This window comes from Ochotona curzoniae, unplaced genomic scaffold (assembly GCF_017591425.1).
Source record: "Ochotona curzoniae isolate NIBS_2020 unplaced genomic scaffold, NIBS_Ocur_1.0 contig_64, whole genome shotgun sequence".
NCBI classification, from domain to species: domain Eukaryota; kingdom Metazoa; phylum Chordata; class Mammalia; order Lagomorpha; family Ochotonidae; genus Ochotona; species Ochotona curzoniae.
In genome coordinates, this window is record NW_024466502.1 from 47,120,789 (window position 1) to 47,242,684 (window position 121,896).

General features: G+C 43.3%; 1 protein-coding gene across 1 annotated transcript; it reads left to right on the top strand.

Moving 5' to 3' along the window:
• The first annotated feature begins 38,183 nt into the window (after positions 1-38,183).
• Positions 38,184-121,619, top strand: FAM124A (family with sequence similarity 124 member A). Its single transcript, XM_040991458.1, has 4 exons — positions 38,184-38,283; positions 46,519-46,550; positions 81,725-82,458; positions 119,972-121,619. Exons 1-4 carry the CDS (start codon positions 38,216-38,218, stop codon positions 120,758-120,760), a joined length of 1,623 nt encoding a protein of 540 aa, XP_040847392.1. The 5' UTR covers positions 38,184-38,215; the 3' UTR covers positions 120,761-121,619.
• The last annotated feature ends 277 nt before the right edge of the window (positions 121,620-121,896 follow it).

The following is a 121,896-nucleotide window of genomic DNA, read 5'->3' on the forward strand; positions in this document are numbered from 1 at the left end:
ATAACCCTCATTTCCAACTTGATTACCAGGCCTTGGTTGTGCTGCACATCCTGCTGCTTTGTAGATGTTCTTTTTTAATTTCTGAGAGCTCTGTGCACTCAGAGAGAAGCTTTCAGAATCATGTTTCCTAAGTTCCTCAGCTGCAGCTGCCCAGGGTCTTAGTCCACACACAGGAGAGTCCTTTGGCAAACTTGGGCTCTGGTCCTCAGCTAACCACACAAAAGGGGCCATTCCAATACAATATCCATATTTTCTAGAAACTGGAAAAGAAATGGACCCTTTATTTTTGGCCGGCTACTATGCACTAGGTACTCCAATACCCATCTCTTTTCTCCCTGATTTCTCTTTAAGTTACCATCTTGTGTAATCTATTATTGGATACCTTCATAATCTATCTTTGTGTTGTACACATCAGCATCCTAAAATGGAACTAAGTCATCACTTGTGTTTGTGGGGTACTGCTCTTATGTCCAGGGCACTCAATGCATCTGGACAGGACTTAATTAATGAATAATAAATGTTCCAAAATGGATCAATATTATACACTGGTGCCGATTTGAATCATTAAATGTTAACATTGTGTTCCTCTAGTCTATTTTCTTCCCCTAGTAGCTATCATTTCTGATTGTTTTAAAATACAATAAGTGGGCAGAATATCTTTTTATTTCCTTGCTGATGTAACAGACATGTTATAAACATGAATCCTCACCAACTACCTCTATTTCATGGGCAAGAAAAAATGCCTGAGAGGAGTCCAGTTTGCAACATGCAATGCCAAGATTTGAATTTAATTTAGATTATTGGATGCTTTAGTTCCCATTGTTTGGTGAAGTCTCCTGTGCCCGAGATGGCTACCCGTCTCCCAGCAACCACTTTCCCTTCTCTCTCAACCTCAGCTGAACAAATGGTTTCCTAAAATAAAGGCTGTATTCCTCAGCCTTCCTTACAACTTGGTGTAGTCACATACAAGCTGTGGTATAATCAGAATGCATGTGATTGACAAAAACAGCAACTTTTCGGGGAGAAATCAGGCTTCCATAGAAGACTTGCCATGCAGCAGTTGATGGACTGGGTGCCTGTGTCTAGTCAGGTGGTGCAAAGACCAACATTTACCCTCTAGAACATTAAAATAGAGCAGACCCACATCAACTATACGAGATGTGCATCAATATTGAAAATTGCATGGCTCCGTGTTTTTTTCAAATGCAAGTTGCTGCTTCCCTCCTGCCTCCAAATGCCCCCTTCACCCCCATGAGATTCAGCTCTTGAATTGATTGCTGCGAGGTGGGATTTTCAACAATCCTTGTGCTCCTCTGGCTCTATCAGGCCAGGCATCTGTATTGGCAGGGAAATTATGCATTAGCAAGGAGTACATTCATTCGAAGCACTCCCTTCCCAAACATATGTAGCACATTCCTTATTTTTCTCCTTTTAAATACATTTCCCTGGAAAATTACAGTTGACATTAAGTTCTAGCTTCACCTGTAAGACCAGAAAAATCATTTACTCATCAAACACTTCTTTTTTCTTTTCACGCCCAGGAATGCCCTTGGTTCCCAGAAGCCATCACAGCTCTGTGACAGAAGGTGGGGTTGTGAAGCTCAAAGTCCTGGAATTGAACCTGGATTTTCTAAATAACTGTGTATATGACTATGAGAAAGCTGTCAACTCTGCCTGAGCCCTTCTGTTTACCATCGCAAAAGTGCAGATGATAATAATGTCACTTCGCCAAACTAGCTGCCATACTGTTGCATCTGGAGATCTGTTTCGGTTCAATAGAGATGGACATTCATCATGTCAGCTTTCCAAAGTGATTGAAAACTTCAACTTTCATTCCAACATTCTTCCTGTCTCTCCTCCTCTCTATATATCTGCCTTTCCAACAAAATTTAAAAAAATCTTTTTTTAAAAAGAGGAAATTCTATTACTTTGAGTCCACATTTTGTTTTGTTTTGGTTTTAAGTCAGAGTGACAGAGAAAGAGAAGAAAAGACAGAGAGAGAGAGAGGGAGGGAGAGAGAGGGCTTTCATTCTTTGGTTCACTTCCCAAATGGCCACAACAGCCTGCTCTACAGCAGGCCAAAGCCAGGAGCCAGAAGCTTCTTCCAGGTCTCATGTGTGTGTCAGGGGCCCCAAACATTTGAGCCATCTTCTGCCACTTTGGCCAGGCTGTTAGCAGAAAGCTGGATAAGAAGCAAAGCAGCCAGGACTCAAAGTGCTGGGATGGCAGCACTGCAGGCAGATTTACTTACCTATGCCTTCCTAACTTCACAGCTGAATCCAGGAGATGAAAAAAGCAGAAAAGTTTTCACATTTTGATTTAATTCATCAAAGATCTTTGTTTATCTCAAGTGCTTTACAGATTCAATGCCAACTTTTCAAAATACCTCTTTTTCACAGAACTAGGAAAAAACAAACTAAAACATGTAAGGAACTACAAAAGACCTAAACAGTCAAAGCAATATTGAGAGAAAAGAACAGAGTAGGAAACACCATATTCCCTGATTTTAAAATATATTGCAGGGGTGGGCTTTTAGTCTAGCACTTAAGTCACCTACATTCCTTACCAGGGTGCCTTGGTTGGAGTTCCAAGTCAAGTTTTTCTACTAATGCCTGTTTTGGAATGCAGTAGATGATAAAGCAAGTACTTGGGGTCCTGTCACCCACATGGGAGACCTGGTCTGAGTTCAAGATCCTAGCCTTAGGCTAGCCCAGCCAACGGGAAGCAGGAATTTAGGAAATAAACCACCACAGGGAGCTCTTCTTGCTCTACCTCTGTGCCTCTCAAATTAAAAACAAAATAAATTACAGAATCCTATTTCCAGCTGGAGTGACTATTGTAGGTGCAGGGAGGGGCTGCACCCGAAAGGTTAAATGGCTGTACAGAATGCAGGCAACTGTCAGAATATCTGTTCATTAGTCAAAGACACTGTAAATGGCATTTTGGATCACATTTTCAGATCCTTAAGTATTGGCATTTTCACAATGGAACATTCACCTAAGACACTAAAGCAAAAGCAAGCAGACAATGGCCCCACAGGGCAGCACCGTCTCTATAGCAATGATGATGCTGGAAACTTCCCTAATAGGCATCCAGGGTTCAAGGATTAATGTCCCAGAAGTGAGAGCAGGTGTGATAACTCACAATAGCCATAACTCATGCATGGTGCATCTGGAAACCAGAATAACAGCCCCCCATACATATGTCATGTGTCATAGGCTAGGGTGAATCCTTCTTAGCACTGACATTTCAAGCAACCTATCTGGCAGTCTTCTAATTTCCAACTGAAATATTCATGAAAATGTACTCAAAAGAATATTTTCCATTAATTTTAATGTTTAGTGTTTAATGTTTATATTGATTTTTTGGAATTATTGTCATCCTCCACTTGCTTGAATTACCAGTGACTAATGTGATCTCTAGCAAAATCTACCTTATCCCTCTTTACCCTACTCCCACCATCCAAAAGAAATCTAACTCTACAACAAGTTTCCACTATTCCCAATCAAGCTCTAAGGCAAAAGCGAGATCTCATGAAATAATGTCATGGTGGCAGTTGTTAAAGATGCTTCCAGCAACAGATTAAAGGTCCTGAAAAAAAAAATAATCACTCTAAATATTTCTGAAGGGTGCATGTGAGAATGTGTTACACACTTGAAAACTGATCTTATCACAGATGGTAAGGAAAACCGCAATAAGAGGGGGTATCAGCACGGTCCTTAAGATGCTTCCTGGAATGCCCACATGCCGTGTTGGAATGTCTGGTTTCATTCGGTCCTAGTTCAGCTCCTAGTTTTTGGGAAGCAGCATTGATGGCTCAAGTCGTTGGCTTCCCGCCACCATGTAGAAGATCCACACTGAGTTCTACACTCCTGGCCTGGCGTGGGGCTTGGGTTTGGCCCAGTCCCAACTGCAAGTCTCTCTCTTTTCTTCCCTCTTCCTCTCTGCCTTTTCAAAGCAATTTTTTGCCCTCCAGAATTTCTAGTGGTCCAGGACAAAGTGCCCAACAGGGATGGCCAGCTGGTTGTTTGTTCACACGCAGTACTACTTTCTGCTTCCTGGATCTCATCCCAAATCTGTCTATCTGTAAGTTCTTACCTCCAGCTTTATTTTCCTAGCATAGGCTCTTTTTTGGTGTATAGTGTTCCATTTAGCTGTCTATGAATTCTATACCCAACAATTTCCTTCAGTGCACAGATTCCTGCAAGGGACTGCAACTTGTTAGTTTTGATTGTTATATAGGCCAACAGTCGGAACACTAATGCTCACTGGTTGATTGCAGGTTGTACACTTCATATTGGTTGGTTCTTGGACCAGAAAACTGGGCTTTCTCATGAAAACCTCTTAGAAATTTTAAGGATTTGAGCTCTACACCCATTAGAAATCTATCCAACTTCTATTCATTTTCACATATGCAGTTGCTGTTGTAATTTGGCTATTGTACATAGGTAATTTCTACTGGGGATTCATGGTAATACCTTCTCCTCTAGATTTCTTTGCTGATTCAGTTTTTCTTTCAAAGTAACATTTCAGTTCATCCCATGCCATCCTATTCCATCCCGACCCATTCCACCCAGTTCCATTCCATTCCATTCCTTCATATCCCATCCTATTCCATCCCATTCCATTGCACAGTCACACAGTCTGGGTAGATCTATTTAGTAAACTGCTCCCCAAGTCAGATGTAGAGAAAATCAGTTGTTGCCACTTCACAATATATGCTAAAACAAACTGAAGATGAGCTGAGATTTAAAAAAAAAACACCAGATAAAACATAATTTACTTGTGAAAAGTGTTTCCTGAAGTTTAAAAACCTAAACTGTACAGAAAAAAATACAGGTTCATCCACATAAAAATTTCAAAAATAAAATATAAAATGATGAAAAATAAGTGACATCATAAACATCATGCCACAAAGTGCTGCCAATTAATAAGGTAGGCAACACTTGAATATTTTAGTATATGACTGCTAAGAAATAAAGCAGTGTTTACAATACTAAAGCCTGGATAGAAGAAGAGAATTAGGCATGAATGATATGATTTGTAGTCAAAGAAATACAAGTAACGGGTGAGCTGCTATCCAGCAGATATGCGCAATTTTCAAGCTCACCAGCAAGCAACAAGTGCAAATTAAAGCAACACTGTAATGTCTTTTTCCCCCAGATTCATAGTATTTGAAATTGGGTGATGCTTTTTCTAGCAGCGATGTTGGATAACTAACATTTTCAAGGGCTCTATTGAGAATTAAATTAATATATTATTTCTAGAAAGCAGTTTGGCAATATGTATTAAAGAACTAAAATAGTTAATGCCCTATGGCCAAGTCATTTCACTTTTAATAATCTATATTCAACAGGAAACAAAAACAAATACATGTCTATGTAATGTCATTTCTATGTTCTAATGTCATTTCTAAGTTCTAATGTTCTAATGTTATTTCTAAGTTCTCTGATATGAGCAAGTGTTCTTTTAATTATAAAATCAACAAAACAATCAGAATAGTGCTTAGTAAAGCATAATCAGAGAAAAAGAATGTAACACATGAAAGTATGTCTCATTTGTCTGTTGCTGGTAATCTTGAAGCACCAGTCTTCTCCATTATAATCATAAACCTGCTCCACAGAGTAGATTTGTCTGTTAACTATGGCATCTCCTAGCCCACAGAATAGAAAACATATACCCCAAAGCCATCCTTTTCTAAACTCTGTAAGGACAATAGCCCTTCTCTTTCCTCCTGTTAGGTCACCTTTGTTTATTTAAACCTATTGTCAAGTCTTAATGGCATTACCATCAGCTCACACACCTACATCCTAGGATGACCTAAACATCTTCCTGTATATGGCTCCAATGCCCTGACAAGTGAGACACTGAATTGCTGACTTAGGTGTAGTCCCCAGGAAGCCTGAATGGGCTCCAAGCAGAGAACATTACTTTGGTGTGATTGTTAAATAGTAGCACAAGAAATAATCAAAGAGCTAGAGCCATGGGAAAGGACTAGACCAATGGCTCACATATCACCTGTGAAAATCTTTGAAACTTAGATTCCTCAGTTTCCTAAAAAAAAATGTTCATTTAAAGGTTCCCCCATCAAAATCAACCTCCTTACCATCCCACCAAAATGCAATGGACACTTTGAACCTCATTTTAACTAAACTCTCTGCCTAATTTGACCAGGAAAAGCTTCTGTGGCATGTCTTCCTATAGCTACCTTTCTCTCTGGGTCAAGTCTTCCAATGTCTTTTGCCAGCTCTTCCTACACTATACTATTCTTCGAACATGGATGGAAGATTGCTTGTTTTCACTTCTTGCTCCACCAACTTTCTCTGGGTGTTCCTGTTTTCCCTGACAATAAATATGCCAAAGACTTCCAAAAATTACACATATATGATATATATAACATATATGATGTATATACATATGTGTGTATACATCCTATATGTCTTCAATTCAGTGCTCTCTTCTGAGTTCCTGGAACACAGAAGGGAATTAACAAATGTTCACTGAGTTAATGAACAAATACATGACAAATTTTTCCAAAATGTTTAATCACTTTTTCTTTGATTGCATTTTAGAGTACATCTTTAGAACGGAAATCATCTTTAACTCATAATCAGTAACTCCAACTCGTTTTTTAAATATTCAATCAATCCCACACAGTGTGAAAATGGCATCAATTTGAACACAAAGGGATTTTCTTGGATGAGTTGTTTCAGTTTCATTTGTGAATTAGTCATTTTATGTATTACTATTGATCCCCTGGTACCTACTACAAAAATTCACACATAGAGTTTAAGGGATCAGTGCGGTTGTACAGAGGTTTTAACCTCTGTCTTGATGCCCACATCCTTATGTTGAAATGCCTGGTTTAAATTTTGGCTACTCTGTAGTTTATCCAGTTTTCTTTAAGGACTTCTGGAAGGCAAGGGATCGATGGCAACACGAGAAATACAGGTAGAGTTGGTTTCTTGGCTTTGGTCTGGTCTAGTCTGGTTATTGCAGGCATTTGTTAGAGTGAGACAACGAATGAAAGACTTTCTCATTTTCCCGCTTCTTCCCCCTTTCCTGCTTGCTCTCTCTCTCACCTTTCAAGTAAAAAAAAAAATCTTTAAAAGCAGATTTTAATGAAAATTTATTTATTGCAACCTTTATATTTATTTCTTAATTAATGTACATGAGGCCAATATAATCTAATATAATTTCACATAACATCTTCTCCAAATGTTTGTTTTTGCTTTGGACTATTCAACTTTGGGGCATATTCTTTGTAGAAACAAAAAAATAGTACAAATGATTTTTGCAGACAAATTGGTGCGTCTCTGACAAGTTCTATAATAGAAATCATGTGGTTAGAGATCAATGTAACTGCACAGAAATCATATAGAAAACAGTTTAAGGATATATGCATAATTGAAATTTTCTAATATTTGAGTACAAATGATGTTTGCTTTAATATATGTTACTCTGATGTTTATCCTTATTCATGTCATCTTCTAAATAATGACATCATCTTTGTACTTTTTAGAGAGTAATTCAGAAAAAAATACGTAACTTTATTGAACAATTTTGAACTGTGAAAATCTTCCTAAAATTACTTACACACATATCGTTTCTGTTTTAAAGAAAATCAGGGTCAATGGGGTGCAGGCCAGGCTGGATTGGGCCACAATACCTGCAGGTTTACACAAGGACTGTGGATGGGTCAGGCTGAGCTAGGTTGCTGCACTTGCTACTATATGCCGAGACTGGGAGCCAGCCATGCCAGACTGATCTGCAGCCATGCCAGACTCACCAGCTTGCACAAGACCCAGGAGTGGGAGCAGGCCTCATAGGTGAATTTCAGAAATTCTCTTACTAGGTCACTATTTCCACTGGTGCGTGTGAGAGCTAGGACTGTGGGTGGGCCAGTGTAGGCAGGGCAATAGCACCTATTGTCTGGCATGCAAGCTGTCAGGGGGCTAGGCAACCCATTGACACACACAGCAAAGCCAAAATGGGAGCAGGCCGATCAGGCTAGGTCATAGCATCCACTAGCAAGTGCCAAGACTAGGTGAGAGTCATGTCAGCCTCGTCTGCAGTATCCCATGACAAGTTCAAGATTTGGAGCTGGGAGTGGTCTTAGTGAGGGTTTTTGAGGGGTCTGCCTGACTAGGTTGCAGCACCTGTTGGTGTGAGGACGAGGTCTGTGGTGGACTGTGCTGGACTAGGCCACAGCACTCATCATTTCGCATGAGATGGGACTGGAAGTGCAGCTGCATCCATCCATGTGTGTTGGCTGGTGCAGGTAACAGAGCAAACTTGACCATGCACTGGCTGATGCACATAAGAGTCCTTTTGGAAAGACTCTCCAATTACGTTGTTAAACTCAAACCCCGGCCACAGGGAAAATGAGAAGACATGTGGGCTCACCTTGGGGTGCATGTATCAGGGCTGGGCCCCCTCAGTTGCTGATGTCTGTGTTGTGGACAACATGCACAGATGCATACAGGGGACATGAAAGCCAATTCATCTAGCCTAGCAGAAGATATTGTGTACCATGTCAGAAGATGGAAAGCAGAACAGGTTGGACAACTCTCCTGGTCCAGCGTTATAGCAAGTGTCTGGGTCTGTGGATGCACTAAGGTGGAGTTAGTCAGCCAATAGACCGTGGAAAGATTTTTCTCAACCCTGTTGCAATGAAGCTGACAGTCTTGCAGAACTGTCAAAATCACTCAAGTAACACTTTCAGGAAATTCCTCCCCACACTGGGGTCTCTAATTATCAAATGACTGTCCTCAATCCCAGGGTTACCTCTAGTTCGACAACAAGGAGCAGCCCCTTTCCCTGCCCTGCAAGCAAATATGGAAGAAAAAAAGAACTGAAACATTTGTCCCACTCACCTTCCTCCTTACTTCCTTCATAACTCCATCTGAGGCCCACATGGGCATGCAACCATATGAAAGGTCATACAGCTTCCATATCATATAGAGCTCATACAGCTTTCCTATCCTATATAATGGTTCTGCTGTGTGCTGAGCCCCTGCTCAGGACAATAGAGGAGGCTGAAGGTGTGAGTGAATGACACGGGGACTCCAGCTGGCCAGTTGAAGTGATACATTCTTAGCATTTCTTGCCTTTAAGGTGCACTGCTTTCTTTCCCCTGTCCTCTCAGAAACGACATTTTGGTGTGAGGTTATACTGTGGAAGGAACCACAGTACACTTTCACCTCAGAAGTAAGGTAAGGACAATTTTTAGTCAAAAATAAATGTGACCCTACATAAGACTTAAGAAATTGTGACAAAATTAAAAATAGGCAAAGCAGATGGATTAATAAATAATAATAAAATAATTAAATAAAATTTAATTTTAAAATTAAATAAAATTTTAAAAATAAAATAATTGATACTAAAATGTTCCATTAAAAGGAATACAAAACACTAAAAATAAAATTCAAGAAAATTTTTCTTGAAATTAAAAAAGCTATATATCAAAGACATATATGAGGCATATGAAAATGACTCAAAGGAAAACATTAAGCTATACTTCAATAAAAGTATAGGATTTTAAGGAAAAAAATGCTATGCTTACACAAAATCATTTCTAAGAATTTCAAGGAAATTTCATTGCCATCATAATTTCAGAATTACCAATATCAATGCTTATGCCGGAGAGAGTAAGATAACATATTGTGAGAATGTTTTTTTAAAGACTGAATCAGCCATGATATAAATAGCCAAATCAGCTTTCAACTATAAAGCCAACAAGCTGTTTGACATGTCAGAACTGAGGAAATACCGTTTGCCAAATTCTGAGCCCTTCCTAAGGATTATACGGAAGAACAAACTTAAAATCGATTATAGACACATCATAATAAGTACTAGAAAATATCAATTGCACATTTACTTATGGAGTTAAATTATGTTTAAGATTAGAAGGAGAAAAATAATACATGGTGGTACAGATATGGCACAAACGCACACAGTAGGGAGAACTGGAAACGATATGCAAGAGAATGCTCTCCTCGGGTGGCAGCATTAGTGCAGATGCTGCACGTGCAGTATGTTGTGTGCATAATAAGGAGAAAAATTAAATAAGTATGCATTACATGTTCTAACTCCATCATTTTTCAAGTCTTAGAGAACCAAGATTCACCAGTTCTCAGTGTGGAAAAGTATAATACAGAATATAAAAGATTAATAAAAAAATTCTCTGTATCTTAACTTGAAACATCTATTTGAATTCATGAGATTATATGGACCTTGGTAGACGGAGCTATTACTCTGCTCACTCAGATCCTAGAAATATCCATCAAAGAGCCCTGAATTTATTCATTCATTCTTTTTTTCTTTCGTTCCTTCCTTCTTTCCTTCATTTCTTTCTTTCTTTCTTCCTTTTTCTTTCTCTTTCTTTCTTTCTTTCTTTCTTTCTTTCTTTCTTTCTTTCTTTCTTTCTTTCTTTCTTTCTTTCTTTCTTTCCTTCTTTCTCTCTCTCTCTCTTTATTAGAAAGGCAGATTTATAGAGGAAGGAAGAGGCAAAGAGAAAGATGTTCCATCCGCTGGTTCAATCCCCACGTGGCCACAATGGCTGGACCGAGCCAATCCAAAGCCAGGAGCCAGGAGATTCTTGCAGGTCTCCTACACAGGTGCAGAGTCCTAAGGCTTAGGGCCATTCTCTACTGCTGTCTCAGACCTCAGGCAAGGAGCTGAACAGAAAGTGGAGTAGCCAGGACATAAACCAGCATCCATATGGAATTCTGGAACTTATAAGGTGAGGATTTAGCCACTGAGCCATCATAAAATCATAAAATTAGCAATTTTCAGGGAATGGAAAGGATAGAGAGATGTATTGAATTACTCCTTGATAATGAAATTTAAAATCTATACTACAGATACCTTCTTAGGTCATTTGAGTAAATGCATTTGAAGGGAAATAATGAAATAGAAAGAAAACTACAGTCAAAGAGACATAGTTGCTGTGATTATTTTAAATGGCCAAGATTTACCTATGGTGTTTAGTGATATACATTTGGATAATAAAAAAAAAATACTTCAATAACACAAAAAAGTGGTTGCTGGATTGTTCATGCTATCATAAAGAGCCTGTTAGAGCAGAGTTAGAGAAGGTAGGAAGGGAGGCCAGGCTGGATCTCAGGAAGGGGTTTTGAGAATGATTGGTTCAGTTCTGTTTCTTGATCCGATTGCTAATTTTATAATAACCCATTAAGACATTATTTGTTTTTCTAGATTTCTTCGCTCTTCCTTCTCTTCCTCCATCTTCTTCCTCCTCTTTAACTCCCTCCTCCATTCTTCCTTCCTCTCTTTCTTCCTCTCCTTTTTCTTTGTAATAAGGCTTATTTTTAAACACAAAGGGCTCCTGAAGGTCTAGAAGTCAACATCTGACTTTGTAGTACATTCCAGATCAGAACATACGGGTTCTGACTGCAGACTCCAAATTCCTGCTATGGTGCACTCTGAGACAGCAGTCGCAGCCCAAATAATGGAGTTCCATCCACTCATGTGGGGGACGTGGCTTGAATTCCCTGCTTTCAGTTTTGGCCCCAACCCAGTCCTGGCCAGTGCAGAGATTTCAGAAATGAACCAGAGAATGGGAGCATATTCTCTTTTTCTTTCTTCTTCTTCTCTCTAATAAATTAAAATAAATTAGATTTTTTTTTTTTGGTCAGGAATTTTCAGACCATGGAAGTCTCAGAAAAGAGATTACTTCTGAAAGTACAAGATTCTTGTCACTGACAAGGTAAGATAACCAGGGTCAGATCAAGAAGTGAAAATGTGGGTAAAATTAAATCTTGAAGGCCTCAGAATCTCAATCCTTATTCCGGATAGCACAGGACTATACAGGAGTACAATTATGGAAGTAACAAAGCCTCCTGTATCATCAGCTCTTGTTTAAATTTTCCACCAAGATAGGAGGGAACGCAGCAGAGAAAACGTACTTTACAATACAGCCACAACTCTTACCATTTTTGGTATTTGTTAGAAACCAATATGAGGAATAGAAAACATGAGGAGTATTGCTACTGGTGAAAAACCTGCTAGTACCATTCAGGCATAATTGCCAGTGACAACCGCGGGTTTTTCATACAGGCTCCCTGAGGGAAGCCCTGACCCATTCCAGGCTTGGTGGCCAGCCTGTGTGTCACATTCTCTGAAGGGCGCTGCACTGAAGGATTCACACTTCTCTGACCAGCCCTGCCCTGTGGCGTGCCACCTTCCGTACCCAGGTACCTCCATCTGGGTGTCTTCCTCGTAGGAAAGCTTGAACTTTGACTTTGTGTCCAGCAGCTTTTTCCTTCTTTCCCTTCCTCTGAACTTTCCTGGACCTCTCAAAGACTACCATGTCTAAATCAATCCACCTGACATGTCACCAACACACTGTTCCATGGGATAAAGTGGAACAGAGAAGAATCAGTGCATTCTCCAGCTTTAGTCTATTGCTTACGCTAATGTAGCAAATGATGGAAGTCTTCCCGGTTACTTTGCTTTTGTCCTGTTGCTTGATGCTGACACCTGACAGAACACACAGTACTGATGTCTATGCTTTTAAGACTCACACAATATGACCCATACACATTTAAGATGTTTAGGATTCATTTTATATCAAGGATCACCCATCATTACAGCTGTTCCTATACTTAATATTTTCATGATGTATAGTCTCCTAATATTGCAGTCAGACTTGAAAGTGCATCTCAAATCCACCATTAATGGATAGAAACCTTTCTAGACACACATAGATGCACTAGAGTCCCCTATTTTGGCCTCTGTTTTTGCTATGAAACATCCCTGAGCCCCTTTTAGAAAATGCCATGTCTTTGGCAGCAATCTCGATTTGCACTTTACCTACCATTCCATCCAACCTATCATGGGGTAGAAATAAAACCACAGGTTTTCATCACCCCCTTCTAGGAGTGAAACTTCCTTCTTACATTCAAGGCAGACAGCATGGGGAAGATGTAGGCCACACAATCTACATCATGTGCAGAAAAAGTGGGCTTTGCCCCCACACAGGCCAATTGGAGGGCTCTGATCCTACAGCCAGCCACAGATGGTTTCAGAGATAGCAGTGTGGGTAGGTTCAATCACAACTCCCCTAAGGATTAGTCCATCACAAGTTGTAAGGAGGGCCCAGTGCAGTGGTCTAGTGGCTAAAGTTCTTGCCTTGGATGTGCATTGGGATCCCATATGGGTGTCAGTTCTTATCCCGGCAGCCCCACTTCCCATCCAGCTCCCAGCTTGTGGCCTGGGAAAGCAGTTGAGGACAGCCCAAAGCTTTGGGTCTCTGCACCTGTGTGGGAGACCTGGGGCTCCTGGCTTCGGATTGGCATAGCATCGGCCATTGCCGTCACTTGGGGAGTGAATCATCGGACAGATCTTCCTCTTTGGTTCTTCATCTGGTCTTCATCTTGGGCTCTGAAGTCTATCAGTTCATACTGCTCCAGATCACCTTTTTTGATAAACAATAAGATCAACACACAAAAGGACATAGAAGAAAATGGAGAGACTGAGACGTCTAGTCTTTGGGGACAGCTGTATCTGAAGTATAACTAAATTTTGTAGTTACATGAATCAATAAGTTTCTTTTTGTTAAAGTCTGTGGGAGCTGAGTTTTTCACTTGTACTCAAAAGATTTCTAGGAGAGAGATAATATATAATAGCTTTATGTTTGTTTAATCTAATGCTTCCCTGGATAATTGCAGTAATGAGACAAGGTTTGATCATAAAGAGAACACATGAAAGCATTCACTTAATTCAGTCACACACTCATTTGTTCAATTGTTATCATGGAGGGTAAGATTTAGCAAGGGGTTTAGAAACCATTTATGACATAAAGCTCTGATAACTGGATTGGAAAATTCTAATCTCTATAAAATGAATACAATATAGCTATTCATGCTTGAGAGGTAAGAAGCTTCTGCCTAATTTTGAATTTCTGTCTTATTACATACTCTGAATTAGTACTTCCACAAATGGAAAATATTAATTCTCATTAGAAACCATTTGAATTCTGACAATGGTTGTGATTTGTATTTGCATCTAATTATGCTCTACTAAAAGGGAAAAATTGGATATAACAAAGATTTGATACTATTAAGTCCTGAAGAGGTAAGAGAGGTAAGAGAGTCTTCAGAAAAGGTCTACTGGAGTTACTACTACTACTGGTGGATTGGTGCCTAAAGAGTATCATATTTTCACCAGCTGAATATATTACAGGTGCGGGACACATGCAGGATGCCAATGTTTCATGGCTCTGGGTTTGCAATGGAAGTAGAACCTGTGACTAAGCACATACCTTCATAGTGACATGCATCCAGATATACACACACACACAGCCTGCGTGTAGCCTCTTAAACACCTACAGATTACTATGTTATTATGCAAATAATTACAGGTATGATTCAAGAACATGTCAATGTGTTCACAAATGTAGTTATTGACTTTGTCTACTTTCATCCTATTTAGACCTTCAACATCTTTATGATAGATTCTGTTTGATTTGTTAAAAGCATATCAGTCTCATTCAACATTTCTAAAGGATTAGATAGTTTTGTAAATTTGTTAGAGAAGCAGAGAGATGAAAAGATATAGAGAGCAACTGTTAGTTCATTCCTCACATGTCCACAATAGGCAAGGAGCTGGGAACTCAACCCAGGTCTTCCACATGAGAGGCAGAAACCCAATTACCTGAGCCACCACTGTTGCTTCTCAGGGATTGCAAGGGCTGGAAGCTGTTGACAGGAGGCACAGCTAGGGCTTGAACGCAGGTACTCTGAGGTGGAATATGAATGTCTTGCCCATCAGACTGAACCCCTGACTCCTACTTAGACAATGATTGCAGGTACCTACCATATGTTTTCTACAGGCTATTAGATAAAAAAATGTTTTATGTTGTTTCAATAATGTCTTAACTCCTGTGGTTCATGTAGTAATCGGTTTACAAGACCTTCAGTATCTTTGGTTCTAAAATCTTACAGGACATTAGTGTCACTGGCGGAGCCTTACTGTGCATCTGGGTGTGGAAATCGTTGTTTTATGGCCTGGGTGCTCCAAGTGTGATCTGAGCATCGCTGGGGAGAGTTGGAGAAATGTTTAATCTCTGGCTCTACCACAGACGCTGTGGTTCAAAAACTACATTTACTCCTCACGTGATTCTTTGCGTGTTAGTGTCTGAGAAGCCTTTGACTGTAAATTAAAGTCAACAGAACTGGGTCTCCTGCTTTCATCTGTATAATCCAATATTCTGACTTCTATTCAATTAAGAATTAGGTACTGCACCTAAATTTGATTTACTCTTTGTATCCTGTCTTAGACCACAGGAGAAAAAAAGCCCACAGACTTCAACCTTATTTTTAGATTTATTTTTAGTTTTTCACAAACACAAATGATGGTGTATATTCTTGGAGTTACCATGTGGCATTTCAGCACAGGCATACAATATGCATTGACCAAATCACGTCAAACAGTGAGCATTTCTTGGTTATAAACATTCAAAATCCTCTTTTATAGTTATTTGAAGTAGATAGTAAATTGCTGTTAACCACATTCACCCACTTTCAAACTTTCTAAAGACCCTCCTTTATTTTCTTTATTTCATCTAATTTCTGGAATATTCTTCCTGGGCCTACACCACAGGAAGTTCCCAAACATCACCTCTTCTATGGTTCTTGACCTTTGCTTGCCTAGTAGATTTTATTTCCAAAGCGGTTTGATCCTAGCAGTGACTTTGCCATTCATCTCCTGCCACCTGTATTTCTTTTAAATCCTTCCTTTGGCAAACTTCCCAAGCCCTTTTCTGCCTTTCATCCCTTCTTCACCAGGTTTAATTTTGGATAGCAAGGGGGACCTGTTTTCCATAGGCTCTCAAGCTACATACAAATGTCTGTTCCAACTTTAAAATTTCATTTCTAGGAAATTGCTTGCCAATATCCACCTCCTGGCTGCGCCTGCCTGAGTTTAGAATGTCTGACTCAGAAGTGGAATTCATCAATCAGCTTGACATTCTACTGCTGGATTTCTGGTGATACTCAAAATCTTTTTGAGAATCTTTAATTTTTCACTCCTCATCTGGATACTTTGATGCTACGTACATGCAATAGATCGAAATCAGTAAGAAAAGCCGTGTTTGCTTTGTAATGATAGTAATAATGATTAATAGTAATGACAGAAGTAATTAGGAAATGATCATTGGCGCATGCAGTTTGTTAGGAATGAATTCTGCCTCAATTTCCTATATTTTAGGACCTGGCACGGTAGCTTAGTAACTAGTAGCCCATGTGCCAGGATCCCACATGAGCGTCGGTTCTAACCTTGGCAGCTCCACTTCCCATGCAGCTCCCTGCTTGTGGCCTGAGAAAGTGGTAGAGGATGATCCAAAGCCTTGGGACTCTACACTTGCATGGGAGACCCAGAAGAAGCTCTTAACTCCTGGCTTCGGGTTGACTCAGTTCGGGCCATTGTGACTGCTTGGGGAGTGGACCAACGGATGGAAGATGTTTCTCTCTGTATCTCCTTCTTTCTGTGTATCTGCCTTTCCAATAATAATAAAATAAATCTTTTAAAAAATTTGAAACATATAAGAACTGTCCTCTTCCTCTCTATATCTCCTTCTCTCTGTACATCTAACATCGCAATAAAAACAACAACAACAAAAAAAACTTTAAAGAAGTGGAAATGAGCAAATAAGCTGTGTCATGAATGTAAATGGAAGCATCATGATAAATACTGCCATGACTGAGAGGACAATGATAATGAAAGAATAAATTTTAGACCGATAAGTTGTTGAGGAGGAATCATCCTTAACAATATGGCTCACCAAATGTGATCAAGAAAAATACAGAAAATCTAGGTGCCTTACCACCATTGGAAATGCAATCAGCACGCAATCTGGCAGCAAGCAGCTGTGCAACATCTGTCCCTCTTGTTCCCCTCACAGTAAAGAGGGTAGGGCCTTTTCCTTCACCCACCTTCTACCCCTTCCCATCCTCATCCCTTCCCATACCACCGCGGGGCCTGCAGGAACTTGCAATCCCCTCACCTACGTAACAAGCATTTAAAAATAAACAAATTTAAATTTTAAAATGCAACCAATAAATCAGTACTACAAAATCTTCCCACCAAGCCTCAGGGACCAGATGATTTCACCAGAGAATTTTAAAAAGAAATACTTGATGCATGAAAAAAAGGAGGAAAAAAAGAAGTTCGGGATAGTTTTGTGTTACATCTAAAACTGTAAAAGTTAATGCCACAGAGCTCAATAAGGGCTTGGGCATTTGCCCCACTTCATCTCCTCACAAGGGCAATGCGTGAATTCCTGCATCATTACAGAAACTAAACACAACAGGATATTTCAAGAGAAACAACATATTCACATAACTTCCACTGCAGTCTATTGCTATAGTTGCTCTATCTTATTATATTTACTGCTAGTAATCTCTTACTGCTCCATATATAAAAATACAGAGAAAAAACAATATGGAAGTCTAAAGCTAGACAGACAGAGAGATGGATAAATATAGAACTGCCTGCAGTTGAAGGTATTTTCTGCAGGTCCTGGAACCTATTACCTAGGGATAAGGGAAAGCTACCAAACGATACAGATTAGGCTAGAAGAGTTGAAGTCGTCATTGTTTGAAAACTATGTGAGTGTGAAGTTTCAGATAATCTACAAAGTTGTTGAATTAATAAGTGAATGTAATATGAGTAGATCAATATGCAAAACCCAATTGCATTTGGACATCTTGCTGTGTGAGGCAGCAACGCAGCACTCACAGACTAATGCGACTGAATCAAAAGGACATGGGAGGCAGCCTGCAGAGACTCTCACTAACCAAAACTGGAGGCAAATGGAGTGTTAAAATGAATGATGATAATTAGTTATAAAGTATTTCATAAGTAAAGCTCCTTGAGTACAATGTGGATACTGTGTGTATGTAGGGGTAGGGGGAAAGGGAAGGAAGGAAGGGAAATGAACAAGACATAGGAGTGGAAGGCAGAGAATTTAACAAGGGTGCCTGTGACACCAGCTGGGGAGCTGTCAGGGGGAACTTGCTAAGCTCACAGAGCATTTGCTCTCAGCGAAACTATGGTGCTAAATGCCACTGGGTTTCCTGCATGCCAGCTGTGCACCACTGGAGCAAACACACACAGAGAAGTGTACATGGGCTCTAGCTACAGTATCATAGAACAGAACGAAGAGAATTTGGAGCTGAAAGGCATTACATCCAATCTACAACATATGGGTATTACACAGTTACATTTAATATGCTGATTAAGTTAACTCTTATTTATTGTGATTTATCATGGTCCCTTCTGAAAATATCTGGAGCTACCACTAAAACCTATGCAGAACTTACTCATCAAAGATGATTTTTAAAAATGGAAGAGATGCTAGTTGATGCCATCATGCAACTGGGATAAATTGGTGACAAGAACTGAGTTCAGGACTACTATTAAGGCTCCCAGTAGCTGACGGTGGCAAAGGGAGTTTTGCCTGTGATTTTGCACAGTCCAGTGGCCAGAGGCCTGGCTGGGAGGAAAAGGTTGCTGCTAAGGAATCCGGGGCACATTTAATTCCTTTAGGAACTCTGGGCACTTATTCTGCTCTGTGAAAGTGGTAGGATGCACCAGATCACATTAAGGTCACTTTTGGTTCTAGAACATTGTGCTTCATCCTTGATTTGCTTGATCAATATTTTAAAATGTCCCAGTTCATTCGGAGAGGCAATTTATCTTTCTTGGTATTGATTCATAGGGGAAATTGGTCACGAAGTTCTATATATCAGGAACATTGAGTCATTCAACTGAAAACAGGCTTACAAAAGATTTGCAAAGGATATAAAAATGCCATTTCCTAAGCTTTCCTGGTATCTGTCTTCTATTAAACTTGAGGACAAAAAGTTATACTCAATGCTTCCTAAAGTTTCTTCCTTTGATGTAGCTTGAAAAATTAAAACAAAAATACTTATGGCCTTAATTAGGGAGGAAAATTCACAATTTACATCAGCTTATGAAGGTGTCATACACACAGCTAATAAAGACTTATGATTTCATGGATGGTATACCAATTAATATCTAAAAAAAACCCAAAAAAACAAAAACAGTGTTCCAAAGAGCTGGCCTTAGAAAAATGTTTCTTTTCCTTCTGCCCACGTCAGTCTTAAATATTTCAGCCAAAATTCTCGAGGGACTTGACCATGAGTGTTACCTCTACCGCCTTCTCCTCCCACTCCTTTGGGACTTTGTGGGTCTCCTGCCAGTTTATGCTGGTGCTCTCAACCCCATCAAGCCCTGGCTGGCCCCGTCTTCCTCAGGCGATCCCCTAACCTCAGCTGATGGCTGCCACTGCGTAATGAGTGCATCTCCTCTGTATCATTCATCACCTTGTACTCCAGTTTTCCACTCCCAACCTTGACCTCCCTCCTTCTTCCAACTCTCAACCCAACCAGACTTCTTGCTGAGGCAGGCCTTCTATGCACTGGGATCTGCTCATGGATGGCCCATTTCCTTGCTGTCCCTGGGATCGGTCATCTTTTCCTCTTCACTGCACTCAAGGCCGTCTTTTTGTCCTGATGGCTCTCCCATCTTATCTCTTGCCCAACCTTATTTACTATATGTTGCTGCCCCTTTCTCATATGCCCCTACAATTTACTTCATCACTTCCCTCCTTGGCAACTTTACACTTGCTTACTGTTCCTAAGAGACTAGTCCTGTGGCTTCCCTCGGCTTTCATTTGTCATCTGGAATGTCACTTCTTCAGGAATGCAGTCTAACACTGACTGGCACCCTGCCAATCCTTCTCAATCACATAATGTTTGCTTCCATGTTAACGTTTGTTCCAGGCTACTAACATTTTGCTTTTTCTTTCTTTACTGGTTGTTTGTTTCCAAAGCATGAAAACTTTAGTGCCATGTCTGACCTCCCAAGTATTTAGCACAGTGCCAGGTACCCAGAAGATGCTGGAAACAGTTCTGTTGAATGAATGGATGCATGAGTATGAATTTTGCAGTTTATTAAATGAATACAGTTCTCTCACACTATTCTCTGGTAATCTAGACATAGAGTGTGAAATAGTTAACAGAGCTGTTAGCAATATCTCTGCAGAATCAAAGCTCTAATGGTGGTTTCAGAAAGTTGAGGCTGAGCAGGCTAGGACTCAAATTCCAGTCCCAAGGGCTTCCCAAAGGCCAGTTCCATTATATAGTATCATCCTAAAATGGTCACAGAAAACTCTCTTACTCCACATACTCATCTTCAAATGTGACTTTGACCCTATTCCTTTTGAATTTTTCAATTTCTTCTCTTGAATCTTCTTTAGTAGAAATTGGACTGTTCCCTTATTACAAGTTTCCTCCAGAAAAGTTACAGCAGACAAGAAACAACAACACATCATTTAAAAAGAAGCAATAGGGCATGTAGGGTATGTACCTGCTTCTGTTGAGATGCTCGTTTGCAGAACCTAGCTCAGCCCAAACAGCTATATGCAGAGGCCGTGTTGGTCACAGATAAAAGCTAGTGTCAAGGTGACAAGGAGGAGGACTTCCAAGTGATTCCAACCTCTACCTTTTGAGATGTCCTAGCCGACACCTCTATCATGTAAGCAGAGATGTTGGATACCCAAATCTCCCCTGTCCAATTTACTGACCTATGAAACTTGTGAGCATAATAAAAACAGATGTTTGGTGGTTGTTGTATTTGGGTGGAGCTGCTAGAACCATAGAATATGAATATTCTTGTTGTTGATTCTAAAAGATGTGCAGCCTCTCACTATCACCTGGGCATATGATAGTATTCAACACAAGTGAAAATTTGGAAATAAGACATGCTTGGAGAGAAGAGTTCTTTAACTTCTATATGAAAGTAATGGCAGGGTGTGCTAGAGCCAGCTCATGCTGACTTACGAAAGCCAGTTGTGCACATCCCCTCCCATCTAGCCATGGAAGTGTTGGGCAGGGATGATATTTACACCATAGATATTGACAAACACCATATCCAAATGAGGGATATTTTCCTTAGAGAATTGGTTGGCCAGCACTCAGTATTTCTGCCTTATTCAAGTTTAAAAACGATGGGCTTGGGGGGAGTAGGTAAATTTTCCTCCAGTTGTGCTTTTGTGTGGGGAGGGTCTGAATACCCCCCATGATGCCTCAGGAAAAAGAGATTTTTCCTCAACTTAATGTATATTAGTGAAAGCTCTCCTGCGGCCACAGCTGGATCACCAAGGCATAGCCAGCAGGCTCAGCTGCAGATTCGGTTGGTGAGGCCCAGAAGGCAGCCCTACTCCTCTCAGCAGGGGCTGATGACCACCCAGGGGACCGATAAGCACAAAAGGATGAAGCAAGCCCAGGAACTGAGGCTTTCATTAAGGCTGAGCAAGTGAATTATTAAGTCAGACTTCCAGTGCATGAGTGCTGCTTACTGCTGCTGCATTAATAAATTTTATCTCCAGTGTATTGTTTGCATAACTATTAAATATCTTCATTATTACAATAGGAAGTCAAGCAGCAAGGGATGTTAGTTGAATGCCATGAAATGCTAAAAGTAAAACCAAGTTTTGCATTCACTCATACTGGAGTTTGAAGAAGAAATGCTTTAAATGCATTTCAGCAATTGTGCTTCTAACAATTTGTCCTATAAATGTATTTCTATTGGGAGAAGTTAGCAAAGAGATATTACAAGAATTTTGTTCAAGGCATTTGGGACCATCAATAGGTAATTAGTAAAAGTTTAACAATCATGCAATGAAATATTAAAGGAAATCTTTTTTTCAAAAACAAGTCAGGATAAATTTTTAATTTTCACCACAAAAATTTTAAGTATTTGAAGTCTTAGATATACTAATTGGCCTGATTTAATCATCTCACACTAATGATTAAGCACGATAGTAACATACATATACACAACTTTCAACATTTATCAAAGTGTAAAAATTAAGCATATCTGTATGTATTCCTGCAGGAGCATCTCCAAAATATAAAATGCAAAACTGAAAGTAAAGTGCAGTCTGTACATGCTATTACAAATTGGTAAAACAAAAAGAATATGTTCATATATGTGAATATATATGGAAAATTCTATAAGGCTACAGAAAAAAGCTGCAGGAGTGAAATCGTAGAATAAGAAGTGTAGGTGGATAAGAGCTTCATCAACTTTTTCTCTAAGTAAGTGATATGTTCATTTATTTACTTGTTTGAAAGGCAGAGTTACAGAAACAGGGAAAGAGAATAATCCTCCGTCCACGGACTCCAATCCATTTACTGCAAATATCTAGGAAATAGCCAAGAGCCAGGAGTGCCATCCAGTCTCCACACAGGTGCACTTGAGCCATCTTATGTTTTCTCAAACCATTAACAGGGAGCTGGAGTGAAGACAGAGCAGCTGAGATTTAAATCGAATTGGCATCCATGTGGGATACCAGAGATGCAGGAAGCAGTTTAACCCACCTACACTACATGCTGGCTCTCTCTTCATTCTTTAGTGTGTAATGTTTACACTATCTGAAATTTTTTTCACCATATGCCAACATTTTGAGCTTAAAAAGCCACATTGGGCCTGGCATGACAGTCTAGTGGCCAAATCCTTGCCTTGCAACCACTACGATCTCATATGGGAGCTAGTTCATGTCCCAGCTGCTTCACTTTCCATCCAGCTTTCTTCTTATGGCCTGGGAAAGCAGCAGAGAATGCCCCCCAAAGTCTTGAGATGTGACACTTGTGTTGAAGACCCAGAAGAAGCTCCTGGCTCTTGGCTTCAGATTGGCTTAACCCTGACAGTTGAGGTCACTTGGGAAGTGAAGCAGTGGACAAAAGACTAGATTTTTCTTTCTGTATCTCCTTCTCTCTGTATATCTCTTTCCAATTAAAAAAAAATCTTAAAGAAGGCCAGTGTTGTAGCACAGTGTGTTAAACTGCTGTCTATACTGGCACCATCCCATATCAGAGCACCAGGTTGAGACCTGGCCGCTGTGACTCCTGGTTTGGACTGCCCCAGCTCCAGCTACTGCTATCATTTGTGGAGTGAGCCCGCAGATGGGAGATCTCTGTCTCTCCCTCTGCAACTCTGCCTTTTTAATAAAAATACACTTTTGTTGTTGTTTTAAACAGAACATTTCCCAGTACATGATTGGTTTTCTAGTCCAATGCTCAGCAGATAACATTGTTTTTGAGTTGCAATGATGAAGCCTATGGAGTTGGGGTGGAAATAGCCTTACTATTCATGAGTTAATACAGGAAGGGTATTATAAATGCAAAATTGAAAGCCAGTGCCAGAGGGAGAGAGCAAAGAGTCAAGAGAGACCATAGGCAGACAGCATTGAAGGGGCACCCATGGAGGACACTAGTGTGGTAGTTGTCCAGGGATCCAGGCCTTCCTGGTCTGTGCAGGAGGTCATAGGGGCACAGCACACTGTGCCCCCAGAAGACAGGCTGGGGGCTTGGCAAACTGGGATCCCACTTTGACTTGATGGCTGGCAGGTGACCCAGGACCAGACATCCATATCCTTGGAAGGTCCCCACCTGTGGTCAGGTCAGGCTCACAGGTTGCTCTCATCAGGAAAGATTATACCTTTAAGTTGACTGGTGGTTGTTGGGGGGACCAATCAGGTCACTGTTATTTGTGCTCTGGGCCTATATAAGCTTCACTGTTACATTCAATGAATAGATTGATAGGCTGACTCCTGGTCGTCCCCTTTCTCGGGTGGTCTTCCATGGGGCCTCGTCGCCTCACCTTAGGATCCTCCCAAAGGATTGCAGAGAGCCACCTCACATTAGGACAGATACCCGAAGACTAGCTGAAACCAAATCCTGCTGACCAAAGTAGGTGGGAGATTTGGGAGGGCATTAGTCATCCACAGTGCCAAATACTATGAGGAGGTTAAGTAGGATGAGACCTACAAAGACATTACTTAGGGTTAGAGAGGCTCAGATATCAATTTGTCGACAATCTTTCCCTTATGACCTTTTGTAAAATTATACTTCACCCTTCCTCTACTCTGTTACTAAGTTAATATGTAATTTCATTTTAAAAAAAACTTCATTAATTTTAAAGGCAGAGTGATAGAGAAAGAAAGGAGAGACAGAGAGGCTGGACAGCAGTATCTCCTGGCAGGTGCAAGATCCATGGCTGGGAACATTCCTGACAAGGAGACTGTGGGCATTATCCTGCTGGGCTGTACCTATTGCTGGTGAGCACCAGAACCAGGACTGGGGGCAGGCCAAGGTAGACAAGGCATGGCACCTGTTGGCATTCGTGAGGGCCAGCTCTGGGGGTGTGTTGGGCTGAGCTGAGCCACAGTGCCTGTGGGTGTGCAGGAGAGCCAGATGGCATGTGGGCTGGAGTGGGCTAGGCTGCAGCAGAGGCTGACAAATGCAAAAACTGGGGCTGGAGGCAGGCTTGCTGAGCATTGTTGGGGGTTGCATTGATTAGGCTGTGGCACCCACTGACAAGCATGAGGGCTGAGTCTGTGGCAAGCTGGCTGGGCTGGGACACAGCACCTACCATGTCACATGAGATATGGGGCTGAGACAGAACTGAACAAGCTGCATCCCCTTGTATGTGTACTGGCTGGTGCAGGTGATAGACTGTACGTGATACTGTGCTGGCTGGTGCACATAAAAGTTAAGACTGAGATCACCTCAGGCAAGGTGTTTTTGGGGCACTGCCCCCTGAACCACTGGAATCAGACCTTGATCATGGGGAAAAATTACCAGATCATATGGTCTGATCTTGATTACACATGTCAAGACCGGGCCTCTTCAGTTGCTGATGCGTGTGCAGTAGATAGCAAGTCCAGAAGCACAAAAGGGACATGGCAGTCAGCTCATCAGGGCAGCAAGGGATGCAACTGCCTTGTCAGAGGATATAAAGCAGAACAGGTTGGACAATAATCCTGGCCAAGCATTACAGCATGTTCCTAGGACTGTGGATGCACTAAAGTGAACTTTGTCAACAAACAGACCTGGAGCAATGAAACCAACAACTTCTCTGAACTATCGAGACCACTCAAGTAACACCCCCAGTGCACTCTTCCTCACATCGAGGTCTCTAAGGTCTCATCCAAGGATCATCTCAAGGTGCTGATGTAGTTTGACAACAAGCAGCAGCTCCTCTCCTTCCTCCCCTGTGAACACAGGAAGGGAAAAAAAAAGAATTAAGCATGTGTCCCACACACCCACTTCCATACCTGAACCTCCCCACCCCAATCAGAGGCCTCCATGGGCATGCATCCCTCTCAACTATCCAAACAATACTAAAAGTATAGTTTTTTTAAATAATAAAATTTAAAAAGAAGGGTAGCATCTGGAACTTGAACCTGTGCCCTACTGAAATGCTGGCACCACTGAGGGAGGCATACCCTACCACGTCACAGCAGCACCCTGCAGTGTTCCATTTATAATAAGAAACAAGCACTACAGAACTGATGCAATTTGTGTTTTCCCAAGCGTGGTCAGGCTACCTGTGGGCAGCTTCATCTCACAGACAGGCACACTCGAATGGATATTTTTAGCTTAAGGGGCTAACACCTGAACAGTGGTATTTGATTCTCCCTGAAGAAATACTGAAAGGGCATGATCAGGAGGCAGCCTACATAAACAGCCATGCAACAGGGGGACAGTATGTACATGTCCAATACACAGAGCAGAGGAAGGGAGAATCTGTGGCCTGACCAGTAAGCTCCCACACCCACCCAGCTGGCCTGATGTAAACAGCCTGTAATCTGGGTATTCGGGAATCCCGTTTTTGTAATATTTGGATCAGAAAGAAAAATAGAGAAAGCACAACATCTCAGGCGCCAGCAGCCCCATTCTCCACCCAAGTCTTCAGTGGCTCCATGCCACAGGAGCAGGGGTGAGTTTTCTCAGAAATACACCATTGCTGGTTCCTTCTGAGCCGTGGATCATGGATTTGAGATACACTCTCACTTTCAGAGAGACAAAAAAAAAAAAAAAAGACTTTGGGCTCTTGAGATTGAAGTCTGAAATCAAAGCAGCTAAGTGCATAGCCCTGTCCAGTTGCTTTCTTGGCTGTCTGTCAACTGGTCAACTGTCAACCTAAGTCACAGAAATTCCCCCAAAGATTAATAAGTCTATTTGGGAGTAGCATGGCAAAGTAAATGAAAGTGCATAGTAAACTATCTGTATGTTCAGAGAGTTAAGACCAGGAGAGTTTTTAAAAGAAAAAAAAAAAAACAAGGAGGAGTACATCAATTGTTTTCATGCAATAGTATTTGGCCACAAGGATTGTGAACAAGGGTGTTACTGGAGGCAGTTCAAGGGTGACACCCGTTCAAGGTTGAACACATCCTTGCAGAAGTGTTTCAGTGTGAGATCGAGGTGACCTTTGTGCAAGGTTGTGGCTCTGTGGAATTGTTTACAACATCTCAAGCCCTGTTGTGATGGCCTGCCTCTGCATTGTTTTGCAAGGGTTTGACCTAGATGATTCCATGATGAACCTGAGTGTGTTCTCTGTGTTCCAGCAAGTTACTGTCTTACAATATCTGAAGTTTTGTATGTGGAAATTGGGAATAAATATTGCATCTAACTCACACAGGGCTGAGGAGTCCTAGAGCCTGCCTCAGAGTTCAGTGCTCAAGGTCATCTTCAAGGGGTGGGAGAGGCAGCAAAGATCCACTAACCTCAGCAGTTTTGAGCTTAGAACTTTTATCTTGCTTCTCCCAATTTCTGCTCAACAGAGCATGACTCTCTTCTTACGGTCTCCCTCCAACCCCCAAGGCAGTTACATCAGAAAAACAGTGGTGCTTATCTCTCATTATTTTTTTCCCCTAAGACCTAAGCAGAAACCAAATCAAATGACTAATCTCTAAACTGATCTATCTTGTTCAGAGCAAAAGTTTAATAAATGAGGACATTCTTTCAGCTGGTTCCTGTTCAGAGTTCAAAGTTTCCATTTGAATTATGACATGTTTGGAGTGAGATATTTCTGTTTGAACATCTCCACAGTCTTGGGTTTTCCTTCTGTTATCTATTTATTGTTTGGGGATGACAAGAGGGTTTTTTTTATATTGTAGGAAAAAATTCTCCTGCAGTTTGTAAAACTGCTTTTCTGTTTTCATTCTGACACCAGGTTTTCTGATTCGCAGAGTTCTAAGACTCGCTTTCTGCAGAATCTGGAAAATTATGCCCATGATTATTCTAAAGCAAAATGTCAACATGAAGCATTCGTTTATCTCACTTATTTAGAAGTTTCCTGATTATAATCTGTCTTCCAACTTGACTTTAAGAATGTCTGTAGTGCTGAATCCAAACCCTTGGAAAAAACCTGGTGGAGTTGCATTTTGTACAATGACTTAATGCTCTGACACGTTGGTGGTATCAGAATCATTTGTGAATTTTGTATGCACAAAAAGCTCCTAGCCAACTGGTCAATCCTGGGCATTATAGCAAGGTAGTTTGTTGTTCTTTGAAGCCTCTGAAATGCTGTGGCCACCCTCACTAGTAATGCTAATAAGACTTTGACTGGGCAGAAATCTTGTATAACACCTCCCTTTGGCTCCTATCTCCTGGAAGAGCCACTGTACTTACCTCTTGGCTATGGACTGAGTGGCTGTGTCCCCTGAAAAACTATGTGAAGATTTGAACCTCTGGTGGTATTTTCCAGCATGTAATAGGATCCCTCAAGAATGGGATGAATGCCCATATTTTTAAAAAGGCAGAGGTCTAGATTGTTTACTATATGCCTCATGCAAGAAGTTAGCAGTGTGCTGCCCAGAGGAGGGCCATCACCAGCACCTGCCCATGCTGGCACCATGGTCTCAGACTCTCATCCTCTAGAAATGAGAGAGTGTGTTGTTGTTGTTGTTGTTAAGATTTATTTATTTTTATTGAAGAGGCATATTTACAGAGAGAAGGAGAGGCAGAGAGAAAGATCTTCTGTCCGTTGTTCCACTCCCCAAGTGTCTGCAATGGCCACTGATTAGACAATCCGAAGCCAGGAACTAGGAGTTTCTTCTGGGTTTCCCATGTGGGTGCAAGTTCCCAAGGCTTTAGGCCATTTTCCACTGCTTTTCCAGGCCACAAGCAGGGAGCTGGATGGGAAGTAGAGCAGCCGTGACACAAACCAGCGCCCATATGGGATCCCAGCATGTGCAAGGCAAGGACTTCAGCCAGTAGGCTGCTATACTAGGCCCAAAGAGAGTGCATTTTTGTAGAGATTTCTTTCCTTTTCTTTTCCTTTCAAGATTTATTTTTATTGCAAAGTCAAATATACAGAGAGGAGGAGAGATAGAGGAAGATCTTCTATTCGATGATTCACTCCCCAAGTGACTGCAATGGCTGGTGCTGCATCGATCCGGAGCCAGAAGCCAGGAACTTCCTCCAGGTCTCCCACATAGGTACAGGGTCCCAAGGCTTTGGGCCATCCTCAACTGCTTTCCCAGGGCACAAGCAGGGAGCTGGATGGGAAGTGGAGCTGCCAGTATTAGAACCGGCACTTATATGGGATCCCAATGCATTCGAGATGAGGACTTTAGCACCTAGGCCACAGTGCCAGGCCCGCTAGACATTTTTAAATAGATTTCATTTTATTATTTAATTGAAAGGCAGGTTTACAGAGAAACAAAGGGGAGAGAGAGAGAATCTTCCATCTGGCCACGATGGCTGGGACTGGGCCAGTCCAAAGCCAGGAGTCTGGAGCTTCCTCCAGATCTACCACATGGTTTCAAGGCCCAAGGCTTTGTGCCATCCTCCACTGCTTTCAGCACCAAGTTAGATCAGAAATGGAGCAGCTGGGACTCGAACCAGTGCCCATATGCAATGCTAGCACCACAGGCACATGTTTAACCTACTATTCTAGGATGCCAGCCCAATTCCAGAGATTTATGAGGTATATTTAGACTGCTTACATGTGAAAGGTACAGGAAATGGAGACCTTAGAGATAACTCCTTGGGTTCTTATGTACAGTGAGATCATCTAATGAGAGTCATAGAGGAAAAGCAGCAGATTTGGGGAAGAAAATAATGATCAGGTTTTGGGTATGCTGAAATCCAGAGATTACTGAGACATCAAAGTGAGAAATGTTGTATAGAAAAAATTAATTTAGAGTTGATGTCCAGCTGGGAGAAATAAGTCAAGGTTGGAAATCTAGACTTCATCATTATTAACGATGGCACAAAGTTTAGGGGAAATTCATGAGGATCACCAAGGAAAGGAGTGGTTCATGAGAGAAGGGAAGGATTAGGACAGAGACTCGGCATGAGACGTCAGCCTGAACTGGAAGTACTGGCAAAGGAACTTGACAGGCAGTAGCCAGAGACACAGAAGAAAAACCAGCGGGGCAGTCTCACAGATACCAAGGGGATGGCACACCCAGCATGGTGGTCATGGCCACCTGTGTCAGCCAATGCCTGATGATCATCCTGATGCCTTCTCTGTCTCTCTGGGGAAAAATGATCTGAGACAGGTGCTTGTTTTTACTGAAGATGCAAGGTAAACCCTAATAACATTAGGAATTTTTGAAAATTAAGAACATTTTGAACATTTAGAACTTTTTGAAAATTATACAGCATCAAAATAGAAAATTGAAAAAAAAATAAAGTCCCCACACTTGTTCATCCAATAAGGTGTCAAACACTCCAATGCCAGATGCTTGAGTGTTTTCAAGTATCTCATGTTTGGCATAATGTAAACCATACAGGTAGACTGGCAGTTATTTATTTATTTGTGTTTGTTTATTCCATGAATCATCCTGGCATTTAACACTACGTACCAAACAAGCTGTAACTTTCCACAGCTTGCTGACCCACATTCTCATTTTGAAGATTAGTGGTTGCCCCTTGATCGTTGGGATTTAGGCACTGTGGGCTTCTTAAATTGCCAAGAATACCATTTGCAAGTATTTCTGGCATCACCAATGAAATATCACATGTGTTCCCTTCCACTGTGAAGACAACTCCAGACACACTTTGAGTCAGTAGCGTAAGATCCCCGTATTAGGCTTTGCCTGTTTCCAAGGTGACAAAACCCTGCAGCTAGTTACTATTCCAAAGCACACAGCCAGATTCCCGATGCTATGAAATGTACCATTTTCTATTCAATTTTATCCCCAGGAGAAAAGGCAGGGGTTATATGGAATTGCACATTTAGACCTGCCCTCCCGTCAGACAGTAACAAGATCATAGAACCATGAGGCAGAAAAAGACTTGGGGACCTGGTGGGATCAATGGAGCAGGAGAGCGGTTAACCTAACCCCTGGGATAAGAAATCCCCCTACTTAAAAGGCATCCCCTTTTCCTCCTGGACAGAAGATTCTATAATGCCCAGGAAATAACTCCCTGTGCTTAGCAACCCCCGTGTGTGAGCACAGGAAGGGACCCAGCGTCACCAACCTTCACCCTTCACCTTGGGAGACGGCTAGTCAGTGACAGACTCAGGGAGAAAGAGTCCTAATTCACCTGGTGATGATTTAGCTACAATACTGCAAATTTTGGAAAATATTACGGAAAAAGTGAAGGCAGAAAGGACTTGCAGAACACAGCCAGTTCACAATAAGATGTTTTCCAGCTTAGATTACTCATGCCTGGAATGGTCTGGACGTCTCTAGCATGCACTCGGGTCAGCTCTCCTGGGACTGTGGGAATTAGTCACATCACTCCATGTAGTCTGTTTTCATATCATGCCTCTTCCAGTTAGTGTCCTGGAAGGAAAGTTAATCATTTCAAAGGTGTCTGTTCTGATACAATTCTTCCTTTTCTATGACATACTTTTGAATAAAATCATAGTTTTTTGAAAAGACAATGAACATCTTGGGGAATTTTTCTGGTTTCCTCCAAGCAATTAGAAGAAGCATCTGACCATTGACAGCCCGTGTGCCTGATCACCCTTATAGCAACATTTGAGAAGACTCTACTGTGTGCTCTAGGCTGGGCATCAAGAACTGGGCATGATAGCTCAGTGGCTAAATCCTCACCTTCCATGTTTTGGGATGCCATATGAATGCTAGTTTGTGCCCTGGCTGCTCCATTTCCCTTCCAGCTCCATACTTGTGGCCTGGGAAAGTGGTAGAGGATGGCCCCAGGCCTTGGAACTCTGCACCCATGTGGGAAGACGCTCCTGGTTCCTGGCTTCAGATCGGCTCAGCTCCAGCTGTTGCAGCCACTTTGGAAGTGAAACAGCTGACAGAAGCTCTTTCTCTATCTCCTTCTCTCTGTAAATCTACCACTTCAATAAAAATAAGTCTTTTTTTTAAAAGAGAGAGAGACAGCATGCTGGGCACAGCAGCATCTGTTGTGATAACACTCACCAGTTGACAGGTGCTGTGGTGCTATGATAGGGCAGATCCAAGATGGCAGTGTAGTCTGGTCTCCCTAGAACTCAGACATAGAAGGAGGAAGTGATGATCAGAGGCCCACATAAACAAATGTGAAATGATGGCTTCATTAAAAACCTCTTAATACACAAAACGAGAGACTCAATCACTCAATCAGTTATGAAGGAAATAGGGATTAAAATAGTGATTGATGGCCAAGTGGAAGTGAACCTGGTTATCATGGATCAGAACTAGTATTCCAGGTAGAGTACCAGCATATGCAGAGGCCCTGTGCCTCTTGAGGTGTGATTGAAATTTTCAGGCTTTAAAAAAGGTTGGCGTAGTTGGAGCATTGCAAATGTGGATAGGTTAAGAGGGATTGTGATGACATAGGGCTAGATATTTGGGTACAATCCTGTCTCTTTATCCTAAGACCAATCAGAAACTGTCACAACTCCACAGACTACAGAGGGGATGGCAGCCAAAATTATCTTCTAGAAAGAGTACTCTTAGCTACAGGATGGCGACTGGGTGGGAAGGACAGAGATTAATATCAGAAAGTCACTTGAAAGATTAATGCAATTTGCAAGGCTAAAGGGGAGAAGATAATTCATTTCAGGACACCTCTAGTAAGCAGAAATGACTAGACCTGGTAATGAGTGATGAGTGGTTAGGGAGTAGGAGGCCTCAAGGATGGCTGCTAGATCTTTAGCTGCAGCTAGGGACAGAAGACGGTACCACTCACTGAGACAGGAATATGGAAGCACAACAGGGTGTGTGTGTAACTTTAATTAGAAGTGCCTTGGAGGTTAGCAAGGGCAGATGTCTGGGAGACAACAAGACAGTGAATTCTGGAGCTGGAGGTTCCAACTGGGAGTCCCATGAGCACTCACTGAAACCATAGCCAAGGAGACAGTGCCAAGGCGGAAGAGCCAGAGGATGGGACACAGGCGAAGTGGCTTCATACCCCAGAAATTAGAAAAAGAAAACCAGTTCAAGGAGGGAGGGGTCAACAGTGTCTAAGGAATCTGAATCCTACTCGTAATGTGAAGAAAATGGGAGCTAACAAACACAGCAATGCCACTTGGAAATGTGCAGTGTGAAGGAGTTGATGTGGAGGAAAGAGAAAGTACAGCTTAAAAAAAAAGTTATTTTTTTCTTCCCAACCTGAGTTGTGCAAATGCTGATGTGACATGCTAATGGAAGAGAGTACATGAAACATCAACAATAACCCAGCGAGAAGGGATAAACTACATGACAAACTACTTTCTGAAAAGGTTCTGTTGCTGGGAGGATAGGAGTTTTAGTTGGAGATTATCCAGCCTGAAGGTGGTATTGTGGGGGCTGACAAAGTCAAGTTTTCAGATGGTATTAAAAACAACAGATACACTATTGTAAGAGCAAACAGCAGCACCTTGGCCAGCACCAAGAAACCCAAAGAAATGATCATTTGTTTTTCTTGGAACAGCGTTCCTAGTTAGGGCAGTGCCAGCTGGCTTTGTTTAGTGCCCCCCAGGCAGCCCACACAATGGGATACCCACACTGTTCAGTGACCCACAATACCTGTAACCCCACATGTGAGGAAACAAACAAACAAAAAAACCCTTCTAGATGACCAGATATGAGTGGCAAGTCAAACAAGATGAGCGCACCTGCAGCTATAAGGATAAAAGTTATAATAAAACAGATCTAGGGGAAGAAGCCCCAGCCTGACTGAGGGTTTGAGAAACATCCTCACAATGTTTTCCACCTGTCTAGTTACTACTTGACTGTTAAAGAGAGCTGTGGAAGATGTACCCCTGAGAGCCAGGGGAAGCAGGAGAGATCAAGTGTTCCAAGGCGAGGCCAGCAACCTCCTGCGAGTCGCTGGCAGCTGCAAAGCCCAGAAGGCACAGCCATCCTCTCGGGTATGGAGGGCAGTGCCTAGGTCTAGGGTTGCCTTGATAGTATTAAGTTTCCTCATCTAGAGGTTTTTGGTTTGCAGACAGAGATGTTTATTTGCAAAGGGACTAGGTGAACAGAGAGGCGAAAGAGAAAAGAAAAAAGCACCTCCAGAGAGAATACTAGGAGGTGGGGTGTCTCTCGAAGGAAAGAGGGAGAGACATCAAAGGTTTGAGGAAGGATCTTGGGATTTTAAGCATTCCCTGACCCCTCCTTGTCTTCACCACTCAATCTCACTTTACAGCCAGCAGCCCACAAGCTGGGGTGATACAGTGGATGTCGCCTCGGGATGTGGATCTTGCTCCCCGAAACTGCAGGCTGAGTTTCTCTGGGAGGCAGTGGGGCAGGACTATTTTCTGTGCTGCGCTTCATCAGAACAGAGTCATTTATACTTTAATGGGATTATTTTCCAACTCAACAGTTTATCTCTCGTTCCATTTATCCCCTTGCCATCTGCTCCCCTTCTGTCTGCATGGAAGGCTAGTGGCTTTCTTTGTCTAAGTAGCTTTGTCAATCGCTTATAATTTTTCTTGTTGGGATCATAATATTTATTTTTCACAACAGACTCTTCTGGAGACTTAGGAATTAACAAGATTTTTTTTTCTTTTCCATGCAGTTCTTTAACCTGAAATTTGTGTTTCTTGGAAACATGTTATTTAAAATAATAGAAATAAATAAAAATGAATAAGCAACACTTTCCAAACCAACATGCTTTCCCGTTCTACTTGCTACTGGATAATCTAAACTTGTATTTTATCTAAAGGACTCTATTAAGTCAAGCTGGTTTTGATCACAAGGCATGATTCATGCCCCAGAAGTGGCCTGGCTTTCCACCAGCCGACACCCAACTCCAGGCAAACCCCACGTCCTGGATATGTTCATTTTTATTTATTTTCAGTTCCTTACCTAAATCTTCTTATCTTAAAGCCACCTATTTACTGTTTTTCAAAATTCAGGTTCTTCTCCATTCATTTTGGCATTTTTGATGACTAATTTATCACTTTCATCAGCAAAGCCGATGGTTTTTATTTACAATCAAATTATTTTAAATAGCAGGAATCTATCCTAGTGATTAAGATGCCACTAAGACACCTACATCCCATATCAGAGGACATAGGGTATTTAAGTCATAGTGTTACTCTTGAGGTATTGGCAGCAGGGAAATAAGAGTTAATGACTGAAGTATTTTGTCACTGCCACCTACATGGAGAGACCCACATGAAGCTTCTGGCTCCTAATTTTTCAGCACAGCCCAGTCCTGGCTGTTGCAGATATTTGGGAAGGAAATTAATAAATGGGAATTTTCTCTCTCCTTCTCTCTCCCTCTCTCTCTCTCTCCCTCCTACCTCTTAAATAAATACAAATTTTACAGAATATTCTTAACTTATCTCTCCAGTAAGAGGCTTTGATATTCCAATCTTATTCTAATGGCCAGAGCTCCAAGCACCTGTCAGGTGCCTAGTAGAGCTCCGACGAGCAAGTAAAGAAAGCCAGGATAGGAAAGCAGAGGTTGTGCTTGACTATGGAATATGATAACTGCCCTCACCTGACCTCAAAAAATCTATTAGGCCAGGACCTAGCCCTTGCCTGTTTCCAGTGTAACCATGGCACCAGCCATTACCTGGTACACACTGAATGTTCAAATGTGGATGAATGAATAACCTTGTTTCCTGATACATTGCACATGCAATCATATCAACAGAGACACAAAGGTATACTGGAGATAAAACAACATGAAATTGATGCTCAGACCTTTCTGAGCAATCAAAAGATTAATGTCATCTCATGATCATTTGTTTTATTGTCTTGAAGTCTCCTGTGGGATTCATGTCATTAACCTCATAGCAAGAACAACACAAGGGCCCAGCGCCGTGGCCTAGTGCTTAAAGTCCTCTCCTTGACCATGCTGGGATCCCATATGGGCGCCGGTTCTAATCCCGGCTGCTCCACTTCCCATCCAGCTCCCTGATTGTGGCCTGGGAAAGCAGTTGAGGACGGCCCAAAGCCTTAGGACCCTGCAGACCCTGCACTCGCGTGGGAGACCCAGAAGAGGATCTGGGCTCCTGGCTCTGGATCGGCACAGTACCAGCCGTTGTGGTCACTTGGGGAGTGAATCATCGGACAGAAGATCTTCCCTTCTGTCTCTCTTCTCTGTATATCTGACTTTACAATAAAAATTAATAGACCTTTAAAAAAAAAAGAACACAAGGCTATAGTGAGAATTAAAGAGATTACATGTGGAATCCTTGCCACAATGCCTGACAGGTAGTAGTAAAGTAAAGGCCAGTTGAGGGTCTGGCCTTTCCCTCTGGTGTAAAGGGATTCAGATCTAGAAAAGTTCCAGGTTTTCTGGCCTTGTGGCACGTGCCTCTGTGCCTCAGTGATCCAGTAGTGTTGTTTTCAGGTTCTGATGGGAGTCTCTTTAGGGAAGCAGGCAGGGTGTCCTCAACACACCATTGGCATTCCTCTGTCCCCACATTACAGGAGAGAGGTAGGAGGATGCTACACTCCATAATCAAAGCGATCCACATTCAACAGCTGTGGGAGTCATAGTCAAAGCAATGGTTAGATACCCTGTGGCGATGACTACAAGGTCATGCGCTGGTTCCCTGCCTCTTGCTTACTTATAAATAAGGGGCGGTTAGAAGGCTTGGAATCTAAACCAGGAGCCCACGCATCACTGGAATGCAAAGAAACTGTCCAAATCTTAAGGCTTCTTCTCAAAAATGGATGCTCACTGGCTTCCCACAGGCAGTCACACTAGCAGTCTCTGTTGGATAAGAGAATCAGTGCTCCATTTTGAGATGCACTCCAGGGTTTTGGTCTGGTCTGACCCTTCTCTGTGTGTTTGAGAAGGACTGAAAGCCTTGAAGCTGCATTTCATTTTCCCAAGGTCCACCTGCTCATGCTGGTGTCACCCTCACCTCCCCAGCCCTTCTCTTTGGCAACCGCCTGAGGCTATGACTGGCTCACCCATTAGCTCACCAGGAAGGAGGCAATTGCAGTCAATGGACAGCCCAGTTCCATCACCCACCGGCTGCGGTTTCTTTCCCACTCTGTGAAATGGAATAGAATAGCTGCCAGATGTCTCAGTGGGGAATCACTGAGTTGCATATAGGGATTGTCCCCGCATGGAATAGACACAGTGGCAGGAATAACCAGATGCTGGAACATCCGTTACGTTTTCCCATTTGGTCACTTGTGGATCCCTCCCTTCAGTCTGGATTCATTGACTCTGCATTTATGTCTCCACTTTCCAAATATGCTCTGATGCTTCTCAGCGACTCCCTGGAGGTGTCGCACTGCTGTTGAATAGCTCTGTGTCCTCTCGGTCATTTTGTGTAGCTCAGTGTCCCTGCTCTCCTTCCTCTTCTAGCTGGATCCTTCCTGTCTGACCTGCCTCATACGTGGTAGCCTCTCTACCTGATACGTCCTCCTCCATTGCCATCCCACTACTGTGGCTGCTTCTCTTTCATTAATTCAACACATATTTGCTGCTCTAGGGACTGAACCAGGTATTGGGGCTATCGCCCTGAATCACCCACATAGCTCCCTGTCTGCCTACATCATGGGGACAGGATGTGCAGGAAAGAGTGGGCTGTGTGTAAACTGTCCTGCTCGCGGCTAGGACCCAAACAACAAGTGGAGACACCATCTTAATGACTCTTGGGTGCCAGGTGACCCACTCTGCTTTTCCTGCACCCCGACTCCAGGGCTCCACTCCAACGGAACCCCGGATCCCGCACAAGGTCGAAACAAGTGCACGGGCATCGCTTCTTCCCAGGGATGCTGTTAAGGGGCAGTACTCTGGCCTGGCACTCACGTGACAAGGGCGGATCTTTGTTTCTGTGGATCTTGCCTTTCCAATAAAAACAAAAAAAAAAATTTTAAGATTTTATTTGTTTTTATTGGAAATTCAGATTTATAGAGACAAGAAGAGATCGAGAGAAATATGTTCTATCCTCTAGTTCACTCCCCAAGTTGCCACAATGGCCAGACCTGAGCAGATCAGAAGCCAGGAACCAGGAGCTTCTTCCAGGTCTCCCACTCGGGTACAGAGTCTCAAGGCTTTGGGCCATCCTTGACTGCTTTCCCAGGCCACAAGCAGGGAGCTGGATGGGAAGTGGAGCGGCCAGGACATGAACCGGTGCCTATATGGGATCCCGGTAGATACAACCATAGGACTTTAGCCACTAGGCTATCGCGCTGGGCCTAATAAATATTTTTTTAAAAGAAAAAAAAAGTGCACGAGTACATTATAAACTGCCAAGCTGGGCTGTGGCGAGGTTCTCACACCTGTGTTGAGGAAGGTGTTAATGAATGCAGTGTTGGCCATTCTAAAGAAGCATTGGGAAAGCACTCAGGTGTGGGGACTTATCCTGGCTGGGGAACATCCCGGCCTCCCACGTGCTGCAAGCCGGGCCAGGGATGTAGCCAGTCAGCCTCAAGAAGTTGGGGGCCTTAAGGTAATTTCCTCTGGACTCCAGCTTCCCGGACTCTAGACCCAGGGAAGAGGGCAGCCCTTCTGTACCGGCTCACACATTCCTGCCCCCTACACGCAGCCACAGACCCGCAGGGGCCTTTCCCGCAGCAAAGGCACAGGTGCCGCCAATGCGGAGCCAGCGCATCCTCGGGGCGGGGGGCGGGGAGAGTGCAGGCAATTGCACACGTGTTGCCCATGCACTCACGCTGCACACAAACCTGAGGGACACGACGGCGTACACACCCTCGCGCGCACACCCGCGTGCGCTCGCACCCCGTGCACACCCGCGCGCGCGCTCCCACCCCGCGCGCACCGCCGAGTGCCCAGGGGCGGGGCGCGGCGGGCGCGGCCGCTGGTTCCGGGCCAGGCGCGGCCGGGAGGGGGCGCGGCGAGGGCCACGGCCGCGGGTGCCCGAGTTGTTTGCGGGAGCCGAGCTGCGAGACGCTCGGAGGGAGCCGGGCCGGCCTGGGAGGCCCGGAGAGCGCGCACGCCGGATCACGCCCGGCACCTGCGAGCGGAGCGTGGTCGGGAAGCGCACCATGGACCCGAAGGCGGGCGGCGGCGGCGAGGAGGACGACTGCGCGGACTCCGGCGCCGAAACCGGAGGGTGAGCGGCGCGGGGCGGGCAGCGGGCAGCGGGTGCTCCGAGTTGCGCGGCGGCTCCTGCAGCCAGGGAATCCTCCTGATTCCAGCCATGGAGCTGGGGCCCCAGCGGCGGGACGGCGACACACACGGGTCTTCCCCTCTTGGTGGGATTCCCACCGCCCACCTCCTCCCGTGCTGTCCCGTGAGGGCCAGAACCACGTGGCCCGTGACTGCTTGGGGCGTTCCTCCAGCCCGAGGGGGAGGAAAGTGGACGGAATCGAGGTTATGTGTCCTACCACCGCAGACCCTCTTGTCCTCCCTTGTCACGTGAGTGCCAGGCCAGAGTACTGCCCCTTAACAGCATCGCTGGAAAGAAGCGATGCCCGTGCACTTGTTTCGACCTTGTGCGGGATCCGGGGTTCCGTTGGAGTGGAGCCCTGGAGTCGGGGTGCAGGAAAAGCAGAGTGGGTCACCTGGCACCCAAAAGTCATTAGGATGGTGTCTCCACTTGTTGTCTTTATTGTGGGTCTCCATCCTTTGCTGTGGAGGACACTACCTGCACTCTTCAACCCTCTCCAAACTTGCCTCCTAAGGCACCTGTCTGTGGGGAATGCGGTACAGCTGGTGCTGTGATGGAGCCCTGCTGATTGAAATCTGCTGTTGGCTTTCGTGGATTCGATTCTTCAAACCTTTGCAAGCAGATCAGTCCTTTACCGGTAACACTGTGTCCTTGCTTGGGACAAAGAGCAGGTTATCTTTAAGCAGATGAATGTCCTTGTAAAGGCGTCCACCCAGCTCCTATCTCTGAAGGACTTTCCATTGCAGAGTCAGCACCACAGTCAGGATGCAAGACTGGCCCAGGAGGAAAGGGTGTCTTTTCCTTTCTGGAGTTAGGCTTGGGAGGCCAACAGCTGCCCCAACTGCAGAAAGCCTGCCTCCTGGAAGGGCTGAGAGGATTTAGGCTAATCTTGGTGCTTGGCAACCAAGTGAGCCCAGGAAGAGCATCCAAACTCAGGCAAGTCTCACTGAACAACCTCCCTTTAGGCTTCCCAACTTCCCCTACTGCCTCCCTACCGTCAGCACTGCTAGCCCAGATCTGGGAGTTCCCATTTACCCTGTTATCCAAATCTGAGATTGTTCCTCATTTGTTGCAAAAATCAGTTATGATCCCGTAGGGGTAACCCGATTCCAAATACCCAACTCCCCTTACATTTTTCCACACTTTCTGGCAATTACATTGTATCAACTTTAGTTAAAGGTCCTTGGTCATTTTTTTTTTTCTGCCTCTAGCTACCTGGACCATGAAACAAGCAAGAAAGCAGAATTAACCAGCTCTTCCACAGCTGGATTGAGTAAAAGTGTTTACCAATCCGTCCGTGTTTAGTTTGTAGCATATCCCAAAACAGATATTTGTTTCCCAGGGTTGTGTCTTGAGGAAGAGGACTGGGGCTCTGACCTCTGGATGTCCATTTTCTGTTTCTGTCACCAGATTGTATTGTTGTAGGCAAACTGAATTGTCTCTTAAGCATTTCAGTTGCATCACTAGCATCTTTAAGCTAAAGGTAGGATGGCGTGCATTTCAACAAACATAGATCTGATGTGTGCTTCTTAGTCTTACATCTGCCATGCATTCCTGTGTCCCTTGAATTTTTGGATTAACTGTCAAACAAGCAAACAAACAAAAAATGCCGTTTGGAGTTCCTCTGTTTTTCCAGAGCTTGCTGTCTTTGTGTGCTCATCTAGCTTTTCGAATAATGTGCTACTTGTTGAAATTTCATGGAAAGCACAAAGAAAACTCAGTAAATGTTTGCTATCAGTCAGTCTCATTTTGTACAATGTAGATCTGACCCTGTCTGTTTCCTTTGGAAACTTTTTTTGCTTCTCTTACCTATAAAGTACACAGAAATTAATGTGGCCTCAAACCCCAGTTGAAGAGTTCCTTCTCTTTCTTGCCCTGCTTTCTCACCAGGTTCTTTGTGCTTTGTGCCTAGCCACACCCAACTTGTTCCCCCTTTTTCCTTGCCTTTGTTAAGCCATCCTCTTGCCCAGCTATGCCCTTTCCACTTGGCACACCTGTATCCAACAGGTGTAACTAACTATACTCTCCTTTCAAGAGTCAGCTCAAGTAATGCATCTACTAAGACAGCAATCTTAATTTGGGAATCCGTGAATTTTCTCAAGTTGTATGCAATATGACATGCTTTGTGAGTTTCTTGGGAGATGAGCACTTATTGTCTTTACTGATCGTATTCTTGAAGGGGTCTGCAATCTTTTCCTGGTCAGATTGAGGCAGAGTATGAGGCACCTCATTTTCATTGTGTGTCTGAGGTCATGAGAAATGTTCAGTAGATGGCCACAGCATTAGATGGAGCTCAGATGACTGTACAGTGACATTGCATTTTGTCTACCTGAAAGCGACTATTGAAGTCCTGGGAGAGCTTAATCCATTGAAAAGTAATAAGAAACAGTCACTTAGCTTTTGCATGAGCCATGTGTTCTAAGGTTTTGAGTCTTTTACTGACTCATTGAATCCACCAACACCTCCCAGCAGCAAGTTCTTAGCAAGACAAGCCCAGGGGAGCCAAGCATGGAAATACCAGGTAAAGGAGCTTGAGCTGCTGAAAGGGCCTGGGAATGAGCAGGCATGGAATCAGAGGAGGAAGATGGTGATAACACTGATGCCCAGAGAAGTTGTGTTTTTGGTTTTGGGAGGTTTTTCTGTTTTGTTTTTGAGAGGAGACTGAGAGAAAGGTCTTCCATCTTCTGCTTCACTCCCCAAGTTGCCACAACAGCCGGACCTGAGCCAATCCAAAGGCAGGACCCAGGAACTTCTTCCAGGTCTCCCACATAGGTGCAGGGTCCCAAGGCTTTGGGCCATCCTCCACTGCTTTCCCAGGCCACAAGCAGGGAGCTGGATGGCAAGTGGAGCAGCCAGGACACAAATCAGCACCAGTATGGGATCTAGCACGTGCAAGGTGAGGACTTTAGCCATTAGGCTATTGCACGGAGTCCCCAGGAAAGTTTTGAGAAAAGAAGGAAAACTCAACTATGCTACTGAGGGGTGTGAAAAGTCCTTTTTCTTAAAAAAAAAAAAAAGAAAAGAAAAAGGTAATAATGACAGGTTAGAGAGGTAGTCGGCAGTGAGGTAGTGAAGGCAGAAGTTGGATGGGTGGCTCCAGAAGGGAGTAGAAGAAGAAGGGAGCAAGTAGCTAGAGTGGAGGGTGGGGTACAGGATGGATTTCCTAACTGTTGGGGCTGAATGAATGGCCAGTGCTGATGGGAAGTAGTCTGTTAGAAATGGAGATTGGAGAGAAGATGATGGTCTGTACTGTCAGGCCTCAGGAAAGGTGGAAGCAGGTGGACTTGTGGTCACTGTGGCTGGCTCTGCCTTGGGCAAGAGGCATCTTCCCTCTCACAGCAGGGTGAGGGAAAGGAAGCTGAGGTTTCCATGAGAGGTCCATATGGCACTCTCCCAGAGGCCCCGAAGAGTGGAGATACGAAATGGTCATTTTGGGGAGTGTTAAGTGAGAGCAGGTTGAGATGAATGATTAGGAGTTGGCCTGACTGTTTTCCTGCAGCCCTGCTCAGTTGCCTAGAGTCAGACAGAGAGAGCCAACAGGCAGAAAGGATCGTCTGGGATTGGGAGTGGCGTGGCAGTTGTGGGGAAGGTGAACAAAGCATAGGAGCAAGGGCGGTGAGCACATTACTCAGGCTGATGTTCAGTCTTCTTGTTTATCCATTCAAGGGATGGATCTGAGGAACCCTGTGGGACTCAACTCCAGTGGGCAGAGTGTGCTGGTCATGATGAAAGCCACAGTCACAGGAGCAAACCCATTGCTATCTGCAGGAGTGCACTCAAGGCTCCTCCTCTGTGGGATGGAGGTGCTGGCACTAGTACCTGCCTCACAGGGTTGTTTTGAGCGTTCAGGGAATCTGTAGAACAGTGCCTGGCATATGTCAACCTTCAGCCCATTGTTATTTCTCATTGTACCCTTGTTATTGTTAAAAAGAATACTGCAAATGATAAGGTTTATACAATGAAAATGATGAACTCAAGACCACAGCTTCTTTATAGTCATAATAGATGCTCTGATGCATTTAAATACCCCAGGCAGTTTGACCTTCATTCAGAACACCCAGCTGACTGTAGGACATCCCTCAGTACTGTTATTATTTTACAGATAGAGGAATGTGGATTGGGGTGAATGGATTGAAGGGAAGTCCTGGTCTCCAGCATGCTTCCCATGTAGTGCTATTATCTGTTGTGTAGCAGTGTGATCTGCTTAATTCTCATTTTCTACTCAGCCTGTTGTGTTTGAAATACCGCCTTTGCTATCTAATCGACCCATTGCAAGCCAAGACAAGAAGCAAATGTGTGGTCTTCTGTGATCATGGATATCATAAAAAACAAACACCCAAATTTCCTAAAAGTTCTTGGAAGCAAGGTTGTGCTTCTTTGGACTTTGTTAGAAACTGACAGGTGGGATGATGAAGTGGTAAATTAGCTGAAGAAATAAAATCCCTGACCAGAGGTACAGGGAGTTCCTTGTACGCTCAGAACAAGCCAGTGCTTGATAAAGACTGATACATCAGTGATGAACAGTCCCAGCAAACTTGATGGGTTGTTTGAACTCGGCAGTTTGGTCTGGCATTGATGGACCCACACTTCTGTGTCAGCTCTCGCTGAGCTGCTTCTGCTTATGCAGCGGTCGTGCCAAATTCTCTGTCTCTATGTGACCTCCAACTGATGTTTTGTCATGACCCAAGAGATCACAAACAATTCATGGGCTAGAATTAAGCAAGTGAAGGGGAAAGGATATAATGGACTCAATTTTAGAATGGAACTTATTAAGCTACCAGGAGGCATGTGATGCAGAAGATGAGATGATGGAGAACTCTGTTAGCTGTCTGTTCAGGATGGAGTTGGTTAACCCTGCACTCCCAGACATTTAATTCAGTGTATAGAGAGTTAGCAGATGGAGCCCCCGGTGCCTTGTGCTGGCATTTTACAGAAACATCAAAACCTTTCTGGCAGAAATGCCAAGATCAGTTCTTATACCATGATTTACTTGGAAGAGAGAATTTGAAAGCATGTTCATTTTATATATGAAAGCACTTCTAAAAGTGGGTAGGCAAATGGGGTTAAAATATTTGTATCAATGCAAAAATACATGGGGGCTTCAGAAACTTTATAGAAATTGTGTACTGTGAGAGATGTGTATTATGAGAAAAAAAAACTGTGGTTTACCTTCTGAAATGTTTTGCACCAAAGTAAACTTATCTTTAAATTCCATTTTGCCATGGACTTTTTGAAGCCCTCTCCTTAACTTCAGGTGTATGAAAACATATACTGGGATAATTATGCTCCTCTGTATCATGTGTCCAAAATTTTTCACCCTAAAATTCCCTACTTCACCTTTTGTATGTCATTGTGAGAAGGTTGATTCTAAAGCAGAGTGAGTCAGGAAACTTCTTAGCATGTGAGACCATGAAACAAAGATCTGGGAAGGTACCAACTGCTATTCTTCACTCTAAAAATGCTGGCATATTTCTGCTCCTCCCGGGAATCCTAATCAAGTATCTGGCTGTTCTCTGAAATCATTTGAACCTATTTGTGTGCAAAACCGTTTCCAACTTTATAGTTTGTCTTCTGTGTAATTTCCAGTAAGTGATCCTTTAGGGTTATTTGGAGTATGTTAAAAGTTAGAAAAGTGTGCAGACCCTGACTCCGTCTTTATTCTTAGTGATGATAATTTTTTTCAAGGGCAAGGAAATAAAAGATGGCTGTGTTCGTAAATATCTCATTGCCATGTGCTTTGCAGAAATGAGCAATCGGGAACAATCATATAGCCAAGCAGAGGGAAGTAGTTGAATATATTATAGTGCATCGCTTCATCTAAAATGATAATGGCAGGAACTCGGCGTCAGCTTGTTACGATGGTGTGAAGTGAAAAGAGCAACTCGGAATTGTGTCTCTGCCATTGTGGCCACCAAGTGCCAGTAGCAGAAGCTTCCAGTCGGAGGCCAGAGGGCAGTGTGAGATGAGTGGTGACCCTTTTGGCTGTTTGGTTTCTGTTTTGACGGTGAACAGGAATGGAAGTTGGGCAGCAGAATGGGGCAGAGACCATCTGCCCTGGAGAGAGGGGTTTGTGTTTTCCACTAGGGAGCTTGAATTTCATCCAGAGAGACAGAGAGAGAGGGAGGGAGGGAGGATTAGATTTGTGCTTTACAAAGATTGGCTGCTGTGTGGAGAAGGAATTGGAGCAGGACAAGTGTGACTGTTGAAGACCGACCAGTTGGCAGGGCTTGCCCAATCAGTGCCTTTAGTTTAGTGGAATCGTGGAGAGGGGTGTCAGTTATGCTAACGCCTGTCCTAAAATATGCATTAAGACTCTGGAACTATGTTTCCAATGTCAATTTCTTCCTGCATTTGTATCCATCTGTACGCAAGTGTTTAAAATGTATGCATATGTGAACCCCATCTGCCTCAGGAGTACTTGGAAAGTTCTCTCTGAAAACACTGGCAAGTCTTTAATAATAAAAAAAGAAATGGTAATGTTGTCTACTCTTAGTGTATATTGCTCTTGAATAGTCATGGTGTTTCTTTAAAGTTTGGCCATCTTAAAATGATCAGATTGTCATGGGATTGTTTTGCTGTTGAATCTGCCACCGTGGGTGATTGTTGAGCTTTCTTTTCATTTATATCTAGTTACTTACCCAAGTATTGTCCCAAAGTCTACGTATGTCTTGCCTGGTTCCAGGCAGAGTTTAATGCATCAGTGCTGGCACTTCTGCCTTCTCCATGTCAGCACACCCCCAGCCAATCCAGCTCCCTGCCAGCTCCTTCCTTGCTACCCACCCTGCACATTTAGTTCAAATCCTTGCTATTTCTGCCCTCTTGACTCTGTTACAACTAGTATTACTGTAGTTTTCTGATGAGCCAAATAAAAAACCCATATATATATATAGACACATGTATATACATATATATATACACACACATACAGATACACATATATATGCATACATAATATAAATGCATATTGTAACCTATCAAGGAATGTGCAAATATTAGTAGCTGTTATTCTTTCTGGTTTGAAAAGTCAATGATTACTAAAATTCTGTGACTACTAAAGTATTGTCTTTGAAAAAGAGAAAACCACGTGCAATCTCTTCCCTCTTGCTCCTCTACTAATCTGTCTGCAGCATGCTGTCTGGGACTGCAGGCTATATTAACTAACAAAAGGCAAGCTTCTGATGGATTTTCACAAAGAGGCTTCCTATGTGCTTTTTTATGTGGGAAGAACCTCAGTGGATGATTCAAGAGAGACAACATGAGACTAAGAAGTTTGTGTCTATAAAATTAAACATAATTTAAGCAGTTTATTTGCGTAACGGTATCCCCTAAGTACCAAGCCACAATAAATCCCTAGGGGCCCAAAATGATTAATTTCTTGCCAGGAACAACTTTGGGAAACTTGGGGAGGGGAATAAATACTTTCCATACAGAGTTCCTTGCCGGAGAGTCACCTAAGCTGCATGAGGAGGAGAGACACTCAGTGGAGATTAGGCAAGGCTGAGGTCTGGCCTGATTCCCATTCTCACAGTGGCTGGGTGCTGCCAGCTGATATTTTAGCATGGAAACTGAATGGTCCATTTCACCCCAGCCCTGCCTTTTCCTTTTCCCTATTGCAGTACACATCCTGTTCCTCTAGTCTCCAGCAAGGACTGGAATCAGGGGAAACCTCTTTGTGCCTGGGAGTTTCCTGCTGATTGGCCATGGCTTAAATGTGGAGGCCTTCATGGCCGCAGGCATCCCTGCTTATATCAGCTGAGAAATATCTCCTTTGGTGTGGTGGCAGCATCTGAAGGGTGCTGCTTTGCAGAGGTTTAGTCTGCTGAGGAGCCAAGGATCCGTTGAAAATGTTGAGCCTTCCCCCTTGCAGATAGAAACAACCATTCAAAAATTTGCTAACCGCATTAGATGGCTCAAGAGCTCCTGGACCCCATTGGGAGGGTTCATGGAGCCCACTAAAAGGGCTCAGGTTTCTAAAATCCCTTTAAAATTCTGCTTTCACATCCAGATGTCTTTTATCTTGCACAAAATGAGCCTCATACTAAGGTTTTCATTTGTGACATTCCCTTACCAGTTAAAATGCTACTAACCATTGATTTTTCAGAATTCTAGCTTGACTAAATCATTTAGATAAGGGAAGATGGTGGATAATCCTACTAACACTAAGGTCTTGTGTTTCAGGTCTGACTACAGCCACCTGTCCTCCACCAGCAGTAAGTATCTTAAATGTCTTGTGGCATTATCTTAACAGACTCTCCCCCTCTCCCTCTAGGACTCAAAGGCAATACATATAGTACATCCTTTAATAGTGAGTAAGAATCAGCAAAGATACTGTTGCCAAAGAATGTGATGTAGGATGCTCTAACTATGGCAGTTAAAGCTCTTCCTGGAGGATGTGTTTGTACCTTGATTTTGTGCTAGAAGTACTGTTGCTTTTCCCATGGAAACTCAGCTTGCGGAATGTAACCCAGGCATCATAAGCCCTTCTAATTCTCTGAAGGACCTGGGATGGCTCATTCGTTGAACAGACTGCTTTCCAACGCCTACTGCCTGCAGGCCAGTGGGAAGCTCGGAGCACAGGTGCTAGATCTATACGGTGCTCTCACTCCTCTGTTGGACATTTCCTTCCCTTTTATTTCTACAAACAGAATTTTTTTCCTTAAATGGAGGGAACATCTCTCTGCACCAAAATTCTGCAAAATGTGTTCAATAGCAATTCCAAACACAAGTTGTAACGAGGGGTTTATATACATTTACATGCAGCTAAAATGTTTGGGTTCAATTTTATCTGTCCATCTTCCTTGATCCGGCTCACATGTACTGTACTGTACTGCTTCCGGTAACTGTGTAAGACCAGTGGCTTCACTTTCTGCCTTCAAGTTACCCATGGTTCAAAAATATTAAATTAGAAAATTGCAGAAATAAACAATTGATATTTTAACTTGTGTGAGTAGGGTGATGAAATTGCTCATTTCCCTGTCCCATCTCATTTTGCCCGGGGTAAAAATCTTCCCATTGTCCCATGCTGGTTCCTAGGACCCATGTCAGTTACCAGATGGACAGCCAGGGTAGTGCAGTGCTTGCATCGCCCAGGTACCTCTTATTTTTCCTAATGGTGGCCCCAAAGCATGAACATAAGGATGGTCATTTTATTAGTGTTTATTGTTACAATTGTTCTGTTTCACTGTTATTGTTAATATCTTAATGAGTTTATGTGACATTTTACTGTAGGCATTTTTGTAGGATAAAACATAGCTGACAGGGTTCAGAACTGAGATTTTAGTTATCTACTGGGAGTCTTAGAACACATCCCCCTTAGATAAGAAGGAAACAACTGGGTATGGTTTTTAAAAAATGATTGGTGGGGCACAGGCATTGCATCCTAAGCTGCCACTTAAGATGTTCACATACCAGAGTGCCTATTGAAGCCCTGGCTGCTCTGCTTTCCCATCCGGCTTTGAGTTAAAGCACCTGGGAGGCAGCAAAAAGGTGATGGCCCAAGGACCTGGGGCTCCTGCCACTCCCATGGGAGACCCACACAGAGCTCCTGGCTCCTGGATTTGGCCTGCTGAACCTGGCTGGTAGCCTGACTCTCCCTCCTTGTTTATGTGCATCTCTACCTTTGCTTGTCATTCTGCCTTTCAAATACTAAATGTTTAAAACAACACTCTGAACACTAAAAAGGTGTTTATATTCGATATTAAAATGAAGTACAAATGTCATTCATGAGAAATTATGTTTCATATCTTGAAAGGCTTTAGAGTGATTGAAATGACAACATGCACATCCAGGGCTGTTCAGACTACTTGAACATTTACTTGACAATAACAAAAGATAGCCGCCTTATAATAAGAGTCTTGATTGTTTGAATCAGTAAATACTGACTTGTTTTTGCCTTTTGCAACTCTGCTGTTAAACTCTCAGTTCTAAACAGTTCCCAAATGGAGGGACACTTAACTGGATTATTCCATTGACTGAGGCCCTGGCTTCGTTCTACTCTGTGAGAGGAGACATGGGGAGAGCTGCAGATCAGGAATTGTCATTAAGTGTCAAATTATGTTTAGTTATTAGTACAGCTGCAGTAAGGTTTTGAACATTCAGCCCATGGAGACAACCCCCCTCCTGCCCATTGCCCCTTGGTTTATTAAGAACCATTAGTAATAATGAGAATAATGCTCTGGCGGTTCACACTGCTCCCAGCAGCTTTGCATGCCTGTAAGCACAGAAAGCTCCTTGAACTAACTCCTCTCTCGCTCTCACTCTGCCACAGCAGTTCTCATTCCACTCTGGCCCAGAGGCTACATTTCTTGAAGAATGATTTTTCTAAAACACTTGCCTGAAGCTTTCGCTCATTTTGCAACTCTCAGATCCGTCCTCTGGGTCACAACAAAGCACCTCTCTTATCAGTGAAATGCGTAATTTGGTTTGGGATGTTTTTCCTCTCCATTATTTTAATTGCCCATCTCCAAGTTGGAATTCCAGCTATTGCAGCTGGGGATCGATACTCTCTTATTGCTCTTCCTTTCCACTTCCAATAGGTGGTAGTTCCCCATGGCTCTCCAGGGATGGGCCCCTGGCTGAGAGACCAGGAGCATCTCTTCCAGTCAGGGAGAATAGTTGGTTACATTTAATAGTAAAAAAAAAATAAAATAACAGTTACACAAGTAGAAACCTGTTTTCCTCTAACTTTACAAAAGTCTGTTTTTTAAGTTCAGGTCCTCGCTCTGCTGTGTCCTTCTTGGCTGCTGTCTACCACCTTCAGGGTTGTGTCACATGCATGAGATGACTGCCTTCTTTGCAGCCATCACAACATTGTTCTCAGCTGGAAGAAGGCATAGAAGTCCCTGCCCATTAAGTTAGTCTCACTTTGTAAATGATTAATTTCTTTATCCCTATTGGCCAGTTCTTCAATATGGATCCCTCAGTTCAAGAGAGTCTGGAAATTGTTTTCTATGCCACCACTAGCATGGCTGTGTTATTAAGGAGAGAGAGGACAGGCTTGCTAGTGCTGCTGGATTCTGTATGGCCAGTGGATGATGTTACACAGCTAAGTGGCCCTTGACAGAAAGACAGGTCTCTGCCCCTGCTGAAGCAGAGGTCTGACTGTGATGATAGAGAAAGGCGTTTTCCTTGTCCAGCTGGGACATCATGCTCAGCACTGGGTGGAGCATGGGCTACCAAGGGGTTGTTCACCCCCAAGGGTTCCATTTCAGAGTCTCTCCACTACTGCAGGGATTGTGTGCGAGCAGCAGATCCCAGGGCTGCCCTTCCACTGCCTTGACCCAGCCCCTGCTTTGGGTCCCAGAGCAGCTCCCCATCTCATTATCATTCTGCCATGTCCTCAGCCTCTCTCAAGGGTGCGATTCCTTTCTGCACGATTCCTGACTCTGGCTTGGGATTTGAGTGTTGATTCCACTCATTCACTATTAGGAAAGCCATGTGCCCGTGCCTGCCAGTGGTTCTTACTCACTATTCACACCCATTCCTCTGTGTCCACAATCAAGGTGCACAAAGGTTGCCCTTGCAGCCAGCCTTAGTGTCCACTTTGCTGACCATATGTCTGCAGGTGAATTGGACCAAGACTCCCTCCAAAGAGCACCAGTTACTCTACGGAGTTGTCTGTCTCCTCTCAAAATGCAAAGATCTGCTTCCCCTTCCTGCTGCTCCTCGTCTCCATGGGAGGAAACGGGAGTCATCCCTAGAGGAAAGGCACAGGAGCGACGGGGTGCGACGTCAGGTATCCTGGTTCTAATCCTGCTGTCACCATGAACTAGCTGTGTGTGCTCTTGGGCCACTTGCTTACCCTCTCTGGGCCTTGTTGCCTTCTCTGTGGCATCAGGCAGTTGGGCTGGATGACTTCTGGAAGTTCTCAGATGTAAAGATATGTGTTAGGAACTCCTCTTGTTATGTTCTTAGCTTTTTATCTACAAGTCACATTGCATCTGTTAAAAATAATGTAAAATTTAAAAATATATATATTAGAAGGAGTAACTTCCCTGAAAAGAGAGAAAAGGAGGAGGTGAAGAATCAGTGCCTTTCCTCTCTATTGTCTCATTGGCCCAGCATAAAGATCCTGTGGCCTGGACATCCACTCTGGTGGCCTCTAACCTCACAGCCACAGCGCCTCACCATCCATGCAGGCCTCTCTGAATGGTCAGAGCCTGTGAGTCAGCAGGTAGAGACACTGGGGTGAGAGGCGACAGCAAAGTCAGGAGCAGGCCTGGGACATGGGAGCAGGTCTCATTCCCACCCCCTCTGGGACCACGGAAGCAATTCTGCAGACATGGTCTGGAGCTGTCCCACTCTGGGAACCGAGCGTCTGGGGATTCTGGGAGGTGTGATCGGGTTTCATTTGTGTGAATTTTGTCCAGTTGCAACTTGCCCCCTGACCTTTTTATGACAAGCTGGGCAGCTTCATAGACAATAAGTCAGACTGTTTTTTAAGGAAGATCATCAAGCCACTGTGTACAATTTGCATTCATAAGTGGGAAAGAAATTTCTGAACAGGACAAAAGGAAAACTAATTATGGGAGGGGAGAGAATCAGCCATGCCAGGTAATGCTAATGAAATCTCCGTCATGCTTAATTGAATATTTCCATTCCATGAATCATAATCACACTTAGAAAATTATCCTTAGGAAGTCCTGGGAGCCGGAAAGTTATGTTTTTAAGGAAAGAGTGGCATATCTTAATGATACCTAACCCTGGGGTGAGGGGTGGGGAACTCCGGTAGGAAATCATCACAGAATTAACTTGTTTTCTCCATTTGAGACTAGCCTGTAAAACCCTGTGCTTGGTGGGCTAAGGCTGTCCCTAAAGCTGAGATTTCCTTGTCAACACTCAGGGTAACCATGAACGTCACTGGGTATTTCACACACTGGCCGTCATGGCAGGTGTGTGTCCCTCTAGAGCACAGATGGTGAAAGATCAGTACATGTGGCACAGAGGGTCTCTCCCAGCCCTGGGCAGTACACTGAGGAATTCTCTGCATATGTGACAATTAGGGGAAAATGGCTATGAACAAGGGGCTGTGCTGATTGGAGCTCTGGAAAAGTGCCAGAAGAACAGAAAAAGCACCTATGATGAATGAGCAGTGTCTCTGAATTTGTATTTCAGCCCACCTGGGCCTCAGTATCTTCTGTATATCTTGCGCTCCATTCCCTGGCCTCCTAGCCTATCCTTCTCATGCCCCAGGTATCTTGCCTGCCTCTGGCCTGCATGCCCTGCTGCTGACCCCAGAGCCTACACAGGCTGTTAGGTCCATGGCGTTTCTACCTGGCAGCTCGCCTGAGGATCCCATGTCTGTGCACAGCCCCTGAGGGCAGCATGAATGAGGACCATCTGGTTGCTCTGAATCCCCACGCATGCTCTCATCACAAGGAACAAGGGCCAGGTGGATTGCAGGTGTTGGGTAAATGAAGGGTACTGAAGCAGGTGCAGTGCCTTGGTGGGAGCTGCCCGTGCTGCACCTGCTCCACCCTGGAGAGTGTCTTATCCCTGTCTGAGGCTCTTTCCTGACAGGCCTGGCTTTCTGTCCAGGTGCTGTGTTCTTATTGTTTCTTAGTGGTCTCACCCAGCCTTGTCTATGCATACTCCTAGCATGTCGGAAGAGAAGATCGTTGTGGCTGTTCTCAGTAACACTCATCACTGGTAGGCAGTGCTTGGATACATGGGGTCAGTAGCTTCCAAGCCATGAATTCAGACTGTAGAGAATGAAACTCATCATTTTCTTTATGATTTTACTAAAGGACATGATACTTTATTGGTAGATTTTGCTCATTTGAGGGCATCTGTCACATCTCCATTTATCTCTGGGGCCATCTAGCATGTTGCTTGTAGGTGGCACTAGTGGAAAGGCCACAAGCCTGGCTGCGTCTTGATGTGGGACAGTCCTGGTCTTTCAGTCACTTGGGTAAAGGCTCAGCCATAGACTCAGAGCCCCAGAAGGTCAGCTGTGCAGTTGGGGATCGTATTGACTCCATCTTTACTCAGTTGCACAGAAAAGTGTGTTGGGCTGGTAGAGAACAGGAAATCCCAGACTAGAAGACTCAATACTCCAAATGAAACCTGGATCAGCATCATCCAGCAGCTTGTACAAATATAGAAACCCAAAAGTTAGGATGAAGGCAAAACACATTGGTGACTGAATATGGCTCCCTGCCTTCGCCTCACAAGGGCAGTGATTTGAACAGCTCTTCATGTGTTGAGTCATGTTAATAACGGGAGACATGTGAGAGAAGGCCTGGGTTTATTGTGATTAAAAAAAAAGACATCAAACATACCCAAAGAGTTGTTGCATTGCCCTTCTCCCAGTTCCAGGTAGCACAGTATGGAGAGAGATGCCTCCTGCTTGGGAGAGGAAGAGACAGCCAGGTCCAGTCCTTAGCCTTGGATACCAGTACCAGGCCTGCTATGGTGAGGCCTAGAGCCTTTGGTGAGGCTCCAGCCTTTGTCTCCAGAACAGAGCCTCTGGTCCACTTTTACCACCTTCCTTCCCCAACTACTAACAGAACAAGAGCCCAATAGCTAAGGGGTAGGGTGGGAAAGTAAACTGACAGATTTGCCTTGAACCTCAGTGCTGGCATCAGGCAAGGCCTTGCACCTGGTAGTGTGGACTCATTCTGACTTCGGCCGGCATCGCAGAGCTGTGGCTCAGGTGCCACTTAGCTCAGTGTCAGCCAGCACAGCCCTCCTCCTCCTCCTCCTCCTCCATGGCAGCTGCTGCCATCCATGTGGGAGACCCAGATTGGGTTCTGAGTTCCTGTCATTGGCCTGACCCAACCCTGTCTGTTGCAAGCATTTATAAACTAGTGAAAGCAAGATCTCCGTTTGTCTTCCAAATGTAAATTAATTAATTAAAATTTTAAAAATACTAGTTGTTAATGTATCATAGGTAGGGATCCCTCAGTAAGAACCCTTGAAAATAAAACCTAGATAATGACATAATAGCTGAACACTTTCTCAATGTAGAGAAAGATATGAACATTCAAATACAGAGATCCCTACGCCCCTAAATAGACATGACCAGAAAATAGCATTGTGGCACATGGTAGTTAAACTCTCAAAAGTGCAACATGAAGAATTCTAAAGTGTGCAAGAGAAAAGCAAACAGCAAGCTGTTCATTAGTTTTACAGCAGATTTTTCAAAAGAATTCTTACTGAGAAATTAAAAAAATATATTCCAAATTCTGAAAGAAAATAATTACCAGCAAGAACTACTTCATCTGGTGATCTTTCATAAATAAAATAGAAATAGAGTTTCCAAGAAAAACAAAAGCTGAGGGAATTCATTACCACTAAATCAACCTTACAAAAGTTGCTTATACAAGAAATGAAAGATGGCAATCAATATAAAATATGAAAAGTATGATATTTACTAGGACAAATGAAATTGTAAATAATTTTTTAATGATAGGACTAAGTCATTACTTATCAGTAACAACCTTGAACAGATTAAATCCCTCAAGCAACAGATAAGCCCTGGCTACATGGATTAAATATTATCACCCAACTATATACAACCCACAGGAAACTCAATTTACCAGTTAAGATACACATAGATTGAAAATGAAAGGAAGGAAAAGATAAGTGCATCCAACAGAAACCAAAAATGAGAAGGACAAAAATAGACTGACTGTAAGACATAACAAGAGACAAAGTCACCATATGAGAATTAAAGAATCAATCCGTCCAAAAATAAGTAATAGTTATAAATGCAAATGTCCCTAATGTTGGTGCATGCAATTTTATTGCAAAAAAAATTTACTGGCTCCAAGGGGGCACTAAATTTCAATGCTATAATAGTAAGGGTTTTCAGCAGCCCATTCTCACGTATGGACAAATCGTCCAGGCAATAAAAACAGCAAAGAAATATCAGCATTAGACTATGAAACAGATCAAAAGGACCTGGTGGACATCCACAGAACATTCCATTCAACAGCTGCAGAATACATCATCAGCACCTGGAATGTTCTCTAGGATAGGCTAACAGGCCGCAAAACAAGTCTCAACAAATTCACAAGTAATAAAAAACATGTGTATTTTTCTCTGACTACAGTAGAATAAAACAACAGAAAAAGAAATTAAAAATTATGTAAATGCATGGAACTGAATCACATGCTACTAGGTTAACAGTGAATCATTGAAGCAGTCAAAATGGAATTTAAAATTTAGTCAAAATTTAAAACTTCTTTGAAATCAATCAAAACACAAGCACGATATTCCTAAAACAGGTTGGATATGGCAAAATCAGCACTGAGGAAATTCGCAGCAGTAAATGCCTCCAGTAAAAATACATATACATGTAAATATATATACATATATATAATAAACAACTGAACCATGCATGTCAAACACCTCAAAAAAAGAAACCAAATCCAAAGTTAGTGTATAAGAAGGAATAAATATAAGATAAATGAATATAAGATAAATGAAATAGTAGTAAAAAAAAAAGATGGTAAGAGCAATTGCTTTTTGAAAATGTAAAATAAAAAAGCATAAACTAAGGAAAAAATAAGAAAAAAATCAATAAAATGAAAGATGAAAAAGAAGTCTATAGCTGGTACCTTAGCAACATTAAAGCTCACTAGGAATTATAAACAGATGTATGCCAGTAAGTTGGAAGACCTAGAAGAAATGGATAAAAGTTTGTTTACATGTAACTTACCAAAATTGAACTATAAAGATGTTGTCATTGGTATTTTGATAGTGACTGCATCAAATCTTTCAGATTGGTTTACATAAAATAGATATTTTATTTATTCAGTCTTCCAATCTAAGAAATATCTTTACTTCCTTTTGTGTCCTTGATGATTTCTTTTATTAGTGTTTGGTAATTTTCTTTCTTTTTTCATGATATACATTTTTTTTAACCTCTTTTTATTATTAGCATTTTATGGTACAGTTCTGTAGCTCCTGGGATTTCCCTTAACCTGTCCTAAATTCCCTCCCCCCTCACTGTGTTCCCCTATATCATTACCACAGTTCAGTTGCCCACACACAGTCATATGTCCATCATTGCAGGCATGGACAATGGCAGAGTCCGGCATCCTATTCAAGATAGAGTAAGCAGTTTCATTTTCAATACATCTTTGGAAGTAAAGATGTATACTACATTGTATCCTCACATCTGGATATGCTAGTCTCCATTACACAGTTACTATACATCCCCTTAAATGAAAAGTCACAGTACAAAACCAACAACAGGGAGAAAAATAGAAATTTACAATGCCGTGAAGTTAAATGACACGCTGCTAGATATGATAGTCTCCATTACCCAGTTACATGAAGTTAAATAGCATGCTACTGAATGACTAATGTGTCGCTGAAGAACTGGAAAAGAAAATCAAGAACCTTCTTAAAGAAAATGAAGCTTCTGTACGATCTATGAGTCATTGAAGAATTTAATGAAAGGAAAGTGTTTTGAAGAGATAAAACTTACAAAAACATTAAAATCCATGAGATACAGTTTCCACTAATCTTTGTTGGTGAAATGTGAATCCTGTAGGTAACCAATGGATGGGTTTTGTTTTTAAATCCAGTCTGCTAATCTATGATGTTTGATTGATGAGTTTAAGCAGTTAATATTCTGGGTTAATACAAATAGGGGGTAGTTTGGTTCTGTCTTTTTAGCAATGGGTTGTTGATTGATTTAATCTTCTGTTATTTTACTGGGATGTTCTTCACATTTGCCTTTGGCTTTGGTGGGCGCTATTTCTTTTCTCTGTCAAGAGAACATCTGTAAGTATCATTTGTAGGGCAGGTTTGGAAGAGGCATATTCTTTTAACTTTTGTTGACTTTGTAACAATATTATTTCCTTTTCAAAGACAAAGGAAAGCTTTGCTGGGTATGTTATCCTGGGTTGACAATTTTTTTTTTTTAGAATCTGGAATATGTCACTCCATTCTCTTCTGGCCTATAGAGTTTCCTGTGAGAACTCTCTTGTGAGTTTATATGTAAGTTGATTTTTTTTTCATGTGCACATTTAAGGATCTTATGTTCAATTGAAGAGAGCTTGATAACCATGTGTCATGGTGAAGATTGGTTTTAGTCAACCCTGTTGGGAGTTCTGTGTCCTTCCTGGATTTTGTTTCTCAATTATTCCTCTAGATTAGGAAATTTTCATTATTATTTCATTAAATACACTTGTAAACCCAGCTTCTCTTTCTGTACCTTCTGGGACTCCCTCCCATAACTCTTATATTTTGCCTTTTTATAGTGTCTTTAAATTCTTAAATACTTTTTTTGGCCTGATCCAGCTCTGCTTCCAGATTTTTGTTTGTTTCCCCAGGGTGACAGGAAATACCTTCCAATTCTGACATTCTTTCTTCTGCCTCCTTCATTCTATTTTGGAGACTCTCCACTGTACTTTTAGTTTGCTCCACTGTATTCTGAGATTCTGATATATCAGCAGCTTTCATTTGATTCATTTCCAGTGTGACGTATTCCTTGAGTTCCTTGAATGCTTGCTTTATGTGCTTCTCATTGTTGATACGTTTTATGACAAGTGTTTTGAATTCTGTATCCCCCATTTTCTCTATGTCTTCCTCAGTGAACTCTGAGGTTGGCATAGGGTTTTTGCTCCTTTGTAGGGGAGTCTTCAGTAATATTCATTGTGCTTCTGTCTCTTCTTTTGCTCTTGCTCATTGTACTTCTGGTTACCAGAGTCTTCTCTTTGGGGCAGGTTTCTAAGCTGTGTCATCCACAGATCTACAATTCAATTTTACTTGTTGTGGATGGTACATGGCTCTTCGTTTGCTTGTAGCCAATTGTGCCACTCCCTCTAGCGAGTTCCAGATCTGGGTTTTTATGTTAGATTTCCACCATGATCTCAGTAGCCCCAGCTCCTGGCTCACCAGTCTGTATCTCCTGTGATTCTGTGCTGAGGCTGCACCATTGTCTGTACAACCTTTCTCCCACTTCTGGTTGGAGTAGGTACCAGCATTAGGGAGACACCAGATATCCTATATAGCTAGGTTGTTGGTAGTGCTGATCTTGGCAGAAGCTGTTGGCCATTAGGTCTGAGGGTCACACGGACCTATCTTGACCTGTACAATGCTGTAGTATTATTTTCCTGTGGGACCAGTGCAATGCACTGAGTTCAGTGAGTTCTCGCTGAGCTCAGCACATGCGCAGTTCACTGTTGTCCCCTGCAGTCTTAAATTCTTTGCCACACTGTAATAAATGGTGCCTGATGTGGCACTACTATGGCACTACTAGAGTTCTTGTTTGCTAACCGTCAAGTCTGAGGGCTACCAGGACCTGACTTGGCTGGAATCTGTAGGATGACACGGTGTTGCAGTTCACTGAGTCAGAAATGAGTTACGCTCAACTCAGCGCATGCACAGTGTTGTCCATAGCCCTTGCCTCCTTAGACAAAATGGCACCTAATTCAGCTCTAGGAGGCGGATTGGGCTGTGAAATCCACCCTGTTCTCACACTGCCTGTCTGGGAACTGCTGCTCTATCTCTACTTCTGGTCAAATCAAACAGACCAGCAGGGTGGGCAGTTCTTTGTCTGGGTTCACCTCTGGAGCTCCCGGTAAATGTCCCTTCTCACCTTGGTGGTGGTGGAGTTCCAGCTGCTGGTGGAGTTCCAATCACCACTTGCTGAATGCTGCTGAGGGTATCAGTCACTGCAACACCACACCATTGTGTCTGTTGCTTTCTTGTGTCTGTCAATCTCCAGGTTCCCCTCTGCTGTTGTGCTGTCCTCTCCTATTTCGTGGAATGTGCCCTCTCTGCTTCATACTGGCTAATGTTTCCATCTGTTTAAATGTGTCCTTACCCTATTCTGCCATCTTGATTCTCCCCTGATAATTTTCTTTATAGAGATCTTTCAGTTCTTCAGTTACATTTATTCTTTGTATTTCATGCCTGATGTAGATCGTGCAAATGGTGTTTGTTTTTTGGTTTCTCTTTCTGTGAATTCATTTAACATGCAAAATAGCTAATTTTTTGCATCTTTATTTTGTAACCTGCAACTACTGAATTGGTTTAGTGCAGCGTTTTAAGTGCAGATTTTCTACATACAAAAATCATGTCATCTGTAAACCCTGATAATTCCACTTTCTCTTTTCTAATGCAATTTCTTTCATTCTTCTCCTAATCACTCTTGCTGAAACTTCCAGTACTTTTGTGAATAAGGTTTAGCTCTTCTGTTAATCTTCTCAAAAAGTCAACTTTTTATTTTGCAACCCTTTTTGTTTCAAACTCATTTACTTCTTTTTTTTTTGAAAGATTTATTCATTTTTATTACAAAGTCAGATATACACAGAGGAGGAGAGACAGAGAGAAAGATCTTCCGTCCGTCCGATGATTCACTCCCCAAGTGGCCGCAACGGCCGGTGCTATGCTGATCTGAAGCCAGGATCCAGGAACTTCTTCCAGGTCTCCCACATGGGTGCAGAGTCCCATGGCTTTGGACTGTTCTCAACTGCTTTCCCAGGCCACAAACAGAGAGCTGGATGGGAAGTGGAGCTGCCGGGATTAGAACTGGCGCCCATATGGGATCCCGGCGAAAACTCATTTATTTCTGCTCTGATACTACTTTTCATCTCCTGCTTATTTGGGATTTGGTTTGTTCTTACTTTTCTGTCTTCAGAATGCATCATTAAATTTTTAATTTCAGCCATTTCTCTTTTTAAATGTAATCACCTTATACTCTATAATCCTTCTTAATTCTGCTTTTGTTATGGTGTGTTTCCATGTTCATTTTTAAAATTTTCTTTTTAAGTTCTTCATTGATGGTTCAGTAGCATGTTGTTTATTTCCCAAGAACTTAGGAGCATTCTATTGTTCTTGTTGGTTTCTACATTTATTCCTTATGGTCTGAGAAGATACATGATATGATTGATTTTCAGTCCTTTTAAACTTCCTGAGACTTGATTTATGCCCTAATGTGCGGTATAGCCTTGGAATTATTCCATGTGCTGGTGAGAACATTCATCCTGTATCTTTGCTGTGAAGTGGTCTGAAATGTGTTTCAGGCTCATTTGCTTGACAGAATGTTTCAGTTCTATTGTTTCTTGGTGATTTTCTGTCACTTGATGTGAGTGGGGTTTTGAAGTCATCTGCTATTAGTGTGTTGGACTCCATCTCTCCCTTTAAAGTCTGACCATTTTTTCTATATCTATCTGGTGGTCTTTTATTAGGTGCGTATATATATTTGTGAAGGTTATTTCTAAATTGCCGAATTGAAACTGTTATTAAAATATTACATTCTTCTTTATGCCTTTTTGTAATTTTTCATTAGAAGTCTGATTTTTCCAGTATCCTGACAGCTACACTTGCTTGCTTTTTGTTTTGCCTGGTGTTATCTTTTTCCAATCCTTCACTTTAATTCTATGTGTATCTTTTTTAAATGAATTTTTTGTAGACAGCATATAAGTGTTGGTATGTAAGAGTTAAGTCCTGTATTTTATTGATTGCATAATGATTCTACCTGCTGTATTCATGAATTTGGGGGTGACATGTATTTCAGGTTCACTTTTTTTGTTTTGATGGAGTGAACAGTACAGATTTAGTAGCATGGTGATACCCTTCTTCCTACCCATGTTCTTCATCTACTTTATCTCTTCTTTTTAAATTTTTTGCAATGGTATATTTTTGTTTCACTTCATAATCAAAAGTTTAATTCTCCGTTGGGTAAAGATTTCAAGAAATGACAAGAAGAAAAAAAAGACACAGACTGGAAACAATGGTCAAGTCTTAAAATGCCCCTCTCATTCATTCATACAGATTTCAGGTTTTTTGTACTCTATGTATTTGTTACCACAGAGCAGGCAAAACATGTTTCTCTTCTGGGGACTGGCTATGATGTAACGGTCTCTATCTGCATCCATTTTGTTGCAAGAGACAGGATCACATTCTTCTAAAGGTGAAGTAGCATTCTGCAGTGTGTGTGCATGCTTTATTTAGTCATCCATTGGTGGACATCTGGGTTGATTCCATATCCTAACTGTATATAAAACATGGGTGTATAAACATCTCTCTTGTATATTAATTTCATGGTGTTTGGGTAAATAACTGGTGTTGGGCTAGCTGGGTCATTTAGTAGATCTGTGTTCAAACCTCTGAGACTTCTTCAAACTATTCTACACAATGTTTGTACCAGTTTACATTCCTATGCACAGTAGATTAGGGCACCTTTCCCCCACATCCGCACCAGTGTTTATTCCTTGATTTTCAGTTGTCAACCATTCTGATTGGGCTGAGGTGAAACCACTTTGTGGTTTTCATTTCCCTCATGGTTAGGGATCCTGAATATTTTTCATGTCTGTGGGGCCATTTGTATTTCATCTTTTGAAAGCTGTCTGTTCATGTCCTTTCCCCAGGATTATTTGTGGAGTTTTTTTTTTCCTGTTGAATTTCTTAAGCTCTTTATAGGTCTTGCATATCAATCCTCTATCGGTTGTATAATTGCCAGTATTTTCTTCGATCTGTGAGATGGCTGTACATTTTGTTGATGATTTCATTTGCCATGCAGAAGCTTCTTAGCTTTATGTAATCCTATGTGTTTATTTTTGCTTTAATTATCTGTGCCTCTGCCGTATTTTCTAAGAAATCTTTGTCTACACAAATGTCTTGCAGAGTGTCCCCAGTGTTCTCCTCTGGTAATTTGATTGTATCCAGTTGTAGATTTAGATCTCTAATCCAATTTGAGTTGAATTTCGTATGAAGTGTGAGACAAGGGTCTTATTTCATAGTTCTGCCCATGTAGTTCAAGTTTTCCCAGGACCATTTATTGAAGTTATTGTTTTTCTCCCTAGATTGATTTCAGTTTATCAAAAAGTAATTGACTCTAGCTGTGTAGGTTCATTTCTGGGATTTCTGTTCTGTTACATTGATGTTCATGTCTGTTTTTGTGTCATTTCCAGGCTGCTTTGATTGCAGTAACATATAGTATATAGCATTGCGATGCCTCCAGCTTTGTTTATGTGGCTTAAGATTGCTTTAGCTATTTGTGGTCTGTTGTGTTTTCATATGAGTTTGGCATCATTTTTTCTGTCTGAGAAGAGTATCTTGGCTATTTTGATTGGGATTACAAAGAAGCTGTAAAGTGCTTTTGGTAGCATGGAAATTTTTATCATATCAATTATACTGATCCAGGAACATGAAAGATTTTTCCTTTTTTTTCCTGTCTTTTATTTCTTTAATATTTTCTCATTTTCATAATGAAGATCCCTTTTTTGAAATAGGTGCTTATTGCTATGAGCTTCTCAACACTGCTTTTGCTGAGTTCTCTAAGTTTTGATATGTTGTGCTGCCATTCTCATATGTTACCAGGAATTTTTTTTATTTCCCGTTTGACTTACTGTTCATTCAGTAGTGTACTACTCATTCTCCATGTGTTTACAAAATTTTGAGAGTTTAAGTTGTTGATTTTCAGCTTTATTCTATGATAATCAGAAAGTACACATGATGTAACTTTAGTTTTGTGTTTTGTTTGTTTGGAGTTGCAAAGACTTGATTTATGGTCTACCATCTGGTCTCTATGCACTGATGACAAGAATGTGTGTTCTGCAACAGTGGGATGAAATGTTCTGTAGATACCAGTTAGACCCTTTGGGTCCATGGTATAGGTTAGGTCTGTTGTTTCTTTGTTGTTTTCTGGCTAGTTGATCTGTCCACTGATGAAAATGGAATGTTAATGTCCTCCGTTACTATTGTGTTGAAATCTATGTCTCCCTTTAGATCCATTAACAATTGTTTTTAAATAACCAGATACCCTGATGTTGGGTGTTTACACATTTATTATAGTCGCTTCTTGTTAGATTGATTCCTTAATCATTGTGTGATGCCCTTCTTCATCTCTTTTAATAGTTATGTGTGAAAATATATTTTTCTGATATTATAATAGTTATACCTGCTTATTTTTCCTTTGTGCTGGCACGAAGTATTTTTTTTTCCACCCTTTCACTTTCAGAGATATGTCTTTGTGTATCTTTGTTGGTGAGATGTGGTTTTTGTAGGCAGCAAATAGATGGGTCTTAGTTTTTAATTCATTAGTCTGTGTCTTTTGATTGGAGAACTTATACTATTTGCTTTCAGAGTTATTATTGAAAGGAACTGACTAGTTCCTGCCATGTTTCCATGAATATTCTCATTGTTTGCTGTGGATTTCATTTGTACTTTTGTTTCTGTGTGTAGCACATCTATAAGCATCATTTGCAGGGGTGCACGGGTAATGGTACATTCTTTCTTTTCTTTGTTTTGGAAGAACTTTATTTTGCCTTCAAAAGAGATTTACTGCATACAATATTCTGAGTTGACAGTTTCTTTTAGGACCTGAACTGTGTTTCTCCTTGTAGGGCTTCTGATGCGAAATCATGAAAAATCATTGTTAGTTTAGTTGTGGATCCAAGGAAGGTAACCTAGTATTTCTCTTGTGCACATTTTAGGAGGTTTTTTTGTGGGTTTTTGTTTGCTTGTTTGTTGGGTTTTTTTTTTTTTTTTGTATTTTGTTTTACAGTTGGGAGTTTGATTCCGATGCGTCGTTGTAAAGGTTGATTCTGATAATATCTACTAGGAATATTGTGTGTTTCCTGCACATGAATATCCCTTTCTCTCTTCATATTAGGGAAGTTTTCTGCCACTATGTCACTAAATAGGACTTATAATCCACTCATTCCACACCTTCAGCAATTCCTCAGATAGCTATGTTTGGTTGCTGGGTAGTGTACCATGAATTTTTAACACTGAATTTTTCTAATTTTTAAAACTTTTGTTTCTTGACAAACAGAGACATTTCCAGAACCTTTTGTTTTGGTTATATTCTTCATTCTGCTTCCCCAGGCACTGGCTATTAAGGCATTCCCCTGTATTTTCTGTTTGGCATATTGAATTCTTCATTTCCCACATTTCCTTTGGATTTCTCTTCAGAGTCTTAATCTCTTTACAGAATCTCTTGCTCATGTCATGCATTAATTTCTTTGTCTCGATAATTTGCTTCTGTGTGCTAAAGTAACCCTGTGATCATTTTTCCATCTAACGCTTCCCCCCCCCCCTTTCTTCCCTTTTTTCAATCTCTGTCTTTACATTCTAATATTGACGATTTCTTACGTTTCTTATCTGGGAAGTACTTTATTTCTCCTTCACTGTGTGTAAACTAATTAGTTTTCTTTTATATGTTAGTTGATTCTTTTCTCTTTCTGTCTGTAGGACTCTCTCCTTGTCTTTAGTGTTATCAATTTGATGACAGTATGTCTTTCTTAATTAAGTCTATTTGGAATTCTTTGAGCTGCTTGTATCTGGGTCTGGGTCTTTTTTTAAGATTTACTTATTTTTATTGAAAAAAAAAAACAGATGTACAGAAAGAAGAAGAGATAAGGAGAAAGATCTTCCATCTGCTACTTCACTCCCCCAAGTAGCTGCAATGGCCAGATGTAAACCTATCCAAAGCCAGGAACCAAAAGCCAGAAGTCTACCCTGGGTCTCCCACACTGGGGCAGAGTCCCAAGGCTTTTGGCTATTCTTTTCTGCTTTCACAGACCACAAACCGGAAGCTGAATGGGAAGTCAAACAACCAGAACTCAAGCCCATATTGGACCCCAGCGCTTGCAGAGGGAAGGATTAGGCAATTGAGATGTTGCGCTGGATCCTGTGTCTAATTTAAGATTTGGGAAATTTTCAGCTCTTATTTCACATAGTAGGTTCTCATTGCCTTTCCCTTTTCTTCTTTAGGAATACCCATAATAGGAATGTTTGGACATTTGATGGTATGCCATATTTCATTATTTTTTATTTCATTATTTTTCTTTTTATTTTTGTCTGATTGGGTTATTCCAAAGTTCTTGTTTTCAAGGTCAGAAATTATGCCACTTGGTGTATTCTTATTGCAGCTCCCTGTTCTATTTTTTATTTGATTGATTGAAAATTTCATCTCCAAAATTTCTGTTTGGTTCTTAATGAGTTCTAATTCTTTAGTAATATTTTCATTTCTGTCACTCATTAATAGCCCCATTTCTTTAACATGACTGTGTTCCCTGGCCTTTTGTTATATTTCCTTATCATCACTGTTCTGTATTGCCTATCTGTCATCTCATTGATTTCCTTCATTTCAGGATCCAATTCTGGACAGTTACTATGTTCTTTTGGAGGCATCAGGCTGGCTTACTTCTTTCTGTCTGCTGTGTCCCTGTGTTGACATCTACCAATCTGGTGTTCTTGTTCCTTCTTCTTCATGGAGCAGGATTTATTATAAAAGAGTTTATGGGTTAGCTGGAATGCATCATCTCATTTGACTTGTCAGTTTGGCTTTGGTTCTAGGTGAGCCCAGGATTTTATTCTCTGCATGATTTCAATCATCTTAATGTCCACTGCGTTTAACAATGTCACAGTGGTCCAGTGTGCTACCATTCACGAGGATAGAATTATTACTTTCAGACTAACAAGGGCCTGCCTGGATCTATATTCCTGACCCAAAGAATTCAGCATCAGCCTCCTTTCCCACAACTCTTGGTGCTAAGGGAACCAAGGGCCTCTGTCGCACAAACAAGCCTCGGTGATGCCATGTCTTGGGGATCCAACTGCCATGGCCCTAGGATCATTGATATGGATAAACCCTCCTCATGGTCCCACTAGTGGAGTCCAGCTAGTGTTGTGGTCTCTAACACCAGGTTCAACACTAGAGGATGTGAACTGAAGCCTATTCCATACCTGACGACAAGGTAAACTGGAGATTTTACTCTGGTGGAATGCAGGTAGGTCCCTCCCTGTGTCCATTGGACAGATTCCAGCAGCACTGTGAAATCTTGAATGAACTGTTAGAGCCTTGTGTTCCAGGCTGTGGTGTTGCAAGCATCTGGGTGAGTGGCAGCTTGTTCTACTTTCAGGTGGTGCTCAGATGACCACTCACTGCCCCTAGCTGGCTGCCCCACTCAGCAGACTGCCACCAGCGTCTCTGTCTTCTCTCCTTGTGTCCCATTCTGGTGTTTCCTTGTGCTTCTTTACCTACAATTTCTGTCAAGCTTCTGGAAATGAAGTCCTTTCTTCATATCTTTCATATTCCAGAGCAGCCTAAGTTAGTATGGCTAGTCCCTAAGCAGCCATCTTGGGTCTCTCCTCATTCTGTGACATTTTTCACAGAATTAGGCAAAACGATTCTAAAATTTGAAGCAGAAATAAAACCAAATAACTAAAGCTATTTTGCAAAATAATAATAATAATAATAGCAAAGGTGGAAATATCCCAAAGATTTTAAGACAGAGCTGTTGTGGCCAAAACACCATAAACTACCATAAAACAGTCCTATAGGTGACTGGAACAGAACAGAGGTCCCCGAAGTTAATTCCTACCTCTACAAGTCAACTGATCTTAGACAAAGGTGCCCAAAACAGATACTAGAGAAAGGACAACTTTTTCAGTACATAGTGCTGAGATAGTCGAATGCAGATCAAAACAAAATACCCTCTTCCAATTCTTACCTTATATAAAAATCAACTCAAAATGAAACAAAGATCTAAACGGAAGAGCCGGAACTATGAAATTGTTAGAAGAAAGCAAAGAGGAGGCACTCTGAGATATTAGCTCAGGCAATGATTTTTCTTGTTTTGGATAGGATTCCAAAGGCAAAGGCACCAAAAGCAAAACTAGATAAATGGAATTCTATTAAACTAAGAAGCTTCTGCCTAGTAAAAAAAATCAACAAAGAAGAAAGCACATTGACAGAATATAAGAAAATATTATCACGTGATATTGAGACTATATAAGAAACTCAAAAACAATCAAGGAGAAAAATGAGCCAAGGATGTGAGCAGTGATTTCTCACGAGAAGAAACACACATGGTCTGCAAATACAGGAAAAAGTGCTCCGTGTCTCTAGCCGTTAGAGAAATGTAAATCAAAGCCATTATGAAGAATCATCTCACTCTAGTTAAAACACCTATTATCAAAAACGCAAAAAAGAAACCAAATACTGATGATGTGGGAAATAGGGAAACTTTGTTGATGGGAATGCAAATAAGCACAGCCGTTGTGGTAGGAACAGTATAGAGGGTCATCAAAAAGGTAGATCTATGTGGCCCACCTATCGCATTTCTGGGAATAAAACCAAAGGAAATGAAAGCATCATTTGAAAGTGACACTTGCATTCCCAGGTTCACAGCAGCACTCTTCACAAAGGCCTCAGAATCCACCAGCTGTCCACGGATGAATGACTGATGAAGAAGATGTTATACATGTTCAGAGGATTATTATTCAGCCATATAATAGGATGAAATTCTGAACTTGCCCCTAAATGAATAGAACTGGAAGTCATTAAGTAAAATGAGCCAGATGCAGAAAGATAAATAACGTATATCCCTTCTCCTATGTGGGTATTCTTTAAAAAAAAAAAAATAGTTGATCTGGGCCCAGCATCATGGCCTAGTGGCTAAAATCTTCACCTTGCAGCATGCACCAGGATCTCATGGCTACTGGTTCTAATCCCAGCGGCCCCATTTCCCATCAAACTCCCTGCTTGTGAACTGGGAAAGCAATCAAGGATGGCCCAAAGCCTTGGGACCCTATACCCATGTGGGAGACCCAGAAGAGGTTCCTGGCTCCTGGCTCCTGGCTCCTGGCTTCAGATCAGCTCAGCTCCTGCCATTGCAGCCACTTGGGGATTGAATCATTAAATGGATCTTCCTCTCTGTCTCTTCTCCTCTCTGTGTATCTGCCTTTCCAATAAAAATAAATAAATCTTAAAAGAAATAGTTGATCTGAAGAGTGATTCAAAATGGCGATTGATGAGTAGTGGTTAGGAAATAAAGGAAGACTGAATGATGGGCAACAGATCACAGTCAGATGAGGTCTGGTGTTCCACAGCTCAATGGAGCCACTGTGTCGTCAGTAATGTGTTATATACTGTTTAAAGAGTTGAAGCCAGTAGAATCCAAGTACAAAGGAAATGTAAGAAAATGAGAAAAGCATTTTCAGTTTGATTAGTTTATGTCATAAATACATGTAACTTTGATGGTATAATTCATAGGCTGCAGAATGTATAGATTGTGTAGATCAGAACATTTTCACTTGAAAAATATGTAGATTATCTTATTGGTAATTTAAAAGAGATAGCTGTGTTCCTCCACTATGTGTGGTTCTTTTTAAAACATGGAAGATGTCCATGATGTGATGTTTGGCAAACTGTTTTTAAAGATTTATTTTATTTTCATGGGAAAGTCAGATATACAGAGAGAAGAGACAGAGAGGAAGATCTTCTGTCTGATGATTCACTCCCCAAGTGGACCAACAGCCAGAACTGAGACAATCTGAAGCCAGGAGCCTGGCTTCTGGGTCTCCTGCATGGGAACAGGGTCTCAAGGTTTTGGACCATCCTCAACTGCTTTCCCAGGCCACAAGCAGGGAGCTGGATGAGAAGCAGGGCTGTCAGGACATGGACAGGAACCATGCCTGGCATGTGCACGGCGAGGACTTTAGCCACTAGGCTACACTCCAGGTCCTGTTTGGAGACTTTTTTTGAGAGACAGGATGCAGTGGTACCTGTAGGGCAGTAGAAATGGCAAACAGAAGCTCTTGAGTTGAGTAAAACTAGCGAAGCTGAATGTGTGAGTTCATTTAGAGTGTTATTTGATGATGTGCAGCCTGTATTTCCTGAGTACTCTAGATGGGAGCCTGAAAAGTGAGACCATATTACTGTTTAACAGTTGATAAGGAAAATGTAATAACTGAAGATACGCATCAGGAAATCAAAGCCAGAGGACAATGTACCACATGGCCAGGTCCTGGGATGCTTTGCCACGCTGACATCTGCTTCCACAGAACTGTGGTGTAGTCATTCTGGCTGCAAAGATAAGTTTTAATTGTGCTACTTCAGTGACACAGAGAGTCAGTTTCTACCCAGGATATAAAAGAAAAATGGAAGCTGACTTCTTAGGAATGCTTTTTCCCTAAGAAGCCAAAGGGACCCTTCAGGGACATCTGGTCTCCTGGGGTGACCAAGTTCTAGAGGGAAAAAAAGGGGTAAACCACACCTGCACTTGATATGCACCTGGTACCTTCTCAATTGTAATACTCAAATCATCCACAGTCATCATAGATTTACCCAAAAATGTAAATTAGCTAAAAACATAGGAGCCCAGAATCCAGAAATAACTTTTTCGTAGTCTGTTTCTGCCTTTATTGATTTTTTTCCCTGAGCATGAATATTTCTGTAATTACAAATTATTACCAAAATCTTATATTGCATGCATTGTTTCATAGTCTGGTTTCCTAGCTGTACTGTACTGTGAACATTTTTGTAAAGGTTAGGGTTAGTGGCAGTGACAATGGTTTGAAAACCTGTGCAGTATCCCGTGTGTTTCTGCACTGTACCATGCTTACCTGTGCCCTGTGTTAGCCCCGTTGGTCATTTTCACTGCTTTGCCATTATAAACCTCGTTGCCAGAAACATCTTGTGCTAAGTCTTGTGGTGCATCCTTCTTTATTAATATAAATTCCCACAAGTGGAATTGCTGTCATAAAAACAAACGTTTGATTCTTTGTCACGTTGTCCTTAGCTTTGCTACTTGTCATGGATGAGAGGGTTAGTTGCGAGGGGGTGAGGGGACAGTGTCTCATAAAAATTGTGGTTTATAGGTTTTGTACAGTGAGTTAAACTGCCGCTAGGGTCACCTGCAGCCCATATTGGAGTGCCTGGGATTGAGTCCTGGCTTCCCCACTTCTGAGGTAGCTCCCTACTAATGCGTCTAGGAAAGCAGCAGAAGATGGCCTAGGTACTGAGATCGCTGTCACCTGAGTGTGAGAGCTGAATGGAATTCCTGGCTCCTAACTTGAGGCTGGCCCACCCCTGGCTGTGCTGGGCATTTGGGGGAGTGAACCTGTTGGCTAGAGGCTCACTCTCCTTCCCTCTCTCCCTCTTTCCCTTCCTTTTCCTCCCTCCTTCCCCCTCTTCCTCTCTCCCTCCTTCCCTCTGTCTCCTTTGCTTCCTCTCTCCATCCCTCCCTCCCTCACCACTCTCCCCATTCCCATCTCCTCCTTCTCCTCTCCCTCCTTGTGTGTGTATATGTATATCTCTGTCACTCTGCCTTTTGAGTAAATAAATTCTCAAAAGCAACTTTAAAAGTAAGAGATAGATGCATTATGCACAAAAAGGGAGATGGTCATATGACATACACATGAAACTTGGGCAGAATTGCTCTATGAAGCAAGTTGAAAATAAACAGATTCCAAGGTTTTAGAGACACTCAAGGTGAGGACTTTCCTGCCTCTCATTCAAAGTGTGGCATGAGTGAAGTTTTTCACTCCAACCTCAGGCAGAATTAATAGCCACATCAGCACCTTCACTGCCTTGTACAAACTTCATGGAAAAAATATTCCCACTTCAGTAGACAACTTCTGTCTTTACTCCAGATCCACACTGCTGTCTTTACCGTCTCATGGGATAACCAACTGAAAGTGCTGGAGGAATGTGCAGAAAGTCAGGTCATGTCCTTTAAAGGGTCCCAATATTCAGAATTGCCTGAAAAACTAACAGAGTCCTATTAATCTTCTTTATTCAAATCGTGTCTCCCTTTTCCACACTGGCTACACTTCCTGTTTTGTAGAGCACACTGGTTGTGGATAATAGGAAATATTCTTTCTGTTCTTGTTCCTTCTTGTATATTCATCTCACCCTATCATCTTCTGACATTATTCTTAGCTCAAAAAGGTGGTGAGATTGCACTATGCAACGTGAGCTTGCAAGGCTGAATTTCCTTTTTATGCCATGAGACTAGTCCTACAAGGGGTTGTTGCAAAGGATCAGGCTTTGTCTCTGATCCGTATTCAATATATTGTGACCTCAGACTTGAGATGGTGAGGCTAAAGTAGATGACGTCTCAAGTTAGCTGTGCTTAGCAGTTGGCAGTTTTCTTGGAGATGGCTGACTCTAGGGATCCTGTTAACTGGCTTATAGCACTTCTGAGGTCCACAGAGAACCCCTGTTGGGTCCTCCTCCTAAAATGAGTGTGCATTCTCAGTGATATAAAAGCCAGATTGCAGTGTTTCTCTGTAATTCAGCTGAACTTCACACTTGAACTGCTGCCCACCTTTTCCAAGGGACAGGACATGCCTGGCTGCTTGGGGCTCCCACCTGTGCTAGTCTCAGGACAGATCTGGTACATGACTCTCAGATACACTTGAGTCAGGTCACTTCTAGTTTTCTCCCTCCCACCAGAACCTCACGTGCTCTTCTGGACCCCATAGCATGGCATGAACTTTCTATTCTAGGTTAGTAGATGGGAAAGCCTTTTCTATCTCCAGAATCTCAGATCTTGTAATAAGACCCTTGCTCCTCAGGAATATTTCCTCTGTTGTGAGTTGCAAACAGTATCAGCAGAAATGAGGTCACTGGATTTATCCATCCCTGAAGCAATGAACAGCCTGGCTCTGCAGGTGCAGGGCCGTAAACAGGTGTAGATGCTGCAGGCAGGGGAACTTAAATGTTTTCTTCAAACATCATCCTCAGCGTCTTTGAGGTTTTACTATGTACCATTTGCATTTTTCTTCATATTTGTCACATGTGTGGGTCTTGCTTTTTCATTTAGATTGTGAGTTCCCCCCAAAAAGGGATACCCTGTGTCTCTCTTTGCTTTGCAGTCCTGAAGCCCTGTAGCAGGAGCAGGGACGTCAGAGTTAGCAGCAGCTATGGTAGGAAGGGCAAGTCCCAAAGCAGAAGTTAGGAGATTCATTCTTTTTCTAAACCTAACCCTGTCTGATGGGTTAAGCTCATCCACAGAACACAGAGGTTGGACTCACTGTTTTCACTTTACTGTCATATTTAGTAAGCTTGTTCACATGGTTCACGGGCATTGTATGTTCTGAAATTTGGAAACAAAGTCCAGGGTTATACTGGTATTGTGTTCAAATTGACTGTGCGTTTGAATATTTCAGTATATTTTAAGCTAAATTGTGAGTCCCCCAGCCACATTTCCTATATTGATGGTTTGGCCATGAGCCAAGCCATCACCCAATGTCATCACTAATTTTTCTGCTATGGCTATCACGTTGTGTTTCAAAACTACACATGTTACATCTTGTCTTAGGACAGTTATAATGGTCAATCATTGTGCATCTGATTTCCCAACATCCCTCCAGCCTAACTTCCTTTTGAAAAGAAGTGTTCATTTTCCATTGTTCGAAGGCTTCCTTCCACTAGTTGTAGCTTAAGAGCAGGAGAACTGGGGTTTCATAATGAGCCCGTCTTTGGGATAGGTTTGGGTTAAGAGCCTCCTCTTTAGTTTTTTGTTTTGCCCTAGGAGTCTCATTTCTCAAAACATGATGAGTGTTCATTCTAATCTTATTGCATCCAATCCCTGCTGCATCATCTCTAAAGCTGCAGGATTTTATTGAGATCTTGACCCTCAGGGTGATTATGTTACTGAGAAAAACAAGCATATAGCATGGCTTAGAAAGACTTGAAAATGCATAAAAGAAAGGGTTCTGTGTAAGATATCATCATATATTCAGGCATTTCAAATCTTTGTATTTATCTAAAAAGGGAGAATCTCCAAAACTTCATTAAAAAGCAAATGTTGGTGGGTCTCAGGACAGGGCGTCTCATGCCTGGATCCCGGACAGCCGCCATGTGCACGTGGTGAGCTGTTTCCCGGGCCTGCTGGGTTCCAGGGGCTGCTTCCTTCGGGGTGAGTAGACCGAGGGGGGAGGCCTCCGGGACTGGGCAGGTCCGGGACCCACCTGCCACCTTCATGGGGTGGTGAATGGGATTTGGGAGGGGAGCGACCTTGGGCCTGGGTTATTTAAACCTCCAGCAGCCTCCCGGCAGCTGGTGGGTCTCAGGACGGGGCGTCTCATGCCTGGATCCTGGACAGCCACCATGTGCACATGGTGAGCTGTTCCCCGGGCGTCCAGTGCACCATTTGGTGCCAGGCTCCGCCTGCTGGCAGCCCGGCCGGGGAGCTCTGGGGATTTGGTTCTTTGAGTTGCTGCTTAATTAGCTCCAGGTTGAACCCATTGTGCTTCTTGGACCTGAAACAGGCAGTAACTCTTCCTTTGCAAAACTTGTAATCACTAATAATGCTGAGCACCAAATACCAGTCCATGCAGAAGCTATGGCTTGGGGCTTGTCCTGCAAAAGTACCTCCAACAGCTGGCCAATGTGTCAACTGGTAATGAAACAGAGTAGATCAGGCATGACTGAGCAAACCTTAGCCCTCAAGTAAAACTAGAAACCAGGAGGGAGCAGAGGTCATGCCAAGCTAGGCTCTTGTACCTACTGGTCTGCGGGAGCCAGGGACGCTAAGCCACAGTGTCTAAGGCAGCGTTCGGGACAGGGGAGGGGTTGTGCCAAGCTGAGTCAGAGCATCCATTGGAAGGCAAGTGATCTATGGCTGGGAACAGACCCGGTTGGGGAGCAAAGGGGACAACCCTAGCTGGGCTGAGGTTCCCACCAAGAGGCACGTGGCCTGGAAGGGCGGCTGCGTTCTGATCTGGAAACAGTTGTAGTCTGCCTTGGCACAAGTGTGGACTGGGATTGCATGCACTGAGCTGGGCCAGACCCCGACTCCCCCTGGTGTTCTGGAGGACCAGGGCAGATGTGCAATGGACTAGGATAGGTCTCAAACCCCTACTGAGCCATGTGTGAGCCATATGTGGATATGGACAAACCATGGCTGGGCTGGAACATCCAAGAGCAAGAACCAGATTGGGTGGAAGGCCAGTCAGGAAAAGCCACAGTTCCTGCTAGGACAGGAGGTGGACTGAGTAGGGTTGGCTCATGGACCCACTGGTAAGCGTGAAACCTAGCATTGGGAGAGGTTCTGATGGAGGAGCCTGGGCAACTCCTCTGGCAGGACACAGACCCTGCGGATAAGCGCAAGAAACATGATAGGAAACAGCCCAGAAAAGGCCATGGAAAGCTACACACTGGCATACAATTGGCAGACGTGGGGGCAAGACCAGGCTGAATCTGTCCACGTCATCCACTGGCAAATCCAGGCACCAGTGTGGGTCGAGCTGGGTTCAGTCGCAACAAAGACTAGTGCACAATATGGAATGCCGAGGTGAGGTTGCCTGTACTGGAAGGGACCGTAGCGCCCAACCAGCCTGAGAACAAGAAAGGAAGTGGGTAGAGCCGGCAGGGGAATAAGGGAGGGTTCCTTTGCAGGACAGCTACTTTCACAGGAGAGCATAGGCTGGGATGGGGGCAGACCAGAGAAAAGCAGCAGAGGATGGCCTAAGGCTTTGGGCCCCTTACCCATGTGAGAGACTTGAATGAATATCCTGACTGTCCTCTTCAGACCAGCCTAACTCTAGCCATTTGTAGCCATTTAGGAAGTAAACCAGTGGGTGGAAGATCTTTCTCTATCCCAATCTGTCTCCTTGCAACTTCAACTTTCAAGTTAAACAAATAATAAAAACTTTTAAACCAGAACCCAAAAAAAAAAAAAAATTGTCAATGTGCAGCAGAGCTGAGTCATCCTCTCATAAACTTTCAACATCATTAGAGTTCTAAGGACTTATGCAAATGTGTTAACTATTCCTAGTTGCATTTATACCTCATCAGGTTAGTTACCCATCACCCTCCTGGTCCTCTTGAATTTCTGTTGAACTATGTTGGAATTTATAGCATCTTTGTCATTACTCTCTGGTTAATGTCTGTCTATTGTCTCCTCCCCTTGCCTTCCCACTAGGGGAAGAAGGTGCTTCAGCATGATAGGTTCAACTGCAACTTTGGAATAGATTTAAAAAGAAAAATGGATGTTGGGCCCAAAGCAGTAGCCTAGTGGCTAAAGTCCTCGCCTTGCATGCACTGGGATCCCATATGGGCACCAGTTCTAATCCTGGTGGCCCAAACTTCCCATCCAGCTCCCTGCTTGTAGTCTGGGAAAGCAATTGAGGACGGCCCAAAGCCTTGGGACCCTGCACCCATGTGGGAGACCTGGAAGAGGCTCCAGGCTCTTGGTTTCTGATTGACGCAGCTCCAGCCATTGCGGCCACGTGGGGAGTGAATCATCAGACAGAAGATCTTCCTCTCTGTCTCTTCTCCTCTGTATATCTGACTTTCCCATAAAAATAAAATAAATCTTAAAAAAAGAAAAGGAAAATGGATGTCCCACTTTCACATGGGAAAAATGTGGGATATCAAAAGTAGCTGCCCGACTTCTTATATTATTCTTTTCTTGGTAGTGACCTGGTTTCTGAATGAGCTCTGGAGTACAAATCAGCCGTCCAGGCCCCAACACTGTTTCTGCAACCGATGGTGAAATTGGAGACAGTAGTCACATAATTGCAGTGATAGCAAAAGTGCCCTTCTTCCCAAAGCTTGAGAGGGCTGAAGGACCAGAATGATTCTTCACGATTCTCCTCTGGTATTGGAAGATGGAGGTCTGGGCTCAACACATTTCAGTCCATGTTCAGTTCTGTAATTATAGAAAAATTCCATGGACTCAGACTGAGAGAAAGGAATTACATTATCTATCCTTAGAACACAGTTTAGACCCCCCTATATGTGTATATGTGACCTCCTTGGCATGACTGGCTACATTTCCCAACCCTGCGTCTCATTCCTGTTTCCAGTAGGGACCAGCCTTGCCACTTCCACAGCCCAATGTTGCAGGCTGCCCAGGGGCCTTATTGAAATTATTCAACAGCTAAGAATTTTACAAGTTTAAGTGTTTTTTTTTCTTTATTGGCTGGGTCCGGATTGTTGATCATTTTCTCGTTAGTGCAGAGGTTCCAAGAACTGGCCTTAACAGCTCTGCAAGAGGCGGAGCATGCAGGGTATTCATGGCATTCTGGATGAATGGGCTCTCCTGGGCAGGAAGCTGGAACCGCTTTCTCGGGGCATTCATGGCACCCTGGGGGAGAGTGGCCCTGTCTGCGGATTTCATGTCCATGCTCACTCTGAAACCCTTTTCCCTCCTGCCTTTTGACCTGAGCTCTGATCCCAGCCTCAGCTTATGCTCTTATGCTCTAAGCAAACCTACCTTGTGTTTGACCCACCTCTTCTCTGAGTTTTCTGCCACTGGGTTACTGTACACTAGGAACTACTGGATGCCCCCAGGAGAGGGTTTAGACATGCAAATAGAAGGCTTATTCCAAGATGGCCATTTGAAGTTCATGGGTCTCAAGCCAGGCTCCAGGGCCAGTTTCCTCAAATCAAATAGCCCAACATATTATCGGTAGCTTTGTTCAGATCTGTCACCCTCCTAGGTGCCAAGGAGCATTGAGGTATAGTAAATTTGGCATTTGGAATAGGCCATGGCACTTTGTTGAGCTGGTGGTGAAGGATTACAGCTTTTGCCTTGGAAGCCTCTTATTGAAACCCCCAACACACACACACACACACCACATGCATACATACACTACAGAACCTGTGTGGCTTTATTTTATGTGGGGTTTTTTTTTTCCTTTTAAGGAAGTCTGTAGCTTTTAACCCTCCATATTCATCATATATATTGTTTATCGATAACCTTTCTCCCCCAGCCAGATCAGAAGCTTCTTGAAAGCAGAGGTGTTATTTTATCCCACAGTGCCTGGCACATAGTAGCTGTTCAAGCAGCTTTTCTTGATTGAATGAATGACCAGACAAGAATTGCTCATTGATACGTGTGGGTGACATGACAGTGACAGAAATCATTGTTCAGACATTCTAGGGAGGAGTTACTGTGCTTGTGAACCTGCAACATGTCCAGGCATTACCCTTGGAATGAGAAATCTAGACCTACTGGGCATGCCCATTGTGGGAAGTAGGTGCTATAGGGACACACCACTTTGCCAGTTCTGGGTAGAAAGCCAATCTGGCAGGTACCAGGCAGTGTGATTCAGCAGAGGCCAAGCTGATGTGAAATCATAGGATAGTGGTGAGGGGTCCTAATACAGGTAGACACTGGGATAGCTGAGAGGAATCCAGAATCCCAAAGTATGACCACAGGCAGAAGTGCCTTGGTCCCCTACTCTTCTCCATGGAATCAAACTTAGGAGACCACTGAGGCAAAGAAGCCATCCAGTCAGGCAGAATCTCCCTTGTAAGCTGGCTGCAAGGGAGGCTTCCAGAGTCCCAGCAAGCAGGCCAAAGGTTAAACAAGAAACCAAGATGACAGTCTGGGGGGGGTGGTGAGAGAGCATATTGGCCAGGAACTCATTTGGAGCTTAAATCACCTCTGCCTTTGGGCAAGTCAGTAATTCACCTGCCAAAAGGAGGGAACACACCCCATTTTAAGGATAGAATGAGACACTATAGCCAAAGCTTTTGGGATCATGCCTGGCAATATAATACAAGCTTTGTAAGTAATGACAAGTGTCTGAATTACCTTTTTTATTAAATTTAAGTGGTCAAAAAAGGCTAATAGTGCACTTCCTGCCTCCTAGAAGATCCAAGCATACACGCTGTCTTACTCGAGGTTGCTTTTGTTTTACATTAAGGGAAGGACACTGTGAAATGGAATCTGCCTTCTCCTCCTGGGAAGTGTCTGCTAACATGGAAGCCTTATCACCATGGTGTGGACAGTGTCATCCTCTAGGCGGCCTTGGGGATGCCCCTCCCCCTGCCCAGGTCCCTCTGGGTCTGTGTTTAACTCTGACTCAACAGGTGCTGTCTGGGGCCTCTGGGAGAACACAGGTAATAGATATGATAAAAAAAAAAAAGTGCATCCCACGGTTAGGTCTCTACCACTCCAGGGAGACCTAGAGGCTTTTCATGACAATGAATTATTCATGTTTCCTCTCCCTCTCCTTAAACATTTGGTTTGCTGTCCAGCTCCACAGAAGCAGTTTCTCTGGGCAGTGGTGTAACCCTAGCACCCGATGACAGTTTGCATTCTGTGGGCTGTGAGCCTGTGTGTGTCTTGGGATCCCAGGCAGTGGGCACCTGCCAGCGATGTGAATGCCTCTCCCTGCTCATTCTTCTGGGGCAGAATTGCAGCCATTCTCTCCTTCCTGCTCTGTCCAGTACAGACGGCATGCTGGGCGTCCTGGTCTCCCTGGCCTTCTTGGTCTGGCTGCAGCATGAGCTGCCAGGAGAGCCGGTGCTTTGTCAGATGCCTTCCAGCTCAGCCCCTGCTCCAAGGCCGGGCGTCATGCCCACTGGCTGAGCTGTAAACATTCACTCATCCTCACAGGCTTCAGCGCAGCCTTTGTTTGTACTCTCTGGGAAACCTTTGTATGACTGCTGGAGATGGGGCAAGGCTGGGCACCATGACAATTTTGGGGAAATTCAGACACGACCTTTCCCTGTGCCGCATCTCAACCAAGCTTCTCTTGTGAATGTGGGCTTCCTCGGGGTCACTGCTCTCCTTCTCTCCTAAAAGTGTACCCACACATGGTGTTGGCTATTGATTTTACCCTTGGGGGAAGTGTGGATATGGGAACCTGAGTGGGTATTTAACAAGCAAGAGGCTGTTCCTGGCTCCAGGCCAGACAAGAAAGATGCAAATGAATGTCTAAGACCTGAAGCTCTGGTTGGTACCCAGGTTGGTAATCAATTGAGGAGGTGTGGAGAAGGAAGAGAAATGGCAGTATGGCCAGGCATGGCTGACAGCAGTAGCTGATCGCCTTTCCATGCAGGTATAGGAGAGGGGCAGGGTGATGGTGTACATGAACCTTGGCTGCTGGAGCCAGAGCTTGACCAACCATTCGATGTGCCCCTAGCAGGTCACTTCACCATTCTGTGCCAGTTCATGCTCTCTAAAATGAGGGCAATTGCAGCGTCCCCCTTGCAGGGTTGGTGGGAGGATTCAGTGAGCTCATACAGATAAAACATCAAGAATGTGTTCATGTTAGCAGGCGTGTCAGCTTGTGTATCCTGTGGGTGGGCTCGGGATTTCAAAGGAGCCACCTGAATGTTCTGACAACTTGTTTTTCAAAATGCTCCTTCCATTCTTTGTAAGTTTTATTTTGAATTCTTAGAAATCATTGAAGATAAAGTTATTGGTAAAATCTGTTCTCAGACTGCCCAAAGCCTTTCTCTCCTTTTTCACTGAAGTTGACCATTTACTTGTTTACATGAATGATTGATCTCCATCATTGGAGTTAGAGGCACCATGAACAAGTAAATTTGCATTTATGGTAACAGTGGCATCTTTGCTGGTTATTGACCAGTGGAAAACTTCATCAGTGTGCATCTTCTCTGCTGTAGCTTTAACTGCTCTTCTACTGAGAATGGTGTTTGTGTTTAGTGAAATGGAAAAAAGCCAGAAGGGAAGAAAGAGCAAGTGGTGAAAAGGTCTGGAATGGCCCATAAACTCCAATTGCTTTCCAAGCCATCATGGTGAATTCCCATAATTCAAATCAATAAGGAGGTACACATCTCTCAAATAACTGCATAAAGGCAAGAATATGTTTTTAAAAAATGACTGATCCATGCTTTAATTCTGTCCATCACCTCAGCAACAGAAAGTCTGATGGCCACAAGCAACCCTAGAAGTCATCTCTAATCAAGTGGCCACCCCAGAACTCCTTAAGCCTTCCCTTCAAGCCTGTGTCATCTCTTCCCTGTCTCAATTAAACATCGTAGCAAACCAGAGCTTAAGTTGGAATCAGCAAGGTACCTGACTCTGCTACTTTTCCAACAAAGCAATTCAACAGTGGGCTTCAAAACCTGTCACTCATAGGCTTAAGCATCCTGTAAAGTTATCCAGGTCTCCTCTGCTCACCTGCTGATTCCACCTGCACCTGTCAGTGCTGCTATGACAACTGCTGTTAGACCCACGGTCTGACACCACAGTCATTATTTTCCACATGTCTTCGATCAACTGATCCAACTCAGACTCTGCTGGGGCACTTGTACCATATGTCTCTGAGTATCAGGGTTGGCTGATCCCTGCTGGACTCAGCTGGGGACTCTGCTCCACGTCTGTCACCCTCCCCCTGGGAACAGTGGTATGACCCTGGCATGTACTTAGGGAAATGGCCAGATGCACAAAGAGAAACCAGACACCTGTCACTCATTACTGGCCAAAGCCAGTTGCCTGGCCTGATCCAAGCCTGGGAAAATTCACTTCACTAACGTATTGAGAGAAACTGAGAAGCGGTGTTTAGTTTTGCACAGTTCAGAGCCTTTGTAGCCACTTCCCACAGGAATCACTCCCACATTTGAGGTTATTATGAGATGTCATATACTCTTCAAGACCCACTTCACAGGTTACATTCTCCAAGAAGCTGCCTCAGATACCCTGAGACAAAGAGTTGATTCTTTGTTTGCTATATAGCAACTAGTTGGAATTGTATCCAGATTCTGTTTAAGTCAAGTGTGGAAATACATGCTCTGCCAGAGGGAGGAATGAGAGGGAAAGAGGACAATTTTTAAATAAGAACACCCACCATTTGATACCATCATTGCGGGAGAACCAAGACCATTCTGTTCTTACCTTAGTCATCCCTGGTTCAGAAGCCTCTCAAGCTCCCAAAAACTTTCTGCAGAGTGAAGGGCATGATTTTCCTGGTGGGAATCTGGTGCTTAAAGAAGCAGACTGTTCTTTTTTACAGGGCCCTGCAGCAAACCAGTTATTTCATCTTGTGTTCAATCAAAGCAACAGCTCTCTGCAGTGTTGCTCTATTGAAAGTCAGTATCGTCCTGAACTTGCCTGGAAATTCAAGGAGCTTTCAATGGTGATAATATCTATCTGCAGGCAATCCTTACCTTGTAGTGGCATTAGTCTCTGCTTCAAGACATTAGTCTGTTACATTCCTTATAGACATATATCAGACTGCATTTTAATTCTTTAGTGTGTGCTTATTTCTATCAACATTTAAGAGTGAGATCTTCCATCTACTAGCTTATCCCCCAAATGCATTCAATAGTCAGACGTGAGCCAGGCTGAAGCCAGGAGCTAGGAGCCAGGAACTCCCATCTGGGTGTCCCACGTGAGTGACAAGGTCCCAAGCACTCATGCCATCATCTGCTACTTTCCAGGTAAATTATCAGGCAGCTTGAACTGGCTATAGCATAACTGGGGCTCAAACCACCAAGTAGCAGCCTGATCCATGACACCGCAAGGCCCACCCCTGAATATTACATCTTCATGCTTGTGTTTCCCACCTAGTTTGTATAACTTTTACTCATGGTCATGGATCTTTGGAAGGTTGTTGCCTGTGGTTGAATAGTATGTACACTGCACAACTATAAAAGAAGACTTCCTTCCATTCTATACAGACTCCTGTAGTTCTCAGTGGTGCCAGCTTTCTGGCCTCCCCAGCACCTGGTAGCTATTCACAGTGCTTGTTCAACAAGAGTGTAAATGAATGAGAGGAGTGAACAATCAATTGAACTATTTTGATGATACACAAATACTGCTGACGACGTGGTCCCTCAGTGCTTAGTGGACATTGTGAGGTGCATGTCTGAAGACATGTAGAATCAAGGTGAACCTAGACCCCTGCGTCAAAGAAGGATGCTTTATTTTCCTTTATGTGAGTGCTGAAGTTTATGTAAAGGCAAACAGAGTCCTATTTCTAAGTGTTTATTGTTCATCTCCTCCAAAGAGTGTCAGAAAAGAAACAGAATTCTTTCCATCTGCTGGTTATCTCTCCAGGTGCCTAAAATATCCAAGGCTAGGCCAGGAGCTCTGATGGAGTTTCCCCAAATAGGTGGCAGAAATCCACCCCCTTACTCCATCTACTGCTTCCCAGGATGCCTTAGGAAGCTGAATCAGAAACAGAGTAGCAGTAATTCAAATTACCACTGTAATATGGAACACAGGCATCTTAAAGTGGTAGTCCAATCCACTGTGCCATAATGCCTGCCCCAAGGCATCTTTTAAAAAGAGCAACCCTTCAACCTGGTCATTTGAGTTAGCAACATAGTGTGGCCAGCAAACTATATCACCAGAATTTGGTACATAGAGTTCAGTGTTTCCAGCCCCTCTGCCAGAGGACACAGGGTGGGTAACTGCCCCCTTCAAGATGGGAGTGCCTCAGGGTGGAGATGAGCCAGGAAGTTGCCAAAAGGCAACTTGACATGGGCTGTCAGGTGCTTTGCCTCCAGCCCAAAGCACAGCTCCAGAAGCTCCCAATGGCTAGAACCCAGTACTTGGCTCCCACAGGGTGGTTCTCGCTGTGGCTGCAAGGGCCTGCAGCCACCCCCAGCAGTGAGGCACTGTGGGCAGGACACAGCCATAGCCTGGGCTTGAGCTATGTGTAGTAGTATAAACAGAAAGCCAACAGGCCTTACCTACTCCACCTGGTGAAGTGTGACGTACAAGGAACAAGATCAAAAGTTTCCTAACAATGACCAGCCTGGAAACCGTTCCTAGCAATGTTTGCCTTTGGTGCTGATCTAGCAGTTCTTGGACATGAACTTGAGATCAGAAAATCATAGCTGACAGAGTTTGTGATGGCAGAATTTGACTTTTCTCCCCGCGGAACCTATCAGTGTCATCTCCTATCAGTGTCACCTTAATGAAATGAGGTGCGTTCATTCATTCATTCTGTGTGTGTGTGTTCTCCCCAGGTGAGCTTTCGGTGGAAGAGGCGCAGGACCCTTTTCTGGTCAGCATCCACATTATCGCGGACCCAGGGGAGTCACAGCCCCTGCAGGAGGCTATCGACAAGGTGCTGGTGTGGATCCACCCGGACCTGCCGCTGTTTCGGGTGTCAGAGCGGCGGGCACGCAGGCGGCGGCGGAAGCCCCCCAAGGGCGCGCAGCCGGCGCTAGCCGTGGTGCTGTTCCTACAGGAGGAGTACGGCGAGGAGCAGATCCTACAGCTGCACCGCACGCTGCAGCGACCACCCTGGCGCCACCACCACACAGAGCGTGTGAACGGCCGGTTCTTGCCCTACCTGCCGTGCAGCCAGGACTTCTTCACCCTGGCGCCAGGGACCCCACTCTGGGCCATCCGGCCGGTGCACTACGGCAAGGAAATCGTACGCTTCACCATCTACTGCCGCCACGATAGCTACGCCGACAGCCTGCGCTTCTATGAGCTGATTCTTCGCCGGAGCCCCAGCCAGAGGAAAACCGACTTCTGCATCTTCCCCATCTTCTCCAACCTGGACGTGGACATTCAGTTCTCCTTGAAGAGGCTGCCCTGTGACCAGAGTCCCATCCCCACTGATTCTTCGTTGCTGGAGTTCCGAGTGAAGGACATGGGTGAACTGGTGCCCCTGCTGCCCAACCCTTGTAGTCCCATCAGTGAGGGGCGCTGGCAAACGGAGGACCACGACGGAAACAAGATCCTGCTGCAGGTAAGCTGGGGACACTGGGTCCTCTAACTGTCCCTCCGTGTATCTGCGGGAGCCTGGAAGCAAGCGGGTTGGCTCTGCCAGAAAGGCGAGATAGTGGCCTCTGTGTGTCTCCTACGCCACACCAAGACGTGCATACTGCATCAGAAGCCACGGGGGTCAGATGCTCAAGCCGCCGTTCGCACAGGGACTTTTCGTTCCACTCTCCCTTGTGCACACGCCCCTCAGCAAACACGCGCCCAATTCTCTTGTTTGCTTCCTCTGCCACCCCTGATGGAACACCCTCTGGCCCCACTGATCCTCTGTTACCCACTGACTCTGACACTGTGCAGGAAACCTTCCTGAATGTTCCTCGAGGCCCCTCAGGGAGCTGGCACCAAGCTGTTCCTCACTCCCACGGGTTAGGTTCCTGATTGGAAAAATGCAGCCTGCTCTGATGTAGGCCGGAGCCAGTGTCTGTTCCCTTCCCTCTGACGCTGGCCTCCCCCGCCTGCTACCCTTCTGTTCCTGGGCAGCAGGGCATTGGGATTCTTGGATTTTAAAGCCTGAAAAATGGCATCTTGATGAAGAGTTGAAAGAACCTCTACACACACACACACACACACACACACCACCCCCCCACCCCCCATCAACACCTTGGCTTACTGTCAGTCCTTTCTCCCCTCCCTTTTCAGTAGTGGTCCCAAACTCCTTAGAGATCATTAACTGTTCTCTGGAATTCAGAATCAAACTTGTAGATGATAGAGAATCCTATACCCAGCTGTGCCAGATCCATACCTTTGGGAATTAACAGCTGAACCAGTGCCAGCTATGCCAGACTTTGTTTTGTGAGTAGAGACTGTTTTTTTCCACCTCTGGCTACCTGAAGGAAATTGAGAATTGGGGGACGTTTGGAAGTATTGGTTGTGGCTTATGGAAGCACAGGTTAAGTTTCATAGTTTTTGTTGGTTTTGGCTTTAAATACCAGGACTGTGATCCACATATGAAATGAAATGAAGGAAGAAGTTGGCCCTGTAAGATAACTGGTTCAAGCTCTAGCAAGACTGTGGTTAAGTCAGAAAGATCACCTGAGATAGTTATTCATAGCAGTTATTTCAGGTTTCCTTTTGAACCACACAGATAATAAACTAAGTATTGTTGCTTTCTCGGGAAAAAGCATGCTGGCATTTGCTCTAAAATCCCTTCTAAAATGCTTCCTCACTTCATGACTTCCAGTTCTTTATGCAAAGCATAATAGAGTTGCACCAAGTAAAATTCAGTGAAATGCAAAGGATTTTGTTTACGCTGAAAGGCTGAAATGAATATGATTGTTTCTAAAGTGGTATCTTCTTTCTTGCACTAAGTAGAAGATTTTTTTCTCTTAATTCCTCGAATAACACAAATGCAAGGACAAAGTACAAAACCCTGGCCTGGGTTCTGCTCAAAGGAGCCACTGAAAGAGTGTTTCAAAGAAGATCTACACATTTAGGTGGTTAGGAAGTTTACAAAGGGACAGGCTTTTGAAGTTAGAGGATCAAGGCATAAAAAGGGTCAGAAAAAGGGTTTCTAATAGGAATATAGGCTTTTGTGCAAAATAGTAGTATGTTGAGCAGATAACAAGGACAGAAATAGCAAATGGCCCCCATAATTCTTGATAATGGCCACTGAAACAGGTTACTACCACTGGCTTCATGGCAGAGAGTAACCTTCTGCCAAGCATGGTGGAGTAGCATCTATTTAAGTTGTTTTGCAGCATAAACAGCCATATGTCAGTCTTGAAAGAAATAGCAGAGTTATTTATTTATCTTAAAGGCCACTCTGGCCAGAGCTGAGCCAATCTGAAGCCAGGAGCTCCTTCCATGTCTCCCCAGTGAGTAAGAGGCCCAAGCACCTGAGCCATCCTTCACAGCTTACCCAGGTGCATTAGCAGGGAGTTGGATCAGAAGTATTGCAGCCGAGACTTGAACCAGTGCCCAGATGAGATGCCAGCACCACAGGCAATAGCTTTACCTACTATGCCACAGCACTGGCCCCTATATTTCAATCTTCAGCAAAATTTAGCTGTTCGGTCCATGGGGACTGGAGGAGTTGATAGAACATCCAATTTCTTAACATTCTCCTGCGTAGTACATGTTCCCCTAGGCTCCATTTTCAACCATAATTTTTAAAGATTGATTTTATTTATTTATTTTAATTGAAAAGTCAGATATACAGAGAAGAGGAGAGACAGAGAGAAGATCTCCATTTGATGATTCACTTTCCAAGTGGTTGCAACAGCTAGAGCTGCTCCGATCCGAAGCCAGGAGCTTGGAGCTTCTTCTGGGTCTCCCACACAGGTGCAGGATCCCAAGGCTTTAGGCTGTCCTTGACTACTTTCCCAGGCCACCAGCAGGGAGCTGGATGGGAAGCAGGACTGCCGGGACATGAACTGGTGCCCGTATAGGATCCTGGCACATGCAAGTCAAGGACTTAGCCTCTAGCCCTCAACTGTAATCTTGAAGATGAATGTTTTTGTTCAACTGCATGAATTTGTACCCTTTTAAAGAAATTTATTACTGCATTAGATTTTCAGGATCAAAGCAAATGCATGAAAGTCTTATCAATTCTCATGCTAATGTTAATACAAGAACACATTCAGTTGTAATTCCTGGATAAAATTCTAAGAATACAATGATACTTGTCAGCCTCTATCTCTCCTTCCCCTATCTTTCTCAATTTTTGAAATTCCGTATCTTTAATTTAGGGTATACTCAAAGGATTATTGTGAGGATGGAGTTATCCTTTGAAGAAAACCTTGGTTGGGTACTTTCTAGTAGTTTTTAAAAAGATTGATTTCATTTCCCTCCCATTATCTTAAGGTCCCACATCCCAGCCCACCTCTTTCCATTGCAATACCCCTGGAGGAGAAAAGCTAAGAGGGTTTTCTGTAAGCTTAGTGTTTTTCATTAAGGTCTGATTAGATGGGAAGAAAGTTGCCCTCCTCATCTCTTCTGGCACCTTTGCAGTGTTTGATGCAGTGCAAGGTCAGGGAGTTGGGTAGGGAGTCGCTGGCATCAGGAGTTGCCTGAGGTTTCTCTGGAAGGTGCATCATAGGAATTTTCGTTGGTACTTGGCAGTGAACCACAGTGCTGTCCAGTCCAGGACTGCACTTATCTTCCTGAAACCTATGAAACTAACCTGACACTGTACTTTGGACAGAATGGGATCTTTTTTATGTGATTTTGTTTTGTACTGACGATGAGTGGAAATAGCATAGGATGTAATTATATAGTTTTGTAATTTTTTTTCCCAAATTAAACATTCGCACAAAGAACAGACAAAGGAAGAAATGGCCCTTCCCCCTGACCCTGGGGACTCCCTTCCATGGCATCAGGAGTGGAGACCAGCCAGCTCCAGGTAGTAGAAAGCCCATGAAATCATTTGGTCTGGCTCTGCCAAGGCAACCACAAGCAGTAATCCAAGTACATTCAGAGCAGGCTCATTTTTAAGTTGATCATTTTGAGTGGCCTACAAATGGTGTTATAAATATCTAAATGCCCCTGGCAGAAAAATGTTCTCCACCCCTGCAGTTGAACATATTGATTCCTCTCTCTCACTCTCTTTTCATATGAAAGTGTTCGTGTGTGTGAGGTAACTAGTCAAAAAACAGAGTTGAAAATGTTTTTAAAAATTTGTAAGTAGGGATTACCTTATTAAAAAGATGTATGACAGCCGACACAAACCCACATTATGGAGGAAGATGAATAAAAACAATTGATATGTCATTTAATATTCAGGGATTTAAACTAGAGGGCATTTGTTGATAGGAAAACAAAGATGAACCAATTGTAGCATCTAAAATTCATTATGCCCTATATATTTTCTAGAGCTGAATTATTCAATGGTAGATATTAGGCACGTGAAATATTTAAATTAAAACTAAATAAAATTTAAAATTTCATTCTCCAATCATACTGGTTGCCTTTGGAACTCTAGATAACTACATATGGCTGGGGGCTACCATTATTGACAGTGCAGATACAGAAAATTTCCACATTTCAAAAAGCTTATTGGATAGCACAGTTTCATAAATACTTATGTATGTGCATGGGTTTCAAAATGTTTCACACCACAATAAACTTAGTTTTTAATTCCATTCTTCCATTAATAAATCCTAGTGCCTTCCTAGGCCCCAAATTTGACTTTTAGTTTCCTAGAAGTCAAAACAAAGATGGAAGAATCTACCATGCACAAGGACTCTGGAAGCAAAATCTCCCCTCCTTCTCATGACGACAGTACTGCCAGAAGCTCATCCTCTGTCTCCTGCAGAATCACATGGCCCTTTCATATGCAGTGCAGCCAGGTGTAGTTCAGAGAACTCCTGCACAAAGGGGGCTGGACCAAACGGGGTGGTCCCTGCACATAGCTCCTAGAAGCTTTGCTTAATCCTAGAGGGAGGGGTGCACCCTCAGAAAATTTCCCAAAGATTATGGCCAAGCCTTGAATAGAAAGCAAGTAACAATGAGCTTGCCATTCTTATTTTCAGCCACATGGGCTGGAGCAAATCTATTCCCTGCAACAGGTAAAGGAAAGTCCTTTGTCCTGCCTTCCAGCCATACCACCTTGTGCATTGTTAACTTCATAGGGAGCTCTGAGGCACAAGACAGGCCTCAGAATCTGGGTTGGGGATAAAGAACCAGGATCATCCAGGAAATCTCAGTTGGGTTCACAACATCCCCTAGCCTGTGCTTCTGGGTCCTGACAGCACTAAAGAATTAACCTTGACAGTTTATCAGGCAAACCCCCTGTGTCAGAACCCACATTTCACAGCCATGCTGAAGGCAGCTGACTTACAAGCCCGAAAACCTATTCAGGTGTTGCTGAGTGAGGTGGCTTCAGCAATGGCTGTATCTGGATTGGAACCCGATCTTAGACTGAGTGGCTGCGGGTACATTACATTGTGTTGGGGACCTAAGTTTCCCAGTATGAAGTATGGGATCATAGCACTTTTGGAAAGCAGTACTCCCTGGCTAGTACAAACAGCAGGCAGCTGTTGACCCTGAAGGATTGATTGGCTAGGGCTAGCCAGGGTGGGAAGATGCTCAGAAGAAGCAGTGCCCCAGCAGAATTGGGCCTGAGTTGGAAATACAGGGACGAACCCAGGAGAGAAGCACAAAAGCCTGGTTGAGGCTGTGTGCCAGCGCAGGCTCAGGGTTCTGAGCCAGTGTTCTCCCCACCAGGGGCTGAGGCAAGAAAAAAGAAGCAAGCTCAGGAAAGTGCAAATCCCCTTCCCTAGCTGCCAGAACCCCAACAGGTAGGTTGTCTCCAAGTCCTTCCACAATGTCATTTGGCCGACGCTGCCTGCTCTGAGCCACGACTTTGCTCAGAAATGTCCTGGCTTTCCTGGCCCCCTTACTGTCACCTTTCCATGGCATTGAATGAGGAGCACTTTATTTTATTTTTAAAGTTTTATATATTTTCCCCACGTGTTTAACACTGCATTAGGTAATGATAACAAATGTCAAGTAGAAAATAACAAAGAACAGAAAAAATTAGCAAATCAACAAAAAAAATTTAAAACCCTACTGTTCCTAAGCAGTATAATCAAAGGCTATACACAATAATAAAATCACAGAACGTCACGCATAGATGACGGCTTTTTTATATTTGTTTTATCACAGATTAAGGAAGACATATGATGTTCATCTTTTGGGGACTGGCTTATTTCACTAAGTATAATCATTTCCAATTGCATCCATTTAGTTGCAGGAGACAGGATTCATTCTTTTTTATAACTGAATAGAATTCCATGGTATCTATGTACCACATTTTTTTTTATCCGCTCATCCACTGATGAACATCTGGGTTAATTTCATTTCTTAGTTGTTGAGAGTTGAATAAGAGGCATACAGATAACGCTCATATGTTAATTTCATTTCATTTGGGTAAGTCCCCAGGAATGAGATGGCTGGGTCATGTGGTAGATCTATTTTCAGATACCTGAGGAATCTCCAGACTGTCTTCGATGATGGCTGTGCTAGTTTACATTCCGTCCAACAGTGGATTGGAGTGCATTTCCCCCACATACTTGCTAGCATTTTATTTTGTTTTGTTTTTGGATAATAGCCATGTTAACTTGGGTGAGGGAAACATTACTGTGGTTTCTGTTTTCATTTCCCCAATTGCTAGAGATCCTGAGCATTTTTTCATGTGTCTGTTTCGCATTCATTTTTCATCATTTGAGAAATGCCTTTTGATGTCTTTTGCCAATTTCTTAATTGTTTTGTTGTTGTTGAGTTTCTTGAGATCTTTAGAGATTCTGGAAGTTAATCTACTACCAGTTGTATAATTTGTACATATTTTCTCCCATTCTGTTAATTGCCTCTTCACTTTGTTGATGGTTCCATTTATGGGGCAGAAGGTTCTTAGTTTGTAATCTCATTTGCTCATTTTTGTTTTGGTTATTTGTACTTTTGTTTGTTCTTTTTTTTTTTTTAAGAAGTCTTTGTATACACCTGTGTTTTCAAATGTCCCTGACATTTCCCTCAAGTAATTTGATGATATAATATGGAAAATCTAGAAGCTTGATCCATTTAGAGTTGTTTTTTATTAAAGGTGTGAAGGTAAGGGTCGTGTTTCATATTTCTGCAAACAGAGATTCATTTTCCCAGCATCATTTGTTGAAGAGGCTGACCTTTCTGTAGCTGGCTGTAACTGGCTGTAGCTTTATGGGTTCATTTCTGGGGTTTTTATTTGGCTCTTTGGATCTTCAGGTCTGTTTTTGTGCCAGTCCCAGGGTGTTTTGATTGCAACTGCCTCATAGTACATTTTAAGTATGGTATTGTGATGCCTGCAGCTTCGCTAATGTTAAGATTACTTTAACTTTTTAGGGTCTCTTGCATTTCAATATGAATTTTAACATCATTTTTTTTCCTAAATCTGAGAGTGTTGTAGGTATTTTAATTGGGATTGCATTGGATCTGTACATTGCTTTCAGTAGTGTGGACATTTTAATTACATAAATTCTACCAATCCATGAATATGGAAGGTTTTTTGTGTTTTTGTATCTTGTCCTATTTCTTTCTTTAATGTTTTGTAATTTCGTCATAGAAATCCCTCATATTCTTGGTTGTTTATTTCAAGGTATTCAAAAAAAATTTGTGAATAAGGCCGATCTTGTAAGTTCCTTCTCAGTCATGGGGGTCTTTGTGTATATGAAGGGTATTGATTTTATTTTTGATTCTATATCCTACAATTTTATTGAACTCTTATGAGTTCCATTAGTCTCTTAGAAGAGTTTTTTGGATCCCCTGGAAAATCATGTCATCTTCAGACAGGGATAGCTTAACTCTCTGCTTTCCAATTTCTACCCTTTTAATTTCTTTTTCTTACCTAATATCTCTGGCTTAAACTTCCAGCACCATGAATAGCAGTGGTGAGAGTGGGCATCCTTGTCTGGTTCTGGGTCTTAGTGGGAATGCCTCCAGCTTTTCCCCATTCAATAGGTTTTTCATATATTGCCTTATGTGTTGAGTAGCATTCCTTCCACATCCACTTTGCTTATGGATTTTTATCATGAAAAGATAATGTATTTTATCAAATGCCTTCTCTGTTCCTATTGAGGTGGTCATAAGATTTTATTCCTCATCTTGTTAATGTGTGGTGTATTATGTCTATTGATTTGCATATGTTGAATCATCTCTGCATACCAGAGATTAATCCCACAGAGTATTGATGAATAATCTTTCTGATGTGTTTTTGGAATTGAAGAGCTAGAATCTTGAGGATTTTTGCATTCATATTCATCAGGTGTATTGGTCTAAATAGTTCCTGATCTCTGATGTACCTTTTCCTAGTTTGGAATTAATGTGAATTTGGCCTCATAGAAGGAGTTTGGGAGGATCCCGCTATGCTTTTCATTGTTTTTGAACAGTTTGAGAAGTATTGAAATCAGTTCTTGAAAAATTTTGATAAAGTTCTCCAGTGAGGCCCTTTGGTCCTAGACTTTTCTTTGCTGGGAAAGTTCTTATTACTGATTCAATTTCTGCTATAGTTATTGGTCTATTTAAGGATTTTTATATCATCATTACTCAATTTTGAAGGATGTTATATGTGCAAAAATCGATTCATTTCTTCTAAATTTCCAGTTTGTTGGCAGATAGCTATTGCTAGTGATTCCTGATGATTCTTTGTATATCTATGGTGTTAGTAGTTACGTTTTCCTTTTAATCTCGATTATTATTTACTTGTATTTTCTCCCCTTTTTTGTTGTTATTTGATTTTGTTCTGATTTAGTTTCAGAAAAACATTTCTTCTATTAACTTATCATTTTGGGGGGGGGGGCCTAAATTTTGTTTATGTCTTCTCTAATTTTAACTCTTTATTGACTTGGGTTTGGCTTGTTTAAATCTTTTTAAAAAATAAAGGATTGAGAAGTTTATGTTTTCTTTGAAAAGCATATTTTACAGAGAGAATAAGACATAAAGAAGGTTTTATATCCACTTGTTCACTCCCTAAATGGATGCAGTGCCCAGAACTTGGCCAACTGGAGCTTCTGGGTCTCCCATAGGAGTACAAAATCCCTAGGCCATAGACCATCCTTCAGTGCTTTCCCAGGCCAGAAACAAAGAGCTGCACCAGAAGTGGAACATCTTGGATGCTAACTGGCACCTATACATAACACCAGCACCACAAGGCAGAGGACTAGCCTAATTCTCCACCATGCCAGCACTTCTAGATTCTTTATATATATTGACCATTTATTTAATGCCTTTATGATTTCTTGATGTACATACTAATGGCTATGAACTTCCTAATATTGCTTTTGCTGTATACCATAAATTTTGATATGTTAGACTATCGTCTTCATTCATTTTTAGAAATTTTTCTATTTACCTTTTGATTTTTTCTGTCGCCCATTATTTATTCAGTAGCATGTTATGAAGTCTCCATGTGCCTACAGACATACCAGAGCTTCTTGTGTTGTTAGTTTCCAGCTTTTTCCCTGTAGTCATAAAAGATACGTGGTATGATTTCAATTGTTTTGAATTTCCGGAAGCTTGCTTTATGGTCTAGCATGTGGCCTTTCCAACAGTAAGTTTCAGGAACTGATGAAAATAATATGAATTTTGCAACTGTTGAATGAGATATTCTGTAGATATCAATAAAATCCATTTGGTCCATAGTATAGATGAGGTCTGTTGTCGGTTTTGTGTTTTGTCAGTCAGTCTGTTGATGAAAGGGGGTATTGAGATCCCCCATCATTATTGTCCTGGAATGTATATGGTCCTTTAGATGCATTAACAATTGTTTTCAGCAGCCAGATGCTCTGATATTGGGTAGACATCTGCTATAGTCACTTCTTGTTGAGTTCTTTGATCATTATGTAATGCCTTTCCTTGTCTTTTTTTTTTTTTTTTAAAGATTTATTTTTATTATTTTTTCATTGGAAAGGCGGATATACAGAGAGGAGAGACAGAGAGGAAGGTCTTCCGTCCGATGATTCACTCCCCAAGTGAGCGCAACGGGCCGATACTATGCCGATCCGAAGCCAGGAGCCTCTTCCGGGTCTCCCACGCGGGTACAGGTTCCCAAAGCTTTGGGCCGTCCTCGACTGCTTTCCCAGGCCACAGGCAGGGAGCTGGAAGGGAAGCGGGGCTGCCGGGATTAGAACCGGCGCCCATATGGGATCCCGGGCGTGCAAGGCGAGGACCTTTAACCACTTGCGCCACCGCGCCGGGCCCTTTCCTTGTCTTTTAAAACAGTTTTTGTGTGCACGTCTATCTTTTCAGATGTTAGAGTGGCTACACTTGCTTTTTTTTCCACTGACATTGAATATCTCTTTCCATTCTTTCATTTTTATTCTTTGCGTATATTTCCTGATAAGCTATGTTTCCTGTGGGCAACAAATAGATATGTCTTACTTTTTAATATGCTCAGCCAGTCTGTATCTTTTGTTTGGAGAGTTTAGGCCATTTGAAATCAGGGTTACTGTTGAAAGGTATTGATTTGGTCATGCCATTTTTCTGTATATAATCTCATTGTTTGCTTTGAATTTCCTTTTTATCTATGCTACTATTTTTCTACCTTTGTGTCCATTTATTATGGTGATTGTCATTTTCTCCTTAAGCATCTTCTGTAGGGCTGGATAGATGGTCGCAAATTCTTTCAATCTGTTTGCTTTTTTCGAAGATATTTATTTCTTTGCTAGGCATATTGTTCTGGGTTGATAGTTTCTTTCAGGACCTGGACTATGCCTTTCCATTCTCCCCTATCCTGTAGGGTTTCTGAAAAGAAACCAGCTCTAAGTCTGTTTGGAGATCACCTAAATGTAATCAGTTGTTTCTCACATGCATATTTTAGAGTCTTCAACTATGAGCACTTTAATTATAACTTGTCATGGTGAAGATCATTTCTGATCATGTCTGTTGGGGTTCCCTGTGATCCTATACTCAGATGTTCCTTTTCCACCTGTATTTGGGAAGTTTTAAGTGATTATTCTATTTTATAGGCCTTCAGTCCAGTTACACATCAGGAACTCCTGAAACATATGACACTGGGCTCAGCTAGTGTCTGGGAGGGCCAGGAACCTTTTCACCACAGTTCACTCTGACCTGGCACCCCTTCCTTTTGCTGTCAGAGCTTGGCCAGCCATCTCCTGAAGGTCAGTCCCTGCCTAGGAACAGACTCATGCACACAAGAATGTGCTTAAGAACTAGCAATGATAACTTATAATAATTGCATTCTTCATGGGTTCTTTGGGGCTACATGTACCTTACTGTCTTACATAGCTCATCCAGTATAATACAGCCAGAGATCAATCTTACTCCCATTTTACAGATACACACACTAAGCTCTAGGCCCCTTGCCATATGACCAGCAGTCCGTGGAAGGCCTAGAACTGGACTGAGACACAGTGGACTCCTGAACACAAGGACCTAGACATTTCCAATCTATGTGCTTCTCTGGCTTAGCAGGCACCAGAACCACCTGGGGGTTTATCAAGAGAACTTCCTCAGCTCCTCTTGCAGAGGTCCTGATGGACCAGGCTCAGGCTGGAGCCAAGGGCTCTGCATTTCTGACAGCTCCCAGTGCTGCTGCCAAGAGCACCTTCTATAGGACCAGCATCTTATGAAGGCAGGGTTACCTCTGGTCACTTTAGCTTTAATTCCCACCATTATCAACCTTTGTGCTTTTTAAAGTAGGTTACAGTGATAGTTAACAACAAAAGATTGCAAGAGTAAGTCACTAGGGCTATCTGGAAAGGAACCAGTCTTGCTTCAAACTACTATTTAGCTGGCCCCAAACCCCATACTGGAGACACAGCACTTCCTTAGTAAGCATGAGCTTGCCTAGCCTCCTCCCCTGTCATCTGGTTTTCTCAGTAGTGACCCAAAGCACAGGCATGCCCACATGGAAACAGAAAGACCCATGTGGACAGCAAGCCGAGCAGCAGAGTGCTGGGGGGCAGAGAAGCTGCAGGCCTTAGCTGGGACCCTGACAGCTCATGAGCAGCTAGTGTGCTCTGCCTGTCCTAGGCTTGCTGGCTCCCAGCTGAGAGCCTGAATAAACAGCTGTTCTCAGTGACCCACTTTGCCTGCAGCTGGTCAGCTGATCTGCATGTCGTCATCTGTGCCAACTTCCCCAGGCAGGTTGACAGTCACCTGCAAAATGTCATTTCCTGGTGCACCTTCCAGGTTTGAGGCACCCACAGGTCTAAGTGATCTCACAGCCCACTCAGGCCTGAAGGGAAGAGTCACTTTCTATTAAAAACACAGATGCAAATGGTGATGGGCAGAAAAGTGCACACGTGCCAGCCCTAAGCAATGTGGGAGGCAGAGAAGGGCTGAGCCTGGCCCCCAGGGCACTCATCTACCTGCTGATAGAGCCCTCAGTGCCATTTGCCAAGCTGCCAGCCCTGTTCCCAGATGACCAAGTACCACTCTAGAGCAGGCAGAGAGCATTTCCTATTCCATTTCCATGGAAACACCTGCTCAAGTCCCTGCGTCTTTGCTCACTAGTCGGCCTCCTGGATCAAGCCACAGCCCTGGCTTTCCCAGTAGGAAAGCGTTACACATACCTGGCTCAGAGGGCTGTGATGAACAAGTGATGGATCCTTCCCTGGGGTGCCTGACAGGGGCCTTCTGCTCTACCAGGTGAAGCTGCTTGAGCGTCAGACTCAGTGGTTTGTAGAGGGATACCTGCTGGAAACCAGCTGAGAGCTCCTCCTCGCACCCTCACATGGCTCCCAGGAGCCCCTTGGGGAGGAAGCAAGTCAGTGGTCTCCCACCTCTGCACATCTCATTCACTGGGAATAGTATGTACTGCAGGAAGTTCAGCCTTTTATTTCCTCAAGTCTTCTTAGGCCCTGTATTTGGCATTTATGAATTCCATACTGCCTTGGTCTTTAGAAATATTCAGGCAAATCTATACATGACAGGGTAGTTATCCTGAGAGTTCTGGAAGCGTAGAAGGCATGGGCAGAGAAAGGAATTACAGGTAAAATACTGGGCTTCCTAAAAGCCACAGCAGAAAGAAATGCAATTTTCGTTTTTTGTTTAAAAAAAATCTGGATGAGAAGTACAAACCTTTCCAGGTGCTGAACCCCAGTAGGTTCCATATATGAGACTTATTCAAGATAACAGCAGGTGCATTCCTCTATGACTTTTTGGTAGGTGCAGACATATTTTTTTTCAAGTGGCCTGAGAGAGGGAAGGGTGACTAATGGCATTAGCAGCTATAGCCACTGGTGTCTTCAGGCCATCAGTGATGTTCCATTTTGGTTTTTGATGTTCCTGACTGCTGTGTATCAGAGTCTGGAAGAAGCAATGAACTCAAATTGTTTTAAATAAAACTTCATTCCAGGAGGGGAGTGGCCACTTGAACAGACTCGTGGGATGCCCTCTGTCCTTCCCAGTGCTCTACGTTCTCATGAGGTCCCTCAAATGTTTGTCCTTCTGCCTTCTCGGGGCCTTGAGCTCACCTCCGTGTCCCTCTGTGTCCCAGGGCTCCATGGGCTAGATGTTGAGATGTCTCAACTGAAACTGGAAAGAGTTTTCAAATAGCAAGTGCCCTATTATAGACCACAGCCAACACTTTGTTTAGTAAGCTTACATCCACATCTGTCACGATCTAGACATTGTGTATACATTTTTAATTTCTGAAAGTGTAGAATCATTTCCCCCCATTTTGTATATTGGAAAAATGAATAATGAGAGACAGACCTCTAAGTCTGGGTTTGTATTTGTATCCTGCGTTGCCCAGATTCTAGCTCTGTGACACTGGGCAAGCTAGTCTCCCTCTCTACATGCCTCCATTTCTTCATCTGAAAAACGAGAGTCATGCTAGCAGGTACCTCATGAGATTGATGTGGAGCCCTAAGGGGTGATGCAGCCATAGGGCTGCACTTGGGAGCTGCACCTACTCCTTGCCGTCATTGGCCTGAGATCCCCCAGATTGGCTAGACCAGGAGTCAGAAGGAAAGGCTGATGGGAAATTGTGGAGCGCAGGGACATGCTGGAGCCCATGTCTCTCTCCCTGTCTCAACTCCAGCAATATGGTGACCTGAGAAGCTGGTGCCCAAGGCCATGGACCTGAGGCAAACCTGCCAAGAGAAGCTAAGAACAGAGATGGCCTTGATGGGAGCTGTAGAAGCAGGCCTGCTAGTGACCTCCCGCCCACAGGAGAGCCAGCAAATCAGCAACAGTCCAATTCTACCTTCAGAGCACAGGGCCAGCTGCTTCTGAATGTATATTTCCCACATTCAAGGCAAATTTCTCTCATGACCAACCCTGAGCAGAATATGTTGGGAAGGAATTTGGGGAAATATGTTTCCATTATAACCAAAGTTGATACCATACAAGGCCATGAAAACCATGAAGATGAATCAGTAAAACATTTTTTAGGGATTTGTTCATTTTTATTAGAAAGGCAGATTTACAGAAGGAGGGGGAGACAAAGATCTTCCATATGCTGGTTTTACTCCCCTAATGGCCACAATGGCCGGAGCTGAACCAATCCAAAGCCAGGAGCCACGAGCCTCTTCTAGGTTTCCCACATGGGTGCAGGATTCCAAGACTTTGGGCCATTCTTCATGGCTTTCCCAGGCCACATCAGGGAGCTGGATGTGAAGTGAAGTAGCCAGTACACGAACCAGCACCTGTATAGTATGCTGGTGCTTGCAGGTGGAGAATTAGCCAGTTGAGTCATGCACCAGCTCCTGAATCAGTAAAATATTAAGAAACCATTTAAATAATCAATCAAGCTTGGCACACAGTAAGAACTATTAAGTGATTGCTGTCTTATTGTTATCAATATCACCACCACCTTCATCAGAATGTGTGGCCAGCTACGTGAAAGCACAGAGCTAACAATGACCCAGCAAGGAACCAAATGCTGTACCATTAACTGCACTTGATGGCTGTCCAGGGCCTCCTAACTGCAGAAGCCTCCCTCCACCCATTTACAGAAGTACCTTCTTGTCTGAGACAAGAATTTAAGAAGCTTAACTCATACGTGTGGACTTCCCATCACATAACATGGAAATTGCATAAATCATTCTTTGAGGACATAGACTGAAAAGTTTACAAGTGAAACATCAAGATAGCCACAGATTACTTGCAAGTAATGCAGAAAAAGCTGCATGTAGCTCCTGCTGCATATGCATAGTCATATATAGAACAAATTGTAGATACATAGATATAAAACAAATCTGTGCATATTGTTATAAACAGACTTGGTTTCCTAAGTTCGTGCAGACATTTAAACCCCAAAGTCTCATGTGAGTGGATAATGAGTTAATGGATTAAGAGTGGAGACAGTCTAATCATGGCATTTGGGAGGTGGGCCTCAAGGGAGGTTTGTGGCTTATTAGTGACTCGTCCTTGGAAGGTAGTTTTCTCCAGAGGGTTGCTTATATAAGATAAGCTGGCCCTAGCTTCCTTGTCTGTTTCCTGCCTTGCCATGTGATCATTCCTCCACCATCCTCTAACCTCACCAGTTGCCTGAACAAATGGGACCACCCAATATCCTGATCTTGCACTGTGAGTCCCAAACCGTAAACTGAAACAAAACAAACTCTCAGCACCTAAATTGGGTATCTAAATTTGATTCCAAAGCCTCTTCAGTCAGCGAGGACTCAGTAGAGCCCTGAGGGTACCCTGCGGGTGTTTGCTCATAGCAGAACTTGACAACTAATCCTGGCAATGAAGCCATCAAGAGCTATGTAGGCGGACTGACCAAGAGCAGACTGCATTTTATAGCAGTTATAAAAGTGTCCAGAAGTAAGAATCGGGAGGAGCTGGTGTATTCTCACTCTGGAAGATGTGTCCAGGTCCTAGGGAAGAACCATGTTCCCTGACCTCATGTTAGACAAGATTATCTAACACAAAGCCGATACTGAATGTCCTGTTAAGTTCTATATTGAAGGTAGGAACAGAGTGGTAGTAGAATATATCACAAAGCTGAAAATAAATCTGTGATAAGCAGGAAAACATCTTTATATAGCATATTGGGAGGGGCAGTAAACTTGTAATATGAGACAGAATCTGTTTCTGAAAACCTAAATCAAGGCCTCAATTTTTTTTAATTATTCAACTGATTGTTCACACACACACATCTAATATATATATATATATATATAATTTTGGAATATATAATTTTAAAAATTCCAAAATGACATTTTTGTCTGTCTATCCTCCATACCTGAATTATGTCTTTTTAGCAAACTACAAATGGGTATTTTCTCCCTTGGATCTCAAAACATATGGATAAATTTCCTGGAATTAAAAATTAAAGAAAAAAAGGAAACCTAGAACTGCAAAGCTAAGATCACACCTAAATCCTTGGGCTATTGGCTCCTGTCCATTTCCTGTAAATTTCCAAGAAACTTAAGTTTCACAGATTTCTTGTCACAGCTCTCATGTAAATAAGATTTCTATTTTTAGTATTTCCGTTCTCTGATTTAAAAGATATTTCATACAGTATAAATGAGAGATGCAATTTAGTCACTTCAGAGAAACACCTACTATTAAGCCATCTGCAGTGGGTCTAAGTGCAAGGGGTTAGCTCCACGTGGTGGCCAGCTAACAAACTCCCTTCCCAGTTCTCCTTTGATTAGGGTCCCCTGCCCCATTCTTGCAGGCACAGATGAAGCTCTGTTTTGGAACAGCCCACTCTTACCTCCCTAGCTGTAGTTTTGTATGTTCAACTTATCATACCTGATAACATGTTGGCATTGGGGAACTAACAGTAGATGGGAATAGCTGGTCTATCTCCAGGTGCCTGAAGCTCTAGCATGTCAAGGTTGGGAGTGGTTGGCAGTCATGTTCCCCATCAGGTAGACAAAGCCATTGAGGAGAGGAATGACCTTGACCTGTGGAAGAAAGACCAGAGAGGAGAAAGAATGGGTCTCACTGCATTCGAATCCTTAGCTGTACACATCCTGAGGCCCCACTCCTCTAAGCATTCTTACATTAACTCTCTTTGATCTCTTTGATGGTATACATTGGCAGGGGGAGGGGGAGTTACCCTTGACAATCAAAGCAATATAATGCACATAGTTGCAAGGAATCAAATTTGGTTCTGTTCTCCATATTTTGAATGAGTTACAAAGAAGGAGTAATGAAAATGTTGGAGAAATGATAAGCAGCTTACAGAGAAGGCTTTTAGAACTTGGTTATCACTAAATAAAGAAATGATTTGATAGCTTTCTGCTAGTACCATAGGAAGATGTTTTGTAGTTTCTTTGCTGGAGCAGATGGGGTTAAGGGAAAGGTAACACTTTCTATAAGACGCACCTTCCCAATTGTGCTGTGCTGTTGGAGTGACCACCTTCAGGGAAGATCCAGTTGGCTCAGCCCTGTCTTGTATTGACTTCCTTCTTGGATCAGGTGTCCACCTGGGCTCAGGCACTTTCATGGCAGAGGCAGTCACCTGTCATGAACATGCCCAACTGGGACCCTGGGAGGAAACAGACACCCCAGAGCCCTGGGAGCTCACAGGCGTCCCCAGGAAAATGCCGTGTCATGGGGCCATGGAGGTCTCCTTAGGGCTCCAATGTTAAAAGCTGGGATATCTGCAACTTTGTTACCTTATTTTTCCTAATCCTGCTTCTCTTCAGCTACTTGGCTAGTTTGAGATTAGTCCTTTGAAACACATTCAAGAGGGACATTTCAAATAGTTGAGCCTTTCTGGTTCCAAGGAGGCCTCTCTTCCATCACCCACGGACACCTGCCTAGCAAAAGGCTGTGGAGGAGGCCAAGTCTGAAGAGAGATGTGAAAATCCAACTGAATCCAATGTCAGTAGCTTAATCAAAACCCTGTAGAGCCAATGAAGCAGTGGCAAATGGGGCTGCAGATGTCATTAACAGAGAGGAATTAGACCAACACCCAAGTCCAGGACCATGGGCACAACCCCTTAAGTTTTGGAATCCCTGTTACAGCAACCACAAAGGAGCACTCTGCTTGTCCCTCCTTGTCAGGGCATTTCCCAGCCAAGTATAAGGGCCATGCCCAACCTGTTAGCCAAAAAACAACCTTCCTCTCTCCCCCCCCCGTAATGGTGAGAATGACATAGGATCTCCTTGGTAGACAATATAATTCCATCAAATCTAGAATGAACAGGAATAAGAAACAAAGTTCATAATGTTAGAAATTTTGTGTTAGATTCACAATTTGTCCATGCTTGGTATTTTAAGAATTTATAATGTTTTCAAGAATTTGACCAGTGAGAACAGGAGGTCAACCTTGGAATTGCACTTTAGAATAAAGTTGAGAATTGATGTGGATCTGTACTTTTAAGCTGAATTGAATAAGAGTAAAAATTTAGTAAGTTTGTAATATTGAAACATTTGTGATGATTTTTATTCACTAATATTTCATTAGATTTCAAGAGTTAAGTACTTCAAAGGTTTCGTCTATTAGCTGAACCACTGGACTACTTAAAAAAAATCAATACATTACATGTATTAAAACAGTTTAAGATGTTAAAGGAAATTAAGCTACAAAAATCCTTTTTGAAAACTATTTGATAGCATTATTAATAGAGTACTAAAACTTAGATGCTGAACTCAAAAAGTTTAAGGGGAAAATTGGACTTGAGACTAGTAACTTTAATTAACTGGACATTAATATTTAAAAGTAGCTTTTGGATTTTTTTTTCTGGACATAGAAGCTGATCTGTCGATACTCCAGAATTATAACAGATTAAATAACACTCTGAGTAGTACAGGGTAGTTTGGTCCCATTTGAGACTAACTTCCAGATAGGAGCTAACCAGCAGAATAGTGGACAATCCACATACCATGTGAATGGAGTAATTTAGCAGTAGTAAGCAGTTGCAGGCGCTCATTTTCACATGCTGTCCAGTTTACTCTGGAGTCTCGCAGATTCAGTGGCAATGAGGATCCAGCCAGCCCCTTGAAGATCCTGTGCAGTTGATCAGAGACCCCTGATCCAGATTTGTCTCCCAGCCTTCCTGTGCCCAGCAGGTTAAAGTGGCTGGCACTTGTTCAGGAACATGGCCAGCTGACTACACGTCAGGCCAATGCCAGATCTGATGGTATAAACTTGAGGTAACTCATTCTAGGGACATTTGCACCCACCTTGCCTTCCGTAATGATGCCTGACCCATTGACACATGTATTGAACATCTACGAAGCTTCCCTGCATTTAGGTGTACTGTGTTTTGAATAATGAACCCATTTAAAGACAGGATTTTTTTTCTTTAATTTGATGTTTCTACTAGCTTCTTGTCACTCAAGGAAGTCCACCATCCCTCTGGCCAGGGGAGCAGCTAAGGACATGAAGACTGCAGTTTCACAGAGACAGTGAGTTCTTCCCATGCTCCTGGCCTGCTTCTTCTTAACCTTTATTTCTGTGTGCTGGGTAGAGCATTGTCACTATCACACTTATCTCAGCCATCAGCCCTTTGTGCCGGTGAGGCAGATTCCTGCAATGGCTTAGATATGGCTTGGTTCTTTAGAATCTGAAATGGGTGTGACGTCAGTGTACTCTGAGGAAGGCTGAACAGAGCTTTTGTACAGCCAGGACCTTTGTTCTGGGTGCCATCAGTTGACCTCTTCTGATATAGGCAGCCTTGTGTTTTCTGGCATCTGCCTCATAGAAGTGTTCAACAGTCCTTGGCTTTAAGTGAGTTATCAGATACTGCTCTAAGAGCTTACGTAAGTCACAGAAGTGGTTGGAAGTGATGAGGATTCAAGGCTAAAAGGCCTGTGCTGTTATCAAAACAGATTTGCAGATAACAACAAAACAGTTATTGAAAAAATGTGCAATGGAAAAATCATTCTCCAGAATTTCCATCATCTGTATGGTTTTCTAGACAGCCGAGAACTGAGAGAACAGGTCCAGAATACTTCCAGCCTAAACACTGCTATTAAAAGAGGAAGTAGGGAGTGACTGCACAAGGGGTGAACCTAGTGTGGGGTAAGATGAAAAGAATAGAATTTTCCTGTTTGTATCTCCTGCTAGTGTGGAAGTTACTATGGCATGATTACCTGGCTCTCAGCTTCCACAGCCTCACAGAATGTTGGAGCTTGAAGGTTGCAGAAGCTTGCTTCACAGTGAGCAAGAGCTATTCTAAAAGTTCAGAAGAGTGTATAGTTAAAAATATTTAGGATGTAACTGTTTCAGTAGACATAAAAGCAGATGCAGGCCCCAGAACATGAGAAAGAAGACAGGCTGGGCACTGGGAAAAAGCATAGGCCCGTCCATGTTCTGCTGGCACAGGAAATCCCCCAGGGAGGGTATGCTGTTTGTCATAAGGGTTAAGATACCACACGGAATGCCCAAGTCCTGTCTCCACTTGTGAGTCCAGCTTCCTGGAAGGCACACTCAAGGAGGGAACAAATTCTTGGGTCCCTACCACCGCAGGAGAGACTTGGATCAAGTTCCCAGCTCCTGGCTTCAGCCCGTCCCAGCCATAGGTGTTGCAGTCATCTGGGGAGTCCACCAATAGAGGGAAGATATTTATGTGTGTATGTGTTTACCTCCTTCTGCCTCTGCTTTTCAAATAGATATTTTTTAGTTCTTTTTAATCACCTAGTGAGCTTTTTAGTTACTGCATGGGGCCTGCCCCAGAGATTGTGCAGTGGTTCCTCAGGAACAAGCTTTTTGTTTGTTCATTTTCGGGTTTTGGTTTTTGTTTGTTTTTCCAATATCCCAGGTGATTCTTCTGTGCAGCCAGGATTGAGAAGAACTTCCCCAGCTCATACAATCATGCCTGCTCTTCTCTTCTCCTAGCATGTGTTTGCAACAATCTCAAGCTTGGGGTCTCTTTGCCATCACCTGTTGTGACTATAGCGCACATTCTCACTGATCCTGATGATGATGTGAGGACTACCTCTTTTCTGCCTAAGGGCTGTGAAGATGATCATAGACCTAGCTCACTGGGGTTCTTTGGTGGACTATGACTGTTTTCAGTATGGTCAGCTAGCTCAGTCTTGTGGTGATGCTGCATTAGGGTTTTGCTGATCCATTTTTCCTAAGTCAGACAGCGGTGATTAGTGCATAGTTACACCAACTTAGTCCTTTGGATCCCAGGCTAAAAACAAAGCAGTGTTAAATAGCCTACATTCAGAGAAGCTCCATCGGAGCAACCACTTGCCTCTCAAGGCATGCCGGTTGGCCCAACTCAGCAGAAACTGGACCTCTGTCCACCCCAGCTCTCCTTTCAGGATCAGTACTTTGCCTTTGAGAGAATACATCCCATCTCCACTCCCTAAAGATCAAGAGGCTACAAACTTCCCTCCTTTCTTGCCCTTGCTGAGTGCCTGTTGCTTACTGAGCCAGGAAAGGAAGTACAGTTCTGTCTTGCATTCTTGGGAGCCCCAAAATCTCTCCAGTAAGAAGAACTCAGGCTGTGGGCTCCCACACCTGCCCAGGAAGGAGCTTGAAGAAGCCACCTCTGGGAGAAGCAATAGGGTAGAGCTTCTGTGTTGGAGAGTACAGGAACCACTTCTCAGTTTTACTGTCAGCCCTTCCCCAAGAAGTGCAATTTGGAGAGAAGGACAGACCCACACTTTCAGCCCAGCTCCCTCCTATAAGCTTTGTAGAACTATTCACCTGTGAAAATTCTGTTTACATATGAGTTTTAAAAATGATAGGGAGACATTCCACCAAAGCCTTGACTACAAAGCTGATGCAAGGACACACAGTGTCCCTGACCCAAAAGGCAAATTCTCCACGGGGGAGGGGGTGCTTTGCACCTACCTCTCCCCAGCTAGAAACATGTCATAGCATCTGAAGGCCTTTGGGGTTGTGTCCACCAAGAGGCAGAGTGGATGATACTGATGTTTGTAGGTGGATGCTGCTAAGCTCTCCATAGTAGAGATCTCTGCAGCCAAGAATGTCAGTTGTGCTGAGACACGACAACCCTAGTTGACATGGAATGTCTAAGATTCCTAAATGCATATGTACATAATATTTCAACTTAATAATTCTTTGTTTTACATTATAGTAATATGCTGAAGCTCAGTCCTACTACTAGTGCAAAACACAAAACCAGAGGCGAGTGATATGGTATGAGGGTTAAATTTCCACCCGTTATGCTGGCATCCCAAATGAGCATTGGTTCAAGACCTGGCTGTTCTACTTCCCATCCATCTCCCAGCTAACATGCCTGAAAAAGCAGTAAGAGGGCCCATGCTATTCCCCCAACACTCATAGGGGAGACCAAGGTGGAGTTCTAGGCTGCTGGTTTCAGGCTGGCCCAGCCATAATCACTGTGTCTATTTCAGGAGTGAACCAGTGGATAAAATCTCTCGCTCCCTCCCTCTCCCTTTCTATCCCATTCTACCTTCCAAATGAATCAATAAATATTTTTTAAGTCTCAAATGTAAAATTGAAGAAATTACAATTCAGCCCCAAATACTCTTGACTGTTCAAATGCATTAAGTATGGGATTTTTACTTAAGTTTCTGCTCATCATTTTAGTTGTTATTTGAACTATGTTAAGGAATATTACTCTTCTGAAACACTCTCCAATCAGAAATACTTAATGAAATTCTAATGAGTCCTTGTTAATATAAAAGTCAGTTTTGTCTGCTCTTGGGTTTCACAGCCAAAGGACACAATAATTCACAAATTATATTAAAGAAGATAGGGAAGATGCAGAACATATCTGAGGGTATTTCCAAAAGGTCATAGAGAAGTAGAACTAAAAGGCAAGTTTATTTTGGTGAAACATTTGAAATCCATGCATACTTTCTCCATTTTATGCATTTTCAGTTACATTTTTGAAGACACCTCATATATATGGATTTCAATTTTTGCACTGAAATAACTTATCTTTTAATTCCATGTTTTCCTGCTTGAAGTACTTTCACACAAAGGAGAATGCCTTGCATCTGAGCACGATGTTCTTGAGCTTTTTTTCACTGTGTCCGTGCAGCCTCAGCTCCCAGTCCTCAGGCATGACCTTGAGATGTCTCTGTTGTTCCTCCTCCTTGGATATCAGATCAATAACCTAGTTGTTTGCTGGCACCTCTATGTGCTCAATCTTCTCTTTAGACTTTCCTTTGATACCCACTGAATTCTTTCAAAAGTTGCTACTGATGTGGGTACCTCAGGAACCTGCTTTGTTTACAATTATCCATGACTAGAAAAATGGCTCCTGACCATTAGATAGTGCTTCCCCCAGAATTCCAGAGTCCTCACAATGTTTATGCTATTGCCTGGTGCAATAGCCTAGTGGCTAAATGAGGATCCCATTTAGGCACAAGTTTGTGTGCCAGTTGCTCCATTTCCCATCCAGCTCCCTGCTTGTAACCTGGGAAAGCAGTAGAAGATATCCCCAAACCTTGGGACCCTGCACCTGTGTGGGAGATAGGAGGAGGTTCCTGGTTTCTGGCTTCAGATTGGCTCAGCTCCAGTCATTGTGGCCATTCAGGGAATGAATCAGAAAATGGAAGATCTTTGTCTCTCCTTCTCTCTGTAAATCTGACTTTACAATCAAAACAAATCTTTTAAGACAAATAATCCTTAGCATTTTTATATATGTTTGCACATGTACACAGAGGAATCTTCCAAAAATTCATGGAAAATGTGTATTATGAAAAAAATTATGCATGGATTGTGAAAATTTTATAAATGTTTATTTATAAAGCAAAGTGAGTAAAAGAACTGCCGTCCCCTGGTTTACTCTCCAAATGCCCACAACAGCTACAACCAGGAGGCCAGAACTCCAACCAGGTCTCCCACATGGATGGAAGAGACCCAAGTACTGTGACTATCACTGCTGCTTGCCAGATACATCAACAGGGACCTGGCTCAGAAGCAAAAGATCCAGGATTCAAACCCAGTACTGTGATATGCAATGCAGTCATCCCAAATGGCAGCTTAACCCACTTTCCTCAGTGCCTGCCCCTTCCAACACATTTGCACTAAAATAAGCAACTTTTATTCCCATTGTTCCACAAACTTGTTTTATTTTGAATTTTGAATATAACATTCCATAGAGTCTGGGATTTACCCCACCTCCAAATTCCCACCCCCAATTGATTTTTTTCCCATATTATTACAATAGTATAGTCCTTTATGAAGAGTTATAATTCCATCAGTCTGCTATTTAAGTGTGCCTCGACATTGCTGGTACAATGTCAGACAGTGCAGCATCTCATTGTCTAGATATGTCCAACAGTTTCATTGGAAGTCCATCTTTGATTTGGAAGTAGGGATGCATTGCAGTGTATCTTCACATCTGGATAAGGTAGTCTATTACTCCATCACCATACATTCCCTTAAATGAGAAGCCACAAAATAAGGTCAAGAACAGGTATGAAGTTAAAACAACAACAAAAAATTATAACACCATGGAGTCGAAAAACACCATGGAGTCTGAACAATCAATGCATGAGTGGTGAAAACACTAAAGCCTAATTTACTTGATAGCTTCTTTATATTACAATATGTGGTATTTGTCCTTTTAGGATTGACTTATTTCACTGAGCATAATGGTCTCTAGTTGGGACCATCTAGTTACAAATGGTATAATTTTATTCTTTCTAATGGCTGAGTAAGTAATATTCCATGGAGTAGATGTACCACAGTTTCTTTAACCACTCCCCTTTGGACAGACATCTGGATTGTTTCCATATCTTTGCTATTGTAGATTATGCTGCTGTAAATATAGGATTACAGATCTCCTTCTCATATGCAGTTTTAATTTCTTTAATATTCCTAGGAGTGGGACAGCTGGGTCATGTGCAGGTTTACTTACAGTTCTCTAAGTACTCTCCATACTGATTTCCCTAGTGGTTGTACTAGACTGCACTCCCACCAGCAGTGAAGGGTACCTTTCTCCCCACATCCACAGCAGCAGGTATTGTTAGTAGAGCTCTGAAAGTAGGCCAATCTGACTGGAGTTAGGTGATACCTCAATGTGACTTTCATTTATCAGAAAGTTTATCATTTATCTCCCTGACAGCTAGAGAACCTGAGCATCTTATGTCTCTTACCCATTTTTGAAAAACGTATGTTCATTGCTTTCATTGAGTTATTTTTTGGCTTTTTTTTTTAACTGTCCCTGGGTTTCTGAAGCTCTTTGTAAATCCTGGATATTATTTCCCTATCATTTCTGTAGTGTGCACAAAAATTTTCTCCCATTCTATTGGTTGCTTCTTCACTTTGTTTCCTTTTCTGTACAGAAGCTTTTTAGTCTGATACAGTCCCATTTGTTTATTTTGTCTGACTGCCTGTGCTTTGGCATCTTTTCTAAGAAGTCTTTCCCCATTTCTATATCTTGGAGAGTGCTTCCTATGTTTTCCTTTAATAGTACCAGACTGTTTTGATGACCACTGTAAGTCTTGAGGTCTGGAATTGTGATTCCTCCAGCATGATTTTTATTCTTTAGGATAACTTTGGCAATTCATGATCTCTTGTGTTTCCAGATGAATTTTTGTATCTTCTTTTTCTATTTCTGAGAAGAATGTTGTTGGAATTTTGAATGAGATTGCATGGAATCTGTATATTACTTTTGATAATATGATCATTTTGATGATGTTAATCCTGCCAATCCAGGAACATGGTAGGTTTCTCCATTTTCAATGTCTTGTTCTATTTCCTTTTTTAGTATTTTATAGTTTTCATCATAGAGGGTTTCCACATATTTGGTTAACTTAATTCCTAGCTTTTAAGATTCCTCTCCTGTATTTTAAAGGGGACTATACTTACAATTTTGTGTATACTAGTGCCATCAGTTTGTGTTCATTTTGTGTCCTGCTACCTTGCCAAAGTCTCTCAGGATTTCAGTAGTCTCTTGTCTAAGTCTTTTGTCCAGTCTTTTGTCTAAGTCTAAGCCTATGTAGAGAATCATGTTTTTTGCAAATAGAGATGATTTCAATTTCCTCTTTTCCAACTTGTATTCCTTTAATTCCTTTTTCTTGCCTAATAGCTCTGACAAGGACATCCAATACTATAATGAAGAGTAGTGGTGACAGTTGACATCCTATCTAGTTCCAGATTTTAGTGGAAAGGCTTCCAATCATTCCCCATTTAATATGATGCTGGCAATATATATTTTTGTAGATAATTTTGATTGTATTGTAAAATGTTCCTTCTGTGCCTATCTTGCTGAGGGTTTTCAGCATGAAGTGATGTTGGAATTTATTTTTTTACATGTATTTATTTTTATTATATTTTTACAATCTTTACATAGTTAATTGGGGTAAAAAGGTTCAAGAGCTATAGGAAAGTGGGTAAGACTACTATTTCCATATTGTTTCCTTCATGTTTAAAGGGGGTGTTAAGGGAGAAGCCCCACCCAATTTCCCACCCTCCCCAGGTCCTGCATGTAGGGTATGCTCTGAGGTTCTTGCTCAAGTGGTTTTGATAGTTCACCAGTTATAAATTGTTGCCAATCTTGCCACTCCAAGCACTATGAGGTCTTTGAAGAACCCATTGGTTGACATAGTCTATCATAGAATCTCAATTTGCCCTGTATTTCGCTGCCAATGTATAGCTGAGATGGTTGATTGACCTGTTCTATCTTCTCTCTTTTCTTGGTTAGGGATCTGAGTCCAACATTTAGATTGGGGAAATCTCCAAAGAAACTTTGTCTGAGGTGTTCTTGGACCAGATTCTTGTATGTACTAGCAGGTACAGGGCCCGGCACAGTCCATGGCCCTGATCAGCTGGTGGTTGTGGTCGCTGGGTTGATTCTGTTTTCAGCCCCGACTTCCACTAGAACCAATGGGTGTTGCAGTCCAGCCTGATGCTTCCCAACACATTCTTGGCCCTCGTATAAACAAGTGGGAGCTGCAGCCTAGTTGGAGCAACCCACAATAACCCCCACCAGGCCCGCCCCATACCCTGGTTTGCCAGTATGTGTAGCAGTAGTCCAGTCTGTCCCACACCCCATTCCACCCCAGCCCCTGTCCTGGTTTTCATGCCCTCCCGTAGAAGTGGTAACCCAAGAGGAAGAGCCCACTATTTCCCTCCCAGGCCTCTCCCACTCCCGGATTATGCACTTTCCAGGTAGTTCTGTGGTTTGACTTGACAGAACTAGCCTCCAGTGCCAGCTTCTGCCAGCCGATGCTGTGGATAAGCCCAAACAACCCTCACCCACTCTAAGTTTGTTTGCACCAGTAGGAATAATCAGCCCAACCTGGCTTTTCCCTGATCTAGTCCACGTGAGGCGCACAGGTGTTATAGCCCTGCTTAGTCTGGTCTGCCCCCATTCCAGCTCATGCTCTCCTGCGGAAGTAGCTGTCCAGCAAAGGAACCTCCTCTTATTCCCCTTGCCAGCTCTGCCCCTCCCTTCCTGGTTCTCATGCATGCTGGTTGGGTGCTGCGGTCACTTCTGGCACAGGCAACCTCACCTTGACATTCTGTATTGTGCACTAGTTTTTGTTGCGACTGAACCCAGCTCGACCCACACTATCCTGGTGCCTGACTTTGCCAGTGGATGATGTGAGCAGATTCAGCCTGGTCCTCCCCCGATCCATGCCCGATGTATGCCCTTGGGTAACTTTCCATGGCCTGTTCTGGGCTGTTTCCTATCATGTTTCTTGTGCTTATCCGCAGGGTCTGTGTCCTGCCAGAGGAGTTGCCCAGGCTCCTCCATCAGAACCTCTCCCAGTGCCAGATTTTGCGTATACCAGGAGGTCCATGAGCCAGCCCTACTCAGTCCACCTCCCGTCTTAGCAGGAACAGTAGCTTTTCCTGACTGGTCTTCAACCCAAACTGGTCCTTGCTGTTGGATGTTTCAGCCCAGCCATGGTTTGTCTATACCCACATATGGCTCCCACATGGCTCAGTAGGAGTTGAGACCTTGCCTAGTCCATTGCACATCTGCCCTGGTCCTCTAGGACACCAGAGGGTGTTGGAGTCTGGCCTGGCTCGGTGCATCCAATCCCAGTCCACATTTGTGCCAAGGGAGACTACAACCGTGTCCTGTTCAGAATGCAGCCCCCATTCCAGGTCACACGCCCCTTGGTGGGAACCTCATCCCAGCTAGGGAGTCCCCTTAGCTCCCCAACTGGGCCTATTCCCAGCCGTAGATCATGCGCATGCCAGTGGTTGCTCTGACTCAGCTTGGCTCAGCCCCTCACCTGTCCCGACCTCTGCCTTAGACACTGTGGCTTAGTGTTCCTGGCTCATGCAGACTAGTAGGTACAAGAGCCTAGCTCAGCATGACCTGTGCTCCCTTCTGGTCTCTAGTTTCACTTGTGGGCTAAGGTTTGCTCAGTCCTGCCCAGTACATCCCATTCCATTACCAATTGACACATTAGCCAGCTGCTGGAGCTACTTTGCCCAGCTTGTCCGACCCCCAGGTCTGGACCACATGTTCACCAGCGGGAGCTATGATTCGCCAAGGGAGTTTCCCAAGTTCTTCCACTTAATTCACTCCCAGACCCAGTTTGCATACTTGCCATTGGGTTTAGGCCAGGTTCTGGAGAAGTCTAGCCTTCCATTTGGCCTTGTATGAGCTGGTGAACGTTGCAGCCCGGCCCACCCCACACCATATTCACGATGCACATTTGGGTGCTGCTGCCCTGACCAGTCCAGACTGTTGCGGGTTCCTTTACCTGTGATTCATGGCAGGCTCCTTGGTCACATCTAGCTTAGACCATCACCACCCCAACTCTTGAGCTAACCAGTGGGGCTAGAATTTCCACAGGGTTTGGCCCACACATCCCTTACAAAATCTGCCCCCGTTTATGGTTCTAGTGCTAGTTAATGTAATGGTCCTGCTTAATGTGACCCTTCTCCTGATCCATCATCATGTCAGGTAACAGGATATGATTCTGCTGGACAAGCCCTGAGCAATAGCTTCTGCATGGACTGGTATTTGGTGGTCAGCATTGTTCAGTGATTACAAGTTTTTCAAAGGAAGAGTTACTGCCATTAGAGATCTTTACAATTGCTTCATGTCCTAGAAGCACTGTGGGTTCAACCTGGATCTACCTGAGCAGCGATTCAAAGCACCAAAACCCTAGAGCTCCCCGGCCCGGCAGCCAGCAGGCAGAGCCTGGCACAAAATGTCGTACTGGTCACCCAGTATATGGTGGCTGTCATCTGGGATCCAGACATGAGACACCCTGTCCTGAGACCCACCAGCAGCCGTAAGGCTGCTGGAAGTTTAAACTCCCAGGCCCAAGGTCGTGCCCCTCCCCAGTCCCATTCACCGCCCAATGAGGGCGGTAGGTGGGCCCTGGACCTGCCCAAACATGGACACCTCCCCCGCTGTTAACTCACCCCGAAGGGAACAGCCCCTGGAGCCCAGGCAGGCCCGAGGACAGCTCCCCACGTGCACATGGTGGCTGTCGTCTGGGATCCAGGCATGAAGACGCCTGTCCTGAGACCCCAATGTTGGAATTTATTAAATGCCTTCTCTGCATTTATTGAGATGATCATATGGTTTTTATTTTTCAATTTGTTAATGTGATATATCACATTTATTGATATGTGAATGTTGAACTATCCCTGCATGCTTGGGATGAATCCCACCTGGTCTAACTGAATGATCTGCTTGATGTGCTATTGGATCCTTTGGCTAGTATTTTATTGAGTATCTTTGCATCTGTGTTCATCAAGGATATCAGTCTGTAGTTCTCGTTTTCTGTTGTGTCTCTTGGAGTTTTTCTTGGAGTTTAATATGGAAGAATTTAATTTCATTTTCAAAAACAAAGGAGAGCTTTGCAGGATACATTATTCTGGGTTAAAAATTTTTTCCCTTTTAGAATCTGGAAAATGTCACTCCATTCTCTTCTGGCCTGTAGATTTTCCTCGGAGAGATCAACTGTGAGTTTGATTGGGGTTCTTTTATAGGTCATTTGATTTTTTTCCTGTGTACATTTCAGGATCTTTTCTTTATGTTCAATTGATGAGAGCTTGAATATCACTAGTCATGGTGAAGTTCGCTTTTGATCAACTCTATTGAGTGTTCTGTGACCCTCCTGAATACTTCAGATTAGGGAAGTTTTCATTTATTATTGAATATATCTTTAATCAACACTTCTCTTTCTGTACCTTCTGGAATTTTTATAATTCTTATGTTGGGTCTTTTAATTGTATCTTTTAATTCTTCAATACTTTAGCTTGGCCCAGCTCTGCTTCCAGCTTTTTGTTTCCCCTTGGTGACAGGAAATATCTTCCAATTCTGATATTCTATCTTCTGCTTCATTCCTTCTATTTTGGAGACTCTCTACTGTACTTTTAATTTGTTCCACTGTATTCCTCTGAAATATCAGCTTTCATTTAATTCATTTCCTGTGTGACATATTCCTTAAATTCCTTGAACTCCTGTATTATGTGCTTCTCATTGTTGGTCAGAAGCTTTATAATGGGTTTTCTGAATTTTGTGTCCCCCATTTTCTCAATGTCTTCCTCAGCTAACTCTGAGAGTGGTAGGACTTTTGTTCCTTTGCCAGAGAGTCTTCAGTAACATTTATAGTGCCTCTATCTCTTAAATTTCATCATTGCAATTCTGGTTGGTGGATTCTTCTCCTTAGTGCAGGTTTCTAAGCTGTGTTAGCAACAGGTCTACAAATTGATTTTTATGTTCAATCAGTGACCAGAAATGGGAAGATGCCAGCTGTCCTAAATAACTGATTTGTCGGCAGTGCTGATCTTGTTGTTGCAGGCTGGCTGTTAAGTCTGAATGCCACCTGGAATTATTTTGGGTGAAGTCTGTAGAGTGCTATGATGGAACTGTTTTCTCTAAGGAACCTGTGTGGTTTTCCAAGATGGAAGTGATTTTGTTCCCAGCTTATGTCTTGTGCATCTCAGCTATCCTCCCTTCAATCTAACAGTGCCTGGTCCCATGAAAAACAGCACCTGAGCTGTATTTATTTAGCACATGCACCCCTTACCACTGCTCCTCCTGATCTCTGAGCCCTTGCCCCTCTGTGCAAGATGACGCCCAAGGGTACACTGACTAGTTCCAAGGCTGTTGGCTCATTGATCCAGAGACTACACAGACCCTGCAGCATACAAGGCTGGATAAAGGGCCAGCCATGGATTGGTTCCTATTTACAATGCATACATCTAAGAAGAGATTCAAGTCTAGAATACGCTTGAGTTTAAAGAGCAGGTGTTTTAACAACAACAAAAAAAGGTCTAAATTGCCAATAACCATACACAGAGATGCTCTGTATCCTTAGTCACAAGGAGAATAAAAGTAATGCCAGGATAGTGCAACATTACCTAACAAAAATAATAAAGAATGGCCCCACCAAATGTCAATACCTATCAATTCCTAGCAAAATTATACATTAACATCAGTTTGGAAAATTTTTCAGAAGTCTCCTAAAACTAAAAATATGCCCACCCCGTGGCTCAGGATTAACACTCATAACTATGTAGTTGTGTGACTCTGCTATTTGTTACTACTGCAGCATACTAACTTTATAAGATAAAGGCAGGCTAACTTTATAAGATAAAGAGGTTTATTTAGCTCACATCTTGGCAAGCAGAAGGTCCAACTAGTATAGCACAGGTTCTTGCTAGCAATGGAAGAAAAGATTGTACATCTCAGAACAGAAAGTCCAGACAGGCTGGGTAGGACCTGGGTGATACTCTTAGGACAACCTTCTCCTAAGAACTAATCCTGCAGAAATACCCTAATCCTTTCCAAGGGTAGTGCTCTTAATGGACCTAAACACTTCTCCCTAGGAGCCACCTCTTAAAGGTTACACACCACCTCCCAATACCAGCATCCTGAGCCCAAGCTCCCAACATGTAAATCTTATAAAGCAAATGACATCCAAACCATAGCCACACTCAGAGAACTGAGTGACAGATGAGGCTTCATAATTCTACTTCGATCCCTGGGTCTTGAAGCAGGTAGACACTAGGATCAGCTGGAAATGTCAGAGATGCTGACGATCCTGATTCAAGATCCTGGAAAGCACAAGGTCACAGGGGCAGGTGCTTTGTTACAGAGCTTGCTGTGAGTGGGGTTTACCATGCAAGGTGCTCAAGTTTAGATCTAAAAAGATCACTTAGAGTTATGTGGGGTGCCGCTAGGAGGCTACAGAGCTATTGTGACTTTACTGCCATTCTCCATTTTCAGAGAGTACAAACCTTGAGTTCATCTTGGATCGGACTATACTTTGCATCCCATGGGGAGTGCAATTGGCACCTGACTCTGATGATTCTCCAGAAAGCCCTCCCTTTGCCTAATAGCAAAGGAGAAAGGGAGGTGAGTCATGGACATCTAGCAACAGCCCCACACCCCCCTCACACATACACAGACACACCTGTAAGCCTAGGGTTCCCATGGCAACTCTCAAACCTCTTGCTAAGAATGTTACTGATACAAAAATGCACACAGGCCCTGCCCACTTTTAAAGTCAACCTTGCCTTTCTCTTCCAAGTCTTCCTCTTCTGTTTCTACTGACGACTCAAAAAAAAAAAAATATCCCAGGCTCCACCCTGAAAACAGATTCCTCAGCAGATGTATAAAAACCACACAGAGCAAAGGCAAAGGAGAAGCAAGAGGTAATATTTTTCTTTGTCTTTTATATTGTTAATTATTGACTGATTTATAAAGCAGTGAAAGAGACAAATTTCCCAGCCACTGGTTCACTCCCCAGATTCCTGTAACAACCAAGGCTGGGCCAGGCCAAAGCTAGGGACTTGGAATTCAGTCCAGGATTTCTATTTGTGTGGCCAGAACCTAGGATCTTGGGTCTTCAACCTGCTCTCTCTTAGGGTGTGCATTAGCAGAAAGCTGAAATCCAAAGCAAAGCTGAACTCCATCGTAAGGACTCCAGCAGATATCCCAAGAAGCCACTTAATCACTGTGTCAAACACCTTCCCCAGAATGTTTCTCTGGAGAAAAATCTCATGAGTAAATGCATTGCTCAGTTTCCTTAAGATAGCCTCTGAGTCCCTCAGTTGGAAGATCCAATGCTGGGTGATTATATGGCAGACAGTGCCACACTGGCCACGTTTCCACCAAACCCAGAGTGAGAGACCCTACTCAGAGAGGGCATGGGGCTGAATGAATGAACCATGAATGGGGCAAAGGCAGAATCTCTTTGATTTGAAAGGTTCAAAGAACAGATTCCAGTCATGCACCAGGGAAGTGATACTTACAAAAGACAGTTCAGCTCAGTGGCCACTCCAGCCCTCTTGCTTTCCCAGCTGCCAGTGCTCAAGGTTACGGGTGCTTTGCTGAATCCCTGTTTCCCGAGGAGTGCAGGAGCATAACCAGATCTCCCTGGCTGGGTGCCCTGCATAGATTAGTTTATGGAACACTCTTCTATTCCTTGGGAGAAGGTCCTTAAATAGCAAAGAAGGGAACTCCAGGGAGGCAACTGGCCTACACTGCCTCACTGGGGAAGCAAAGAGCGTTGCTGCATTGGCACTTGGAGGAGCTCAGCAGGGTCGTTGCTCAAGACTTCTGTTCCTTTTAGCAGGGTCAGCTGAGGGGGAGTCTCCAGTGTACCCACACAGACAAGCAGATGAGCAGGACTGAAACAGAACCACCAGCAGCACAAGGGCATGTAAAGGAGCATCACTCTTTGCATATTGTCTTTAGGTCTTATGAGACCCCGTACTTAGAAGCCAATCCCTCTGCCACTGAGAATGTCGGCAGATCTGCTCCAAGAGGGTCCCACATGCACATGGCTGTGGGCCTAGCTTGGGAGCTGCAGGCATGGGGGTTCCACAGTCACCCCATGCCTGCAGCTCCCACCCTTTGATCCCTGCCATTATGGTCAGCACAGTGCCTGCCATGAATTTCAGTGAAAATTCATGCAGTCCCTCTGTGCAGTCCCTCTGTTGAAAAAAAGACTGGGTGCCACCTGTCTCAGGGTTAACCTGGACTCCTACCTTCACCCTACAGTGGGACTCCAGGTAGGTCACACAAGCACAGTCATGAAACTCTGCAAAACTAGCAAGGATTCTTCCTTTGCCAGTTGTGCAGTTGAAACCAACCTCAACACCATCCTGCTCCCTAACTGTGGGAAGATGTAGATGTTTTCAGCAGGTCCTGGGGTGGAAACACTGGCCTTTGACTTCTTATAAAGCAAGACCCACAGAGGCATCCCTTTTTGTGCAGGTGCATGCAAGCATCCTCACCAGGAACAAGCATTCAGTCAAGCCTCCAGAGGCAGATGTTGCAAAGAGGCACACCCTTGTCAAGTGAGGAAATAGCTTGAGGATGCCCCCAAGGAATCAGCCTTCAGGAGAAAAGAGGCAGGTGTTTGATTTCAGGGTGCACCTGCCTCATTCAGACTCCACATCCAAGAACTTGTTTCTCTAAAGAGCCTCAGAATTTAGTTACTATCTGATTCAGCCAGACGCCAGTGCTTGAGAAATTAGTTCCTGTCTCTGCCACAGCCACCCAACAGGGATTTCTTTAGGCACCCTTGAGCCTCCTGTGGCTGCTCCCCATCTTACTGCCAAGGGGAGGCTATTCCTGGGTGCTTGCACTCCTGTTACAGCTCAAGGCCTGGGTAAGGCTTGCTCTGAGCACGATCTCCCTTGTGAAACTCAGGGAGCATACAGACCGTTAACCAGAGCAGCACAGAATGGCCAGGCTGAGTTGGGAGGCTGGGGATGGGGATACTCAACAGGCCCTGGTGAGTAACTCCTACTCCAGAGAGAACCTTCCTACCTGTTATCAGCAGGGCAGCCAAGGCCCCAAAGTCTGTCGAGCTGCTCCACATCAGACTTGCAGGAGGAGAACGACATTGTGGTGTATAAGTTCAAGAGGAGCCCCACTTTGGCAGCCTGGACTAAAAGCATCTGTGCCACATTCTTTAGGACTCCATAATTCACCCTGAGAAACCTTAATTTCTGCTTTTCACTTGCAGTTCCTTAAGCCATTCTCAGGAAAACACCTTGGGAATTGCAATATGCTATGCGGAGGCTGCTGGGAAGGGAGTAGGATCAGCAAGTCACAAAGAATGTAGAGAGAGACCAAGGATTGAAAGGGGATTGGAAATTCCAAGCAAATCAATCATAGGAAATCCCAGGTACCTCTATCAGTGACACAAGAAACAGGAACAGTTGCAGACTCCTAAATCTTAAGACAGCAAAGCTTCCAGTGGGGTTTATACATGGTCTCCCTGCACAGCTCTCACTGTATACCAGCTCACAGCTAAGTGTTTGACGTGCAGAGGCCTGTCTGGGCTCCCTTCTTGCTCTGGTTCAGGCTGCAGCTTTGCCACATGTCCATGCCATCCAGCTGGCAGACACCTTGTCACCTTCCAACATTTGGTCCAAGTATAACTCCCCAAGGCAGATGCATGCTCTGTCATCATCTGTAAAGTTGGCCACTCACTTCTTTGCACTCCAGCCTGTTCCATGTAGGTTTAGGAGCTAGTGTTAATATACGGGTTGAGCATCTCTAATCCAAAATCTGAACCTTTTGAGCACCAACATGACACTCAAAACATTTTGAATTTTTAAGCATTTTGGATTTTGTACTAGGGTGTTCAACCAGTAAAGTCCACACAATTTTTTAACATCTGAAAAAATCCAAAATCTAAAATCCTTCTGATGCCAAGTATTTTAAGCAAGGAATGCTTCATATTGTCAACTCAAAAATTAACTATGCCTGGCTGTCTGGGCCTTTTTCGTCTCAAACAACAGAGAAAATGATGATGGTGATGAATTTGTGTTACAAGAGGCAGCCTTAGAAAAGATCAATATCGGGCCCGGCGCGGTGGCGCAAGTGGTTAAAGGTCCTCGCCTTGCACGCCCGGGATCCCATATGGGCGCTGGTTCTTATCCCGGCAGCCCCGCTTCCCTTCCAGCTCCCTGCCTGTGGCCTGGGAAAGCAGTTGAGGACAGCCCAAAGCTTTGGGAACCTGCACCCGCGTGGGAGACCCAGAAGAGGCTCCTGGCTTCGGATCGGCATAGTATCAGCCCGTTGCGCTCACTTGGGGAGTGAATCATCGGACGGAAGATCTTCCTCTCTGTCTCTCCTCTCTGTATATCTGCCTTTCCAATGAAAAAATAATAAAAATAAATCTTTAAAAAAAAAAAAGAAAAGAAAAGATCAATATCTTTATACATCTTCTTTTTAAAAGGAAAAGACAGGGGGGATTTATTTGAAAGTCAAAATTGGAGGTGAGGAGAGAAAGAAGGAAGGAGAGACAGAGAACGAGGTTGAGACAGCTCTTCCACACCCTGGTTTATTCCTGAGATGACCATAATAGTCAGGGCTGGGTCAATCCAAAGCAAGAAGCCAAGAGCTTCTTCCAGATTGCCCACATAAATAGCAGGAACCCAAATACATGGGCCATTTTCTACTATTTTCTCAAGTGCACTCATAGGGAGCTGGATCAGATGTAGAGCAGCCAGAGTATGAACTGGTGCTCACCTGAAATGCCTGCCTATCGTAAACTTTTTAAATAATCCATTTAAAATCTAAAGATACCTATTGAGAGAACCCACCTGAAAGATCCTCAGCTAATGTTGGTTGAAAGGATGAATCAATTCCACCGTCTGTTGTATTAGGAGATCTCAGAAATTGGACAAATAATAGAAATCAGCTCGAAGAAGGATCATAGAAAGAAAACATAATAAAGAACAGAGGATGGCCCCAGAAGAAAGACAATGACTGTGGACTTCTTACCCGGGTAGCCAGGATCTTCTCGACCTAAGTAGCCCTTGACTCTGTTCTCAACTTGACCATCTATCATTGCTTTTCCATGGACCTGGACTCCAGTCAAACCACACTGCTGCTGCCCCCTGCAGGGCCCTTGCTTTTCTGCCTGCATCCAGCCTCTGTATTGGCCTCTCCCCAGGTCTTCTACTGGGAGTACAGGTACTCATCTCCAGGGCTTCTCTGTCTGACCACCTCCACCATAGACCGCTCTACTCCACTGGGCATCATGATTTTTACTTCAAGTTCCCTTCTTATGTCCCTCTTCATAGTCTCTTGTCTCGGTCATCTATGTCGTATTTGTTTTCAATGAGTCATATGCTCGATGTGGACAAAGACAAACATTGTCATTGTAGTTTGGCTTCCTTTGCCCACAGTAGGTATACAATAATTGCATATTAGACTGACCTGAATTTCCTATACACCTGTGGGGTAATTGGCTTCTTGTTTAACAAGGGAGTGTATGTTGCCTCAAAGCTGGGAAATATTGTAAGCCCAGTCAGAACTCTTTTTAATTTTTTATGTTTACATAGTTGAGAGGGATGCATACCCATGTGAACCATCAATTAGGGTGGAAAGGACCAAGGAATGGGGGAAAGTGGATGAGACAACTGCCTCCAATTTCCTTTTATCCTCCTGTATCTGAATAAAATGGGAAAAGAAGAGGAGAGGGTTGCTTCCAGCACCCGAACTACATTAGTATCTAGGAATGGGGAGTGGTTATCCAATATCATCCGATGTCATCCCAGGGTCCCTGATGCAGAGCATATTTTGAGGATACTTTGCATCATAAGCTTGAGTGATAGGCTTGTACACAGAGAATCTAGGAAACCTGGGGGAAACATGCATGGTAGAAAGCCCCTCCCCCAATTCCTTGCAGCAGCAAAAGATTGCTGGAGGGGAGGCAGGGAGGGGACTGGCATGTGCATTGCAAGAGAGACAAGGGTGAACTTCATCCAAGACCACCAGGCAGCCCACAAGATAAGCCAGGAATCCCTTGCCCATACTTAGTTTCTGCAAAGCAAATAGAGAGAAGTGGTGGCTGTTTCCAATGGCAGGTCAATACAGGCTCATCTTGCTTGGAACTATGGGTCACCCCTGGAGGCTGTGTCCTGACCTGAATTCGCCCATGTATGTCCAAAGTAATCCCATCAATACCATTTCTAAACAGGGTCCATGGCCAAAGACGTTGGCAGCTTGGGTGGAAGGAAACAAAGTGATGCTGCTTCCTGGGAACTCATGTCTCCAGTGCTGTGCTTGGCCAGGCCCTTGTCCCTTTGGATGATTTGCTGAACTTGGTCATGTGTGTGTTTTAAGTGTCACTGCTATTGGGGTGAGGAGTTGCTCCTCAAGCTCTGGATTTGGGAGGATGATATTGCTGGTGATGCTGTATCACCAGGACACTGCCAGAAGTTTCCCAGCCATGTCCCATGACTCCATGCTCTGCACTAACGTTCTATGTCCTCTTACCCACAGGTGCCAAGGGCACACAGGAAGTCTTCCAAACCTGGCCAAGTGCATCACTCTGACAAGACAACTCGTTCCAGTCCTTTGCCAAGTGCCACTTCCCAAAGTCATGGCAGCATCCTGCAGTCCCCAATTGACAACCCCCTCCCAGGGCCCAGCTGGATGCACCTGCCTCCCCAACACCAACAGGAACTTGCCAACCCAGCCAACAGCCCCCAAGGCCCTCCCTGGTGTTTCCAGAGAAGCAAATCCTTATTCTGTTTGCCCACAGATGGCCCCTCACCAGCCTCCTCCTCTGAACCACAGTGGCTTTCCAGCAAAGGGCCCAGGGCATCAGAGCGGAGGCATAGCCAACCTTTCTCCATTGACGACTTAGAGGGGGCCCAGGAAACAGATGTGGACACAGGCTTACGGCTGTCCTCTTCGGACCTGTCTGTGGTCTCCGCGTATTCTGCACCCAGTCGGTTCTGCAACACGGCAGAGATGCCAGTCCCCTCTGAAAGCTGCACCAGCCACTGGCCAAGGCATGAGAAGTCCAGAGAAGGACTACCCCATGCTGTCAGCAAGGCCACCACGGGGGTTTCCTGGGTCTCTGTCCCTTTCTTCAGCACAGCCTCTTCCAGCTCCTCAGTGACAGCTGGTGCTGCTGTCCCAGATGTAAGCACTTCCTCACTTCCAAGGTCACCCCCAGAACACCCCTGTGATGCTCCCCAACTCTCACAGACTGGCAGAACCATGCCACCTCTCCCAGTGTTGGCTGATCCTGGGGAAAACGACGTGGAAGAATTCTACATCTGAATGCCTCCATTCTGGTTTTCCAGACACATCAGTGTCCTCAGCCCCACACCCCAGGTCTGTCTGGAATTTAATTATCTCCTGCCTGGGAACCATAAGCACATTTGCCATGCCCTCCATTCGTAACCAAGAGATGGCATCTTTTAGGGACTTGTTGGAGAATACCAACTTTTGATGCAAATAAATCCAAGACAAAGCTAGTGCCCGTAGAATATATTTCTGAATGCTCAATTTGAGGCCTGGCTTACTGCACTTACACCGTGTAAATGCATCGTTATAATGATTTGAGATGAAAAAGAAAGCCTTGTCAGCCAGAGCTGATTAGCACATTTTCCCACTGAGGAGGAAAAACAATTAAAGCCAGAATATTGAATGTGGAAAGCGTGCTAAGTGACTTGTGGGAACCACCCAGGCACCATAATAGAATATGCACCTTACAGGACTCTCCGTACGTATGTGCATGACCAGGGAACAGCAGCCCTAGGGATTTCCAGATCTTAGAGTGGAAAAATCAGCTCAAGAAGACGGCTGTCACCAGGTATCAGACTATAGAATGACTCACTTTGAGGCCATGCAGCTACTGAAAATCTGGATTTACATGAAAGTGACTGGGATACTTTGTAAGGATGCGGCATGAGTAACAAACTGCTTGTGCATTTCAGCTATGATTTGAATTCCAAAAATTAGACTTGCATCTATTTTTCAGTGATATTCATTATAATGAATGAGGGCTGCGGATAACTACTGCACTATCCAAATTTACAGGATCACTGTGTAAGTCTCACTCTTGGGCTTATAGAATAATAGGCTGTCACACATAATTGGTAGTCTTAAGATTTACAGTTTAAAAAGCACAGTGTAAGGTTTGTATGTGTATGTACATATGCATACACAAACACACATGCACACGATAGGAGCCACAGTTTCTACTTCTTTTTCCAGTCATCATACATGGCCACACATCCTGTATTCTTTAAATTTGTGATATTTTAGATGGCATTTTGATTTCATCAATTAGCAACAGTCCCCCTCCACCCTAATCAGAGACCTACTGGTGACACGGTCCTGACCCAATACTCATGCACCAGCAGCCTTCCAAACATGCCTTGGGGACAGCTGGAGCCCAACCTTGGCTCCCA

What these genes read in the sequence shown, in the direction of transcription:
- FAM124A (XM_040991458.1), top strand. Translation starts at nt 38,216, where the DNA reads ATGGACCCGAAGGCGGGCGGCGGCGGCGAGGAGGACGACTGCGCGGAC. An exon ending in TCCGGCGCCGAAACCGGAGG is followed by an intron (nt 38,284 to 46,518) that starts GTGAGCGGCGCG and finishes CTTGTGTTTCAG; the next exon opens with GTCTGACTACAGCCACCTGT. An exon ending in CCACCTGTCCTCCACCAGCA is followed by an intron (nt 46,551 to 81,724) that starts GTAAGTATCTTA and finishes TGTTCTCCCCAG; the next exon opens with GTGAGCTTTCGGTGGAAGAG.